Genomic DNA, 127,063 nt, shown 5'->3' with positions numbered 1-127,063 from the left:
CACTGTTTCCATGCTCCCTGCAGACCTCCTCCCACACTCCTACAATTCTGCAGCCCAGAGATTATTTATTTAGCTTGGCAAGCCAGCGTCCTTCCCTTCTCCATCAGTACACCATTCTTCACTGCTAGGCTCTCGTGACTGATCCACACTCCTGTTTTGACTGCTGATTCAAATGTATTGTGTCATCAGAAAACCTATAAAAAAGAAAAGCAACAGCATCTTCTCCTTATAGCCACTTGGGGGGATTTCTGACAAATCACAACAATTTATGTTGTGAGAGGAGTGGGCATTTGTATGTCTTTAAAGCTGCTACATCTCCCACTGTGTGAAGTACGGTGATACTCAAAGACCATGTCACTTCTGCTTCGCGCAGGTAAGGCTGTGATTACACAGAAGGAAATTGACTCAATTTGACAAAATGGAAATCTTACTCAGTTGTGCACTATAATCAAGGTATATATTAGTCATAGTATACTGTATATAATATTCATTATATTAATATTAGATGTACAAATAAGGATGGTCTGTTGATGAATTAACTAACTAACTATAATATACTCTTATTATATTACTTATAATATAATGAATGAAAATACAGTATGGTGAGTAAAAGACAAAGCTGGGATCCATTTTAACCCAAATGTTCTGTTTGGGGTCCAGGAGACTGTGAGCTCCCTTAAACAGCTCAAACACATATTTTACATTATGGTGACACTTTATCACTTTACTACTTTTATGAGAATTGCTTATAAACATATATAACATGGTTTCAGAGGTAACAACCATTATTATGCAGAGAGCAGCCTAAATTGTATTGTGAATTGGACACTACCGATCAGAAAAAAAACGTGATTCATTTAATTATTGAAACATGAATAAAGACTTGAGCTTGAAGGGTCATCTTGACCTTGGAGACAGCAGTTTCACCAAATCATTTACTACTCAAGGCCCCTGTGCCGTTTCTGAAGCTTTCAATCGTGTGGCCTTCAGTGAATGGCTGAATAAAGACTGATTTTTAGGTGTTTCAAGTAGGTACAAGGCAGCCTGGGAAATACATTAATTAAGTTTCTGAAGGATTTTTGTCATTTATGAAGCAGTAGCTTGTAATCCATGAGCTTTAATTTAATAATCAAATGTCACTTGGGCTTACTACAGTAACTGCATTACAAACATTGGCAGGCAGCTCGTGATAGTTAAAAGTGCTTCTTCACTGAAAAAGGAATGTGAAATTAGGATTTTTAAGTTAAAATAGTAAATAATTGAACGATTACTGAACAATAGTGGTTGAGACAACAGGTTTAAACATCTTTTGCCCTTTGAACCCTCACCTCACATGAATAAAAACACAAATATAGGTGCCCAATGTTTCCCTGGTAGCACAGAGAAGACTTTTACTGCACTATAAATGTTTCAGTCCTCTTTATCTTTCCTAATGGCTTTGGAATCTTTCGTTCTATACTTTTACTTAAAAAAAAAAAGGCTGCATGGCACATTAAAGATTGACCTCTTTGTAATCTTTTGTTATGTAATTTTAATTCTTCATTGGAAACTGAGCAGTCAATATTAATATAAATAATCTAATAATAATAGTAATACATTTTATATATATGGAGCCTTTCATAGTACTTAAAGTGCAATAAAAACAAGTAAAGTTATAATACCAACACAAAACACAAAAAGAAGCGAGACCAGCAACTAAGAGTAGATGAAATATGATATTATTGTAGGGTGAGAGCTATTCTAAAGAGATGGGTTTTGAGAAGTGATTTGAATGTGTCCAGGTCAGTACAGTCACGCATGTGGTTCCAAGTAAACATAATATTAAAGAATATATATATTCGTTGATTGTTTATTTAAAGCTCTAGAGACTTTTAGAAATTGGATATTTACAATGTTGTTTAACCCTTGTGTGGTGTTCATATTTTTGTTACACAGCCAATGTCCCCGGGTCTGGTGGACCCACCACATTATTAGGCTTTTAAATCAATACAGCCATAACAATTTATGTAAAAATACTTAATAGATGTTTACTTTAGCTCAATTACCAGTCATATATACATCATTTATGGTTCATATTTGCCATTTACCCCTGTGAGATCACATTTATGATAATATCATCATTTTCGTTTTTTGTGAGAAAATAAGGAAATTCAATTATAGAAACGGTAAAAATAGAAACAAGATTTTTGATCATTATGGGTGCTTATTTCTTAGAACTTAATCAGAACAGGTGAAAGTTCTTGAAATGTAACAATTTTGTAACTTTGTGTTGAAAGACAACATAGTTTCATATCACCTTCATTTAAATACACTCGAGTCTAGTAGACCCGAGCACCTCATATGTAATAGTTATGTGTAGGGGGGTGTACCATGTGCAGTCATTGAAAATAAATTATTTTTATGTTCTTCACAGAAAATAAGCCAAGGCCAATGAGTTGGAGTTAGAATAAATAATAAATAGCATAATTTTTCTTTTAGCAAACATTGAAAATGGGTCCCACAGACCCGAACACCATACAAGGTATTTGTATGGTGTTCTTAAAATGGATGTGTATCTGTGGCAATTTTGGTGGGAGGAGCAGAAAAACATTGATCTTTCATTTTTCATACTCGCCCGAGGCTGGAGTCTATGCAGGCTGCCTTTCAGTGTTTCTGCTGTGAGTTTGAAAACAGGAGAGATTAGAACGGCAGCTACAAGCTTTGTGTGCGCATGCTTATCAGACAAACTGATAAGCATGCACACGCACCAAAACACAAGGATCACAACACCATGACAGAGCCTCTGCAACCTCTGCCACCAAGCTTTCAACCAGACTGGAATTGTCCTCTAGCTCTCAGAGACAAGAGTTTTGATGTTTCCCTCCTGCACTGTAGTGTTTTCAATGCTTAATCAAATCCAGAAACACTCAGTACTTTAGCAACAAAGCTGTTTTTATGCATTTTATATGCAGAGTTTATACATATTTTATGATGAAAGAGATATCCCTTTCCTCTGCTCTCATTTAGATGCTGATTTAACCAACACTCCAAAATGCAAACATCCACTGATAGAACAAGAGAGTGTTAACTTATACTTGGCGATCCTCAAGTAAAGGCCTCCAAATGGTACAAACATTTTACAGTTTCCCTCTCTCTCTTAGTGTTACTGAAATTAAGAGCAGATAAAGGCAGAGATACACCAGAATTACTGCTTTGCGGTTGTATGCCTCGTCCCAACCCTTCTCATCCTCTCTACGACAAGCTGTTGCAGATTGGCAGCTAGTTATTCCTTATCCGAGTTGAGGGTCTAAGAATAGAGGATGTCGTTTGCTGCATAGATTGTGAAGACTTGAGGCACATTTTTGATTTGTGATATAGGGATATATATATATATTTTAAATGATTTGAATTACTTTGTTAAGCTGTTCTTGTTCTGCTCTATGCCTGTTAGTGTGAAAGGTCATTAAGAGAAACAAAAGCAAAGACAAATTCCTTGTATGTGTTTACATGCTTGGCCAAAAAAGTAGATAATGCTTTAAATATAGATGTTGCTGCAAAGAAACAACACATTCTAAAATGTGGATGCATCACACACATCTTCATTTTGATTAGTTTCACCAATTCAGTATCCGAACCAAATGTGAAATATAGTCACAATTCCTCTTCTGGTTCTGATTTATGGCCAGAAAAGCATTTTTGCAGAACATTATGATGTCACAGTGAAGTTGACATTTGACCTTTTGATATAAACTGTCAATACTTCATCATTTTATCCTATTAGACATTTGTGTGAAACTTTGTGATAAGCGTAATGCCAAAAACGTGTTGTGAGGTCACAGTGACCTCGACCTGTGACCTTCAAAATCTATTCAGTTCATCCTTGAGTCCAAGTGGAAGTTTGTGCCAAATTTGAAGGAATAATCTTAAGGCGTTCCTGAGATATCACATTCATGAGAATGGGACAGATGGATGGACGACCCAAAAAAGATAATGCCTCTGGCCACATCTATCGCCAGCGCATAGCCATGAAAAGACAAAAGCAAAAGGCCTTTCTTATCCCTCCCTGTAGTTAAGCTGTCATTTCAGAGGCAGCTCTATACTCTACTGCTCCGTCAGTGCCAGCCACTGTTGTGGGACGGGATGTCTCTGTGTGAGTGAGGGATTGTGGGTACTATATTCTCATTGATTGCAGTGCGGATAGTGCCGGGAGCTGCCCTTCTAATGGTTTCATTCGCTCTCTCGCTCTATCTCTTTCTCTGTCTCTCTGCTCTACTCTCTCTATATCATAGGAAGACACTGCCTGCCTCTGGTTCTGTGAGATAACATGCCGGCCTTCACAGGTAGACAGATATTAAAACCCACAGACTTCACTGGCCTTTATAATGGCAGAGTGTTGACATATGATGATGATGATACATCATTACCCTGGTGTCATTCAATCATTCAATGTGGCTTCAACTGTGGTCTTCTGGACATGAGACCAGGCAGACACATGATTCTTGGTTCAGTCATATATTTCAGTTAATAATCAACTTAATTAAACTGACACATATAGCAACTATAATTTTGAACAGGAGATGTAACATCTCCTGATTCAGGATTAATCTCTCTATGAAGTCACTGTGGAAGTAGGATTTAATGGAAGCTACTCTACAAGCAGATTGGGCTGTAACACTGTGTTGTACAGATCTATTACTTCCATCAGGCCAACTGGAGAAGCAGATAGCGGGGTGCAGAGGGAAAACACAAGGTAACATTGGGCCTGGTGTGCTGTGAGGCATGGCAGACAGTATGGCCAACTCAGGTGGAAACACCGGCATGATTTGTCATGGACCACACAACTCTGCGCAGAAGAAGATTAAATTGATCTCATCACTCTCCACTTGTCCCCAACTCTTATGTCACTCTGCCCTCCATCTCGTTCTCTCTCCTTCTGCAAATCAGTCTATCATTTAACATTTACTCTCCCCTCCATTTCCTAAAATTGTCATGTTGCCATGTAAGAGCTGTTAACATCACCCCAGCAGGACTGAGGGAGTCTCAGGAAATACTGTCCTTTGGGAAACAGGTCATTCAGGTTACTGCAACCCATAGCTTTAATTTGTGAGGTCCAGTGCTGCTACACTGCTGTGATGTTTAGATTTTTCTCTCTGCAGGGTGTCCGTGTCAGATGCGATCCCACTTACAGCAAATGCTCCGTTTGCTGTAGACGATGGGGTGACACCTAGATAGAGCCTGCAGGAGGCAGGATATGACAGGGATTTCACCGTGCCACATCGCTGGTTCAGTATTTGATCATAAACAACCAAGACCCTCTTGCCATTCCTTGAATTTGTCTGACGATTTTTGCGTTGTCCCTTACTGAAAGAAATTCCAGAACCTTGTTGTCTCTCCAAATTAGAAATTTCCATTGGCGTCTTTGTGTAAATGACAACTAAATGACTTAGTGTTTGTATTCTTTCGGTTTTGCACCAGCCACATGATAGTAAAATCATCAACATGCCCAGTTGCTCTCTATGAACTTCCCGGACAATGACCTGCTCTATTTACACATGGACTCAATCGGATATTACACAGACTTTGTAATAGGGAGATGGCATGGTAAAGTTTGTTTAATGTTGGTCCAACTGACATTTGCATTCTCACATACAGCTCGCCCAGGTAAAAAAAAGAATCTAGTTAATTCAGGGCTGCAGTGCATGTGTGAATGGGACTATTGTGATACATTGATAAGGTGCTTTCAGACAGTGAGTGGTTGTGGCTGCTGATCTCGTGCACGCGCATAACTCTGTCCCGCTACATGCAGAGTTTATAATGGTTCAACTTTTGCCGCCTTGGCTCACTTTGTGACAATGGCAACCACAGAAACTACAGCGATGGAAACAATACAGGAGCTGATTTTATTGTTAATTATACACCTCTTCACTAGCAGAGAACAGAGAGTAATCAAGAGAAACTGTATTGGAGCAACATCAGCTTAAAGTTTGATTATCCAGTCTGGGAAATAAACAATGTCTATGATACTAGTTAGCAAAAGTTACTATATTAAGCATGTCATATTGCTAATCATTTCCTCTATTGGAAGCTACAAGCCTCTCTATTATCCATATCTTGAGCTGCATGATAGCAGATTAAAAGTAGGCGCATAGCCTCGGTGTACAGGCTGGTAGGATCGGAATTAGCTGGTAGCGGCGTTGTACCCTGCTGTCGCTGAGTCATAATATGTTGCTGGGAGGCTCAACCGCTCACTGTATGATAGATTAGAAACTTAGCGCCACTTTGTAAAATCAGTCTTGAGTTGTTGTCTTGGCTACCAAAAACTTTTTTTAGACAAATAATCTACTTTATTAAAATGTATACTCTGAAAAGCAGACGTACAACTCATCATAATGTTATTTCACACGCTGCAGGAGTTTTATTCACCAAATGGAGAGATAAACTATGCAATTGTCATTTCTTCTTGCCACCCTGCTCCTTCTATAAATCCCTGTACAAAAACATAAATTTGCAGGGTTCGTGCCAAGGCTTAGCGTCAGGATGGGGAAAAATGTCCTATATTATTAATGGTTTGTGGAAAAACAATTCACCATCACAGCCTGCATGTAGCAGTGCAGTTCTCACACAGCTTTCATCACAAACATAAGTGGAGGTGCAGTGAGAATGGTACCACCTGCTTTGTTATTCAAAGCATATTCCGAATATAAATTCAGTTTAATTGGAAAAGAAAAACAACTGTGCAAGCAAAGATTATGCATAATCACAATAATTATTTCCCTCTGTGTATTACTTATTTCGAGGTGAGTATTCTGTGCTGCCTAATGAATGCACTACATAGGAGGGAATAAAAGGACATGCAAATTAACGTCAGAGATGAATCACGTTCGTGGAGAGAGAGAGGATGAAAAAAAACATTCTGTCTGATTTTATTAATTAGCAAACTCACTCTGACTTTGAAAGAAATAACATATTTAACCCTCTTCCAGAAAATATCAGTATCTGTATTATAACATGTAGATAGACAAAATGTTTTTTGCCCATTTCAGAAAATGTTGGTGAATCTGTGACACTTCAATTACTGGGACATCTGAACCTGATCCTATCATTGTATGCCTTTTTCTATCTACACTGCACAGTAACTTCTTTCTTTAGGTTCCTGCTTTTCTCCTAATGAAATACGCCAGTGCACCATCTGCAATAATTTGATTGTTGTCATTGTAGTCAAATTTGCAGTTTGGAAAATGTTTTTTTGTGTTTAGTTTTTGGTAAAAAGGTACAACATTGTTTGGGTTGAGCAGAGCCCATTTACAAGCTACTGCTCTGTGTCAAATAATGGGATGATAGAGTTTACAGCAAGTTTGTGAATGAGCAGTTCTCATCTTTGAGGCAAGCACTCATGCCCAGCATGCATTCAGAAATGTTGTTGATGTCATGACTGCAGAATACCATTACTAGTGTATCATGCAGAGTGCCCCCCAACATGCCAGAATCAAATACCTCAAACACATTTGCTGCTGATGATTTGGATCGGACACTGTGGAAAACATTACCTCAAAGTACATTTTTCTAATCAAACCTCCTGAGCTGGACCTAGTCCTCAGCTATTTACAGCACTGCCAACTTTCCCATTTCCTTTCATACGCTCATTAAGTCGTCAGCGAAGTCAGCCACCTCCGATTTGATGTCTGAGCAATTATCAGCTTCAGTTGGGCTGTGACGTTTGACGATGCAGTGGTTAACATTGCATGCCTTTTTTTAGTCTGATGAGACAGCCTGACCTTTGTGGCACAGCAGGAAATAATCACCATGTAACTAATGTTACTGTCACAAACCCTGTTGAGCTCCATGTCCTCATTTCAAACATACATGTACAAAAGAAATTTTTTAAATGTTAGCAAAATAGGTAATCCTTTCCATTTTTTTTGTAAAGTCAGAGCAATTAGATACTGTGTGTGAGGGTGTGTGTGCTCCTCAAAGCAAAAAACATTGGATATTGTATCATGACTGCACAGTTTGAAATAGCTAAATAAACTAATAATGTTGGGAATGAAGAGTAAAATGATCAACGTCAGCTCATCAGCTTCAGAACAGTGCCTGTTTTGCTAAGAGGCTAATGTGTCTGTGACTGCAGGAAGGGGACAGACAAAGTGACCTTGCCAAGTTGGCAGGATATGACAATGAGGCTGTATTACGCAAACAGAATCCACAGCATCTACAGCAGTCTCTGTGTGGGCTCTGATGCTCTTTCCATTTTAAAAGGACATTAGGGCTAATGGTAATGGTATCTCAGATGTTCCCAAGGCTCTTTCCAGTACTGCCCTATATACTAGCAGCCTTTAGAGCATAGTCCATTAAGAAAGCAAACAATGGATATTTTTCATAGGCCACACAGGGTCCACATGTCTATGCCACAAACAATTAGCAACATACAATGTGCTTTAGCTATTATTTGGCAATGCTCAAAGTTCCGAGATTATCCTTTGGTAACACAAACTAATTTCCAGGAAGGAATGAATGAAAGAAAGAGGAGATTTTCTGGGGAAAAGCGTGAAAAGCTGTTAACTAATTTCCAGGAATCTAGACAAAAAATCATTAACACAACCACTTGACATTTAAGCATCAGTTACTCAGAACAAAGGTTACAATGGGTGCAGAGAAATGCTGTGTAAAAAAACAATCTATTGTATGTATGCGTGATGCGTGTGAATGAGCATGTTTTTTCATGCATCTCAGCTGAGAAGGCTCTTTCCGATTATGTCCTTTGTGTGTGAACGGTGCACACTAAATCTGTGGCGGTGACTCTCACGGAAACATGAGTTTGACACCTTTCATCTGACTCTTAACACAGATGTGAGAACCTGCATCGTATGATCCAGCCTGGGATTAGTGATGGCCACAGTCTCCTTATGGCTCAGTAGCTGCACCAAGTTGACAGCAGCTAAGCGATAAGCCTGCCATTCTGCCTACTGACTGTGAAGTCAGAGCTGCTAATTAGCAGTTCTGTCCTAGCCTGATTCAATTATTGAGTGTAGCCTCATTTATTTAATTGTGTAAAGGTAATTCATTTGCATATACTTTCATTTTTTTCACTTCCCAAGTTTAATAACCATAGCCACTTTATTTTAGATATGATTAAAAGCGGTTCACTTCATTATAACCAGTCAACTGTGCAGTGAATGATGTGCAATACTTCCTTCAACACCTTCACAGATCCATCGTGCCATTGTAAAAATAGGCTTCGAGCAAAGTGTGTAAATAAACCCTGCGCTGGCAGCTCCAGGAGGGTCAATAAAACTACTAGCTAAAATGCATTTAGAGATCCTCAATGAGCATCTCATTGTTCATTCTACCCCTGCGATTTGTGAGGATACCCCAACCAATCAATACAAGGACCATTAGGCTTAACAAACCTGATTCGTCTATAAACTACCCACAGGCTCTGTAAAGCAACAACATGCACTCCAGGACAGCCTGCCTACCTGTAATGGCTCAGAGGCAGGGGATTTGTACAAAGCAGGATGTTGTTTTATTCTGACACACTGTATTCTGACACGCATTTGTCATTCTCACATGTACATATGTACACGTGGTGACGCACATAACCCCCCCAACTACAGGCAGTAATACTTCTAATGTGCTATGTGCATGCATGTGCTCTGTTTATACCGCACTGTTTGCTGATTTTGACATTTAGCAAACAGAGTAATACAGCAGATGAGAATGTTTATTATATATATATATATAAGTATTATTAAAGCAGTTTTTGTTTTTGTTTTTTTATTACTGACAGTCATGTCACTCTGGCAACAAGCTTTCGGTGGCTGCAAGAGTAAGATATGGAACTTGAAAGAAACAGGACGTAAACTAACAGACGAACCATAGCCTGCTGATACAGCACACCAACATTCAACATTCAAAATACTGCTATGCTTAAAAAACCTACAAAGAAATAATAATTCAGTGATCAAAAGTCACTACTCCTACTGACAGGAGAGCTATACAGCTTGGAAGAACAGGTGTGTAAGTCTTTATGTTTAATATGACATTCTCAAACACTAGTAATAAAATATGTATTAAATTGTGAGTTATTATCATACAATGGTGTGTTAACAACCATTATCTAAAAGTAATGAGCCATTTAAGGCCATTCTTCCCACTTGTTGTGCATAACAATAAATGCCCATTTACTATTAAATTGTATTGCTTGATTAAAATTATAATGCCTAGTTACTTAATTAAACAACATTGCTGTATGCTACCTCTTAAATACTACAGAAAGATATTACAATTATGTAAGAAAATAGACAGTTTTGAAACATCAGGAAAAGCATAGAATTGAAGCACAACAGAGCAAATGTTCCTCTTTAAACTCCACACAGGAACAATTTACTGTGTTCACCCACATACGTATATGAAGCAGAAACACACTGAGAAATCCTGCAACACACTATGTTGTTTCACCACTTAATTGCCTTACTTAGCCTCACTGCTTTTGTAATGGGTAATTGGTTGTCATGACAAACACCCAGTCTATTCATAGCTCAGAGGCTTTTGCAAAACTGCTCTGAAAAAAAAACCCATTTGAAGACAGGACTTGAAAGATTTCTGATGCAAGTTTTTTGCAACTCCAAAAGCTAGGAATAAAGGGAATGATAGCCGGTTATTTCTCTTCTACCCAAATAATCTGTCAGCCTGATGCAGGGAGACTCCTCAGGACAAATGGACAGATTTTGGTTACATACAAGAAAACAATTATTCAGTATGACTAAGAGCCCTAATAACATGTTGTCATATTGAGAGAGGTCTGCTAAGAGAAGCTAAAGAGATTTCCGGGTGTTTGTGAAAAAGAAAAGACACACAGTAAATCATTTTCATTACTGTCAAGCTGATATAATGCAAACACACTGAAAAGCATGCCTCTACTGGGGATTTAAAGAAAGTGTTTTTCTTTGCGAGGTGTAGACAAAGTGTAGTCATGACATGTAAGCATCAAACACAGCATTCTCCAATACCCCCCGAGCCATGTGTTACCTAAACACATGCAGTATTTATGCTACAGGGAAGAATGTGAGGTATCTGTGATGTTCAAGTCACAATCATTCAACTGAAGGAATGAAGAGAGGATGTCTTTTGTTGGCAGCCCTCAGGCGGCCTCATTGATTTCTCAACAAGGTTAGTGGATATGTTCATATTTTCAAAGCTTTGTGAGACCCAGACAGGACAATGCGTTCATACTGCATAAATCAAGAGACTCTAATACCTCTCAGTCTGTTAGAGTAGGATTTTATCGGTTAAATGATATAGATAGGGTGATATACAGATTTTCATAATTCTGGAACTAGACTGTTTGTTAGCTGGTAGTAAAACTGGTAGTATCCAGTGTACTGATAAAAAGTGTTCTAAGTGCATTATTTACAGTATTATTACAAGTTCGCTAAAGCAGCAGTAGTTCCTTTTTGGCTGCTTGAGGGTAACAGAACAAGCTTTAAACATTAGCACATTAGCACCTCTTATAGGCCATGGTTGTTGAGGTGAGCATGTTAGCAAACAGTTGTCTATTTACGCATCCAACAGACAAACATTCATCCATCATAGGGCTGACACATGGAGACATACAACCATTCACACTGACATTTACACCAGCAAGCAATTTAGAGAATCGCCAATTAAGTTAACCTGCATGTCTTTGGACTGCATGAGGAAACCAGAGCACCCGGAGGAAAGTCACACAGGCATGGGGAGAACATGCAAACAGACGGCAGATTTGAACCCAGAACCTTTTTGCTGTGAGGCTAAACACTGCACTACCATGTTGCATGTTAGCATTTATTTGGAGTAATGTCTCTGGCCACCTGATAAATATAAGTCCAATTAACTCAGGCCTGACAATTTTATGTGTGCTTGAAATGGCAACATTTTGAGCCTATACTGACATGTGTACATTATGCTTCACTTCATTGTCTTAGAAATCTAAGTCTGATAAAATGGCATGTAACAAATTCCTGTAGATTTAATTATCTTATGGGGAATTAGTCATGCATTATCCACATTTGCTTAAATTCAAATCTAGACATTTGATCATACATGATCGTACCTTTTTGCAAGGATACCATTTGGCTAACAACACGGTGGCCAGTGAAATGTTTGTTTCATGCAAACGCATTGCAAAGAAGCTAATTAGTAGTTGGAAGGAGTCTGACTGACAAAATAAACCTCAACATACTAATGATTGGTTGATTTCTTTCCACGCAGAGATGACATACACTGTCATTTTATTATTACAGCTAGCCTCAGTACAATAGTCTCAGAATGAGGTCTCTTGATTTGCATTTGTTGAAAATTACAGGCTAATGGCTGCGCCTAATTTCGTCACAGCCGTCATTTTCTTTCAGCTTTATGACCTTTTAACCTACAATAACTTTATTAGCCAATTAGAGATGCTTCACTACTTTACACAAAGCATCTCTTTGATCATGATTGAAGGTCCTCTTACACACACCCCCCCACACGCCCCCAAACACCTACACCCTTTGTCACCCACACACACACACACACACACACACACACACAAACACACACACACACACACACAGTAGCCTTTCCCTAAATCTTCTGGTAACCACGGTGACGGGCAAAACAGAGGGGAAAAAAGAATGGAAGGAAGTGGATTTCCTTGAATGGGGAAGGTGAGGAGAGGGTTGTCTTGAGGTTTATTCAGGTGTGATGGAAATGTAGGCAACTGTAGCGATGAGGAGGAAAAATGGAACAACATGAAAATCCTCAATACTTCACCCCCTTCACATTCTGGAAAGACGTACCTAACTCTTTCAGACGGTTTTCCTCTTCCATCCCCACACACACACACTCTTTAGGAGACACTCTGAAAAGTGTGTTGATCCTTTTATTCTGAGATACAGGTTCAGAAGTAATGGATACAATGGAGTCCTGAGTTGTTTGAAGGGTTGAACACACAATAAATGAAATTGTGGTTTCTTTGTGTGGTTGTGGAGGTTGTGTCAGAGAAAATGGGTGGAATTACACTAGCTTGTGCAATTATATGAGACAGAGACATAACACAGACAGAGACAGAAAGAGAACAAGAGCGTAAGATAGATAAATAGTGAAACAAAAAGAATATCCTTGGACCTGCACTTTCTTCCTAGACAAATATCTTAGCACTACGCATGACGCGGACAGTTGGTGCTCACACATTCTTGACACAAACCTGCAGTGACAAATACATTTTCAAATGTAAAGGATATTAATCAAGTGAGAAGGACGCCGCTGATCCTCAGGCTTTCACAGTGATTGATTCATGCTGACTGATTGATGGATTTAGTTTAAACAAGCAGTGAGCTGGCATTTTCTGACACCCTTGAAGAAAATCTGCACCGACAAACCCTATCGTTCAAGCACCTCGAAGGCACTACTGATTACGTCAGTCACAACAGACAAACGTGTGCATGCTTTTTCCTCTAGTCATGCATGACATAAAGTCGGCCATCACTCCAGAGGATAATAAATTAAGTTTTCTGTCTGTCATTGTCCTGTGTAAATACCTTCTCTCATGGGGACAAAGTCCCTTGTTGTTTGGAAAGAAAAGTAGCTGTTTTATGAAAAGCATTCACCCACAGTCATACCACGTCTGGGGACCATTATGTTTGCGCTTGAAATGTTCTTCTAACCTCAATCTCAATCTTTTTTCATTCCCACATGAATTCTGTTCAATCTAAGGTTATGTATTTTTTTCAGAGTTAGGCAAGACTCGCTTATTCTTCCAGTACACTGCTCTGGACTGTTTTGTTTATCCAGGAACTTCTCTCACACAAATGTTTGTAAAATTATCTTTTGCTGCTGATGTTTCTCTCCCCTTTTATATTTGCTTCATCTTTGTAAAATAATCCACCACAGTTGATGGAATCAAGAAGTAGGCTCGTTAGACTACATTTTGTTTCACACTATTCGTTGCATCACGCAAACATGCCAGACGTGAGATTTTGGGATGTTAAAAATGACTCATGTTTCCCCAGTCTAAAATGTCACACTCAGATGCTAACTAGACCTAAAGCTGTTGATATCTCAGCTTTACAGGGTGCTGTGTTGCTGGGTGTAGAGGTGTGAGTGTGACACAAGATGGAATGAAAAAAAAAAACACATCTACTGTGGCCTGCGTTTTGCCAGCTGCGCCTTTAAGCTCACACACACAAACACAGACACACACACATACACACACACACACACACACACACACACACACACACACATGCACACACGTCAATCTCTTCTGTCACGGTATCCCTGCCTGTCACCATGGTAACACCCTAAAACTACAGCTGTCTGATGGAGGATTGACTTTAGACAGGGTCTGTTAGAGCAGGGAGAAGAGAAGACTGAAATATTTCCTGACGCATTTCTGGAAGTCATTTCAGTTCCGAGAAATTGCATCTGTCTCAAGGTGATATTGGAATGAAATTGGCGTCATTACAAAATATGTACAAAGGAACTGGATGTTGAATTAAATGGTTATTACTAACCCATGCCCCACAGCTCAGTATTTTTTGCAGTTGCATATGTGTGTAGTATAATCCTGAAAAATACACAAATCACAGCAAGTTACTCCCTCAGATATGTCCCAGGTATGTTTTTGCTGAGTGGGGACAGGAGATTGATGGTAATGTGTGACAGCCCTTTCCTAAAATTGTAAGCCTATCTAGGAATGCCTCAGGTATGACAGAAATAAACTAATAGAAATTACCTGTTTGTAGTGGCCAACAAAAGTCATGTAAGAGATTTCCCGAGGTGGCAGAGAATCAAACTGGCAGCTCTCTTTCTTTATCAAAATAAAACATCTTTGGATCTAATTTTGTAAATAGAGAACGTTTGATTGAGATGTTACATTCATCATTGTATCTGGGTGGGTGCTGTGACGCATACAGAAGTGATACTGGTGATACAAAACCAATCAAAAAGAGATTTAAATCATCCTTTGGAAAGAGTCTTATCTGTGACAATATGTCAGGCTAACAAGAAGTTCTCTGGAAGCTATGTGTGTGACAGATAGTAAGACTGGCAGACAGACTTAGATTTAGACAAGATTTGCAGGGATGGTATGTAAAATAATGCAATAACACTTGCGTAATTAATGTAATGTAACACCCAATGGAAAAGGACTTTACCATGGAGTAACTTCCTCACAATTAAAAGCAAAGCAATTAAGGTCAGATTACTCTAAGTGGCAGTTAGCTGCCTTTGTGAGCGTTTAAGGTCTGGCATGGGGCACTTTGATATAGTTCATAGCAACATGAGACATCTAACGGAGGTTTTAGCAAAACTGCAGGTGCATCGGTCTTAAAAAACTGCTAAATTGCTGCTGTGTGGTCAAACACAGAATACATCAACATGGAACCACCAATGAGGATGAACATACAGCATATACTGTAGGGTGTTGATGAAAGGTAACTGCTAATTGTCATGCAACCTAATATGATCCCCCTTTATAACAGTATTTGCACAGTAATGATGGTGATGCTGGTGGTTTTAATACTTCAATTTGAATATTGTATCTTAGCTGAGCCTCTCTTAGCTTATGTTGTATCTTGTCTTAAAGTGTATGTGTGTAAAGTGTACGTACATGTATGTTATTTTGTGTCGCCCATGCATTAAAACCTCCCTATTTCTCTGGTAATGAGATAAATTCAACTAATGAATTGCCATCTCATTACCATAAATAAATAAACTAAACACTATACAAGCTGTTTGTTATATAGATTGCTGTCATTTTAGTTTGATACATGTGATAGAAGGGATTGTCATTCCTATAAACAGGAAAAGAAAGGGAGAGAGAGCAAACCAATAACTGAATCTGGTTTAAAAAAAGGACTGTTGCACACATAAAATAACCAGTACCTTAAAAAAAGGCATTTTCATTTGCAGCCTTATCACTTTTAACTTCACATCCCAGATAAAATGCTCATATGAAAAGAATAACTCCATGTCCTTTGCCTCTTGGCTTTGTTATTTCCTTGTTTCACCAGTGCTGCTGCAATCATTAAACTAAGTTACCTAATTTGTCTCATAAATCTCTCATTCATCATTTGGCTTAGATCCATCTCATTGATTCTACACCCTACACCAACATTCAGCATCTCACTTGTACTAATGCTCCTTGTTCATCAAAGTTAGTTTTGAATGGTTTGTACGGTACAATTAGTTGTTGTTTTTGGATGAGTGTGTAAGAGAGGGGATTGAGATTTGCTTAAGAAAATAGCTAATACAACTAATTGGGTATAGTAGACAATGAATAGATTTCATGAGCAAATATGCCTTTGTGCAATTATTTCTCTATACATTTCTTTTTAAAAAAAGAAGGAAAGCAGCAAACTTCTTTCCCTGCTGGTTTAGAATGAATCATAATGTGCTGCGTACAATGCAGGTAGTTTTCTGAGAAAGCTTGACACTGCAATAAAAAGGCTACATAAGGCATCATAAATTGAATTTCATAATAACTAGAGAATATATCTTCACAGCAATTCAAAGTAAGTTACTAGATGTGTCAGCAGAAATGTACAATAACATTGCAGTTACCCACCCTAAAAAGTCAAAGTAGCAATCTGGAGAAAAAGAAAAATCTTATATTTTCAAATAATCAACATTTTGTATTGACATGAAAAAGGTTTATTGAGCAAAGTGTCTTGTTGAGACAAAGCAAAACAGATAGGTGTCAGACTGTGGGCTTATGGAGGGCTGAGAGTGTCCAGGTTTGTGTTCCAGTTGGAGTCAACAACACAAGATGTAATAGCATGGTCTGACACACTGGCCCAATAGAGGAACTACTCTCCTTTATAAAAGCCAGAGTTACTAAAAGCAAGACTTGAGAAGAAAGAGGCTTCAGTCTGTCATGTCTTAATCACAGTAGAAGTCCATGTTCTGAAAAAAGGCAAAACAAAATGAATAGTATGAGATTAATGTTGACAACCACATATTACTCCAGAAAATGAATAGAGAATGAAAACAAGTATTCATCTCAGATATTGTCCTATAAAAGAGACATATATGCTCACAGCTGTGGGAATCTTAACTGTGTCTTCTGCAAACTTCTGTGTCTCATTCACCATAGTTGAAGGGAAGTATCCAATAATGCCCATCTGGTCCACATACCGCTCACTGTAAACCTGCCAGTGAAAATAACATGGCCTTTCTAACAATTTAACATGCCCCACATTTAACCTCCCTCACTAAACTTAAAGTCATTTAAATGCTTGTTCATTTTAGCTACAATGAAATTGAATATTTAAACAAATTGTTTTTGCTCTTGTCAAAAAGGCCAGGAAGGTCTTATTTGTTTGTCAGAGCTGCTGCACTTCCTGTCTTGCATTTGTAACTGATTATAAGCAGCACTGCTAATAAATAACATGTAACAAAAATATTCACATACACTTCCAGACCAGAATACTCCGGCGCCCTCCTCTGGTACAAGTTTAGAATACACATAGACCATCTGATCCTTCTTGATGTTGATGAATCTGCAGTCAGGAGCTATGAAGTCATCCAAGGCTGTGGCCATGGAGAGAACATCTAATAAAGCACATAAAACAAAAAAGAAAGGATGGAAAAAAACAATTGTTTTTAAAGTTATCAAGTAGATGCATTTTATTACATCATTTTTAATACTGAACAGTTTTCAAGATACACACTGCGTCATGCTTCTCTTTAATGCTCAGACTTACGTGAGCATTCTGCATCTCCACAAATCTTGTTGTCTGCTAGTTTATCCATATAGACGGCCCTCGCAGTCTGGTGCAGAAGTCCCACAAAGAGCAGAATTACCAGTGCACAGCTCATGCTGACCGAAAGAGCAGAACCAAGAGAGTGTTGTGTGTGAGCGTGGATAGGAATGTGGATATTTGCAGGAACTTAAGGCTGTAAAAATCCCATAACAGTTCTCTCAGCCAGGACTGAATGGGCTGAGCTCCTACATCAGGGGTTGCCTGACCAATCAGTGTAGACCTTCAGAAATGCCACACTATGGAAGTATTCATTTCCGACAGGGGAGTTGGCTGATTTTTCTCAAATTTCAGTCTCTTAGCAGGAACAAGCAGTCGCAGTTTGTCCTGAGTTCTGTAAAAAAAAAAAAAAAAAAAGTCTGTGTATGGAAATAAAGCATGTTGTTCTTTCAACAGGTTTTATAGAAGTGCCATATTTTTGGACAGACTAAAATGTCCTATGCGATAAGCAGTATAATAACTGTTAAGGTATTTTATGTTACTAGAAGTAAAATCTAAAGATAATCTTGAGTAAAAGCGCAAGTGCAACTAATATCCAGACTAGTCATTTGTAAAACAAATGTGTTAAACAAATTTAACCAAACCCAGTAGGCTATAAATAACATTTACAAAAGTCTACACTGTCAGGAAGTGATTGAACAAACTAATGGAGTAATGAAGACCCACTTTCAAATGATGTGTTGAAGATTTTGGCCAACAGATGTGTTAGTCATTCTTAATGTTGGACCAATGTAGTCAGATTTTCAACCAAACACCCGGCACTCTTGTCCCCAGCTGCACCACACAAGAGTCTATCTCTCGGTTTGTTTTTTGCCAGGTGAAACAATACCAGTCTCGCAAAACCAATTTCATGGGGTCAATACTCTATTGTGCTATAATGCTGTATGATAGACAAGATAATTGTTAAGCAGTAGGCCTAGGCTATAACATTGGTGGATACGCCTACCAATACTTTATGTTGAGGAAGGCCTGCAGCCTTTAAAGGGTGCGTAACAGAAAGTGAAAGAAGTTCCACCAACTCAAACTGATCACACTGTAAATATGCCTTTGTTGAGGAAATAATGGAGCAAAACCTTTATGATAATAGTTTTTTATACGTTTTGTATTATTTTGTCGTTTTCTGAGTTGAGTTTTAAGCCTGAATATAATTTTATCTTTACACAAAATCACCGAATATGAATTTAACTGAATCAGTAAAGCCTCTAAATGCTATGTTAAGTTTATTACACACGTCTCGATCTTGGCATCATCTTTTTAAGCAACCTGTCAAAGTCTTTGTAAACAGTTATCTTTTTTTCGTCTGATGCAAAGCTCTGTAAAACGGTGTTAATCTGGAGTATACGCTGTTAGAACCTAGGTAGTTATGCGGGCGGGGTTTAAACCTACATGCAATCTGATGTAAATCAGAAAACAAATAGAACCGCTCACTCGCGCTCTCCAGTTGTACAAATCAGGCACATCCCTTGACATTTAGTACTGTGACGTAGGCACTGAACTCAAATCGACGTCGGACGGTGCTGTTATTGTTCGGTTTGAAGAGTTTGGGGTGGTCGGTGCTTTGTTTTTATTTGGGGGGCTTTAAGCTACCACTAGCAGGTTAATTCCACTCAAATAACATCACCTGCTTGCCTGGGCTGAGGTTTATTTTAATAATAAAGCATCATTTTATCCAGGTAGTGGTAAGCTAACAAGTTATTTCACCAAAGTAGCTGATGGATGCGCGGGTTTCGGAGTTATTTGGCTCAGGAAATGGACACTGCTCTGGATCTCAAGGTGTTGCGTCCAATGTCAATCCGGGAAATGGCTACGGGGTAGTCCCCAAAAAGGCTTGTGTAAAGAACAACAAGAAACCCAAGACTCGATTCGCTCGAAACTTCAAACCCAGCAATAACACCCCGTATCTACCTCCAGAGGTAAGGCTGAAATTATTATTATATACTGTCTATGGAAATTACGCGCACAACTAACGTTACAGCTAGCGTAGTCAAGCTAATATGATTTACGACCCATAACATAGTCTGCTAAAAAACAGTGTGAACTGAAATGGGAGTTTATGTGCATGTTAAACACTAATAATGTATTAGTGAATTGCATTCCCTGTCGTCGGGTTAACTGACGTTATGCCCTGACTTGCCTTTGAACCGGTGTTATGTGGAAGACCGTTCCCCTGTCGATATGTGCTTCCAGTGACACGTAGCTAGCTAGTTCGTAACCTAAAAGAACATGAATGAGATAGGTTTATTCGGCTAACATTAGCATCTTACAATATGTCATTCACTGTAGTAAGCCAAATATGTGTTTATTATAAGCCACTTGCTATAACGTTATTGGGCTAGTAGCTAAGTTATTTTCCTTGCTAGCAGAGGAGGAACAGCTGTGTTTGTAAATATCTTACGGGGGGGGCGGGTGGGTACTCGGTCGACCTTTATCTAGCTAATGTTACTATTACCGTCCCTGACATTCAATCAGCCCAGGACTGTGTTACTACACAGTAACGAAATATTACCGTGATCACTTGTTTATAACGTTATTCACATAACGTTGAACTTAAACTCACTTTTACGTGACCATTAACGTGAAAGAATTGCGTTGACCTCAAGCTACCTGAAGTATAACATATAACATTAGCCCAAAAAACATGTTAGGTTTAGGATAATAATGAGTAGTAATTAATAATAAAGAGATAAGCAGCAGTATCCTCATAGCACTAAGGTCATAAACTCCTAATGTTTACTGGACAAGTCTCAACATATTCCGAGGCTCAGTTGTTGTTTCAGCTGATCTCCAGCATGTAACGTTAACCATCTCCACTGTCCTGCAGTGTTAGTATATATTTGGGATGCTTATCCTACTTGTAGCTGTGTATTAAGGCTAGCTAAGCAGCTAGTCAGTTTGTAAAGCTCTCTGTGACAACCTATTCACAAAAGTGCACTCATTCAGTCAGATTGCTTTTCTTTGTGTCTTTTAACAAATCAATAGCCTGTTGTCTCACTTCTATACAGTCTGACAGCTGTTGTTCCTTTTCTGTTTCTGTCTGTCTCTCTTTGTTTTTCTACCCATCTCTTAGGCTGAAGAGGGAAATATAGAGTACAAGGTAAGCAAATAAGCTGTCATGCAAGAACAATACTGTGTTCAAAAGATATTATGGCATCCTTTAAAGTGAGCTACTTGCGTCATATTACACTATAAGGCAAGAATCATCATTAGAATAAGCTGTCGGTAATATGTAGGTAAGATGTCAGGATGAATTCAGTCTTACATGATCTACCATGGAAAACAAATACCACAGTGGATTAGCGAGAGCATTTTTAGTATCTGGAGTCTGGACAGTTGCCTCCCCTGCTTCATCAACGACACTTTATTTCAGATTTGTATAGCCCCAGCCCTCCCATAATCATTTGTCATTCTAGTTATCTGCACTAGACCTAATTAACCGCAGACTAAACCCATTAAACTTTCCACAATCCAGGTTTAAATTCGGCACTGATTTCCATAGTCTTTCCCTTGTCTAGCTAAAGCTGGTGAACCCCACGCAATACCGCTTTGAGCACCTGGCTACACAAATGAAATGGCGACTGCAGGAGGGCAGAGGTGAAGCTGTTTATCAAATAGGTGTTGAGGATAATGGCATGCTGGTGGGACTATCAGAGGAAGATATGAGGACGTCACTAAAGACGCTGCACATGCTGGCAGAGAAGTAAGTCAAGATATCAAATTGTCACTGTTTGACATCAAGTTATACAGTAACCCCCAACCAAAGAAATTGTAAATTAAAATGTGCCATTAAAAAGAAAGCCATTGTCCATAGGCAAGCAAAACAGCAATGTTTCTTTTTCTAACAGAGTTGGAGCCGACATTGCTGTTCTCAGAGAAAGAGAGGTGGACTACGACTCTGATGTGCCACGTAAGATTGCTGAAGTTCTCATTCGCAAGGTGCCAGATGACCAGCAGGTTAGTAGGGCTACTGTGAAGGCATGTTGTTTTTTGGTTGTTGATCTGTTTTGTTTTTTTATCGCCACTTTTTCTTTGTGTTTTTCCTGCAGTTCTTGGACCTGCGAGTAGCTGTACTGGGTAACGTGGACTCGGGCAAGTCCACTATGTTGGGTGTTTTGACACAGGGTGAGCTGGACAATGGACGGGGAAGAGCGAGGCTCAACCTCTTCAGACATCTACATGAGATCCAGACTGGACGCACTTCAAGCATCAGCTTTGAGATCCTTGGCTTCAATAGCAAAGGAGAGGTGGGAAAAGATCCAACGCCAGAGAATACATTTGTTCCCTAGTTATGTACTGCATACATCCTTTGCTATAAATAGCAGCACGAGTTAAATACATTACGTTATGGTTACCCTTATCGAGATGTTCAAATAGATCAGACAAGACCATAGGGTTTTGGTAACAGTGATATAAAGAGGAACAAAAGTTTCATACAATGTAATATTAATGTCATGCGTCTTTGCTTCTACAAGTAATGTTAGTGACTTATATGTAGCCTGACCTATACTTTCATATAAATAACTTAGGAATGTGTCGCTATGTAACTTATGGTAACTAATACCTTTACACAGATATGATTGCTTTTTTTCCTAGGTTGTGAATTACAGCGAGTCTCGGACAGCAGAGGAAATTTGTGAGAGTGCCTCTAAAATGATCACATTCATTGATCTGGCGGGTCACCACAAGTACCTGAAGACCACCATCTTTGGCCTCACCAGCTACTGTCCGGATTTCGCTATGCTGGTCGTCAGCGCAAATACCGGAATTGGTGAGTGTTAATTGATTAGTTTACTAATGATTGTTTTAATTTTTTTTAGCGTCATCATACGTCAGTTAAAATATACTGTAGTGTGTCTGTATGCACTTTATCTTGTCACTTTACTATTCAGATAAGACAAGCTGAAAGTGGATCTGTCACAGGAACACAGGCTGGTAATTGACACTTGCAGGGTCAGTCTGACAGAGAGCCTATGTTTGTGTACACCTGTAGTAGACTTGGCCAGCTGTGACTTTGCAAACATGTGATATCTGAGCTTATGTAACAGACCACCATTCCTACCACAGCCGAATTACCCCTCCTTCTCATCCCTGCCACTAGTCAAATATCTCAAATACCATCCATTCATGTCAGAGTCCTTTAACCCACTGGGGGTAGCTGTGTGCTCCGGCCTCATAGCATTAAGTTAAAAATTTCAACTTTCGACCCCTCCCTTTTTTCACATAGCTGGTTAGACTAGCGTCAAATGAAATCCCACAATGCCCTGCAAAGCGATTCGATCATATCCCTTATAAAATTCATGTGGATTTATTTTGCATTGCGCCACCTTTTAGTGGGTCTCTATTATCACTTTGGCATTGCATTTGAACAACTTATTTTATTGATATATTCTGTATTAGGGCATCATATTCTTTCACCAACCCAGACCTTTTATGATAACAGCAAGTGAGACTGCAGGAAGCTTGTACGATACCGAGGACAGGGGAGGACATACTTTAAAAACCTGAGAAGCTGAAACTGGTGGGATAGGCTAGGCAGTTTTTGGCTTTGCTTGTGAAGACATATTGTTTGTTTACTCTACTGTTTGTTTAATTTTCTTACTGTAATAGTAGAACACCATTTGATTGTGTGTAAGTTTATAAGATTTTGTAAAAAAAAAAAAAAAACAGCTGTCAGAAGTGGGATTCGAACCCACGCCTCCAGGGGAGACTGCGACCTGAACGCAGCGCCTTAGACCGCTCGGCCATCCTGACACTTACATGCCCCTGATAACTCTGCCACATGATTGGGTGGAGGAGGGGCTATTACCGGCACAGTTCTGAGACATTTGTTTCATTCAAAACAAAGTTAACTAACAAATGGTACATTTTCTTAATTTTTTTTTGCGGTTTTTAGTGGTAAACAATAAACATTGAAACAAAAGTGATGTCGCCTACCTGCAATAGTAGAATAACACACAGTAGGCGTTGTTGGCGTTGTGTGGGTGTCTGTTTTAAAATAGGGCATACTTGGGGAAATTGGGTCAAGAATGAGGACTACCTTAGCTAAGCAAAGAAAGGGGACACAGTGTCTTCAACCCAAGAGCAACAGCGTTATTTATGAAACGGGGTAATGGATCTGTGTAATGCATAGGGCTTGTCTTAGGTTGTATCTGACAAGCCAAAAAGCCAAAGGTTGGGTAATCATCTTGTATCGTTCTGTGATGCTTTACCAAATAGCTTGGCACCTGCATGAGGTATGATGGACTTAGATTTTTCCTATGCACCTTTACCTTGCACTGGGGGAAAAGAACACCACTGGCAAAACAACCCGGTGCTCAGCTGATGAGGGCATTTTGATTCTTAGTACCCTTGAACTCCTTTGTGATGTAGGCCAACTTGAGACCTATATCTGAACCGAGACATAATCTGCTATACATACACATACATACCTATATCGCTTTCTCTCACACGTCCGCTTTGTTGACAAAGGAACAGGATCCACCATTACCATTGATTGTTTAATACTCCTGGACTGATATCCCGTCTACTTCCTCCGATGGCATACCAATCCTATGTCATGGTAAATATTACCTGCTCTTATCAGTTTGTGTACACATGCTCTCTTGACCATCAGACTGACATAAAGTGCCAGCAGATAAGCAGTGTTATCTTAGGGCCCAACGGTCCTTTGTCTTTATCTTGGCTCCCCATTAGCTGTTAACAATATAGCAGCTACTCTTCCTGGGGTCCACATAATTTCCCCTAACCCATTTGCATAGGACACTGGATCCCTTCCTGATTATTTAATGCTAATTGATCCCTGAAAGAACATAATGCGCAATACCTAAAATTAACTTTGTGTTTGTGCACTTGTGTGTAAGCACGTTTGATGATGTGAAGTGGCGCAGAGCGAGGTGCACCTCAATGAGTAGATTCAACATCGGGAAACCCTCTGACTAGACCTACTTCCTCTCCTTCGTCTATTCCAGCTGGAACGACACGGGAGCATCTTGGACTTGCCATGGCCCTGAAGGTGCCCATCTTCATCGTCATCAGTAAGGTGGACCTCTGTACGCGGGCCACAGTGGAGCGCACTGTGCGGCAGCTGGAGCGTGTCCTGAAGCAGCCGGGCTGTAACAAGGTGCCCATGGTTGTAAGCAATACAGACGATGCTGTCACAGCAGCACAGCAGTTCGCCCAATCACCCAAGTATGAAACTACATATACTACATAATTGAATGTGTACATGAACCGTTTCATGTTTTGTAGTGATGTGTGGGCTCCCTCTATAACTTAAAACCTTATAAGAATATAACGTAGGGACTAGCCAGTGATGTTTGTGTGTCCTGATCACATGCTTGTGCTCTCCCTGGCAGCATCACACCCATCTTCACCGTGTCCAGTGTGTCTGGAGAGAGTCTAGACTTGCTCAAGGTCTTCTTCAACACCATCCCTCCTCTCAGCAACAGTAAGGAGCAGGAGGAGCTTATGCAACAGCTAACTGAGTTTCAGGTATGTCTGAGATTAAGTTTATGAATAAATGCAAGTGATAAGCTGGCACAGAAACACTCTTTTAGATGCAGTGTAAATACATATTACATACACATGATTTTGATGTGATTGACATTTATGTGCATCATTACAGGTGGATGAGATCTACACAGTGCCAGAGGTGGGGACTGTGGTGGGAGGTACTCTGTACAGGTCAGTGTGTTGGAATGCTTACTTCATGTTCATCTATTCAACTTGCATTTTATTTTGTTTAGCGTGGACTCTCGCTGACCCACTGTTTTCTTTGAATGTGCAGTGGTATTTGCCGTGAGGGAGATCATCTTGTAGTAGGGCCCACAGACTCAGGCCAATTCCACAAGTTGACCATTGGGAGCATCCAAAGAAACCGCTCAGCATGCAGGGTACTCAAGGCCGGTCAGGCTGCCACACTCGCCCTGGGCAACTTCGACCGCTCACTACTACGCAAGGTCAGACACTTAATGTTTGTGCCAAATTCTTTCTTTCTCCCTACATTGTTTGCCCGTATCAGTATTTAGAGGAGTAGGAGGATTTCGAAGAGTGTGTTTTCCTTGTATTTTCATGTAAATAAATGTCTCATTTGGTACTTCATCACTGATTCATATGGGGGAAAAAATGAAAATATTACATGTTATCCTGTTAGACACTGAATTCTAAGCTATGTGTGTACAATGTCCATGTGTTTTTCACTTACAGGGCATGGTGATGGTGAGTCTGGAGATGGATCCTACCATCTGCTGGATGTTTGAGGCTGAGATTGTGCTGCTCTTCCATGCCAAGACCTTTCACAAGGGCTTCCAGGTTACTGTGCACATTGGCAATGTGAGACAGACCGCCACTGTGGAAGCTGTATATGGCAAGGTTAGTTCATCCACCAAGCTGCAACTGTTCCTGTCTGAAAGTTGTCCTTTACTTCTAAAACCTGGGCTTGTTATATATCCCAATGTGTTAAATCAAGCAGATTATGTCTGACATTTGGTTTATTCTTAATGCTGTCTCTCTTTTCTTTCTATTCTTATGATACATCCCCATACCATAGGAGGAGCTGAGGACAGGGGAGAAAGCAGTGGTTCTCTTCAAGTTCATCAAGCACCCAGAATACCTAAAGGTGGGAGCTAAAGTTCTCTTCAGAGAGGGCGTGACTAAAGGGATCGGTCATGTCACCAAATTGCAGCCCATTGCCCAGTACCGGCCATCCCAAAGTGAGGATGACGAAGCCTAAGTTTCTCAGAGAAAACAGAAAAAACCGTCCCACCCAAAAACGAGGTGCTTTATATAAACATCCTCCAGCTTTCTCCAAAGGCCACTCTATCCTGTTCATTATCTCTCTTGTTTTATCACCCTTTTCCAAAGCCTTTGTTTCACCATCCTCTTAATTTTTCTCCTTCATCTTTTTAAATAACTCCTGATTTATATTAGTTTGCTTTCTGGTGTCGAGGTTAAAAGAGTGTTGCTTTTCACGGCACTGTTAAGAGGAAACCCCACCCTTACTAAGCAACATCTACCAAATTGATATTGACTGTCAAGAACAACACAATATTGCAAAGGGCAACTAGAAAATGGCTTACACACATCTACATTGAAGTGCTGCTTCCACAGTTTACACCTAGATGCACTCCTAAAACACTTACACACTGAAACATAAATGCCAGTGTGGATATACCTTTGGGAGATAATCGTTTACAAACAGTTGCTTGGACATTAAGGTGTAACCTGTATCACCAATGTCATTGTTGTCATCACCCAACAGAAGCTTGTCTGTGTGACCAGCATAGTGCCTGACAAGGACAAGCCTCACTCTATTCAAATACTCCTAAATCATACCCTTTTCTTAGTAACCGCTAATTCATTATGTAAGATAATAGTAAAAGCATTAAAATGCTTTTGTGGTTCTCCGACACAGCTTGTCAGTTGTATATAAGCTAAACCACCTTTATTTCAAGCTATAATGTTGCTGACAATAGCACTTAATGAAGTTAAAGGAGAGCATTGCGAGGTAAGCAAAGTTAGAACTTGACCAGCATGTCAGCATGCCAAGATAACTCACATTGGCATCACCTTGTAGGTTTTGTTATGTCACATATGTCTGTGAGAATTATGTTTTTTTACTCACAAATAATGCCTCACAAGATGGTAATTATCTTGCTGCCTGTCTTTCAAGTGCTTCAGTTACTCAGGTCTGTTTAGATATATCCTATTAGACAGCATTCCACTCTCACACAACTACTGTAGTGGAGCTTTTTGTTGTTGACTTGGGGCGGGGGGGTTCCTCCCAGAGATGTTTGGTTATGGATCATCTAGTTTGTAAAGCTACCCACTGATGCAGCTTTATTTTAAAGCAATTGTTTTAGGTTCTTGATGCCGTCTCTTCATTGAAGTTACTGATGTCACTAACTTTGAGTTAGTTTTTTTAACACAGTGCCTAATGGAACTACTGTTTGAGTAGTCTACCATTACACCCCAAAGTTTTACAACAAAAAACAAAAAAGTCAAATAAAGTTGGTGCTACTCGTTAAAACAGCTTTTGATATTTAGAAGACAACTTTTGAAAATGAATGTTAATTGCTACTGTGTTCAAGGCTGCTGTTGGCCTTATCATTTCTTATAGCATGTTGACGTGACTTATACACAGATTTGTTGTCAACTGAAAGAGGACAACTGAAATGTGTCCTGTTTTGTTGCACGCATTTCAACCAAAATATTTTATAGCCTTCATAAAGAGTATGAGGTGTTGGTTTGTTTTAATGCAGGTATTTTATATATTTCTAGTAGTTCCAGATTTTACAATTTATTCAAACATGTTTTTCACTGTTTTCGCAGTCTTCTTAATGACACATACACATCTTCACTTTTTTGAAATCACGTTTAAGATCTTTTCCTTTTAATTAAAAGTATATTTGGATCATTATTTGGGTGAAATGCAATACTTATGTACAGATCAAATTTGTGTATCATGATGTACATGAATAAAAGTTTTATTGTCTCTTTAGCAGGTGATTAATGGTGTTGTCTTTTAACTAAAACAAAATTGATCAATGTTTTCAACCATTTCACTCAGTGTTTTTTCTACTGGCTCACGTCACAAAGCCATGACTCACACTACATGAAATTGAGTTTTAAAAGAAGTCATTATTTAATTTTCCTGGTACTGTTCCTACTAATCTGTTCCCCAGCTGATGCAAGACAACGGTATTCAGCTATCTTTTAAAGCTCATACTTAGAACAGTAGGCTCAACATGGTGAAAAAGTGTAAACAAAACAGGACGACTCCGCTCTAAGGGTGCAATTGCTCTCATCATACTCGCAATCATGCATTTAATCAGTATTTAAAATATATACTCACTTTCTGTATCTTTTAATCTTTTAAGAAAACTTAATATTCACACTTAAGGAAGATTTCTGCTCTATATTCAACCGATTACAGGAATCTGCTGGCACATCAGAATACAACATCATCACGTACATGACTACAAAATTTTAAAAGTATCTTTAATATATGCTGGTTACAAAATTGTTTCCTTAAAAGTATTGCCTTTTCCCTTTATAAATAGCAGGCATATGTGTAACGAAGTGCATAAATAGACCCTTTCTGTAGTTTGTAGACACTTCAAATCACAATAACATTGATCGTTGAAAACAAGTCCTAGTGTATCCTGTTACAGAATGGCTTTCCATTCTTTAAACAAATACATTGACTTTCTTTGCACGTTTGTGATCTATACTATTTAAAAAGGCAGCTCTACAGCACATCTTAGCTCCTCTTGAAAAAAGAATCCAGAGTGCCCGTACTCCCACCTTGGGAGCGATGCCTTTTCGGTTGTGGCCCTGTCTGGCCTTTGGTTTTAGCCTTGCCACGTGAAGACTGGGGTCTGAGATGAGTTAGAGAGACATTGGAAGAAGAAGAAACAGAGGAAGAGGAGGAGATGGGTGCTGAACTTGTTGATGAAGAGTGCGAATTCTGGAGATCCAGGGCAAAGTGATAGTCATTGTGTTCAGGCATTTCCCAGACCAACACCTCCTTGCCACAGCGTTCACAGTTTAACAGGTCTTCTCTGGCTACACTGGAAGGATGACGGTTTACCTCTGGAACAATGTCCAGTTCATCCCTTAACTCTTTACATGGTGACTGCTGAGATGAGCTTTGTTTTGCCTGTAGCCCTGACACAGCAGCAACAGTGTCTTCTGAGTCCTCGTCATTGTCGAGTCCAGGCTTATGTCCCATTTCAGGCTTGTTTAAGGCCTGTGTGCTTCTTTCAAGATTCTTCCTGTGGAAGAAAGAGGAAATGCCAGAAAGGTGGCTGGCTGAAGCATTTTTAGAGTGAGAAAAGGGTGAAAAGGAAGAAACAGGGCAATTGATATTTGCCTCCAACTGACTATCAGTAGCAGAGGTTTTGTGAGAGGAGGAAGATGGGAGAATCCCTGTGGAGCCTATATCGTCGCCGTCCTCCTCATGTACGTCTTTTGTTACCTTCAGTCTTTGTTTCTCAGCTGCCTTTTGAAAGAAGGACTGGATGGTGCCATGTTGTTTGCATGTGGAGTCATTTTTCAGTTCAGAAGGTGGCTGGATGGAGGACTGAGTGGTGGAGAAAAGACTCTGGGTTGCAGTGACATCACTGGAAAGAAAGCCAGCAATTCCCCCTGCTGATGGAGAATCGCTGAACTTGCTAGCTGAGAGGTGTAGCAGAGTGAGGGGTGGAGTCCTGGGGACATAAAGCAAGTAGGAGAAGAACCAGTCACACAGCATTCCTTCAACTAGTGACTTTAAATATTTCACAGTGTTCTCATATTCTAATTACCATGCTGCCTGGTGGTTTCCTGCTGTGTTTAGACTCTTGATAATGGCAAAGCTGTCACTAGATAGTTTGGTCGCTTCGTAGCGCACTAAAGCACAACAGCGAGAGAAGCTGCTCTGCCTCTTATCTCCAAGCTGACGTACACCAACCGTCAACGACTTAGCCACTCGGCCATTCTGTAAAATAGGGAGAAATTACAGGCACTGATGAGAAACCCAGTTCTATTTACTAATATATATATATATATATATATATATATAAAAGCGGGAACCCAAATTGATGAAATGGGTAGTACTGCTGTAATAGGGGAAAGGAATATATTTCACAACCACGGCTATCTCACCACTTCTCTGTCTTTGGTAAGCCTCTCCTCCAGCTCAAGGGCCAGTTGATGAAGCCAATACTGCACCTACACAGAGGTTATTAATACATTAACATGAAAACAATGTTCCAAATCATAAAAAGAAAATAATGTCTAAGATTGCACATTTGTTAACAGTATTTCAAGAATGTGTCATAATGCCATCTTCCTTACACATCTAGATGCATTAACTACATCCTCTCAAAGAAATTGAATCACTTCCAGTCAATGCAAGACCAAAGTTAAAGACAGATTGAGTAATAATTTACATCCTGTTGTAACACAGGGGGAAACAGAGACTGATGGCACTTACTTGCTCTTTTGTAGCCAGCGATGTCTTCCCAGGGAAGTTTTTACTACAGCCGATGGACTTAGGTAGCTGTCTGGGTTTCACTGCTTCAAACTCAATCCCCCGACATAAGTCATACAGCCACTGGCTGCAAAGCAGAGAGGTTCAATGGTAAATGGGGTTTGTAAGCAAGTATAAATAAAATGCTTAGAGTTCAAATCCAGTTTATTTCTATCAAACAGGTTTGTCTTCGTAGGAGAAAATCTTTGCCCAGGGCCATTTTGCTCTATAAGCATGGGGCATCAAACATGCCAGAGACCAGAGACAACCGGTGAAGTAAAAGAGTAATTACAATATATTAGGGAGGCCATGTTATGGCTATGTTAATCAAAATGTCAATTCCACTTAAAATTATGATGGTCCGACATAATAAATGCAAAGACTAAGCAAGACCTTTGTTCACCTGTCACCTTATGACACTTGACTTTGAAAGGAATAACTGGCTTGTCTTACCCTGTCTTTTCTCCAAAGTGCTGTCCCAGTTGAGCCTGAGAGAAGCGAGTCATTTCTCCCATGTTCTCTACTCCCAGAGTTTCTGAAATGGAGGCACCCAGCTTACCCCCCAGGTTACGACTGTGCAGGTGAAATAAGCAATGTACAGTGTATACAACTTTTGTTTTTACACTTCTATGTTAGCATGAATTCCATTTGTGATGACTAAATGATTCATGGCAGAGTAGTGCTTTGAACTCACATCTTGCTGATGGGTAGAGAGTTGAAAAGTTCTGTCACAGATTCCAAAGGCAGAACAGTTTGTCGGTTAGGTTTGTTCAGACCACAAGCTAGCTTGGACAATACCTGAAAGAAGTAGGCAGTAAATGATGACCATAGCAAAGAGAATTGATCTTTAAAGTATTTATATTATATCGGAAAACAAAAGAGGTTTTTCCTACCTTATTGTGCGATATACCTGCTGAACAGCGGAAACCTGTGTCTTTCTCCACGGCTGCCCTCATTTCCTCGACAATGAGTGCCCCCACAGTTAGCTGCAGTTCTGCAGGGCTCTGTTCTCCTAATAGAGGGGCTGGTAAGGATGCCAGCCACTGCTGGAGACCTCTGGACCTCTGCTCCTCTAGGGACAAACATGATTGTTAAGGGGATACATCCTACCTGAGTTTTGGGGGGTTTGTTTATGGCGTTTTTCCATTATATGGTACCTACTCGACTCGACTCTACACACTGTGCATCCGTTTTCCATTGCAGATTTTAGTACCGCCTCAGCGTGGCCGGTCATCAGGTCGGCGCCACAGTAAACTGCCATGACCTAACGCGACACACACACGGAACGTCGAAGGTGTGTTGTTGTTGCCACAGCCAGAAGACACATTTTGTTTCAAATTAAGCTGGAGGCAGCAAAAAAAAAAACACAGCTGGCTAAACTATTTAAAAATGTTTGTTCAGGACACGCCCCTCTGTCGCTTTCACGTCACCTTTTGGTATCGCCCTCAGCTCGCTTGGAACCTCGGCTGAGGTGGTACTAAAAAAAAAGTAGCTTTTAGCAGGTACCAGGTACTTTTTTTCGTAATGGAAAACCAAAAAAAGGCGAGTAGAGTCGAGGTGAGTAGAGCAGGTACCATGTAATGGAAAAGCACCATTAGCGTCAACACCAGCTTCTTGTGCCCAGTGCTGAAGCAATTAGTTGAGTAACTGATTAGTTACCGTTTGGTTATAACCTACCTTTATCCAAGGCAGCGTCCTCTGCAGATGTTTCCTGTCCAGGTGAACTTTGTGGGTACCCCTGGATGTAGGTCGCCCTCAGCAGGTGAGGCTCTATTTGTTGATCAGTCGTGTTTTCTAGCCGCTGCTGGACCGCAGCAGTCAGATCCATGTAGGCCTCATCAATGCTGGCTCTTTCAATCACAGCGAAGCGAGACATCACCTCAATCACCTCCACACTCGCTTCCCTGTAACTACACAGGGGTGAGTAGGTTATTTATTTTACAATTGGTCACAGGAGTGGAGGTATTCAAATATATTTTTACCATACTCATCATATTAATAAAACAATAGTGTTATGGCACAATCCCAGGAACTGTGAATAGGTGTAGAGGTAACACATTATCGTACATCACCCGCACTTACTGTGTCAGGTCCGCCTTGCCATGAGACTCACGCACTCGTGCCACCTGGAGATCTGGGCACAGTTTCTTTGCATCGTCCACCCACATGTTCCTGGTGACGCCATGGGCCCTGGCCTCGTAGCTCACAGCTATGATACTAACAGAGGATGACATTCAATTGAGAACCGTATTTTTAAGTCATGTTTACAAACTGTCAGAACATGTTAATAGTAAGTCCAAGGTGGTTATCTGTGGGAGAGTGGGGCGGACGAGTTGCCAACACATAGACAGCAATTTCTGGTCCATGCAACTGAACACACATTCTCATGCTATCCAATCACATCATTGACTGGGAAGGAGTGATGTAAGTGGACAGCCTGAGAAAGTTCAAGGAGGCCATTCACATCTAAAGCCAGAGACCATATTTGAACAGAGCAAGAAAGGGGTTACAATCCCCTTTCAGTTTAGTAAAGACAACTTTGAGATAACTGAAATGTGTGGAAAAGGTAGTAAGTGGACCTTCAGTTTTTTTCAAATGTTCTGTCAAAGTACCATGTCTAAGTTCAAGAATGAACTTTCACATCTAGTCATTCTGGTGAGTTATTTCCTGTCCTCTCATTTATCTCATTCCGCAGCTTTTTTGAGTTTTATTTTCTGGTATCTTTAGCATGAACTTGTCTGATAATACTCATGTATTCTATTAGTTATTATGCCCATATAATATGGGTAATATGGGCCATATTACCTTTCAAAACAGGCAGGGTGCTTTGGCAATAGGGAGTCGCTATGATATAAACAGTAAAGCCTAATTGAACAGAGTTTTGAGAGTGAAAGAGGTTTGCTTTCCTTTGAATTAACTGCACTGCTTTCTCAAGAAGCAGAACACATTAACGTTAAGCTAACTGGATAACAACGATATATACATATATATATATATATGATCCTGTTTTGTTTTTGTGCATGTAAATCTCCTCGCTAGCGGGTTCAGTTGCATTGATCATAAAAACAATGTCTCTGTGTCAGAAACTCACCTGCCTCCTTTCCACGTCTTGTACTGGGCCACCACACAGGGAGTGTTCATCAGAGCTGGATTGAGCCTCTGTTCCACCTGGACGTAAAAGCAGTCCATGTCCACTAACGCCACCACTCTTTCCTTTCCGTACTCCATCACCAAAGGGTTGAGTCGGTTAGCGAGAATAAAATATACACCAAATACAAATGACTGATGGTGCTGTTAAGTCACAGCTTTCATCCGCTTGCAAAAGTTAAACAAAACCGCCGAAAATGTTTTTCTGTCGCTTTGTATTTTGCGCAAGTCATCCGAAAGTACATCATTCGTCATCAAAAGTCGACGAGAATGACAACGTCCATCTCAATAACTTTACGTCGTAAAAACAAAACAACAACTAAATCTGTTGACTTTAGGCTAGTAACGTTGCACCTCAAAACTCAATTTTGGACACACTTTGGTTTGGGATGCATTTTAAGATAAACCTATCATACTAGACGTGCTGAGGAGGATAGTGGGCAGAACATTCGCCACTCCCTCTAGCAGCGATTGTCCAATCATAACTAGCAATTTACTGGCGCGGGGGTGGGGGTGGTTAAGCTTTGAATTTGTCAACATGCTGAAGGTGTGAGCATGGGGCTCTAGTCAGAGTAAACCAAAGACACAAAAGCAAAAGGTAAGAAATGAAGTAATATCATAGACAGTTAAAGAAGAGTAATACCCACAATAGTATTCTTCCATTACTTCTAAGGTTAGCAACATCAAGTAGGCTACACATTTTATTTCTATGAGTTCACAATTGTGTGGGGTCTGTACATATCACTGTAGGATAATGTAGCAGCTCTGTCCTGTTCTTTATTGGATTTGGGTAAATTTGCCCTTAAAATGTTTTGGGTGCATTTACAGCTTAATTTAGCTTTTATTTATTTGTAAGATAATGTTATAGCATGTCTCAAGTTTTTGCTGGTTACTTGTGCTAATGTATAAGTTACTACTAATGTATAATATTAAACATAAATGTTCACATATTGTACCTGAGTAAACTTAAAGCTATTATAATCTTCAGTCCTTGTTCAGCTTTATGTTGTAGTTAGAGTTAGTGAGTCAAATAAAAATGCGGATTCCGTCCTGGAATGCGGATTCCGTCCTGGTCGTGGAACAACGGACCAGCTCTTCACTCTCGCAAGGATCCTGGAGGGAGCCTGGGAGTATGCCCAACCGGTCTACATGTGTTTTGTGGATTTGGAGAAGGCGTATGACCGGGTCCCCCGGGAGATACTGTGGGAGGTGCTGCGGGAGTATGGGGTGAGGGGGTCTCTTCTCAGGGCCATCCAATCTCTGTACAACCAAAGCGAGAGCTGTGTCCGGGTTCTCGGCAGTAAGTCGGACTCGTTTCAGGTGAGGGTTGGCCTCCGCCAGGGCTGCGCTTTGTCACCAATCCTGTTTGTAGTATTTATGGACAGGATATCGAGGCGTAGTCGGGGTGGGGAGGGGTTGCAGTTTGGTGGGCTGGGGATCTCATCGCTGCTCTTTGCAGATGATGTGGTCCTGATGGCATCATCGGCCTGCGACCTTCAGCACTCACTGGATCGGTTCGCAACCGAGTGTGAAGCGGTTGGGATGAGGATCAGCACCTCTAAATCTGAGGCCATGGTTCTCAGCAGGAAACCGATGGAATGCCTTCTCCAGGTAGGGAATGAGTCCTTACCCCAAGTGAAGGAGTTCAAGTACCTTGGGGTTGTGTTCGCGAGTGAGGGGACAATGGAGCGGGAGATTGGTCGGAGAATCGGGCGCAGCGGGTGCGGTATTGCATTCAATCTATCGCACCGTTGTGGACGAAAAAGAGAGCTGAGCCAGAAGGCAAAGCTCTCGATCTACCGGTCAGTTTTCGTTCCTACCCTCACTTATGGTCATGAAGGATGGGTCATGACCGAAAGAACGAGATCCAGGGTACAAGCGGCTGAAATGGGTTTCCTCAGGAGGGTGGCTGGCGTCTCCCTTAGAGATAGGGTGAGAAGCTCAGTCATCCGTGAGGAGCTCGGAGTAGAGCCGCTGCTCCTTGCGTCGAAAGGAGCCAGTTGAGGTGGTTCGGGCATCTGGTAAGGATGCCCCTGGGCGCCCCCTAGGGAGGTGTTCCAGGCACGTCCAGCTGGGAGGAGGCCTCGGGGAAGACCCAGGACTAGGTGGAGGGATTATATCTCCAACCTGGCCTGGGAACGCCTCGGGATCCCCCAGTCGGAGCTGGTTAATGTTGCTCGGGAAAGGGAAGTTTGGGGTCCCCTGCTGGAGCTGCTACCCCCGCGACCCGACACCGGATAAGCGGACGAAGATGGATGGATGGATGGATGGAGTCAAATAAAAGTTTAACTGTACTGTGATAGGTCTTGAGTAATGTTTTACTAATGTGGCTATAAATGAAGTAAATAAAACCTAATAACTACCTATGAAATGTATTATAAATAGTCCATAAAAAATATGACCTACGTTCAGGCCTCAGGCAAAAGTGGCCCAGATCTGATTCAAGTGACCAGGTCAGACTTCTTCAGAAGTAGTGTGAACACTCAGATCTTGCCCAGATCTGATTTTTTTAAATCAGATTTAGACCACTTCCATATGTGGTCCTGAATCAGACCCTAGTCTGATTTTTTTCAATGTGGCTGCAGTGTGAACAACCAAGGCAGATTTGATGCGACTTTTACGTCAATCTACTGTACATCGACATTTGTCACAAATATGCACCGGTGGGAGTTAGCCCTAGACACAGTCAAATTAAAAACTTGACTAGGCCTACAAAATGGAGAACAGTGATGGAGCAAGTCAATGGAGAGAGAGTGAGGTGTTGGACCTTCAATTCAATCAAAACTAAGGATCATACCGTAACCGCTCCGTTTTTGAAAAAATAGCAAACAACGCAGTCCCACCACTCCCACCCACACAGCCATAACCCGGCAAAAAACCAAAATAGCCAATTTGGCTCTCTTTCTCTTCATTCTTCTCCTCCTCAGCACCTGCTCGTTAATGTTACGGCTGCCATTATAGAAACATTTTGAAATAAAAGCGAAAATGCTTACTTCCTCCATAACCTCCCTAACTTTAGTGCAACAGTGTGCTGCATCTGATGCCATTGTTATTGTTCTTTTGCGAATGCGGGTCAGTTCAAAACCGCAAACAGTTCACACTGGAATCAGATATAGGCCACATTTTAAAAGGTAATGTGAACAGCCAAACAAAACATTGGATCGGAGTAAAAAATCTGAATTAGGCATTAAGACTTGCGGTGTGAACGTAGCCTATTTACAGCAGAACCACATGAACAGTGTCAAAAATGAGGAAGTGACCAAGTTAGAATTACCCACCATAATATTGAAAGTGCTCATTCACTCATGACATTGTGGCAGGCATGACTTCTTTATATGTGCTTCACCTAATACTCGCCGGACTCATAGGTAGGTCAAGCCTTAATAAGAACACTACGCATAAATATAATATATTTATATTGCTATATTATATTTATAATTAAAAGAATATTGTTGGTACTGATATGTTGCTATGGAGTAATTAGGGCCCGAGCAACCGACAGCGGCGAAAGGCCCTATTGAAACTGAAGGAATTATTATTATTTTCCCGTCAAATGAATTGGCTTTTTGAGGGGCTGCTTACTATATTCAAAAACTCACCAAATTTGGCAGTCGCATCAAGTCTGGTGAAAATGTACGTATTTTAAGGGTTTCGGGCGCACAAAAATGGCTCGCTAGCGCCCCCTAGAAAGTTAAGAAAGTTGATCCCCTGCAGTGCGTTTAACGTAGACTCACGAAACTTGGTACACATATGTAACATGTCAAGATGTACAAAAAACTTCATTAGAGCCATACCCTAAACCCAACAGGAAGTCCGCCATTTTGAATTAAATCCACATGTCGTACTTTAACAAACTCCTCCTAGAGATTTCATCCGATCAACTTCAAACTCGGTCAGTGCCATCTTAAGATGTTAAAGATGAAAAGTTGTTAAAAGAGGGCGTGGCCGTGGCAGGGCAGCCATTTTGTGTGTTTCGCCGCCGAAACAGGAAGTGGGTGTAACTCGAGTGTACGTTGTCCGATTACCTCGAAACTTTTCAGGATTCACAAGAGTCCAACCCTGAGGACAAATAAAGGCCGATATTTACTTAAAGTCATAGCGCCCCCTAGTGGCAACAGGAAGTAGGCCTAAAAGTCAAGGTGCTATACTTTAACAAACTCCTCCTAGAGATTTCATCCGATGGACTTCAAACTTGGTCTGTACCATCCCAACACCTTAACGATGAAAAGTTATTAAAAGAAAAACTTTTCGTCAGACGGTGTGGGCGCGGCGTGGCGGCCATTTTGAGTGTTTAGCGATGAACAAAGAAGCTGTTGTAACTTGAGTGTACGTTGTCGTATCTGCCCGAAATTTCTCACGATTGACAAAGGTCCAGGCCTGAAGACACCTACAGGCCAAAATTGACTTTTGGTCATAGCACCCCCCGCTGGCAACATGAAATGTGCTTTATATGACAAACATCATCCGATTTGCATGAAACTCAGAATGTGTGGTCTATGTGTGATAATGAGCCGCCCCCTACAATATGACCACGCCCACGTACTCAGGCCACGCCCCCTTTCATACAATTTGAACCGTTTAAGGTAGAGTCTTGTGTGAGGTGTCATTGAACTCAGCAGAGAGTTCCTTCTTTATTGGTGATGGTTTGGCCCGCCCCCTATGCATAAGCCACGCCCCCTTTCATAACATTTGAACCGTTTAAGGTATACCCTTGTGTGAGGTATCATTGAACTCAGCAGAGAGTTCCTTCTTTATTGGTGATGGTTTGGCCCGCCCCCTATGTTCAAGCCACGCCCCCCTTTTTATTACTAATGGCCCGATTGATGTAAACACTTGTGTGAGGTATCATTGAACTCAGCAGAGACTTCCTTCTTCATTGGTGATGGTTTGGCCCGCCCCTTATGTTTAAGCCACGCCCCCTTTTATACATGCTGACCCATTTAAGGTAGAGTCTTGTGTGAGGTATTATTCATCTCAGCAGAGGCTTCATTTTTAATTGGTGATGGTTGGACCCGCCCCCTATGCTTTAGCCACGCCCCCTTTCACAGCTAATGAACCGTATGACGTAGAGTCTTGTGTGAGGTATCGTTGAACTCGGCGGGGAGTTCCCTTTTCATTGGTGACGGTTTGTGGCGTCTGAGTGCCGCGCAAATGCACGGTCGCAAGGAGCGGCGTCCGCCGGTAACCCCGACGCGCGCAGAGGCGCAAGGGCCCATCCATTGCTGCTCGCAGCTTTAATTAAAGTTGTTCTTTGATAAAAAAAAAACAGTTAGGTCATGAGACTAAATGTAATAGCCTAGATGTGTTGTATGTCACTGAGTGACCTGTAATTGATTGTGTGATATACACAATGCATTTGAGTGCACCACTGTAAAATAAGTGTCTGCTGTTGTTTTGTCAGGAATTCACAGTAAAATTGTTACAGTGAGAAAAGCATCAGTTGAGGCCGGAGGCTCCATCTCCATCCCATGTCTCTATGAGTTGGGCTATATTAACCATGTGAAATACTTGTGTAAAGGTAATACTTGGCAATCCTGCTCATATGCAGTTAAAACAAACCAGCCACATAATTCTGGAAAGTTTTCAATCTCTGATGACACAAACCAAAGAACGTTCACTGTGACTATTAATGATCTGACGGATGATGGCGGTAGATACTGGTGTGCTGTGGAGAAAAGAACATTGGATGTTAAACAACGTTTTCAGCTGTCAGTCACCCCAGGTAAAATCCATTAAATGTTTTAAACACACAAAGATGTTGGATTTTCACTTACATTTCTCAGATAATACAGTCAGACTATGCTTTATTTTGTATTGTGCTTTATTCAAGGTATGCCAAGTCTGTACGTGGACCATCAGGAAATTACAGCATTTGAAGGAAGAAGTGTGACTGTCAGGTGCTACTGTAAATATTCAAAAGTAACACAGTGGTGCAGGCTGGGCAGCACCTGTGTGTCAGATCAGACTGGATCAATAGATGGAACAACAGTGACCATCAATGAAAGTGTCCCAAATGGTTTCACTGTGACTATGATGGAACTAAAGACAGAGAGCAGTGGCTGGTGTTGGTGCAACAATGGAGACTTTCAGATGCCAGTGCATGTAACTGTTCATGAATTAACAACAACTACTACAACTACATTGAGCCCCAATACAGCAAATAAGATACTAGGCATTCTCTATTTTCATAAATTAGTGATTTATCATAAAAATGAAGTCATTAAGTGGACACAACAAAGGCAACACAAATCAAACCCCGAAACAATGCCTGTTAATCTTGCAGAATAGAATATATTAATGCCCTTTACCTTGAAAATCGGGGAACTGCAGTATAATTTAATAATATACAATGTAACAACATATTGATATCATCTACAATGTAGATTTACATGATTTTTCACATGTATTTACTCAGACTTTACAGGGACACTTCCAACCATTACCCAGCATTCCTCCCTGCTTACAAATGCAGGGCCACATACAGCTCAGCCCACAAACTCCACCATAAACGGGGCAGGTGGAGAGAACCTGCAAAATGAACACAAGAGGTTTTGTTTAATAAATTAAACCTATAATTTCAGACATACGTTTTGCAAAAGTGTTCACCCCTTTTTTTTATTAAATGTACCTCTGATCTACATCTATCTTCTAGTTCCACTATTGTGACGATTCTCAGCACCACCCTCGTCTTACTGCTGTTGGTTGTTCCCTCTGCCTTTTTTGGATGGAGGATGATGATAAAATGTAGTAAGTCTGTTGTAAACTCTGCTAAAAACCAATTCAGGAATAACATATCTCTTTTGAAACATCTTTACAAATCCATGTGTTTTAGATAAGACCAAGCCGGAGGGGTCTGACATCACTGTGGTAAGATATAGCCTTGTGTTTCCCATTATTAGTATGGTAATAAATATATGGTCATCTTCGTTACTGGCATATTTGCTCTTTGCTTGGTAAATAAAACATTTTCTAGTGTGTTTGGACTGATCATACAACAACACATGAAGTAAACAGCATTTAAGAAACATGACCAGTCAAGTGTATAATATACTATGCGTCTAAGTGAACTACGCTGAGTGTGAATTGATGTTATAAATGACTAGATCTAGATCAGCAGAATTAGAATCTAGTGCAAATAAGTCCCCAATAAAGTACTCGCTGCTCAATGCTGTGGGTAAACTAACAGTACTCTAATAGCTGTGACCCATCAGATTCTGTGACACTAGAGGGTCAACAATGAGGAAAACATTTATAATGTGATGCTGTGATGCTATGGAAATACTATGGAGTTACTATTTTTGGTAACGGCAATCACAGTACAATATATGACCCTGGCAAAAAAAACATTTGCAGTGACAATTTAGCCTCAAATCCTCATCAGGTCGGTAAATCCGATCAAAATACACATCTAATTTAATGGCATCAAATTTAAAATAAATAAATTGCAGTGATAATGTTTCTTCTCTTCCTGCAGATTATGTGCTGCTCTTAACAGCACTGTCTGTCACAGACTAAAGTAGGGTAAACGTATAGGCTGTGTGGGGAAAACAAGTGTGATCTTTTAAACCAAAAGAGGAAATGAGATAACCTGTATAGAATTCTCCTCACAAATGTAAAACTCCAGATCATATACATCTAAGGAAGTTGTACTTACATTTAGAACTGGGTTTGGAAGGGGTTAATGGCAGTCCTGTTGGAGATACCTAAGGTTAATCAGTATTCAACATAACACAGACATATACACTCCAGAATGGCAGACCTCTGACATGCAAAGCGACTAGTCGAGTTATATTCAAATTAACCAAACAATTGTGCGTGTTTTAGACAGGAGAAAGTAAACAATTGTAACATAACGTAATATACGATGAGATTAATGTCAAATTTCTAATTCATCCTTCAGTGCTCACAAATTGGAAGTGATCCTGATGTGCACTACGCTACCATTGTTCATAATCAACATGTAGGGGCCCAGCAGAAGGTAAACAAGAGGGGAACAGCTTGTTTTGTTTAACACAATATAACAAAGAGCACTGCCTTAGAACACATTTGCCTACATTTGTATGTGTTTGTCTTTCCTCTGACATTGTATCATGCTGACTGTGAATCTCATCCAGCAGAACAATATACCCAAAGAGAGTGTGACATACAGTACCATTGTAATTAAGGATAGTGTGCGACAAATGGTATGTCATTACTTCCAAATTCATATAGGCATCTCAATACGTCAACTCCAATGCATTATTGTTGTTATGATTAGTCTATAACTATTCAGCGTTCTCTTTTCTGTGCTTGTTTTCTCTCATTAGACTGAACCAGTAGATGGAAGTGTGATCTACAGCACACTAAAACATAATAAGTGCTAATGAGCAGAAAAGATGGGAGGACTTTAATCCAGCAAGTACTGCATCACTGATGAAATCATTTTGATGTACTGTGGTGGAAGTTTCATGCAGCAGAGTAAAGATGTCTTTAATAACAAAGATGAGGAAAAGCAAACTTTCTTTGTTTGTTTTATTACTTTCAAGCAGAAACACAACTTTCACAAAACATCAGAGTGCAATGTGGAAGTATTATTGCTCAAGAGTGGACAGCTGCTTTCACCGCACTGCTGCAGAGTGCAGAGAAAGAGCTCTCAAAGTACATGCAGAAATTCAGTCTCTTTTATACACAGAAAGCAAAGAAAACTTGAATAGGAAACCAAAGTTCAATCTATGTCTCGTTGCCCTCCCGCTTATGTCTGAACATTTGCCGTCTCTATGACCCTTAGGTCAAGCCACAGTATATGTGATGTCTATTTTAGCAGGTGGTGGTGCATTATCACAAAGAAAGTTTCCCCTTTTGCACTGGATAACCTTTTCAATAGTGTTAATATGTTCTCTTGTTACAAATAAGCATGATTATACATTTTCCATTACAGTACACTTCATTAGTAGTATCATACAACATTTTGGATAAACCCAATCAACCCAACAGTCTATATTGGAAACTTGTGCAATTTAGGGACTTTCAGTCACCGGTGTAATTTTGTGCAAACCTGCACACATGCACTGTATAATGTTGAAAAATGAGATCAAATTGTGGAAAATTTGTCTCTCTCAGTTTGACACATTAAGTAAGAGCAACAGTTGGAATATTGACCAAGAGCAGATTCGAGGTCACTAAAATTTACAATTTTGAAAGTGGCTTTGTGAGTACAACTCATTGTGTATTTTTACAGCTTCTCTATCCACCGAGTTGACATCTTGCCTTTGAAGACAATCATGATCCAGAGAGGACCTTTATTAATTTTCATCCCTAATCCTCCTCCACTCACTGGCTTTCACAAGGTGCTCTACATTATGCAATTACATAGGATTATCTGATTTTTTATCAATAATCTCTAGTTCATGTAGCGTTCGATCCAATAGCATCCACAGGGTGTGGTATTATATTGGGCACAATTAAAAAACAGCTGACTCAATTACTGTATGAAATGAATATGAATTTTGATTCTGTGTAAAGTGTTACCCTTTTCTTGCACCCTATTGTGCAAATAAAAAAGAAAATTAAAAATTATACATGATAGCTATTATTTTTTATCTCAATCATTTTATTTTTTCCATCAATGTAAAGCACTTTGTAACTCAGGTTTAATATACTCACATAATGAAAGCAAAATGTAGCTGCATAATTAAGTACTTCATCATCACACCAAATTAACATAACTGCAATAAAAGAAAGAGGAAGAGAGATTTCAACACTTGCAATTGCAGGTTTAGTTTAATACCAGGAAATACAATATTAGTCTGCCAGGTAGTTTTGTGTGATTTTGCTCACTTACCGACATGGCTGTTCATCTCAGAGTTCTTCTCATCCTCACTGGATTCACAGGTCAGTCACAGGGGTCATTGTACGTGTAAAGATGTTTAGTCTTATGCTTGAGCTGGTAATGTAAATTCTGTGATTTTTAAATTGTCTTCAAATTATATCTAATGTCGAGATGTGTAAGAGGAATACTGGTAACTATATATGCAGACAAATGTTGTATTTGCTCTTGTTGCAGGAATTTACAGCATAACTACAGTCAGTGAAGTGTCAGTTAAGGCTGGAAGTTCAATCTCTATCCCATGTCTCTACGACTTACAATATATGAACCATGTGAAATACTTGTGTGAAGGATATTATTGGAGCTCCTGCTCCTATATAGTCAAAACAAACCAACAAAATTCAGGAAGATTTTCAATCTCTGACGACAACACCCGAAGAATCTTCACAGTGACTATAAAAGATCTGGCAGATGAGGATACTGATTATTGGTGTGCTGTGGAGATTAATGGAGGGCCAGATGTCAAAGAGTATTTTCACCTGTCTGTCACCACCAGAGGTAAGAGCCCTTAAAGCATAGTTATGCACATTTCAAATCCATTGTGACATTTTAAGAATTTGTTTGGTAAAACACCAAGGAGGTTTTTAATTTTTGTGACAAAGAGTGATTATTTTCTTATGTACTTCTTCACTCAAAAGTAAGAGTAGATGTTAAATCAAAAGGGATTATTTATCTAACCACTGTACGAATGCAAAACATATTTGAAGCATCACCTATATCTACAAGTTATTAAGCTACCTACAATGTCCTATTTGTTTTTCCATTAAGATACAGCAGATCTCTATGTGGATCATCAGGAGGTTACAAGTTTGAATGGAGATAATATAAGCATCAATTGTTCCTATATTAACACTGGAGAAACAAAGTGGTGCAGGCTGGGCAGATCCTGTATGACGCGGTGGTCTGGATCAATAGATGGAACAAATGTGACCATCAGTGAAGGGGCCCCCAGTGTTTTTACTGTGACTATGAGTGGACTGACGACAGAGAGCAGCGGCTGGTATTGGTGTGCCAAAGGAGACTTACAGATGCCAGTGCATGTAACTGTTACAGAGAGACCTACCACTATAAGTACTAGTAAGTGATTGTACGTTATAAATGTATGTCAAGTACAACCATTTGGAAACGTTTTGGTGGTATTACTGCCATATTACAGTACTTTATTATTCACTGTCCTGTTTCGAATTATAGCCCCAATTGGAACAACAAGACGTTTAACCACCTTATCAGCCACTCCTAATCACATCCTTGGAGACGGACGGCAGAGGTCAGACTTTGCCTTTGCATGCATTTATTTAATTATTTAATTTAGTCATTGTAAGGCAGTCCTTTACACAGTACATAATTTTAAAGACATATTTTATAACTTAGACTGATATGAAAATAAGATGGATTAGTTATAATGAACATTTTGCTAAAAGATTAATACATTTTACATTATATTTTAGCATTGTCTCAACAAGAACAGGCTATTTATCTTAACTTATTTGTATTGTGTGCTCAAAATGTATGCTGCAGTGCTTATACTCACCTAAAGAGCCTCATCATCAGTCTGAGTTTGCTGATCTCCACTATAATGGTGGCCTTGTTGATCTGGTTTATATTGAGAAGACACAGTAAGTCAAAGTCTGAAGTTTGGTCAATTTAATTGATGCCAAATATGTTTTCTTAATTCTTAAATATTTTCACTTTAAGTTTAGATTATTGTGCATTGTCATTGCATTGATGTTTTCATTATTTAACTTTTAGAACAGACCAAAGCAGAATCGTCAGCCACAACAACGGTAAAATATGGATACATTTCCCAATATATTTTTTTAGAAAGACGGTTATACAGAGCGACAGAACATGGAGGAAAAGGTGCAATCTTGGTCATTTACTTTAAAGAAACCAAAAGTTTGTAAAAGTTAATTGTACAGTGTAAATTGTTCCAGCATCTTTTTGGGTTTTGAGTAAAATATCTTCAAAGCTATTGAATGTATTGCCTTAAAATTTGGTAAAGATAGTGCCTAGAGAAAGACTTTGGATGACTTTGGTGATCCCCTGACTTTTCAGTGCCGTCAAATTATCAATTAAAATAACTCAACATCTGCTAGATTGGGAGCCATTGAATTGTGTACAGCCATTCATGGTTCCTAGACTATGTATTCTAATTACTTTGGTGATCATCTAGTTCCACAATGAGGTTGACATTTTTGGTTCAGGAAGTGAAATGCCTCAAGCTTCACAGCACCCTTTAATTGTGGTTTCTTAATTGCAATTCAGAAGGCATTACGAAATGCATTATCATGAATTATTTATTTATTTATTGATATCTTATCTGTTCGTATTTGTATCTTGTCCGTGAACTTATCTTGTCCGTGAAGTGTCCTTTGTGCTGCTCTTTGTGCCTCTTAATTGCCCCTCGGGGACAAATAAAGTTATTTGAATTGAATTGAATTGAACAAATATTGGGTAGATAGCCATGAAATGTGGTATTGACTTTTATGGATGGTGAAGAAATGACAGGTTGTGGTAGTGTTGTACTTTACTGTGTTTTATTAGGAAGTGTTTGTATGTGTTTGAATATGTTGACTATTATCGCATACATGGTAATTCATTTTTTTATATTTCTTTTATTAATATTTTTTAATATAGCCTGCTTTGCTCCTTCAACACAGGCTGAAGAGGAAGTAACATACAGTATTGTTAAACACAAGACAAAAACTTCAAGCCAGGTAACCCATAACTGCACCTAGAAATTAGGTGTAAAAAACAATAATACATAGTCCCTTTGCAGAAGTGTATAACCTGCAGGACTATTACAGATGGATTTTGAATATTTCTATTAGATTAAATACATCTTAATTTGCTATATTGTTCTTGTGGATTTTTATGAAGAGAATACAGTAATTATTATCAGAAGTCAATGTAATGTTTGCCTTTAAAGGAAAGTATTTTATATGAAAATGTAACTATTTAACATAGGTGGAAATTTTAATCTAATTAAACTCTGTCTTTCTGTAAATTACATTTGCTTCGCCCCTTTAACACAGGCTGAAGAGGAGGAAACATACTGTAATGTTGGGAACATGAGAAAAACATCACCCCAGGTAACCCTAACACAAAAAAACATACTGTTTAATATCTCTCCCTTACCCAGAGATCTGAAAGTGATGTGGAGGTGATGTACTGTCCTGTGATTACAATAAAGCAATGAACTGTAAAAAGAGTAAATATTAAAAGACATATTGTTTCTAGCTACTTATATTTCAGTCATTTCAAATCATTTTGTTTAAAATTTTCGAATGTATTCTTTGTTAGATTCCAACTATTTGAAATATTTGCTTCTGTTCGCTAACAGGTTGAAGCAGAGGATAAGGATGTTACATACAGCACATTGGCTCAGCACCCCCAAAAAATGTAAATGTTTGACTGTTTTTCTTTGGACTACAGTGATGCAAGGTGTTGTCTGATGTTATCATTTGGTTGTGCAGTCATTTCTTCCTTCTCTTTTTTCACTTGTAGCTGTTAGAGCTTTTTTCTAACCCTTCACTGCATAGTTGCAAAACATTTCTATGCCTGTCTAATTTCATTTGCAACAAAAGTGATCTTAAACCATTGCGGGAAACAATAAGTATAAGTCTGTGTACATGATAATTTCGTTATTTAACTTAGTTATGTAAAATAAATTATGATCGTATTGTTCATACAATGTTATGACTGCCATGTTTTAAATAAATAAACACAATTCAGTCCATACACCTGGAGTGCTGATCTTTTCTTTGGAAATGGGGGACTTAACACCCAGTCTCCAGTAAACTATATTGGGGAAGTACGCTCTTGCTCCATAGATATTTACAGTACATACATAATCTAACTAACCAATGTAAGGCAACTTCCTTACAGTGTATAATTAGCAAAATTAGGAAGAAGATCAGTCTTGCATTGCACTGGTTCATGTGGTTTTGTCTGCTCGATCACCGACATGGCTGTTCATCTCAACTTTCTTCTCCTCCTCACTGGACTCACAGGTCAGGAACAGGAATCATTTTATAACTGTGTATGTATTGTTTGCTTCTAATAGTTATGTCAAAAGATGATGATAATGCTAACTGACAGTTAGACAAGTAATATCCTTCAGTTTTGTATTTTATACATTTTGAAGACTATGATGGCCTAATGTGTAAAACAATAGCGACAGTAATATAAACAATAGGCAGGTCGTATGAAGGAAGATTATTGTATATGAATATAACCTTTTTAATTGTTTTTGTTGCAGGAATTCACAGCATAACTACAGTCAGTAAAGTGTCAGTGAAGGCTGGAAGCTCAATTTCCATCCCATGTCTTTATGACTCAAAGTACATAAACCATGTGAAATACTTATGTAAAGGATATTATTGGTCATTCTGCTCATATTTAGTTAAAACAAGCCAACCAAGTAGTTCCGGACAGTTTTTAATCTCTGATGACAAAAGCCGAAGAATCTTCACTGTGACTATAAAAGATCTGACACATGAGAACGCTGGTTATTATTGGTGTGCTGTGGAGATTAATAAAGGGGACGATGTCAATAAGTATATTTACCTGTCTGTCACCAGAGGTAAGAGACCTTAAAGCATCTTTATTTATTATTATCTTTATACACATTGTAAGTCCTTTATGAAATTTTAACACTGAGCGGTGCTCATCAGTTTTACAACAGAGACTAATTATTTTGATACTACAATTACTTTATTGTTCTCACTTCATCATTATCTACCAGATGTAATGATATGCAAGTCATATTTAAATCATCACCAGCATGTACCAATTAGGCTACTCACATGTTTTCTTTGAATGCTGTTCTCCATTAAGGTATACCCAGTCTCTATGTGAAGTATCAGAAGTTAACAGGATTTAATGGAGATAATATAAGCATCAGTTGTTCCTATACTAACACTGGAGAAACAAAGTGGTGCAGGCTTGGCAGCTCCTGTGTGACGAAGTTGTCTGGATCAATAGAGGGAACAAATGTGACCATCAGTGAAGGGGCCCCCAGTGTTTTTACTGTGACTATGAGTGGACTGAGGACAGAGAGCAGCGGCTGGTATTGGTGTGCCAATGGAGACTTACAGATGCCAGTGCATGTAACTGTTACAGAGAGACTTACGACTAGTAAGTACTACAATTTTAAAAGTACAGCCATATGTAAATTATTTGATTTAACACAGAACAGATATTAGGAATAAATATTGTCGTTTTAATCTACTTATTATTGTCTTGTTTTGCATTAAAGCCACCCTTGCAACAACAAGCCATTTAACCACCTTATCACCCACTCCTGAGCCTGTCAGGTCAGAAGCTTTCACTTTTGCATGCAACTACATTGGTGAACTGTTTAATAAACAATATGTTTATTTTATTTGCATTGTTTGCTTAAAATGTATCTTGCAGTTTTTCCGTTGATCTAAAGTACTTCATCATCCCTTTGAGTTTGCTGATCTTCATTGTAATGGTGACCTTGCTCATCTGGTTTATGGTGAAAAGTCACAGTAAGTAGTGCTGATGAATCCAGTTCATACCAAATATGTTTGTAATTCTTAAATATGCTTACTATAAATGTAGATTATTGTACATTCTTGTCATGAGCATTGATAGTCACGTTGTCATTGCTTCACTTTTAGAACAGACCAGAGCAGATACATCCGCTACAACAACGGTAAGATATGAGTAAGCATTGATGGATAGTAACTGAATTGAGCACCTCTGTGATCACAAATACAGGAATATGTTCTGTTCTGTGCTCCTTCAACACAGGCTAAAGAGGAAGTGACGTACAGTACTGTGAAGAAAAAGAAAAAAACTCCAGACCAGGTAAGAAAATGTATGAAAATGATTGCAGCTGAACCATCTATTTCTTTTTATTTTTTTTTAAGCAAGACCCTCACCATAATTATTCATATTTTCTTTGGACTATTGTGCTAGTAAACTTGTATGGTAATTACTCTCATGTGCGCCTGAAAAAGGAAGTATTTACTATATCTCCAGGCACTGGACCTTGGGGGACGGGCCTCCATTGCCGCCCCCTCCCTCTGGAACTCTCTCACTCAGGCATTCAAAACTGCACTCAAAACCCACCTTTGCAAATCCACTTTGTAATCTTGTAATTCATTTTCATTGTTGTAGTTGTGTTGTTGCATATTTGTATGGCTTTTACTGCCTTTGATTTCCTTTTAAAAGCACTATATAAAATCTATTATTTATTATTATTATTACAATTATTATGAAATGGTTCATACTTACTATTTTAACAAAGGGTGTCATGTTGATGTAACCTGATCTAGTCTGATAAAATGGTGTATGCTTTTATTTGACTAACATTTGGTTTGCTCCCTGATCAGGCTGAAGAGGAAGTAACACACAGCAATGTTAGGCACATGGGAAAAACTTCAGACAAGGTAGCCCTAAACCAGTAAAACTACAACTTGTATTACACAATACAAGTACATAAAAAGACACATAAGTACACTCCAATAGCATTTATTATTTCATCATACACATTTGGAATTGAATGAAACAAAACATTAATTGATAATATTTGTCTCTTCTTTCTTACCCAGAGGTCAGATGCTAAGAGTGATGTGGATGTGACGTACAGCTCTGTGGTTATTGTACGACAACAAACTCCAAAAAGGGTAAATGGACTCAGTGGACTCTTAGTCTGATTTATATTTGATCGTTCCTTCCTAATTGTCATTTTCTTCTGTTGTGCAACAGGTTGAAGCAAAAGATGAGGATGTAACACATAGCAGATTGGCTCAGCATCAGCAAAACATATAAATGCTACCCCTACATCTTATCCATCCGTCACTGGACTCTTTTAGATGACACTGCTGCAATGTGTCATCTGTTCTTTGGTTTTAAAGTAACGTCTTACATCTTTTTTTATTTAAAAGGGTTTACACTTCTCCTTTGTTATCTTCCTCTGCATAGCTGCAAAACATTTCTAACAAAAACTGACCTGGGCCTAATTTCTCAAAAGCACCCTTAAACTAAGATGATCACAAAATCCAGCTTACAAACCTTAAAGGTGCAATATGTAATACTGACAGCTAGTGTTTAAAATAGTTACTGCAGTCCAAATTCAAAATACTGGAGAGAGTCGTCTCCACCGGCCCCTCCTCCCCAGACTCGAAGTTCATGGAGGTTCTGTTCAAAGGTTCAGTCTGAGACCGGAGCATCCACAACAATGTTGCTAGACGCTTGTCTCACATAGCCAGACATTACTCCACAGCACAGCGGAGTAGCTAACGTTAGATGCTGGCTATATTGACATAAAAGCCCGTGTCACACAGAGCTCTGTACCCAACTGACACACCTTTTCGGCTTAGAATTACGTTAGGAACCGCTAAACACCCCACAACCTTGATGTCCTCTCCATCTGCCAGACAGACAGACAGACACACTTTCTCGGCTTAGAATTACGGTAGGAACTGCTAAAATACCACTACCTTGCCGTCCTTTTCCACCCGACTGAACACACTTTATTGGCTAAGAATTAGGGCAACAATCATTAAACACACTGCAAACTCACGGCCCTCTCTTCCCGATTTACAGCCCCTCTTTCTTGGCTTAAAATAACCGCTGAACAGGCTACACGTTGTAAACAGGTGTTTTTACTCTTAGAGCAGACAAAAGTAGACTCATCAGCAATAACAACAGTAAGATATGTGGATTAATTTCCAATTTTTTTCACAGAGAAGCCTGCATAACAAAAGGACATCATCAAAGTTCTATACTGTAGCTTTTTTGTTGTTAAGATACAGTAACCACAATCAGAACTCTACCAAGCATGTCTTTGATCACAAAGCTATAATACAGTTTAGTTTTTTTTAAATGTTATCGTATATAATGTCGCTCATAAAATTAGTTTTTCAACACAGGCTAAAGGGGACGTAACATACAGATATGCCGAGTGCATGAGAAAAACCTCAGACAAGGTAACTCTTAACCATTTAAACCATAATATGTAATACACAAGCTTGCTAAAGTAGTCTTTTTAATAGTATAATCCATACCAGTGATGAACTGAAACATATTTAAAATGAATCAAAAGTGGAAACTTTTCATATGTGTCCTTCTTTACCCAGATGTCTAATAAGGTTTACAGGTTGAAGTGTCATTGGCAAGACCCCAAATTACTGCCGATACTGCCAATTGGTGTTTGAATGTGCATGAATGTTTATCTGATGAGCAGGTGGCACCTTATATGAAAGCCTCAGCCACCAGTGTATGAATGTGTATGTGAATGGTGCCTGTAGTGTGTAAATCGCTTTGAGTAGTCGTTAAGACTAGAAAAGCGCTATAAAATGCAGCTCAATTACATGAGTGATATGGAAGGAATATGAAGTTATGTGGTTAAAGCAACAGACAAAGGGGAAATATTAAGATACCTTAACCCAGAAGTTCAGTATTTTCTGCAGACCATTTTGTTGGTGTCTCACCAAGTCAAAATGGTGCTCTTTAATTGTCACTTATTTTTTCTTCCAAACTGGCATCCTTTTTGCTTGCTTGCATAAATGATTTGCTCTTCCTTCCTCATTTTATATTTAACAACAGGTTAATTTTTACAACAGGGCTTTGACAAGTCTTTAAGCGTATATCCAATAGCCTACTACATGTATACTTGGGTTCACTGCTCTTACTTATTAGGCATAAATTCACAATAAGATCCTGATTTTCCTATCATTTTCCTACCTATTTTCAGGATGTTTATAAAATCATACTGTATAGCCTATTAGCCATGTGTTTTAGGTTTTCTTTTTCTGTAAATACCATATAGGCTATTCTTTTCATTTAAAAATACATTTATATTGCATGTTTGGTGAATAAGTCATTAAAAGTCATATTCAGTCATGTAACTGAATAAAGATAAATTCTAAATAAAAAGAAGTACAAAATCATTTTATTCCACTTGCTTCGTGAAGTTGCAAACATCTGAAGGGGTTATTTGCAAAAAGATCTTATCTATTTTGATATCTTTTTTTTTAATTTTGCACTCACAAAATTTACTGTTGTATAGTTTATTGATTTTGGAAATGGCTTGTATCTGTTTTTGCAAATTAACTCTTAATTTATTATCAGTGCATTGTATAGTTATGAAAGGGGTGGTGATGTTGATAAAACCTTATTTTCATAACTATTGGTGAGAGGACAACATTTTGTTTACACTACATCAATTTTGAAATTGGTTACTGCCACATGTCAGTATCCTTGGATGCTCTTTGTGTCTACTGGGGAAGCTACTTTGAAGCTACGTTTTTCTTCAGCAAGCTTACACCTTACACTAGTAGTACCAAAGAATTTCTAATATAGGAAGAAGTTCCACTCCCTCGTTACTTCCGGCTTCTGAACTGGTTGCAGTTCCACCAGAGTTCCCTATAGGGGGCGCTCACTGGCCAGTGCAGAATGAATGGGACTCTATGGCGCTATAGCCCTCAAAATCCACTTTTCTCAGGATATAATTTTTTGTCTAGTAATTTGAATGCTGCATTCGAAAGGGGAGGCAAAGAAAATAAACACTGCTGGGTGTGATTTTTTTAAAGTCGCTTTTTTGTTCTAAAAAACCTTTTAAAATGTCAATGACGTCATACACATATACGGCCGGAGATACTGCTTTACGGCAAGCTCTGAGTCGCTTCCTTTTTTCTCTCGAGGCATCGACAACACAGCTGACAGGTTAGGCTCTCCCTGTTAATACACGTGCTAGAAAGAGTTTTGCTAAGTTTTAAAGACCACGCCGAAATATTTACTCTGACATTCAGGCTCTGCTTCGGATGCCGTCAAGCTGGATCTCCGATCGTAATCAGACCTTCACTGACCAATCAGCATTCATTAGCAGAATGCTAGCGTGTAATGGGCAACAACGACTCACCCTGTAAGAAATCAAAAGGACATAAGTACTCGTTCATTCAACTTTCGACCTATAACCCATGTTGAACTTGCAAAAACTACAATCAAATCTGAGGTTTCTCAACGACAATCAGGCGAAACAGACACATTTAGCCATCTAGCTCCATAGAGTCCCATTCATTTTGCACTGGACAGCGATCACCCCCAGTGGAACTCTGGTGGAACTGCAACCAAATTTGGTCCTGATTGGTCAGGGGATAGGACCTCTACATGTAAGCATGGATGCCTGGCCAATAGTAGTGCGTGAATGCTATTGAAGGGCGGGTCTTGGCGTGGCCATAGTGGGATTCGTAATATCGCTGACGGGGAACCTTTTTTACTCAGGCACATATGTGGCCGTTCCGGGTCCTGAGCCTGGATTTGATAGGTCTAGATTTTATTGCAGTGCAGTCTCCTTCAGCTCGCCCTTCTACCGGTGACGCCTGCCTTGGCCGTGCGGTGTTAGGAACATCTCTAATAAAGTCACTTTAGTTTACCGTTAGCACCATCAGCTACTGGTAAGAGAGCTATTTATTCCGCCTGACACTGTTATTCATCTGCATAACAAGTGAGAAGTAGTGTTAAGGGGTGTTTTAACACAGACCGGTACTTCGCAGGCTAACAAAGTTAGCTTAACTAGCTGCACTTGGCATGCGTCGAACACATGTCAAGTTAAAGCAGGGGAGGTGTGCTTTGAATTAAACGTTACATGGTGCTGATATAACGGCGGATGTTCTGCAAACCTACTCAAAGAAAATATTCACAACTTATTACTTGAACGTTTGCGATCACTTAGTTAACTTTCCTACGGCCTAGTTAGCAGTAGTGAGGTAACGTTAGCTGATAATGCATGTGAACTGGTTAATTAACTCTTCCCGCTGATTAGCACCGGTATGTGCCTTGCCACGCCTAGTTATGTCTGCCAATTTACGTGAAGGAGTACCTTAATATGAGCCAGGCCTAAACTAGGCACTCCAGTGCGGCAAAATGGCTCCTCTTGCTCAGTAACCTTGCCCATCGGCTGTCATGTATGGCTATGACTACCTGCAGCACTGGTATGCGGCCACTGTGCCAAAGGTGTTTAATTTAAAGTAAAGATTGTGAAAGTCAACACAAATCAGCACTTGCACCCTCAACTTGGTAACATGAAACTTATCCCATTTTAGAGGTTTTGAATGTACAGCAAAGTGTTATACATTATGAGCTGACCCATACGTTGCATGTTAGTATGTGCGGCAAGTAAGGCATAGATGCATCTTGTCATTAGCTTTCCCCTCAACAGGTGTAGCAACCACCGGAAGAACAGCTAAATAGACCTTTTTTCACGGTTGACCTGTCATAGTAGGAAAACCATTATTGTGTATTCCAAACCATTAATGATGGCTGCATTCCACTTAGGAGTGGCCCTGGTATTGTGCATGCTGACTCACTGAAATAGCTTCCTGGGACACTTGATGGAATTGAGCCATCGTTAAGGTTATCAATTTCAGCTGTGCTTTTCCTACTATGACAAGTCAAAAATGTCTACTGTGAAAAAGGTCCATTGGCATCCTCATGTGAACCAGGCTTATTTTCTTTGGCTTCAAGAATAATGAATCTTCTATACCAGCCAGTATTTTTACATAAATCTTAAGCCTAAAAAACATTGTTCAAAATATTTGTGCACAAATTATTCTCACAGTGCGTTCATAGATCCATGGATTTTGTATACTGTAACCTTACGGTACATATGTGTCCATGAGCGGTACAATTGAGAGACAGCAAGTCTTGCCTTGAAGTCCAAGTATTGGCCCTGTCGTACAAAGACACTTGCTACTTAACAGTTTCCCTTATGGACCTTGCATTTGCAGCTGTAAAATCAGCATTATGCATATGTCACATAATGTCTTAATGCACAGTGGAGGTGAATTGATTATTTCATTGTGGAATTCTGTAAAATAATTAAAAAAAAATTAGTTTCCATCATTACATTTTGGGTTTCTTTTTAACTGGACACAAGCTGGTGGAAATGTACTTTTAGGTCAGAATAATTTGAGCGTTTTTTTCCTTCTATCTACAGATACAATGGCTGTGCCTCCCTGCTATGCTGACCTGGGCAAATCTGCCAAGGACATCTTCAACAAAGGCTATGGTATGGTTTCTTACAGTTTGACCAAGTGGGACTGTTCTATTAAAATGTATAAAATGCCAAGTCTAGTTGATATTGTAGACAAGCTTGAAATTATTTAATAAAATAAAAATATATTTTCTTCAGGATTTGGCTTGGTGAAGCTTGATGTCAAGACGAAGTCAGCCAGTGGAGTGGTAAGCAGTGTTGGTCATCTTACTTTAAAAAAGTAATTAGTTACAGTTACAAATTACTTCTCCCAAAAAGTAATTGAGTTAGTAACTCAGTCGAGCGTTGCTTGTTTTAACAGTGGCTCCGTCTCCTTCGCTGGAGCTCACACTAGCTGCATTTGGGCTTGGGTTAGTAGCAGCAGCAGCAAGTGTCGTGTTAGCATGTGTTAATGTGAGGTGCTTCATAAGATTCGAGTTGCTTGAGGCAGACGTGGATAAAGTCTTTTTTTTTCCTGGGCATAGCGTGCATGTTACATAAACATTCTTGCCTTTAATTTATGAGTGAGAAGTAGTGCTGGTATTTCCAGTTCCAGAACGCTACCTTTGGATTTCCCTGGCTCGTTGCCACTGGCGCTGTCTTGTTTAGTGATAGTCAGAGCATGCAGTGAGACAGCGTGAGCAGGGCATCTGCCCACCCAGCCAATCATCATCGCATTTGCAACGGTGTCATCGTCCCCACCCCTGCTCTCTCCAGGCAGCTGATGTGTAGCCAAAGCCTGACACCTCGTGCTTCATTCAACCAAATTGTAGTAACGCACCACTTTACTTTGTTGTTAACGATAACAACGTTGCATATATGGGAAAAGTAATTAATTAGATTACTCCGTTACTGAAAAAATAACGCCGTTAGTAACGCCGTTCTACTTAAACGCTGTTACTCCCAACACTGGTGGTAAGGTCATCTATTTATCAGAATAGAAAACTAGAACATACTTCATAGTATCTAATGTGACAGCACATCGAAGTTGCATAGGATAATGCAGATTTTGCAACATGAAAGTTAGGTTTACAGCAATTTATGCTTATGACACTTGCTCGGTTTTAGAAAGGCTTTATTGGCATTGTCAGCCATAAAGGTAACAAGCCGCCACCCAGAACACTGAAGTCCAACCACAGTAAATGTGCCAGTCCTAATTATTAACATTAATCTGTCTAGATTATAAATTCTTCATGTAATGATTGAACATCCAAATTGCTAAATCGTTTTTATCAAAATGCCCAGTTGTTTTAGCTCTCTAGATTACACACCATTTCTTTTGTTTTTAACTAGTGATAAGGTTTTCTTGGCATTTAAAGTTAGAAAAAGAATGCCTGACTGCCAAATCTAATAAGAGGGCACTGCATGAGTTTATATTAATTATTTAATTCAGTGTAACTTGTCTTTAAGAATTTCTTGTGATTGTCTTTTTTTCTAAAAATTGTCCCTTGCAGGAATTCAAAACAGCTGGTTCCTCCAACACTGATACCAGCAAAGTTGCAGGCAGTCTGGAAACTAAATACAAGAGGTCAGAATACGGCCTGACCTTCACTGAGAAGTGGAACACTGACAACACCTTGGGAACAGAAATCACTGTTGAAGATCAGGTTAGGAAATTATTAATTTTCTACACCTGGTTATTTATCATGTGTCAAAAGTAAATGTCACGACAGGGCAACATTCATTTATTTTAATGTCAAATGGTATGCGTTTTCCATTTTCTCACAGATTGCCAAAGGACTGAAATTGACATTTGACACAACCTTCTCACCAAACACTGGGTAAGATAATGGTTAAACTGAACTAATTAATTGATGAAAAAGTTGAGTTTCATGTGAATTTTACTTGAACTCTGCCTTTGCTTCTCTACATGAGTCATTTTGGCAACCTGATCTGTGCCGTACATGCTTCTGACAAGTGTAGTTGCTGGCCATGTGACCCCAGTCCCAATATGGTGTGTGTGTGTGTGTGTGTGTGTGTGTGTGTGTGTGTGTGTGTGTGTGTGTGTGTGTGTGTGTGTGTGTGTGTGTGTGTGTGTGTGTGTGTGTGTGTGTGTGTGTGTGTGTGTGTGTGTGTGTGTGTGTGTGTGTGTGTTCACATGAGGAATATGGTACATGGCCCAGAGGACGCCTGTCCTTTTTCATATTTAGTGTGGGAAGGTTGATGAAGTTGAGTTATGTGGCTACATTGAGACAAGTATATTTAAGGCTACGGTGTAATGCTCAGACTAGGAAGTAAACATCTGCACTTTGGCAGTGTCTGGCAAACCGGACTGGTCAGCAATGACTCAAAAGTTCTAAAGCAAAGCTGGTGAAATAGTTGAAGTGTCTGATAATTTTTTTTTAAGGTGTTTTCAGCTATGTGCCCTTTTTGTAAGAAAAATATTTCCCAATCTCGTATTGCTACTTGAGTTGAGGGCATATGTTTAGAATGATGGCTAAGGATCATGATTCCATGGCAGTGGTTTCCAAAAGTGGGTTTCACAACACCCTGGGGTGCTTTGAGGATGGATGCCACAAGATTTGTTCATTCCCTTTTTTTTTATTTTTTTATTTTAAATAAAGGTTTCACCACATAAAAAAATAAATAAAATAAAGCAGCATTTACATAACATTTTGTATGTTCCATCTTCAAACCTATCATAACGGGGAACATGAGCAAGAGATATCAAAATCAGCCATGGTAAATTTCCTACAAAGTGGCTCTTGAATGATGCGATGGATTTCTGTCATGTCAGAAATTTTGGTCGACTGTCTTGCGGTTTGAGCAGTTGTACTGTCCAGAAAGACTAGTTAACACAACGTACAAGATGGATAAAAACGTACACTTTCTGCCCAGCTTTAGACATGTATACAAAAAACAAAATGTATATGTTGTCTCACACTGACTGAATTGCAAGTTGATGTACTTTGTATCATGGTTCAGAGCACTTGGCATGTGTTGTTATGGTAATGCATTATGCAAGAAGATTATTGCTATTGATTTGTAAGTTTAAATGTCCCTTTTTTTTTTTTTTTTTTTTTTTTTTTTTAAGGCTAAAAACATATTGCAGGAAATGTAAACTGACCCTCTAAGAAAAGCTTTTTTTGATGCCTAAACTGACTTGATTTCAGGTAAGGTTAACCAAAGCTGTGTTTCTCATCAACAGCAAGAAGAGTGGCAAAGTTAAGACCGCCTACAAGCGCGAGTTCGTTAACATGGGCTGCGATGTTGACTTTGACTTTGCTGGCCCCACCATCCACGGAGCTGCTGTTGTCGGTTATGAGGGGTGGCTCGCAGGTTACCAGATGAGCTTCGACACTGCCAAATCCAAGATGACCCAGAACAACTTTGCCATTGGCTACAAGACGGGAGACTTCCAGTTGCACACTAATGTGTAAGTTGAATATCTTTCACATGAGGTTTGAATTTTTATTTTGCACATTCTGTAACAGGATGAAACCTTCTGTTTAACTTGATCTAGAATTTGTTTCCCCCCTAATCTATAAATGGTGTGATGTATTGTGCTTCAGAAATTACAAAATCGTTGAATTTTTTTTATTCTTCGGCTGAATTTGAGTGCCAACATGGTTATAGGTTGTTTTTTTTTTTTTTTTTTTTTATAAATGATATGCTAAACAAGAAGGCCCCTGAAAATGAAACTATCAAAAGATCTAATACAATCAAATCTAGTTATCCGTGGGTTGCTATGGTGACACACAAACCCAACAACCATACAACATGCAGAGCTTTAACAGCCAGAAGAAAAGAGTCGGGGAAACGAATGAGAAAAATGCACAAATGTTGTCTTAAGGCTGCATTCAGACTGCAGGCCAAAGTGATTTATTTTTTGTGTGTGGCTCATTTTTTTTTTCATGACCGTGTGAACAGCCAAAGTCACATGGCATCCAATCTTTTCCAGTTCTGATTTGAGCCACTTCATATATTGTCCAAATTCGTTACAGGTCAGATTTAGTTTTTTTAAATGCGACCTCAGTCTGGACAGTCAGATCGGAATTCATGCAAGTCCGGCAGTGGTTACACACTGCCTGCGTGGCGTTTCTGTTGCGTGTCAGCTGCGTGGTGGCTGTGTGCATTTTTCTGTTTTTACACACCAGAAACGTGTGACGCGGTGCTGCTGCTGCTAGCCTTGTCTGGACACATGTATGTTTCCCACTGATAAAATGAAATACCATGTTAACTATATATTGATTTGATTACAGCAAAGACAACGTCGGCAGTATTGACGGCAAAATAGGCTACAGAATATTTTGTTCTGTATTGACGGGTGCAATATTACATTTGCACCAGTATACATTTTATATATCTGCATCATAACCTAGAGACTTTAAAACATCATGTCATTTATTAATATGTATTTGTGTCTAAATGACATATAAACATCTTTTCCTATTATATTTTGCCTGGAAACTCTTCCAACACGTTTGCGTGTTGCGTGAAAAATAGGCATCTATTCTATTTCTAGCACGCGAGGTAGCTTATAGCACGACATAACTCCTTGGTTCTCTTAAAACATCCAGGGGGTTTATTTTGATAAGAATTTATCAGGGTGCTACGTGTGACTTAGGTCTGCTGGGCTAATTCATTTATGTCAATCACATAAATGGTGGTTCCCAGGGAAAACAGTATTCCAAGACTTCTTTAGTTAGACATTCCAAATTCTATTTCTTGTAGCATGATCTCTCCTATGCTTTTGATTATGATCTTTAAAGCAATGATGGTGCGGAGTTTGGAGGCTCCATCTACCAGAAGGTGAGCGACACGCTGGAGACTGCAGTCAACCTGGCCTGGACCGCTGGCAGCAACAGCACACGCTTTGGTATTGCAGCCAAATACCAGCTGGACAAGGATGCCTCCGTCAGTGTAAGTAGTGCAGCAGAGGCTTTCAGAATGGGCTGCATGAGGTAAAAGAAAAATTGACTAAAGTGTCCCCAACTGACTTCTTTTTTTTCCCTCCATAGGCTAAAGTGAACAACAATAGCCTTGTTGGTGTTGGGTACACCCAGACTCTTAGACCAGGTAAGGTGGTTTCCTGCGGGTTTATGTCAGCAGAAGGATGTTTGTCAAAGGTTCTATAGTTGAATCCCTCTTATTTTTAGTATACACTTTTTAAGCTCCACACTGGAGTTCTTGCACACAACACCTCAGTTTTCAGCAAATGCACTATGAAGGACTTGACCTAGAATAGAGTAATTTATAGCAACACTTACCAGCCTTTTCCTGTCAACTCAGAAGTCCCACCCACGTTGAGAAAAGTCATTTTGCACTTGTAATGGCTAATGTTGGTTCCTTTTTGCCTGTGCAGGTGTGAAACTCACCCTGTCTGGCCTGATTGATGGCAAGAACATCAACGCTGGAGGCCACAAGCTAGGTCTGGGTTTGGAACTGGAAGCCTAAGGTTTCAACATACTGCAAGGGACTAGGGAATATCAGAAGAATCTGGCCTTAAATGTATGTCCAACTCAAACCAGCAAGGGGATATCTCGGAAAGATTGGTTCAAAGGCTACGACGACAAACTCTTACTTGTTGAGTACCACTTCAAGTTGGTGCTTTAGTCAAAAGTATATTTTACCTTTTGTTGCTTTTTACTTTGTAGTTGCATCTATTGAAGAGACAGTTGGTGGCTTATTATTTATAAATCATGTAATTGTTTCTGTCCAGCACTGCCATAACAATGAAATCCAATACAGTCCCTTTGCCTGTCACCAACTCTGCGTGGCTTTATTGTGATAATCCCCAGACATTCAACATCCGTTTACTGTTTTGTGTGTTGAGTGTTGTCATACCTTCTCTCTGATGATACAATCATGACCATCTGATATTCCTTTGTCATCTACACAGTTTTAATTTACAAACCTTGTTAAGTACACTAGTCTTTTTCTGCTATTATTTAAATGCTGCAACCTTCCTGTTCATGCACACAAGGACAAACTACAGCTCTGTAATGATTTTGTTTTGCGTCGGCCATCAGGGTTTGGGATGTTCTGTTGAAGATGCACATGGCCTTCCCTTAAACTGGGCAGTTTATGGGTTGATTTAAAGTTGGGTCTGTAAATTTGAAAGAAACCGGTACACCTGGCTGACCAAGCAGAATACATTTTTGTTCATTCTGTACTAACAGACTACTGTGGGGGGGGTGGCACATAATTAATGTTCACAGTAATGCCAAACTATCATTGTCTGGAAGAGGTGTAACTCAAAGTTGCACTTGTGCACTCTTGGAAAGTGCTTCCCTGTACTGGGCAGTGACAAAGCCCGCTGGAAGTCTTGGAGGTCCTTATGTGTATGTATGCATTTTCAATAAAGTCTTTGAACTCCAAAAACACTGTTTTCATGTGATATTGTAGTACTACTCGCAACTCAAGTAGGCATTAGTCAAGAATTATGTTTACCAAAAAAATCTGACCTGTATACAGTAACGGCAGTTTTATAGTTGTGCGTAGATAGAATTGATGGCGCAGGGTCCGGCGTAGACGCAGAGCCTTCAGAGTCTACGCCGGACCCTACGCTGTAGCTTGATGTGCACCTCTCGAAAAATGTAACTACACGTTGCAGCAACACGTCTCTGCCGTGGCTTGATAGGGTTGCATTTCCCCCCCAACTCATTTCCTGGTTCTCCTTCTCCATAAAGAACATGAAATCATTGAGAGGGTTAACTTTCCCTGCTCCAGATTTCCCACCGTGGTCAGAAAGAACAGGGGAGACACTTTGTTTCTTTCACTATGGCTCTAGAGTCGGTACTCGCTCCAAAGCTAAACACCATCACTCTCTTACTTCTCCCTCGCTCTATCACACACACACCAGCGCACAACTATAAACACCAGGCCACTTGCGTAGGCTATGGCGAAAGTTCTGCGTGGAGCCTCCGCAGAACTGTAAAACAGCCTCAAGTACCTTAAGCCTCGAGCTCTTAAATTTTTTAAGTTTTTGTTTTGACATCTACGCACACACCAAAAAGAAAATGGGGAAAAATTCTACAAGCTTTTTAAAATGGCTAATCATCCTGTATATTCCAACTATGCAGTTTGTTATAATGGAAGAGCACAGCAGCCTGTTTGAGTCGATGCCTCAATTTAAGCTGTTTTCTGAGACCTTTTCTTACAACGCAGCAAAACAAGTTTAAACACAAGAGTTTAAGACAAGATAAGTTTATACATTTGAATGAGAAAAGTCATACTTGAGATGGGCTCACCATTTTTTATATGCCCAGCTGAGTCCTGCCCTCTAATTGCACAAAGATCATCATGTCTGCAACTACAAGACTGATTATTTTACCCACAAACATTACAATTTTACAGGAAATACGGTAGATGAAATCAGTTGTCTGTCTACGTATGGTGCCCTTGAGTCTTGTTGCAGCGGCCAAGCCATAGCCACCCAGAGTGAAGCCTGGACGTTGTGTATGTGGGAGCAGAAAGTTTGATCAATCAATTTTTATGTGACGAATGGCACTGTAAAATTATTGTTGCTATTAATCCCAATGGTCTGATATTGATCTACAGCAACCTTTATCAGTTGGTCTCAACATCTGAAGGATGGAGGTTTCAGTGGCAAAACTGCAGTAAGTGGAGTGGTTTCTTGCACAAAAGGGGAAATCCTCTATACTCGATCAATCAGAAACAGCATATCACTGTAAGTAGACAGGTTGAGTTGTTCTTTGCAGAAACATAGATTTATCCACAATAGTATTTGGCGTGGTGGCCAGCAAAAAATATTCAGAGGATTTCTTTTGGATATTGCATTTATTTGTCAGCACATACCAAAGCAAAAAAGATTGCAAAGTAACAATTTTAAATAACTGCATCTTTTACATCCACGATTACATGAGTTAAGTGGTGAGTCAAACGATCAAAGGCAAAGCTGTTTGCGAACATTAAAAGAATCATGCTCTCCTTTTCAAATGGTCATTCTGAAGAGAAATTACAGCTTGCTTCTCTTTGCTTGGCTCAGCTTATGCTTTGAATTTGCATCTGCATTAGTTAAGCCATTTACTTTTAAACTTTCAGCTTCACCATCCCTGATATGTATATTTATGTGAATGCCTCTCAACTGCTGTCTCATTAAATTTAAGGTGGAAATATCTTCTCGCTTCCTATACCTCAGCAGATATTCCCTCTTCTTGGCTTTTACTGCACTTCCCTCTTATTTCTCTGACTTACTACTCTCCACCTCAGTTTTATCTTGAGGATCCTTTATTTTCTCTGAAACGTCAGACAGCTTTGATTTCTGATCCTGGCTTCCTTCTGCTGGCCCCTGATGCAGCTCTTTGATTTCTGCATTGACAGTTGTCTTTTCCCTTGGTAAGACAGTTTTGGGATTTTCCCCACTGTTTGGCTTTTGATCTTTCTCCTCAGGAAGACTTTTAACATCAGATGTAAGAGAACACTCTTTGTCTTTACCTGTATTTCTATCATGTCTAGCTTCTTGAATGCCTTTTGCTACTTCATCCTCATCTTTTGCAGCTTCAGATTTACTGATTTCCTTTGGCTCTTTATGGCTGTTCTCCTTTTCCTCACTCTTGAGTGATACTTGAGCCTTTTCTGAAAGCTCCTCTGTCTCTACGGACAGAGTGCTTTTTGTCTCTCCTATAAAATGTGTTATTTCTAAAGCAGGAACTTTGTCTTGCACTTGAACACTGCTTAGCTCTTGAGTTTTGTCTGATTCTTTTGACACTTGGGCCGTGGTCTCGTCAACAGGCTTCTTCACTTGAGCTGAGATAAAACTATCTTTCTCAGCATCTCCGTTTTTACCCTCGTCAGATTTTCTCAAAAGTTCATCCTCCACAGGGACCTCTGGCTTTACCTCATGTGGTTTTGAAGAGAGATCTTTGTCAACTGCTACCATTGTTACTGGAGCTTCTTTCTCTTCTAATGTGTTTTCACCTACTTTTTGATGTCCATTTCCTTCCTCATCAAGGCTCTCACTCAATAAAACTTTGCTTTGAGTATTTCTATCTATGTCACTGTCCCTTTCATTGCCAGCTGCTTCCGCCTCCTCTGACTCTTCTTTGCCTTTTTGTCCTTTTTCACTATTATCCACCTCACCAGGACTGCCATCATCACCTCCGTTAACTAAATTTCCTACTGGCGCTACTTGATTCTGCTCACTATGAGACATCTGCTCACCTTCGTCCTCTCGACTGTCTTTATTATCATTCTCTTCCTCACTGCCCCCTCTATCTCTTTTGGCACACTCCTGCTCATCTTTTTCCACCTCTGTCTCCTCCGATCCTGTCTCTTCAAACTCTGACATCTCAATTTCCCTGGTGGTCTCCGTTATGATCTCCTCTACGAACTTGTACTGGGGCTCAGCTCGTCTGTGCGAGCCTCCCGGGCGGCTGAGGCAGGGCAGGGTGTAAACGGGGGACTGGTGGTAGATGTAGGGCAGGGAGACGTGGCTGTCTGACATTGCAGATAACCGAGCCTCCTCACCGCAGAGAAGTTTCCTGCAAAACGGGACACACAGATTTCAATACGGAATTCATTTTAATTCTCATTAATGAGAAATATTTGAGACCGATAGTAGCAAAAACCTACTAAATGGTGTTGGGCTTACAACATGAATGAGCCTTATAACATATACAATATATACAATACAATTTAGAGACTTTGTGTAAGAGTTGTATTGGTTTTTTACTTTGTTGTCATATTTGATTTCCCTCAACAAAATGCAAGGCAATTATATATTATTTTTGTTGAGCATTTCAGTGATACCCATAGTGTAACATTGTGATTGTTTGCATTAGACACTGTACTTTATTTGTACTGTAGCCTAACTGCAGCATTCTTAATAGATGGATGAATATTAATAAGAAAAATTAAGAAAAAGACAGATTTTTAATCATCTTTTTGCTCCAAAAACACTTGCCTTGATAATAACAGTGAGTGCTGTCATTCTTTAACTAGTTTTACCTTAGGAGGATTCAGCACACCTTACCTGTAAGACATTATCTCCACATCCAAAGCCATCTTCACATTTAACAGGTCCTGGTATTCCCGCAGGTAACCAGACATATCGAATTTGCAATTTATGAGCTCATTTTCAAGTTCTTTGATTGTGTTCTGGAGAAAGAGAGGAGAGAACATCTGTTAGTGGACACCATCTGAACACTGAACACAGCTTTATTAAACCGTGGTCTTGCAAAAACGCCCAGTCTCACCTGGTAATGAATCATTTCTTCCTTGTGGCGATCCTCAACGTCATGAAGTTGCTTCTCCAGCGCTTCCCTGGTGCCTTTAGCGCAGTCCAGTTCGATGTTCTTGGCCTGCAGGCGCCTCCTGTGCTCCTGGATTTCTTGCTGGGTCGCTTTTAACGCAGCTCTCTTGCTCTCAGCTGCCTCCGTTAATCTTGCAAACTGAGATCGGAAAGTTTCTCCCATTTGTTGGACGTCGGACACGGTGTGGCCTTCCAGTTGTGCCCTGATGTCCCGCAGTGCCGCAGTGACGCTAGGGTTGCCAAATTCATGCGCCTTGACAGTCACCTGCGCGCCCTGGATTTGTACAGACATCTCTGACACCTCGGCCTCATGGTTTCTCTTCAGGAAGTGGATTTCATCCACGAGAGCCTGTGCTTTCTTGTCCAGCTGTAGTTTAGCCTGATACGCGTCATTGATGTCCTTGTTGAGGAGCACAATGTTGCTCTCTGCATCCGATCTGCTACGCGCCTCCTGTTCATTTTGCCTTCTCAGGTTGGACACTTCTTCCTCTAAATTCTGATGTTCGATTTCAATCTGATGCTTCTGATGAGTAATGTCCTGAACCAGCTGTCTCAGTTTCCTGAGCTCTGGTCCATACTCTTTTTCCAGACCAGATGCGGGTTTCGCTTTACCTCTGATCTCCCCGATTTCTCTCTCCAGCAGTTGATTCTGGTACTCCAGATGGTGCACCTTCTCAATGAATCCTGCAAGACGATCGTTCAAGCCATGCATCAATTCTTTCTCATTAAACTGCCCAGATTTAGTCAAATTCATGCCCGTGGACACGACGCTGGCATCTAATGCCGAACGTTTTGGCTTGTACTGTAAATACTCATCTTGAGAGTTTCTGTGCGGAAAGAGGAATCGGTTATCCATGCTGTGACTCAGGCTGTCGTGGTGAATCTCCGGTGCAGAGACGGTCCATGCGGGCTTTTTATAACAGTCTCCATCCTCTCGGCATGCACAACGGAGCTGTCCGCGGTGCTGAAAAGGTGTAGCATCAGCTGATGGTGTAATAAGAGCTTACTCTACGTTTTGTCGCAGACAGCAGTGACGTGGTGAACAACTGGCTGTAGATGTTTGTCAGTCCCAAAACAATGAACCTCTGTGCATTATTATTATTATTATTATTATTATAACTGTGTGTCAGAGAGTTTACGTTAGTGTTAAACTCCTTAATTAATACCAGTCCAGTTTCACGATCAACCTGCTTTACTGCTTTTAGCAGATGACGTCATTTACACGCCACTTGCCCGTCCTTTACAGGCACTAACAGATTTCAACTCACACCTTTGATAGTAGTGTGTTAACATCAGATTGGCATCTAGAGAAAGGGAAAAGCTTGAAATCAAGTAACTGGATTGTTCATTTTTCTCTTCTCAAAAATCCCTCTTCAGCGTCATTAAAGTACTTAGGTACAATGTTGAGGTACTTGTTCTTCAGTGTTTAAATTTGATGTTACTTTAGACTTCTAAAGAAAAAGAAAAATTCTCTACAGCATGTACATCTATTTTTACTCCACATACATCTATTTTAAGAAGACCTTCATCTGGCTGATGATACTTCTGTTTTGTGTAGCATTTAGTATGCATGACGTTTAATGTTAAGGAATAATCCTACACTGTAGTATTTCCACATAGTGAGTATACCTCTACCACAGCAATATATTCTCTGATGCTCAACCTGTTTGTGACTTTTACTTCTAAAAAATATTTCTACACTGTGGTATTCCTACTTTTACTTAAATGATCCGACTGTTTTGTTTTAATTTAATACCAAGACATAGACGGTAATTTTCCTCTCAAACTCATGAAATAATGTTATTAAGGCCAAACGAGTAGACATAAACTTAGTATAACCTATTATTTGTGTTTAGTCTAACTGTTCTGTGTAATGTCAATCTCATTACATGTTCATTGAAATCATAACAGTTTTTATTTTGTTCTTGTTGCCATTTCATCAGCAACACCTCAGGCCAGTGTAGACTTTAACAATGTCCCTCTTGGTTGTGCTCTGCATACATCTCTAAAGAAATGAGAGTCCTGCTTGCCTTCAGCTAGTACTAGAGCAATAATGTTTTACATTTGAGCTGTAGTTAATGTTTTACCATTTCAAACCAGCTCTACAATCTAATAGAAATTGTGTCATGCATATGAAAAAAAGCAGTAAAGCAACACACACAAATAACGGATGCGGTGTTCATCTCACTATAAAGAGCTGGACTGTAGCTTCTTTAAAGCTTACTTTGCTGTGGCCCCAGTGTTATGTAGCTGTCACGATTTGTCAGGATCGGTTAGAGCTGTTCGAAGGGTTGGCAGTGTAGTGGACCCAAATGCAGAGACGGTAGGCAGTGAATAGTTTTGAGGATTTAATAGCTAATGATGCAAATAACAAAGGAAGTCATAAGGCAATCAAGCAGGCAAAAACTAGTACCAAAAATCTCAGAGAAAACCAAAGTCATCAAAAACCACAGGGAATACAGCGACAGGAGAAAAAAAAAAAAGCAACTCACCCACAAAACCCTAAACAGCACAACAACCCTACACACCCACAAAATCCTAAACAGCACAACAACCCTACACAAGACAAGGAACACACAGAGACTAATTACAAAAGTAAATGAGGGTTAACAAAGGACAGGTGACACGAGGGCTGGGGAACAGGTGAAAGACATCAGGGCGGAGCAGACAATCACAAAAGGCGGGAAAACACAATACAGGAAGTAAAACAAGACATGACAAGGGAGAAAAACCAGACTATCAAAATAAAACAGGAAACCGAAACAGAAAACCACTATGTTATTTTTTTATGTTTATCTGTTCCTGAGCTGTAGCACTGTGGGATTTGTTGATTTTGGAATGATTACATTTTGATGAAACTGTATATTTGTTTTATTTATTGCTCTTGTATGATTTCTGGGAGGAAGTTGCAATTTTTAATCTGCTGTAGAAAAGACATTCAATGTATGATTGTTTTAGCTGACAAAAAAGTACAGAAGGCAATGTAGTACTGCTACACATTTAAGATTTAATATCAAAACTAATGCACCATTTAGCGTTTAATGACAATGGACAGCCCGTCGCCCATAATGAACATGCTCAGATCAATCCTCTGGTCCTTGTGTAGCTTCTTATTGAGGCTATCCAGAGCCTGGGATGTGAGGTCATCGGGAGCAGGATTCAGTACCTTTCCGCTCCACAGCACCTTCAAAAACAGTAACAACAGTGCTGTTTCATTCTGTTCGCAGTCCAAACATGCTGTACACCTCTTAATACCACGGCATGACAGATCCTGCTTGTGTAAAAGTGTACTTACATTGTCAATCGCGATGATTCCCCCTGTTCGTATGAGCTCAAGGGACTTCTCGTAGTATCTGTCATAGTTGAATTTATCAGCGTCGATGAACACAAAGTCATATGTTCCAGCTTCCCCGGCTGCAATCAGGTCACCTGATGAAACAGAGATGAAAATTAAAAATACAAAAATAACAGAGTCCATCTTTATCAGAAAGCATGACTGAGATTTATAAAAGCACTTACTTAGTGTCTTCATGGCTATTTGATGGCGTACATCTATCTTATTTTCAACTCCAGCCTAGAGAAAAGGTTAAACTGTATGAGAGTTGTGCAAGGATCTTTAATTGTTTTTTAAAGAGAATGTTAGGGAAGGCTAAAACAGGAATTGATTTCAGTGCTTGGCTCTGCACCTTTACGTGCCACAGTTTCCTGAGCAGACACCTTTTTTACTTTCCAGCCGGCAGCATTTAGTGAAGACATACTGACAGAAGGTTGATGGTGCAGGATGTACATTGTGCTGTCTGCTGCACAATTTTGCTCTGACAGAAGCACCAATCAGTCTTACTAAACTTGCAAAATGTTACACAAGTGCCAGGTTGTGTAAGGCAACATGTACTGTGTTAAGATGAAATGTTTAATGAACAAATCCTAATTCAATACATTATTTAAAAAAAAAAAAAAAGTATATTGTGTAGACAACTTAAGCCATGCTGTTCAGAAAGAAATGATCTCACCTCTTTAAAAAACGGTTTGGCAATGTCCACGTAGGTGGCTTCTATTTCACAAGCTACCACACTTCCATTCTCTGGCATGGCCAAAGCCATGCTGAGGGTGTTGTACCCTGTGTACATTCCTGCAGAATAAATATAATGGTATAAGTGAATCACTCCTTTAAAGATAATTAAAAGATAAGTGGCCTCTATAGGAGCAAAGAAAAGCTGTGTATGGATAAGCAACTGAATACCTATTTATAATATAAAATTGAATCAATACTTACTGTTGAAATTTGAACACCGCTAAATTCATAGCAGTGAAAAAGCATCTATCAAAATTAATGTGGTTTGTATTCCTCTATTTAAAATTCCCAGCAATGTCAGGTTGTGCAGTTCAAAGCTTTTAAATAACCTTTTGGAAACACCATATTTAACTCAACTGGCCATTTTCAGATCTAATAATACAATTATAAAATGCAGCTGACAAATTGGAGCAGTTAAAGTCTCATACCAAAATTCAAAATAAAATGTTTTGTTAAGAAATATGGCTTTCAGAGTAAAATATTTTAGTGCTGAATTTCTTTTACCTTTCAGCAGTGGTTTTATTGCACAATTAGGTATGCAGTTGCTTTTAAAAATCCAATTATTGGGCGCCCGTATAGCTCAGTTTGTAGAGCGGGTGCCCATATATAGAGGTTTACTCCTTGACACAGCGGGCCTGGGTTGGACTCCGACCTGCAGCCATTTGCTGCATGTCATTCCTCTCTCCCCTTTCATGTCTTCAGCTTTCCTGTCAAAATAAAGGCTGAAAATGCCCCCCAAAAAAATCTAATTATTATGGCCCATTTTTGTGACCCAAGTCTTCTATTTGATCTCTCATAATCTTACCAATTTCAATAGCTTTTGTTGCATTTATCAGTCTAATTAGATTTGCCATAAACTGGGCTTGTTCACTGGCAACCATCATTATGTTCCAGGGGTCTTCAAGGGTTCTCTGTAATGAAAATATCAAAAGATGTATATCATTATATTGTCTGAATAAATGGATAAACATAGTACTCCTTTTTAGCTGTGTAGTGTTCTTCTGACACTGTGCCTCCCTCTAGTGGTCTAAAATGGTATTGCTCAGAGCCTATAATTATATACAGTGATTATGTATTCTTTATTATTATAAGTGTATTGTACTTATAGGTGAAGATAATATAATTTAAATATAATACACAACACAAACTGAACATGTGCAGTTCTAAGCAGCTAAGTATCTAGTTCCAAAGTTTGATCCAAAGTTAGGAAGCAAAAAAATTTCAAAGCCACATATATTTAGTTTTTAGCCTGGAGCTCCGGATGACCAACTGGCCGTCGTCTGACGTAAATAATCTGCTGGTGGCTTTAGCATGCTGCCCATGCTAAGTTAAAGGTGATCAAAATAATCCTGAACTGAATTTCAGAGGAAACAAATTTAAAGATAGAAACTTGGATGTAACGTGATCTTTTGGTTGACATGTTTAGAGGCTGAGCAGCATCGTACTGAAACACCTGTCACCAATGCAGGGGTGTCTTGCTAAAACAAGTAACAAGGGAATTACAATAAGAAAAGTTTCTAATGTTATGAAATCCATATCTCAGCATGAGACACTAGTGTACGAGGGCTTGTTGGTTATCTTACCAGTCTGAGTTTGGTGAGGACTGGGTGCTCTCTCAGTGAGTTGTTAACAACATACTGCAGCACAGGATTGTCCTTCCCTTCGCTGTGGCTCTTCCCAATAAAGGCAGACTTTCCCACACCTGACCGGCGAGAAACAGAACAGCAGCTCCCGTTACCACCAATCCCAAAAATCTGTCACATGCCAGATTATACACAGCACCACCATCTCATACCTGTGAGTACAACAGCAAGTCCAATGCAAAAGGATATTTTGATACCTGTAGTCATTATGTTCTGGCCTCTGGGCTTTGTTAAAGAAAGGTTGAACAGCTTTAATGTAAATCCACTGAATGTGTCTGTGTCAGTCCTATTTGTACAGTACCGTCTGTTTGCTTAACCTTTGAGAGGGAGGCTCAACTTGTTGATTTTTTAGGTGTATTGCAAAAGCAGGGGCATTTTGTAAGATAGACAACCATATCAACAAGTTAGTATTAATAACGTATTACTTTAAAAATATATGAGATTAAATAATTAAAAGTTGCAGTGGACAGTCCACAGTAGAGTCCCAGGACAAAGGTCTCCTTTATAAAAAGGCACCAACACTGACCCAATAGTTTAGATGAGTTTGTTCTTTTTATTTGCTGAAGCTATGAATCTCAAAAATACTGCAGATAGTCAGTTATTTTGCAATTCAGTACACTTTGGACTTTTTCTGTTTGTTGTTCTCCTCAGCACTGTATCACTGCAATTCATTTGTGAAATGTGAACCTTTGTGTATTTCACAAGAAGACACTTTCCTCACTGTATAAATTCCTGTGTGACTAAATAGATAAAAAACATGAAAGGTAATATCTAAATGTTTTTTTAAATTGTTTTCAGCTGATGGAAGCAAGACTCTCTTTCTGTGTTCATATAAGCTTCAGACTATAACCAAAAATTATACTAAAATTCAGACGTGCCTGATTTATTATTTACAGTCCATTGCTGAAGTTATGGCACCCATAGTTTTATCACTGCTGTACAACACTACCTCCTAGTGGTAGGATGGTTTATTAATTTGTTAATTTATTTTCAGGCGCAGTCCTCTGGGATGTTCTATGATTAGAGTGAATTAATTTGAATAATGATTTGAATTTTTTTCAATTAAGAAGAATGCCATCATTTGAAGAACTCATAACTGTGCTCCCAGACATTACAGCTATTGTTTGTGAGTGCACAGAAGCCCTTGAAGACTTTTATCTTGCTTAGATGTAAAAATAATAATGATAAAAAAAATACATGGTTGCAACTTAAACTAGCAATTCCGCAATAAGTTTTGACAGTGTGCCTAATACTTTGTGCACATCCGAATAACACTAGCTAAGTATTAATAGCAGTAGCTATTTTGACGTACATAGGCCACACTGTCAGTGAGAGAGAGATAATACAACTGTTTAACAATAGCAATAGGGAATGGATGGATGGGCTTACAAGACACCACAAATGCATATAGGGCAAGACCAGAGTACAGCTTAGTACCACTTCCATACTTTGAAAATTAAGAATATGTTTTTGCACTGCTGGAGAACTGTGCCACCTAAAATTGGTCTAGGTCTGGCAAAAGGCTACTAAAAACCAGGGATGATGTGGGAAAAATGTTAGAGACCTCAGAGAAAACAAACTCAACCACAAGGAATTACAGTTAAATTATGTATTTATAATAATATAAAAATAGACATTTATTATTTATAATAAATCATTTTTATAGCATTGTCATTGTCACAATGCCTGGCTCCCCCTGGCAGTCATCTCCTATCTCTAAAAGTACACAAAAGGAAAGACATCAGTAATGATGACTATTTAAAATCAGCGAGAATCAATTATTAGTATTTTAATTCAGTCAAGAACTCAAAAAAGCTACTTAGTTTTGTATACATTTATCCATGCACTCATCAAAATAGTAACCTCATTTTACCTATGGTAATGGTTAAATGTTAAAAGTTAAATGCCAAGCACGTAGTTGTGAGTTAGTCTTATTTTAAAATGTTACCTCAAGCCTTGTAATGTATGGCCTGCTTTCTGGAGAAAGAAACAAGCTGCTGTCTCAGCTGAGTCCTGAAGAGCTGCAGTATGTTTTCTGAAAGAAAAATAATCAGACATAACTTTTCATTAGCTAATGTTGTCATCACTTGGGTTGTCAAATAGGTGAACAGTTGGACAAATGAAAACCAACAATGATGTGTACTGCAACATACTTATATTAACCTAGCATTTACCTCAATATTGTCTTTTGGGGGACATCTTCCTCGCTCAGACTGCTGTCTCTATCTGCATCTGCATCTGCATCTGCATCTGCATCACTGGAACTGCAGCCCAGCTTTGTCCTCAATAGTACTGCTTCTCCTCTCCTCTACCTTGATTGATTTTATTAACTTGATCATATGTGTTGTCCTTTAGTTAAGGCCTCTCTAAACAAACAAAGGCTCTACAATAGTCCAAAACATATAAAGGACACCAAGGCAAAAATAAAATGTACCATGCCTACATTCAGAAAAAAAGAAACTAAAATAAAGTTTAAAAAAAACTAACACTTTCTATGAAGCTTGTGTCTATAATGCATCATGAACACTATCAACTTAATCCACATAAGGTATAAAGTATCATAATACTCTCTCTCTCTCTCTCTCTATATATATATATATATATATATATATATATATATATATATATATATATATATATATATATATATATTCTGGGAATGTATTATTTAACATTACTGTATTTGTACTATCACCAAAGTGGCTATTGCAAAATGGCACTTTGCGCAATTGGAACAAAATAAAATAAGTCCTCCAGAGGCCAGCCTCCGTTTCACCTCCTCAGCATCCATTTCCGCGCTAATCACACACCGTCTGCAACAACTGGCACCACCACACCAGGACTTAGGGACTATATGTATCCCTTCTAACATCAACCAACCAACAGGTTTTTAATAATCATGCTCTACAGAAACCTTTATTCATTGTGTAACAGCTTTATTTAATGTGTTCTGTCTATCATTATATATATATACATTATCTGTATGTGCTCTCTGTGACATCTTTATCTTCTTTATTATGACATATGTCATAAACCAGGTATGTTATGTTCTCACAGAGACACAGTTTAATAAACTGAGTGCATCAGAGATGATAAACACCATAACAACAAAAGTGTGAAAAATGGATTTGCTGACTCACTGGGTCCAGAGGACACACGATCCTCCAGTTGCTTCCTTCCTTCTGGAAAAAGAAAACAGGAAGCTGTCAACACTCAGTTGATGACATCACAGCTCATCTGTCATCAGCAGCGGCGCGTTGCCACGATTTCATCATTGTGCAGCCAGCTTTGAGGTATGTTTTCTCAGTTTGGTCGGTGTGTCAGAGATGTTAGCCAATCAGCAGAGACGTGTCTGTAAACTTGTGGTGATAAAAAGACACAACAGGGTGTTGTACACACTAGAGCTGTTATCTTCCTCTATACACAACAGCCCTAATAAACACCACGGTTTTAGTTTTACTATGTGTTGTTGGGGATAAACGTAGTCCAGAGAGACCGAAAGAGACTAGTCTGGATCAACAGAAGAACATTTCCAGTGGGCTATCGCACATAACCAGGATAAGAGGTTAAGCCGGGATATTCAAGTTATCCTGGATGAATTTAGCCTTGACTTGCTTGCATAAAAGCAGGTTGAATTAAACCCAGCCAAGTAACCATGGAGATGCACCAGAGCAGGCTAACAGCCAGGCTAAAATGAATCCCGGAGTCTTATGTGTTAAATCAGTTGTCGCTCTGATCCGAAATAAACGTGTTTAACAGTTATTTCATTGTCTTCTGAATGCGTTCTGCTTTATTTTTATTAACATGTATTACTTGTCACTATTGCTGTCACAAGTTTGATTTAAATCCTACTACTGCAGTTGTTTAGATGGTTAGAAATGGTTGCACTGGCACTGGAGATTGAGTGGGATAATGCAGCTATATTCCAGCTTGGAGCTTGGGAGAGAGAAAAAAACATGATTAATATATTGTTTTACAGATATGCTTACAGTGTGTATTGAAGTCACTTACTTCTTTTTCTAGTTTCTGTATCTCCAGATCCAATTTCCTCACTGTTTTTTTCTTAATTTCCATACCAAGGTCCAGATCCTGGAGACTTCTTTTGCTGACAGCAATCTGTACATCTACCAGCTCTATTTGTTCAGCTGTTGTGTGTACAGATATCTGACAGTTTGTGAATTCTGTAAACCACCCATTGATTAGCACAGCAGGAATTGTGCATAATTTAGATTTCCTTTAGCCAATACTCACTACGTTGCCAGGCTGGCTGTCAGGTTGTACTGCGTCTGGATCCTGTTACAAATATATTTTTCTAAGGGTGCAATATCACTGATTTCTCATCCATTATGGGCTAAATACGCATTTCCATAAGATTGACATGATTGAGTTACTCAGGCCTTCTGGAGTCCAGTGACACTGTCTCTTCATCACCGGCTGCAGAAGTCCCTTCCCCCTGCCATATTGAATATTATTTGTATTGACAGGATGTGCCAAGCCATATGCTTTTAATAAATAATACTCACTGTATTATTGTCTGGTGGCAGGAGAGTGACTGTGTCGCCGGACACTCCAAGGCAAAACAAGGTCAGACAGTCAACATACAACCCAGTCTCACGGCAGTTCGTGAAATGGTCACGTTATTTAATCTATTGATTTGTGTACACTGACACGTTTATCTCGTTTTTTTCGTGGTGGTCAGCATGTTTTTTAAACTAATGTATTCCAATGGGAAGCATCTTTTGTGATCACAGCACGAGTTTGGTACCGAGTAGTATGAAATGCCAAAAAAAAAAAATTACATAAACGTGTCCGTGTACACAAATCAATAGATTACTCTGAATCCCTTCCATCAGAGGCCTTCCTTGGTTTAAGACAAGGGCCATTTCCTCAGCTGGGGTGAAGTCTGGAGTTGCACACAGAATTAAGGCACTTACCAGTCTGCAAAGGTTTTTATATTTTATTTCAACTTGTTGCCAGGTTTGTTTTTGTCCAGTCATGTTTGTTCTGTATGAACATTAATTGTAGAAAGATATTTAGAATTAGACTTATTAGCTTATAGAGATTTGTGCATATGGTTGTAAAACATATTCTTGCATTGTGAATAAGGGTTTGAAATTAGGCCTAGTCTTTAGGGTAAATTTCCCAAGGAACATTAATTCCCTCTCCTTACTTTTAAGTAAAAAGTAAAATTTTTGTAGGCTAAATAATAATAAATTTTATTTATATAGCGCTTTATATGGTACTCAAAGACACTTTACAGTAAAACCAGCACATTTAGCACATAAAAACAGCAATAAAACCAACACATAAAACAAGCATATTAAAAGCAATTAAAACAGAGTGTACAACTTTGTAAAAATGTGGGGTGGCTAGTTAGTAGATATTTTTAAAGTCGGTCCGCTATTGTCTGACAGGCTTTTTCTCTCAGTTTGATAACAACAGCCGTATTTCCCTTTTTGCATATTATATGCTTCACCTCCTCGTAACTTTCCAATACAAGCTGCTGCTCTCCGGGTGAAAAATATCTCCATTTCTGCATCAGTAAATCTATGATCGATACCGTGGTCTATTTAAAGGTCCCATGACATGGTGTTCTTTGGATGCTTTTATATAGGCCTTAGTGGTCCCCTAATACTGTATCTGAAGTCTCTTTCCCGAAATTCAGCCTTGGTGCAGAATTACAGCCACTAGAGCCAGTCCCACAATGAGCTTTCCTTAGTATGTGCCATTTCTGTGTCTGTAGCTATTGAGGAGGAGAGGGGGGGTGGGGGGGGGGCAAGGTGAAGGGTGGGGGTGTGGCCTTGACCAACTGACACTTTGCTTGAAAGCCATGATGTCTCTCTCTCATGGGTGGGCCAAATTCTCTGGGCAGGCAAAGCAGAGAAAGGGGAGATAACCTTGCTTTCCAGATTCCAGATCGGCTCATCTGAGCTTTCATTTTCTCAAAGGCAGAGCAGGATACCCAGGGCTCGGTTTACACCTATCGCAATTTCTACTGGGGGACCATAGGCAGGCTGGGGGAACTCATATTAATGTTAAAAAACCTCATAAAGTGAAATTTTCATGCCATGGGACCTTTAAGAAAGCTGTGAACGTGCACTTATCCCAACTATCTACACCTGGCTTGACATAGCTTCACCGTCTTATCCTGGCTCGGCAAACGTGCAACTGAGTAAGCCACGATGAGCAGATCAAACTAAGTCAAGCTGCACTTTTTCAGTTAGCCTAGATTTCTTCATTCTACTTTTGTGCAATAGTTCCCAAGATAAACTTCCTCTCTGTGTGTTTCTGTTCTCAAACTCGTTACTAGATAGCGAGTTACACGCTGAAAATATAAAGTTATGAAGATGTGGATGTTGCTACGAGACAGAATGATTGTAAAGATTATAAAGATTATGTTTAGGGCATTTCCTCTCTAACTAGGACGTTTTTACAGTTTTAAAGTCTGTTTTTAAAGTGTGTTTTCTGTTTATATATATATATATATATATATATATATATATATATATATATATATATATATATATATATATATATATATATATATATATATATATATATATATATATACGTATATAAACGATCTACTGTATTTTAAAGCCTGTGAACACCAACACAGGTGATCTCAGTTATTGTGGCTGATTAAACTCTGCTCAGCTTGAAGGTGGCGGAGCTTAGATGGGAATTTATTAGGTTGTTTTACTTTGAAAAACACATTTTACTTTGAAAAACCAGTGTTTGTCTGATAAAGCCAGGTGCCAACCATGTGTGACGTCACCCATTGGTTTGTGGAGATTTGCTATGAGTCGTCGAGTTTGCCGTTACGGGCGCAGCCATCCTAGTTGCGGATGTGACGATTTTAGACGAGAGGGAAGGAAGTGAGGGAGGAGCTACGTTACGTTACACACTTTCACTAACAATCACATCATAGCCACGCCCTAAAACACCCCCTGCTTTATCGTCGATTTTAAAATCAACGAGACCATAATTAAAAAAATTAACATCATTCTGTATTGCAGAAGACTTAAAACTAGCAATTGAGACCATAAACTCATTATGAAAATGTTTACTGAGGTAATATATCAAGACTTCTACAGAAACCGACCTCCTTTTGCAACTGCACGTTTCGCTCCCTGCTGGAATTCAGATAGAATACAGGTTTAAGGCACTTCTGCATTTGCACATCTGCTTTGTATTTTATTACACTCTCTCTCTCTCTCTCTCTCTCTCTCTCTCTCTCTCTCTCTCTCTCTCTCTCTCTCTCTCTCTCTCTCTCTCTCTCTCTCTCTCTCTCTCATGTATGAAGAGTGAAAACTGTATGGCGCTACAGTATGGTCCCAAAGAGGGATTGTTTTGAGCTATGTTAAGCAATATCCGGAAGATTTCCCATTAAAGTCTATGGGAAATTTTGCGGCGTTTATTTGCCGATTTCGTGAAACCACGCGGCAAATCTCTTAAAAAAGTCATAGTACACCATTCCCGATTATTACACACATTTTGATGTATTTTGTGTGCATGTGTTGGTAACGCTCCGTGACTAGTAGCGGGACAAAATGTGGCGGAATAATAAGCATGGGGGATAATAGTCATTGTGCCAATTAGCACATTGGCACACTGAACTAGTATGTGCAGTGTGAGTGTGAGTTTTCTAATGCAAAAGGAAGTCTTGACAAGGCAGGTAGCATCATGTGGCTAATGTTAGCAGACTGTAGATAGATGTTACTGTGTAACCGAAATCAGTGAGTATAGCTTCTTTGATGAGTCTTCTCTGTTTGTGCTCACTGTTAGACATATTCATCGTACCATTTATGGTAACAGCTATGCTCTCATTGACACTGCTTATGTTTGATATACTGGACACAGCTACAGAGGGAGAGGTCAACATGGGCACTTTATCCTGTCACATTACCAGCAACTGTGACAAAGAGGAGCCACAGAAATAAGTGGAGTGGTGATACTGACATTAAAGCAGAGCCTAGCAACTCATGTATGTGGGTATACAGTATGAGTGATGTATTTAGAAGGACTTTAAAAAATCCAAACCTATTCTTTAAGAATTGAAACCATGTGTTGAGGTGCTTTAGTACTTCCTTCTTTCAAAAGTGATTTTTAACATTTAACATTTTATTTGGTTTTAATTAAGTTTAATGAGCACAATGTTTTTGCAGAGCTGGGGGAGTGTTTTCATGAGCCACACTTTGGATCATCTTGTCTTGCAACTTCAAAACGTGAACGGGGAAGATGGTAGCCAGGAATGTTCAAAAAGGGATTTTGGGGATGTGAGTGGGATGTGAGGTCTCTCCAAGGACACAGAGCTTCCTCTGTCTATTCCCTAATTAAGAATGCACAGATACAAACAAAAACATGCCGCCGACAAGAACGCATCAATTAAATGAGCCCTGACATGAATTGTCTCAAAAAAAAAAGTGCTTGAGTTGTGACGAGGAAAGTAAGGGGATCTCTCAGAGTGTGCACACAGTTCTGCTAAGGTCCTCTCGGTGAAAATGAGATGCCGTGTTTTTTCCACCATCCCTCTCTCTCTCTCCAGCTGCTTGAGGCCTCTGCTTATGTGACGCTAATTGTTTCTGCTACTTGTGCCAAGTACCTACTCTTCCCCAGCACATTCTACAGACAGGCCCTGGTCCCTCAGCTGCTTTTTGTGTCTGTTTAAGGAATGAAAAAATGTGTGCTGCCATCTGCAGCGAGCACACCACTGTTCCTCCTCCCGGCCGTGACTGTCAGAGTGCCACAATGATACACATTCACACACACTCTCTCAGAGGTAGAAAAAACTATGTGGTAGATAAACAAGAAAACAAAACTGACACATACAACTGCTAATATGAAACAAAATAATTCAAGAGGTTCCTGTTTTGATGCATTTAGTGTGTGGGAAGGAAGACACTGTAGTTACATCTAAAAAGGGCTTTTAAATTTTGCAAACCATGCAGAGACAAAAATCCAACTAGGCCCTCTTAAAACTTACGTGCTAGTCTGTATTTGATTTTCAAGCATTATCTAGAAACACAAAACTCCGAAAATAAGTGCACAAAAAATACATGAAACTTTTAGGCCTTTCAGCACTTGTGCGTTGAAACTGCACTTCCCTTTATTTTGTTGTTTAGTACCTAAATGTGAACAGCAAGTGGCAGTGTTGTTTAGCTAATCCACATTCTTTTCTATGCACACACAGGCTCATGGCACAAAGAGAGCCAGGCCTTTACTCCCCTGTATGGGAAGTAATATCACTTTCCTCTTGTTGAATTGACCTGTGACACCATCACAGAGTACACAGAGCGGCACATATTGACATGCTTGTAATGCCACATGGCTGTTACATCCTCTGTGTGTTTATCACGGGGAGACTGCTTGTGATGCACTCTAATAACAGCAGTCAGTTTGGCACCATCTCAGCAGGCAGATAAGCACGCATGAATATTAAGTGATGCTAATCACAATGGAGAGACCAACGTCAAGACGACTGACAGACATTTTCGGCATTCAATTGACATCCTCAGATTTGTCCAACGTTTGACAGCAGCGTATCCCAACATGACAAGTCTGTTTAAAGCTTCCGGAAGAGGATCGCACACGTGCACACGCACCAGCACAAACTATGAAAGATGCATTGACACTGATTTTACTCAAACCGAGCCACTGTGCTGCTCTGCACGACCCGAACAAGTGTTTCTCGACACACGCATGCACACAAAGAGTATCAGTTTATGTAGGCCACTTGGAGAGTTGCAGAATGTAGATGAGGATATAGCAAAATATTCCCTAAAACTGCTTTTCAATCATGGAAATCTGGATTTATCGCTGCTGTATTAAAAGGCAGTGTATTTTGGAGCGTGAATGTTGAGGATAAGCCATTCAATTCATTATCATCCTCTCTTTGTGTATTCAAGCCATACAGAACAAAAAAGAGGATCTGCTTCAGAAAAATTAAAAACAGAAATGAATAGCAGGTGTGGTTGTTTGACTTTCAAATCACCTAGGCATCTATTCTATTAACCTGGTGTGTAAATAAATACATAATTCAATTTCCATGGAGTCACACAATAAGTTGACAGTCCTCAAAAAGATCAAACAGGCTGCTTCGGGGCACGTGAGCCACAGTGAAAAAATCTTGGCTATATGAAAGGTGTTGACACCTTGAGCAAGCCACAAAAAGAGACAAATGTCACATCCTCAGAAACAATTACAGGGTGAACCACTGGTTTTAAAGCCAGCAGGTCTCCCAGCAATATCATTGTATACACAGTAAAGCTGCTCCCACAACACCTCACAGTGGTTGTCAGTCAGTTTCAGTGAAAAAATTCTCTGTCTTCGTAGCAATACTAAATAACAATGTACTTCCTCTCATGTTTTGTGAAAGTCACATTTTTATTTGCTCATCTCCACAAGACAAAACATAATATTTGCCTCAGTTCCTGTCCGAGTCACTTTATCCTCCCTTCCTGATAGTCCTAATTTTGACAGCACTTGAGGCGCTAATGATGTTATAACCCAGACCAATTTGCCATGGCAATCAGACTCGCTTAATTGAGTTGATTATAAGCCCTCTTTCTGAGATGACCCCTCTGGACTCGGAAAAAGGGAACAGAGAGAGATGGAGGATGTGGTTGGGTGGACAGTTTCTTCAGGCATTCCATCACTGTGCAGGAGACACATGAAATATGATGATGACCAGATGCATATGTGTGTGTGTGTGTGTGTGTGTGTGTGTGTGTGTGTGTGTGTGTGTGTGTGTGTGTGTGTGTGTGTGTGTGTGTGTGTGTGACAATTCTACATGTGTGGGGTGTTGGGAGATGGCGTGTTGGGAGAGAAGGCCTTCAGGGAGGTGTAAAGGAGGAGAGGGGTGGGGCTGTGTGTGTGTGTGTGTGTGTGTGTGTGTGTGGGGGGGGGGGCGTATTGGGCTTGGGGTTCGGAATCACAACACAGCCTCCGTAATAGACCCAGACACAGACCACATCTGAAGTTAATCCAATCAGGGAGAAGCATGGTGCTCCCATCCGCTAAAGACACACAAACATAAGGTCAAGAGCAGCTTGTATTAGCACGATGATGTCAGGAAGAAGTGGTGTAGTTAATTGACTTTCACTATGTTTTAAAGGCTGTGAGAGACAGAAGGATGAAGGAAAGCAGAGGGTTTGCAGCAGGTCCAAGCAGAGCAGATGTAAAATGAAGGCCAAATGAGTCAGTATTTTTTATAAGCTGGTTGAGCAGTTCAGAGTAATTTTGATCGTTTTACTGTTTGGCTGTGGCAGGTTATTTAGAGCAGTTGTTTACGCTTTTGCTCAAACCCCTTAATGCAAACCAATACTGTCTACTTGCAACCCCTCATGACTAAGCCTTTGTAGCGAACCTCAGTGCTCTTTTGGTACCGATGTGGCAATGAGTATTGAAAAATGTTAAATTAAGCTTCAAATGTCTGGTCTGATTCATGATCACGTTGACTTATTCTTTGATCATGTCAAAATGTTGCGTGTTTTAGACTAATTTATTTAGGTGAAGTTCTTGTTTAGCTGTATTTAGACATTAGAGAAGTTTGGCTCCTTTTGTTAAATGAAATATAGGTTTGTATTACTCAAAGTATGGTGTCATTTTGGTATCAGTACCAAAACTCAGGTATTGTATTGGAACTTTTATAACAAAATAAATTACAAACAATACCCAGCCTTATGAATCACATGGTGCATGCCTACGCCTTCTGAGTAGTTCAATTGAAGAGTGATTTTACCTTCTCCAAATATTTTTAAGAAGTTTAAAGCTTTAGTGTGTAACCTTTTTTTATTAACGAACGTCCGTTACATTCAAGCCATTGCCAAATGAGTTGATACAAAGCTAATTAAGACCCATTCAACACTGTATTTGTCAGTATGGCTATGTTCAGAAACTAGTGTCGTCCGGTGACTTTCGCACGCAGAAACTCAAGTGAAGATAATATCCTCTTCTGGAGACTCCATCGTGTTTTTTAATCCTCCGTGTCCTCCTTGGCTATTAGCAACTGTGTGGAGGAGGGGTGAGGGGGTTGCACGATCATGGAAGGCTTGTATCATGTGGACATGCAGTTTTGTTGTCATTACTTAGAATTTCTCATGGAGGCACAGAAACTACGCACTATAGCTTTAAAGATGCAGATGTAATTGTACGATATCTCAAAAGATATAATCAAACATAAGAAAGAAAGTCGTAAAAAATGAACATATTTGTATGCAACTCCTTAAAGTCAGCTTGTGTTGTATGATCTTGTGGAATTGGGGAACCCCTGATTTTGAGAAATTACTATACAGACAAACAGTTTTGTATGCTTAGGCACCTGCCTTACTGTATTTTCTTTATGTGAGTAAAAATGAACATAATATTTCAGCATGTAACTGAGAGCTGCAAATATCCATCCAATGTCATTTTTGCAGAGGTGCTTTGGTTCATTCAGTTCTGCATAATCCTCATACATTCCACATGACATACTGCTTTAGCGCTAAAACCAAAAGCAAATAAATAGAGTTACCCATCTACATGTGGAAATGAGTATCACAATGGGAGACAACCATGGCAGTGCTTCACTGAGAATTGTACTGTTCATTTCCAGTAAAACAGGACACACTAATAAGATACACAGAGCACAGTGCCATAATATCTGGGGATGGAAAGCAAATGTGCTTTTAAGAGCCAAGTATACTGGTCTCTTTCATAGGCGACTTGGTTCCACCCATGATTGAATGCTACATTCTAAAAGGACTATTTACTCATTTCATTTCCTCTTGTGTATTTCAGACGAAGGAGCGTGTGGCTTGCTGTATGAAAACAGGGCCTGGCCTAATGTTGCATGAAGACCATGGTGAATTCATATTGATGGGAAAGCAGCCTCTGAAGCCCAGCAGCCATAATTTTTTCATAAGCCACCGGGAACAAGAAGTCAGTCAGCTGACAGGTGCTAACGCCGCCAATTGTGCCGTGGATAAGAGATGGGACATCGAGAAAAGAGGGAGAGAGAGAGAGAAAGCAAAGGCAACAACTGGCTCCTCTTTTCTAAGCACTTCTGTGTGTGTACGTGCTGCGTTGTGTGTGCTCCCTGCACCCTGTTCCCTTTTATAGCTGGAGAGGATTTTACGGAGGAAACTGTGTAAACACCAGAATGCATGTCAAATATGATGAGTCTTGATAGCTGTAAAACATACCCAAGGACTGCTCCTCACTTATTATCTACAACCAGAGCCCTGGAGCTATGTCTGCATCCTTCTGCCTTCCCTCCACGCATGTCGCCCCACAAGTCCCTCTCTGGAAAGCATTGATTATTTTGGCATGATCCAGGGAGAAAGAGAGGTGTGATTTCTTTTGTGTTTCCTCAAGAAAGAAAAAAAAAATATTTTTGTGAGCATGGTGCAGCCACAAGAAAAATATGAGCACATTGGGGAAGAAATAAAGATGATGGATTTGCTAGCTGAAGTGTGTGTATGCTTGTGTGCTGCTTTGTGTACATGTGAGTCATGTGTGTGTGTGTGTGTGTGTGTGTGTGTGTGTGTGTGTGTGTGTGTTTGGGCTCTGCAGAGTTTTTGGCTGCTACAAATGGTGCATTGTTGTTGTTCATGTGCATGTTGTTTTCTGAGCTGTGCATCTAGAATCGTAGTATCTGTATGTAATTGTGAGCCTCTGTTTGTGTGTATGTGAAAGAAGCAGAAAGAGCGTGTGCTGGAGAGAGCGACCAAAGCTGCAGGCAGTGTGAGGCTCCAGGGAACCACTTGAGATTGCAGGCAGAGGGACTGATAAGGCAGCTAGCAATTCATCAGGCCAAATGAAGGCAGTAAAGTTGACTGGAGGAACCCAGGCATTGCCCCAGGATGGCAGTCGGCCTCTCAGTGGAGACCTGTGACTAACACGTGTGAGCAGGCATGCATGCATGCATGTATACACACAAATAGCTGAAAAATGGGGAAAGAAGGCAGGATGAATGGACTGGGAGGAGGTGTAGTATTCAGGACTTGGGCTCAGGAGAGGAGGGGGATAGAAATATAACAGACCTCCAGGAGGAGAGGCCCCATCTCCTCAGAGCTACACCCAGCGACTGAGGCTTCTGTCTGGGGTACATGTGGCTCGCTCTACTCAGAAAACATCCATCAGACAGATATTACTGTAATCCAGAGGTGATGAATTAGCTTGGGTGCCGGGTGTGCTGGTGATGGATACTTCTAGAGCTCCCTGTCCTTGTCACAGGGGCCTCTCAGAGAACTGCTGCAGCTCAGCTCAACCCGGCTAACACTTTCCTGCTTTATGTCGCTGTTTGAATTTATTCCATAGTAATGCTCTTTGTATTTTATTCTTAATCACACTACCCAGAGGATGGAGACATATTTCCACCAAAGAAAGTGCTACAAAGTTGCACACTTATGAAAGCAATAGATTACTTAAGCACTTAGGCCAGCCAAAGAGGAGAGATGAAGCTACTTTAGAGTGTTGGTGTGTTTATAAGACTATATTAGTGTCTCACTGGTGCTTTGATAGAGCTTGTACCATCAATTTGCACAGAGACTCTATCTTTGCTTACATAAATCCCACCTCGGGGTTATTATGAATCAGATTTATTTGCTCCGCTTATGTTTATTATTGTGTTTTATGGTTTGTATTCTGTGTTAAACGGCATCAACAGGACTGCAGAGCATGTGTGTCTCATCCTGCAAGGGATGAAAATGGTTTATGGAGCTATGAGTGCCAATAAACAGGCAGCCACAGCCTTTCGGATGTACATCTTTAATGTTTTATGCATGATGAACTCAATAGTTTAGCACAGGTTCAAGGCCAAATGGTAAGTGCTGACAGGACTTCCCGAAGGCAGCTACATACTACAGGCACAGGACGGAGATTGAGCTGTGTGATTGAGTGGGAAACCTGCCCTATTTTGTTGATCCGTCTGTATGTGTACCTGCCAAATGGACAGAGTGAAGCAACCCACAAGGGAGCCCACAGGAGAGGCCAACAACTCCTCCTCTGGCCTTCTGTGTCCAGTTGTGATCTCTGGACATAGTCATCTTGATGTTGTCTTGGACCAATAAAGAGGTGTTTTGTGGGAACTGTAGGCCATCTAAGTGATCTGTCTCGAACAAGATGAAAAGCAGACAGTCCACCAAGGACAGCAGGACAGATTGATGTTATAACCAAAGCAGCGTACAGTCACAAGCTCTCTTCCAAATGTTCTGTAGCAGGCAATAATAAGAAAATAAAGGCAACCAGTGTGGGACTTTCTTTTAATAGATCACTGCCCAATCGATCATGATATTGACCATTGGAAACGCATGACTGTGCTGCTTTCTATTGAAATGTTTTCCCTGCTGAAGTGCTGGATGCATGGCTAACTGGTCAAACGTGTACTGTAGAATGATTTGTCACTTGGAGCTGCTAAAATTGACCAAAGGAAAGCAAACAGAGCAAATCAGTAGAGCAATTGTTTGTACTCTCTCACACTACACCGCTCCTCCGCTCTCTTCACTGGTTACCAATTGCTGCCCGCATCCGCTTCAAAACACTAGTACTTGCATACAGGGTCACGAACGGATCAGTCCCAGCATACATCCAGGACATGGTCAAACCATATACCCCCAACCCACTCCGCTCTGCATCAGCCAACCTGCTTGCTGCCCCCTCACAGCGAGGGACAACTAATCACTCAACCTAAATGGTGGAATGAGCTCCCTATTGACACCAGGATGGCCGAAAGCCTACGCATCTTCCACCGAAGGCTAAAAACACATCTCTTACGACTACATCTCGGATAATCATAACATTTTTTTTAAATGTATATATATTTCTTGAAACTGCACTTTGTGGCTCTTTGTACTTTTGCTTTTATAAAGCTAATGTACTTGTACTTTCTACTTGTTGTCTGGAGTTTGCACCTTCAGGGTTGAAAGCACTTAATTGGAAGTCGCTTTGGAAATAAGCATCAGCTAAATGACATGTAATGTAATGTAATACTGGGAACAGTCATATTTTAATCCATGGCTATATTATGTGTTGTCTCCACTAATTTCACAATAACCCCTGTTCACATGGTACTGATAACATTAATGTAAAAAGGCATTTATTAATGCTTTATAGACTACTAATTAGATATTAATAAGAACTTTATTTTTTTCCTTAAGCCCACCACCTTTTTGGATTTAAAAAAAAAAATGCTGTACCATTAATATACATTTTATTCACATTTCTTGGACAATTTGATTAAACTATTATGAGCAAATTGTTGTAGTGGAAGACCCTGTACTAATGATTTACCTCTAGTTATAACTGCAGACATGATGTCTGATTATTAGGTGATTATAAAGAACACAAAATAAATCAAATCAAAGAGCTTAAAAGACAAAATAATGTTAAAAGAGAATATGCACCAAACAAATGGATTTTGCAACCTGGCAACATAAATAGTTTTGTAGCATTCATAAAATGGTTTTTAACCATCAACAACCCCATTAGTTACAACTTATAAACATTTAATAAGGCATGCATGATTAGAATGTGGCACCATGTGACCAAAAGCACTAAAATAGACAAAACTAAATGTAACAATAGAGAATCTCAGTCAAAATCTTTTTCCAAACATTTACCAATAATCATATGCCATGCACTAACAGGACTGAGATATTTCTTTAAGAGGTTTATTGATTCAACGCCAGGTGAGAACGATCGGCTCCATCATGATTCACAGACCCAGATTTCACAAAGTTTATATGCCAGGTGTAAATGAGAGAATGTGTGGATTTCCTTGTGCTTTCACCCTGGCGCCTGTCTCTGCTGTGAGGGAGTCTTTGATAGCTGTTACACTGTGAGACAGACAGGCCTGTGCCGAGACGATGGCATCAAAAAGCCGACGATTGACAGCTACTGACAGCCATCTTCCTCCTAAACACACTTCAGGTCCCTTGCGCTCCCTCCCTCTCCCCCCTCTCTCTCTGTCTTTTCTCTCTCTGTCGGGGGAAATTGAGGAGACTCAGAGATAAAGAGAGGGATGTCTTAAACTGGCACCTGTCATCATGTTTTGTTTTGGTCAGGGCAAAGAGAACATTTGTAAAGTTTTAAAATACATTTGGAAGGATTTAGTACTTTCCCAGCTACAATTTGAATCTCCAGGTGATGTACGCGGTCCCTCATACTGGTTTTTGGGCATAAGCACAAGGTGATGGTTCATGTGTGTAAGATTTCATTTGAGCTCAAAGGCTGACAATTTCCCATGCAAGCTAACACGCAGTAATTAATTTTTGACATTAATTTGGCTAAATATGCTATGACAAAGTATTTACTGGAGATATTTAGCCCTGTTAGTTTTGTTTTCCAAGACATGCCACCTCAATGTGAAATGCTGTCAACGAGACAGAGATGCTCGACATGAAACACAAAGAAAGTGAGATCTTTGGCAGGCAGATATAAACACGCATGCGCACACCACTCACATACATAAAACAAGCACTGCTTTAGCACGTGCATGCGGACGAACGCACATTCAAATTCACACAAAGGTACATGCCACGTTCATGCAAACACACAGCTAAACATGCACGCACCTGGATTACTCAGGTTGTTGCTGTGTTTCATCAGCTTCAGTCGGAGACAGTGTTTCTTGCCATATTCAACCTGTAGAGCCATTATCTCCTGACACACTTATCCTTCTCTAAATGATTTCTCTTCATCTTCTGCAAGTCACCTAATCAAAGTTGAAAGCTTAATGCCATTCAGAGATCCCATTGCTTTCAACCGCATTCACTGTCATTATGAAAATGAATGGCGGCAGCTGAGAACTCAGATGTTCTTTCACATCATGACAGAGTGTCTCTTAATGTGTCGTATGATCTTTATTGTTGCTGCCTTTGACTGAAGGCCACGGTTGGCGACTCAGCTAATCACGTTACACATCTTACACATTACATTTGGTTTCTATATCTGCTCTGTCTCCCTTTCTCACCCGCTCTCTGTCTCACTAGCGTATGTGTTGCTCATCGAGATCATTAGTGCATGTTGAAAAGAGCACAGACAGAAGGGAAATATAAAGTTTCACACAACTTGAAGCCGGTGGTCTCTTCGTGTAATGACAGAACATTGGCTCCAAGAAGTCTAATAAGACTGGAATTGTCAGGTTCCTCATTGGACAGAGGGGGAGGAGGAGCAGAGGACTTGAGGTAAATGAGGTAAATGTCTTTCTACTCTGGAAACCTGGCATGGATATTAAAGAATGTTTCTTTATTGTTATATGTCAAAAACAAAAACAATCGACACTATAGCTGAAAAAGTGACTGACAAAGTGATTTCCCTGTTTCTAGAGTGTTCCATAAATAAAATGATATTATACTAAAGCAAGTAATCTCAATACAAACTCAGTTTGACACGTAATTAGTTTTCGAGGTCGTCGTTTCTTTTGTTGAGTAGAGGTGTTGACGTTCCTCTGCACAGCTCTGTGAGTTTGTCTTTGGGTTGTCACTGTCGTAGTAACTTCTGCACAGTGGAAATTTATTTAGAGACTTTTTATTGAAAGAACCTATCACCAGCTGTATTTTCCCAAGTTATCTTCCAGATGTGCCATTGTGAGGACGGGATGACATCTCCATCTCACCCCTAATCCGCAGCTGTCTGCTGGGTGTATTTGCTTAGGTTTTATATGTGTTTACAGAGAATGTAATTACCTCTTTTAGACATGCAGCTGTTAGAAAAACTGATTTTATGGATCATGGCCATTGCCAAAAAAATTAAGCTCCCTGGGCTTAATTTGTCAATTATTAAATCATAGTTACATTTTCTTTAAAGCCATTAGCTACAGGGGTTTAACAATCATTTTGTGTAAGGCCACTAACTTTTTCTATGCTTTTCGCAAAGAAAAATCATTTAAATCTCAATGATGTGTCTGGATTATTTCCCCCAAATTAGCTAACAAAGTGCCAAACTGACTCATGGCATACTTCATAGACTACAGTTTGATGGACTCAAATGTATTAATTATGAGGACACATACATAGAGCCTTTAATGCAATTTTTCTCCAGACTTTCTCCTTGTCCTCCGACTTCATTGGCACATTGTTCACTCATCTGTAGTCAGCTGCTGGGTCGCGTTACCAAGTTGTGGTAACACATTGTTACAACAAATTATGCACATGCACAGACAGGGCAGCCTCTAAGTGATGGCCGCAATATGCATTTGCCTTTAAAACTTAAGGGGGGAGTTTAATTTATCGAGGGTGTCACACGGCAGGAGTGAGTAATTATTCCCTGAACCCCTGTGGACCACAGTGGTTAATGTATTCCAGGGCCCTAGGGGGAGCTGTCAGAAAGAGGACACCCTCTCTGCTGCTCTGCTCACTGACCATGTTGGATGGTGCAGGACTCAAGCTTCTCAGTGCACAACCTCAAAACACTCTCTGAGGGTATGTAATTGTACTTGTTCCCACTGGTGTTACACCACACATGCTGCAGTCAGAGAAGTTTCAGTAGTTTTCTTTTTTTTTTCTTTTTCTTTTTTTTTCTTCGCAAAGGGAAGTCATAGATTTTGCTGTTGGTTTTGAAGTCTGAGCCATCAAACATTTGTGTTTCTCACTTGAGAAGACCATTGTTTTGTTGACTTCCTGTCTGCTGTTCAGTGTGAGGTTCCGGAAAATAGTAATTTCTTATCTGAGCAGCTGTTGACAATAACTTATCAAGCAGGAGAATACAAACTCTCCCTTTGATGTTGGCATTGTTTGGGGAGACGAGTACCCGGGTCAAACTGTTTAGAGTTTCAGTAATGACTTTTATATGTTTGTGTTAGCTTTACCATGTTTGGTTGGCCACATTTACTTTATGATAATCATGCATTTTGTTTGAACTCTTTTAACAAAAGCTTAACGTTGCTATAATCAATATATCTTATATTATCAATGGATAAATGTAAGTGTGAGAGGTGTGGCCCATATAGACAATTCCACATTTTGTTTTGTCACTGTTTTGGTCCACTCTCCCTGCAGACAGACAAAGTTAACGACTAGCTAGTGAATTTAGTGGAGCATTTAGATGCTTAGGAACCAGATATTTCTTTCAGGAGTTAGTGGAGAGCAAAGCAGAGCTAAAAGGATCATGAATATTGGACTTACATTCATCTTGTGACCAGAAACACAATTTCAAAAGAATGTAATTTTTGCACTGTATCTGCTGGATTTGTAAACAAACCACTGTTTACAGAGGGTCTGGCTATTCCACATAGCATTCTGGGATGGGAGAAAAACATGCTCTGGTTTATTGGCATTTCTTTAAACCAATCACAATCATCTTGGGCAGCGCTAAGTGCCAAGTGAAGCCACGGTGCCACTGCAAAATAGCCTTGTTAAGGAACTTGTTTTGGTGGAACAGTATGTTCAAAGGTTGTTTTAGTCGTTCAACAGAAAACTCAGATTGGACAGATAGTCTAGCTAGCTGTCTGGATTTACCCTGCAGAGATCTGAGGAGCAGTTAACCACAGTCCTCATAAATCCACCGGAGTTTAAAATTCCAACACAAAGAAAGCGTAAGGTAACGGACATCCGGCCGAAAAGAGGGACATCCGGTGGAATTTTCAGCAATACGGAGCAATCCCGGAAGTGGAACGTCGTAGATATAGACTAGAATTGTGTTGACAGCAGCCTCCAAGCAGCCAAAAAAAATCAACATATGGAGGTTCAAAGCATACATACATGAAAACACACAATATGAGACCTCAACATTGCACAATATGTTGACACATGTTATTTTCATAATTTAAAAAATTGTTCTTTTATCTGCTTCTAGATCTGCATCTACCCATACACATAGATAGTGATTAACAATCTTTAGTTACATGCGCCAGATTTCTTCATTCAATAAAGACATTTTTTTTTTAAATCCTAAGAAAAAAGTTTACAACATCAATTAATCCCTTTAAAAAATCCTCCATCTACACCAAAAACTTGGCCTCACCCAGATCTTTTTCCTTTAAAAATGTTTTGTTATATCTGGCTAATTGAAAAACTAAACCTCCTTTGTGAAGGTGACAACTAATATTAGAAAAAAAAGCAGAGTCACTGAGAAACCACACTTAAATCAAGATTAATCATGTCTTGCACAATACCTTTTTTTTCAGGATTCACATAAGGTTTTGTGAAGTTACAGAACAGACAGTCGTCGTTAGTAGACATAGGGGCCATCCACACGGAAACGCCTTTTGTTGCAAACGCACGTTTTGCATTGTTTTGGGCGATCGTCCAAATGAATCCTGTAAACGCACTGCCTGAAGACGCCCTTTTTTGAAACCTGGTCCCAGGGTGAAAACATTTGAAAACGGCGCCCTCGTGGCTTCGTTTGGACGGCGAAGCCGCATACTTGCGTATCAATGACGTCATCGCCACACCTCTCAACCTCTATCCTTCAACCTCTTACCCCGTGACGACGTTTCATAACAACAACACCTACATAAACATGCATCCGTCCTAATGCCCACAACCACACGGCACTGTAGCATCGAAGGTAGCATAGCTAGCTAGCTTGTGTTTGGTTTCTTCTTCTATTGTCTGTTTGTATGAGCCCACTCTCATTCAAAAGCGTACAAATAACACGGCTTTACACTTTGAAAATATGTGCAATGTGTACGCCAAAGTAAAATTGTGCGTACAGTAGATACGTGGAGCGCTCCAATTACAGTAATGGAGGCTGGTGAGTTTATAGTATAAAGGGACGTGGGACTGTGTAAGGAGGTTGGTTGGGGTGGTGGATGGTATAACACAGGACTTTCACGTCGGAGATCAGGGTTCGCGTCCTGCGTGTGGCAAGTTTTTGTGGCTATGTTTTTTTTTATTGTTAAGCCTTTCCCAATGTTTCTTCCCTAAACTCAACCATTTTTTGGGTTTTTTTTGTGACTTTCTTGTGTTACTAAAGCCTTTCCCTGCATTCTTTTCTTAAACCCAACTATTCTTTTTTTTTTTTTTTGTATGACGCTGTTCTCTCGATAACACACAACGTGGCGACGCGAGCCGCGTGCATATAAAACGCACCGGTCTCCATTACTTCAATTGGAGCGCTCCACGTATATAATGCACGAAGAATTTTACTTTGGCGTACACATTGCACGTTTGTAAACCCGTGTTATTTGTACGCTTTTGAGTGAGACCGGGTTGGTTTGTATATAGCGCGCAAGCATGCTCTGCCTCTTTTTCTCAGTTTTTGGTGAATTTCTGTAGCAGAAACAGCGCCACCTATAGGCCTGGCATATGAAGTAGCAGGTTGAGTCATTTACAAATAGATGCGTTCATTTTCTTGGAACGGTTCCAGGGAAGACGAAAAAAAAAGAGATTGTTTTGGTACGTGTGGATGTGGCCGTAGTTTAGAACATGGTGTTGGGGGCATTTGTCTGGAAAGATTCTGAAACCGCTTTCACAGGGTTCAAGCAAAGTGTAACTTTTATTTCCAGCCTTCACACTACCCATGAGTGTAGCTTGAAGACAAATAAGAGGCCTTCCTCTTTTAAACAGCACTGATAATACCCGTGCCTTTTGCATCCATGAGAGATCTTCCATTATCTATTGACTCAGTCTCACACTGTGTCTCGGTGACTTACGCCTCCCTTTAATTCCCATTACCGGGAACACTGTACCCTTATCAAGGGAAACAATAAGCCCCTTGTCAGCGCAGCAAGAAAATACTTGGAAGCATCTGCCCGGTCCAGAGGAACTCATGACTCTTTGGTGAAAAAGCGCTCTGCCTCCCTCCTTCTGTCAGCCCTCCCTCGCCTCCCCCCGTGTCAGTCCTCCCTGTGACCTCTGGGAAGGCGTGGTGGCAGCGGTGGAGTGGAGGCAACTAGGCAACAGCAGAGAGAAATCTGACCATCAAGGGGACTAGTCAGAAATTTAATTTTGCATCCTCCACAGGGGGCAAGGTTTTCATGTTCTGCAGTTTGGGGATATGTGTGGGAGTTAAAGGGTGTTTGGGTGGAGGGGGACACCCTCCATGCTTTCTCAGCTTCCACCCCCAAATAGAAGCCCTGCTCCTGAGCTGTAAACCTGTCACAGAGATATGTCTCTGTCGATGATGGCATCCAACTTTTTTTTTTTTTTTTTTCCAACCACCCCTGTGCTGGGCTGTTATCTCCTTCCTCCCTGCTATGTCTCCCTGCTCTTTAAGACAAAGGGTAATAAAGCTATAAATTGGTGGTCTGCGGAAGGTATGGACATTCTGTCTGGGAGACGCTGTAAGAACTGCCATAAAGCACCCTCAAAGTCATAGCTGAAGATTTACAGTTATTTAACATCCTCCTCTTCCCCTAAATCACAGTGATAAGAGAATTAAGTGATGGCTATAGGTTCTTTGTCCTTAGTCTATTGATTTTTTTCGCCCCTCAGAAGGATCCTGAACATTATTGAGCCCTGCAGTTTGATGCAGGTTTACAGAGTGGGAGAAGCGCCCTTAGTTCGATTCTAACACAGTTAAAACAAAAGGCACCTGTTTTTCAATTTGGTAATGGGCTTCCAATTATGCTTCATTTACCTTGTTTGGCCAGAAAATGGTTTATCCGAGGCCTCTGTGCTATAAACAGCTTTTTTGTGCTCTGACAAAACCTCAGTAACGGCTCTATTTATCTTGAATGCTGGGCACTGCTTCTTCAGCAATTATTCTGCCGTGTGAATAGAAGTATTTTTTGTTACACAGCTCTTTTATCAAGAACATGTCTCCGGTTGTTAGTCATTTTCTCGATACAGTGATCTTTGACATCACAAAAGCATCTGTGTGATAGAAATCAAGAACCATTGATGTGTGTCACAGTTTATCCCCACATTATGAAAGGTTTATCCTCTTTAAAAACTATTGGCCTGAAGGCAGAACATAATCTTGTCCTTCTGCCTGTGTGATACTTTGTCATCAAAAACATGGCCTTCTCCTCCTGAGGTCGACTCTATGGTTGTGAAAGCGAGTGTCATTTGCTCTCTCAGTAGAAAAGCTCTTATCTTCCATGAACGAGGCATCTGAAACAGAAGGTCATTAATGTATATCTTCTAGATTGATCTAGAGGAAGAGAATGTGGCTGCTGAATTATTTCTCCTGTAGTTATGAATAAACAAAACACTGTGATGTGTCTCCATTCAGAACAGGTGTGAGTCTATTCAGAGGTTTTGTTTGTTCACTATGTGAACATGTAATGTACTGTATGTGCATATACTTGAACATGTGTGACAATTAAATGGCATTTATGTCATTTTGGGACCCTTGATCTGCCTTATAAACTGTTATTATACTTTAAACATGTACTCAAGTTTGTAAAATTAAAGTCAAATTTTGGACCTGTATTTGAGGGATCTTGATGGACTTTGTATCATAAAATCACAGTTTAATACAGTTTTACAATATACAGCTGTTATTTTACTATAATTTACTTGCTGTGTCAGTAACTTGCTGTGAAAGTAATGCTACTAGTAGCTAGTAATTTACTGTAAACGTTCAGTCAAATATTCTACAGTGTATGGAAGGAACCATAAAACATGAGTGTAGTTATGAAAAAATAGTATGATACAGTGATGCTCAGAAAACAAATGTAAAGTTACAGTTTAAATTAAACCTTTTCCCAAAAATTACATTAAGTTAGCTGGTGAACAAAGTGGCGCATTTAGCAGCTAAAGAGTAAGATATTTCCCTCAGGTGTTGGTGGAGACCAAAACAGGAGAGTAAATATTTGAATTGGAGAAACATGACTCCAAATGAATTCTAATGTTGCTCCCAAATAAGCTACCAAGGACTTTGTAAACTGATAATATATGTTGTGTTTACAGCTTGCTCTGCTGTTTGAATGTGATGCATTGGTTAAGGTTATGGAAAGATTGTGGTCGTGGCTAAAAGACAGTTGACTGTTGGACGAGAGACGAGAGACGAGAGACAAGAGACAAGAGACGAAATGTGGTGTAAGCCTGAGTACAACCAAACTTCGCCCAAAGTTATAATAATGTCCTGCTGCTTCTGCCTTTTTTATTCTGACAGAAAACAGTCTGTATGACTGCAAGAGGTCACTTGTCAAGAAAACACAAACACAGATCGTTTTAGGTGAAGAAGTCACACTCTAGTTTTTCTGGTGAGGACAGGCTCAAATTAGCAAATACATTGCCACAAGTAGCGCTGCACAATATGAGGGAAATATCTAATTGCGATTAATTTGACTGACATTGCGATTGCGATATGATTCACGATATTATAGGGATAGGGAATTATCCTTTTTGTATCATTATTCTTATTTTCATTGAAAAATATTAAAATAAAATACAAATTAAATGATTATAGTGTGATTTTTGCGAGGATCTGTACCAAACAAAGATGTTTTCGTCTCTGCACCACCACAATACTTAGTTCAGAATGGTTTAACACACATTTTGCCTTTAACAAATATTGCGTCTCCCTGCAATTTGGATATTGAACTAGTCCATATTGCGATTTTGCTTAAATTGCAATTAATTGTGCAGCCCTAGCCACAAGTATGTTTAATAAAGTACACATAGATACTCTCCCTCTACTTTCTTCATTTTCTTTCTTTTATGTAAAAGGACACACACAGAAATATAAATATACACACACACACACACACACACACACACACACATACATACACACACACACACACCCCTCAGGCATCACAGAGGGCCACAGCCCCACTTACCACTGCCTGACAGTTGGCTTCTTAACAAAGACGCAGGGAATATAATTAAATCATTTACCTTTGATACCCAGCCAGCTTTGTAATTAATTAATACACACAGGGTGTGCAGGAATTACATTCACCAAGAGAAAAACAAAAAACAACAAAAAAAGTTGTTTTGCATACTTTGGGGACAAAACCTGTGCCCTCCCTTTCACTCTTCCTCATCCACCTTGCTGTAGCAGTGTCCTCAGAGATGGGGAGTAAAGAAGTTAAGTGCTTCTCTAGTTATAAAGACCCTGTGCTGATGTTTAGGCCTCATCAGCCCGAGTGCCTGGGGCCAGATCAGGGTAAGGCAGGAGGACAGGCTTTACTTACACATCCCTCTCATTTGGTCTGACCTTTGCGGTGGCTGTGATGTGGGAAGGTGATTGCTGTCAACATCATCAGTGTCACACAGCAACAGAAATAGCCTCTGTATAGATCAGCAGTACCTTTTAGAAGAGCAGGGCATAATGAACACTTACACAGATGCAGGTTACGAAGTAAAATCCAAATATCATGTCAAATGTTGCAAAGCCTCCCAGAGAGCAAGCCTTAGGTAACATACTTTAACACAAACATTAATGACACAACACACTGCAATCAGTAAATTATAAAACTCATTAAATCATCATTAATACTATCATTAAATTGTTTCTACAATAGAAAAGCATTGTGTGCAGTGTATGCGCGTGTTTTGATTACTCAAATAGATCTTTGTTGGTATGAATAAGTAGTCTGTTTTATAGCATACTTTGTGCTGTCTGTTAGTTGTTTGCCTTGGGTGTGTTTTTGCTGAAATGATTATCACATTTTTGCATTGGATCTGAGTCAGAACACCTCTGTAGCAAGACGCTCAGAAGGCAGCCTAAAGCACATTTTTCAGTGTCATCTTTTTGCCTTTTCAAGAACATCAAGCATTTGAATCAATGAGCCTTCATCAACGATCTAATTTTTTACCCCTCCATACCGCTTAGCTTATGCACTGCCAGTCAGGTAGAAAAAATACAGCAGTGTTGTTTTGTTTTTTTCTCTGGGTTTGTAAATTACTGTCACTGCAAAGTTAAAAACATCTGAAAACCACTTCTGTAAATTATTGTCGATAAGTTATAATGAATCATATGGACCTGCAAGAAGTTTGATTTATAATTTGGGGCTGACAGCATGAGGATCTATTGCCACAAGAGCTGCTGGGAGGATTTGGTAGGCTCAATAGGCGCATTCATCATTCTATACTGAAGCCATCTTTAATGTGTACCACTTTTACGTCTTGTACTGTTCTGCCCATAATACGACAATATACTGCCTCCTGAATGTCAACCATTTAGTCAGCTAGTTTCTGTAGTTTATATAGTGTAGTTTCTTTTGAAATCTGTCAAAAATCAAAGGGGACTGCAGAATTATATTTCCACATACATTGTGTATCTATAATGTGTGGCAACATCTGCCTCATATTATTAATTTTTCCGTTCTGTTATTGTTTCTCATGAACCAAAGATATACAGTACATTCATGCTTATGTTGACTATCATCCAGCCCAGTCTCTAGCTTTTTCCAGAGCTTTTCATTTTCTTTATCAGCAAAATCTCTAAAAACAGCAGGACTATGAAACCTCCAAAAGAAGTTAGTAAGTTTATAGTCAAAATACTATTTTCAAGGTCAAGATAGATCCATTTTATTTCCTTACACTCCTACACTTCATTTTAACCACCTTTTCAGCATATAAACTGAATGTCGACAGTTTAGCGTTCGTTGGAAGCACATATATGTTCAAATTTGAGTGGATGTGAGATAATTAACAAGGTAGGAAAGAGGTAAAAAAAAAAAAGTTTGGCTACATACATTTCTTTTCATTTTTTAGACTTTTCTCTAATCTTTGCTTTTTGTTATTTTGCCTTCTTGGACTTAAATGATTTTAAATGAAACCATATTAGAAATGTAGAGGGGAAATCTCTCTTTGGTGAAGCTACTAAAAACTCATAGACATTTGAAACATGAGACAGGGCCTTAACTACACACTGTTAATTAACCAGTAACAATATCCGTCAAATAAAGTTTGTGAAGCAAAATGTATATATAAGTATTAGGGTGTGACGAGACGCTTACTCCACGAGACGAGACACATCACGAGATTGGGTTCACGAGAACGAGACGAGACGAGATTTTTAAAAAAAATGTAAAGAAATCCTCAATGATGAAATATATGAATGGAAAATAGTTTTTTTATTCAACTGACCTTGGCTTCTTTGTAGAGGTTTGGGACTACAGTGCGAGTTAAATGCGTGCGTGATGGGATGACGTACCTCGTTTCCAGTGTGTGGAGGAGTCGCCGAAATCCGACATTTTCCACCACAGAAAATGGCCTCATATCAGCTGCAATGAAAACGCCTATGTCCCTCGTTATTGCCGTGGCTCTTGCACTTACCGGATGCAAAGGCTTTTAGAGTTGTTTGTCCTTTTAATGTTTTCGTCTCGGGTGCAGTAGTTAGTAGAGAGCTGTGGTGGTGCTGTAAGTGTTTTTGCATAGTGCTCGTGTTAGCCGCGGTATACGGCATTTTTTTCTTTTTTTTTCTTACAATGTTTACATATTGTGTTCGTCTTGTCTGTCACTCTTTCGCCGTTTATTATTTCCGCAGGAAAACCAAAATGTTGCCACACAAATGATTTAAAAGTGGCAGGGGATCTTCAATAGTAATTCCACGCTCCATCACGCTGACATCACAACGCCTCACGAGACAACTTTTCACCTCGACGAGAAATCTCGTCACGTTTTAATCTCGCGAGATCTCGTTAAAACGAGATCTCGTCACACCCTTAATAAGTATTGCGTTGCATAAAATGGGATACCTCTGAATTGTACTTAAGCACAGTACTTGAGTAAATGGACTTTACTTTTAACAACTGATAATCACATATAAGGAACTTTTTCAAGTAGTTCTTAACAAACTGTAAACCTCTTAACCCATGAATAGTTAGTAGTGACCATGCCATGAGATGGTACCATGTTAACATGACAACCTTTAGAACTATACACAAGATGCTTTAATTTCAATGTTTGATTACAGTTCAACTGTAAAAGCTACACGCATTTGTGTCTCTTAGAAAAGTACACACACGTCCACCCAAGCCTCCAGGTCAAGATATTGCATTCTTCAGCTGGTTAAGACCGTGTGCTTTCATGTCCTGCAGCCATGAGCAGACCAAGGACAGTCATGTGGTTACAGTATTTATATCCCTCTAAGATCTAAAGAGCATTTACCCAAACCATATGCTGCCTTCATAATGGTTAGTGATATTTGTGTGAACGCACCCAACAATTAACGAGGGAGAAATGAGGCTGGCGTTAACCTCCGGGCATTCCTTGGATGTTAACACCCCTCTCCCTGATTCTTCTCTCTCCCTCTGCCTGCCCTTCTCCCTGCTCCCCTCATCCAACTCTCTCTATCCTCTCATCCCCCACCTCCATCCCTCTCCTTTCCCTGTGCTTCGGGTCCAGTGGAAGTGATTTATCTTAGCGTGAAAAGACTTGTGATGACGCCGAGACAGGAGGCCTCGGGCCCTTGGCATTGAATGCTTCGATGGCGTTTGCATGAAGTTCATGGCCCCGGAGCCACGATAAATGTCAAGTGCAACAAACGTCCTGTAAATAAGATAGAGCACTGCCAAAGCCACAGTCTGCTTATTGACTGCCAGAGCAGAAGGTGGTGTGTGTGTGTGTGTGTGTGTGTGTGTGTGTGTGTGTGTGTGTGTGTGTGTGTGTGTGTGTGTGTGTGTGTGTGTGTGTGTGTGGGTGTGTGTATGTGTATGTATAAACCCAACCTTATCCTCTCTCAGAATAAAAAGCAACAAATCTTGGATTTCATAGGCGCAGGCTATACTCTCAGAGCGGTTATGAGCTTTCCTCTGCAGGGGTTTTATTCGACAGCTATGCAAAAGTGAGGAAATGTTGAAGGTGAAGACCATTATATATCATATGTCATTGTGTTTTCTGCACATTGTTTCACACAAAATCTGTCTTGCTTCAATGTTCATCTGCAGGATGGCATTTTATTTTGTATCACATATGACAGAAAACTGCTGCAAGTCATGTTTTCTCCTACCTTGTCAGGCATAGCTACTTAAAATCAAAATGTTCTCCCTTTCACTTGATATGTGAAAACAATACTCCTCTTTTCATCAATATTTTTATAGAAACAAATCCAATTTTAGGTCATGCTCAGTGCTGCCACCCAATGGACCCTAGTTGGATTAAAATGAAAGAATTAAGAAAAAAAAGGCCTCTGGCTTTCCATTGACCTCACTCAGACATGCATTACAATTACAATAATATAGGGATATAAATAAGGAAGCTTCTGAGTTTTGATATTTGTTATGATATTTATATTTGTTGAACAATGACATGCACCCTATACCCAGGCCAGAACATAGTGTACATACAGTAGGAGCTGCACCTGCCTCTGTATAGTTTAGGACACACATTCTGCCATGTGCTCATTCTTTCTACACAAGCACTCGTGGCCTGAGGCCAACAGACACATGTTGGCCTTGGCTATAACACACATCATGGCTGTTCTTTTATTAAGCAACACTCTTAGATAATGTCAGTCCATACCTGTGTGTGTGTGTGTGTGTGTGTGTGTGTGTGTGTGTGTGTGTGTGTGTGTGTGTGTGTACTGTACCTTTGTTTATAAAACTATGGCATTAAAAAACATCTCAAATGTGTTCAAAAGAAGACACCAGAGATACAGGCTGCATCCCCCCCCCTTTCTACTGAAATGACAAGGTGCCTTTATTTAATTCTGAGATGTCATTTGAGGACTTGCCAAAGTCTTCACGGGACTCAAGCGCATACTTCAAAGTATCATTTTATTTGATCAGCCTCTCCTACTTCAGGAATTTCCCTGTTGGTTGAAAATGAGGAACAGAGCAGGAACGGGGCTTCACGCTATTAGAGTTATCTGGGGAAGTACAGTCCTGCATATATCACCTCCGTCGGTGTCATCCCCAGTTGATAAACTGCATTTCCTGTCAGTGGAGGACAGTGAAGGTTACAGCTGAGATTAAAAAGAACAAAACAACCTCCCAACTGGAATGGTGACACATTCTACCTGCTGGAGCGATCAAATCATTCTGATAGTTCAGACGAGCGCAAGTGTAGGAACTCTTGATGAATCCTCTAGTGGTCCCTAAATATGGATGTAATGACAGCTTTTAACATATTTGATACTTTCCAAATAAGTGAGAGCATCCAAGCATGGATGAAACATAACGTCTGACATGAAACATGCAGTAATATGCAAACATTTGCCTACATGCACTCAGCTGATTAAACAGGCGCATAAATTATTGTACCCTGTCAATTTTTTTTTTAAATATAGAGGCACTAGGTTGTTCCTCCCTCTATTGAAGTGACTCACAAACATCACAAGCAGCACTCAGTTGGTTTGGTCCAGAGAGCGTGGCCTGCTGTATATCCAACCCTCAGCAGTGACCATAAGCTGCGTTTGTTCACCAGCTCCAGACACACTAAGGCAATTTATGAGCCTCTGGCTGCAGGCTGATTAGAGCAGTGCTTGTAAAATGTATTTTGGCATGTATGCAGGGTTTTACTGGAGCTCCCTCTGTCACACATCACCCATACATCAGCAGTGAAAGAGAGAGGTAAAACAAGAGCAGCAGAGGGAAGGTGGTGGCGTCAGTGTCGAGGGAGGGCATTGTTTAATCCTCAAAAGCCTCCATTTTGGAAACGGTTTCCCCTTAAACCGTCAACACCTCATATTTCTTAGGGATGAAAATGAAGTTTGATAATTATCTATTAACTTCACTGTCCTTCTTGTTCAGTTTCAATAACATAAAAAAAATATTAAATGTTTATTGTTAACATGAGTTCTGACGTATAGATCGGAAGACTGAAGCAAATACTCTGCAGCTCTTGAGTTTCTTTTCAACCAGACAACACAACATGTGCAGCCGTTCGCTGGCCTCAATCCAAAACATGTCTGAGCTTCTCAGGAAGTATCATGAGCTCTGCTACCTGTCAACCAACTTTCAGCATGATTTGTGACCGCATCGTCTGACCAGTACAATTGCATTAACAAGCGCCGGAAGGCCCTGCCTGTCAGGCCCTGCCTGTTAGGCCCTGCTGATACCATGTGAGATCTTTATTAAATTACAATTACAAGACGACAAATCCTCTCATTGTTCCACCTTATGGACTTGGACACGTGCCACTGTCACATGAGCACAGGGTGAGTCATTTCTCAGGAACGGGTCTTTACTCTTCTGGCGTCCTGGCCTCCATAGCAACAAACCTGCTGGGAGAAATATGAAGGGAGTGCATGTCGAAGATAATTAGATTTGTAAGAGAAGCAAATTCATTTTTTCAGACAAAACCATATTTCTGTGATACCATTGTCTTGTAGGCTATTTATTTTCGTGGATAGTTTACTTTCGGCCACCTTCAGTAGTTGGTTAGGTAAATGTGAATGACACAACGCATAGCAGACTTTTTGACTTGTTATAACAAGAAAAAGACCGGTGTAATTAAAAACATTAATTGTAGCTGCATTCCATTTAGGTGAAGTAATTCCAGAGCCCTGGTATTGTCCAAGCTGGCTCACTGGGAAATGTGATGGAACCAAGCTTTAGTTAGTCATTAATGTTATTAGTAACTAGGGGTGTCCCCAACTAAGGATTTACACATTTGAATCAGAATTGACGAATCTTTCTATAGTCGACTGATAGTCGAATCATCTGTGTGTGTGTGTGTGTGTGTGTGTGTGTGTGTGTGTGTGTGTGTGTGTGTGTGTGTGTGTGTGTGTGTGTGTGTGTGTGTGTGTGGGTTGGGAGGGGCACAACACTAGTCAGCAGGAGGGTAACATGTAAACCGCAGGCGCGTATGGACGCGTATTTCGCATCCGCCGCATGCATAACCGTCTCTCTTTTGGGAACTGTGTATCCTGGCTCAAGTGTGCGCATTAATTCTTTAAAACCTTCACCGTCCACAACATTCACTGGCCTCATTGTGAAGCGAAATAAACTCTGCAATTTTGTCCGGGATTTCTCTTTTCCTTTTCTCGGGCAATGGCGGTCTCAAATCTAGCTTTCTTTGAGTTAGTTTTGGTGCAGCTCCGGTACTACTACTACTACTACTACTACTACTACTACTACTACTACTACTAGATGAACTGCTGTCGTCAGTCTGATACTGTGGGTGGATCTAGAAAAAAGACTAACATATTTCAAGTCCCAACATATGATATTGCTATTCGTAAATTAAAAGCGCCATTATATATGAAAAAGTGAAACATCTTTATTGGTGATAAACTTACCCGTTTTAAGTGGAATGCCATGTTTGTTGTTGACGAGTGGTAGGACATGAGCTGTTGGCACAACTTGCATTTTACTTTTTTTGGATCATCTTTTACCATTTGAAAGTGCATCCACACTTTAGATTTTCTTTTTCCAGACATTGTTAAGTAACGTTAATCTCCTTGTCTGATGCTCCTCGTCTGTCGCGGATCAGGGAAAGTGAAACTTAAATCTTTCACAGGGGTGGTTGGATTTACACACACACACACGTAAAAAATATTTACTTTTCTTTCTTTCTTTTCACGTTTTTTTTTTACAGCATTATCATAATTAAAGGCTGTATATAACTTAATATAACCGTACAAAACCAGTAGTTCTGTGTGAAATTAGACATTGAGCACCCCCATATTGCCAAAATGGTATGATCCTCGTTTCACAATAACACCCGCGAATATCCGACTGTGAGATTGGTGGTCGAATCAGGCTCAGCATATCGATGCATCGAATCTTCGACTATTCGGGGTCACCCCTATTAGTAACATGTCCTTTTCCTGCTGAAATCCAAATGTGTGCTGTGAAAAAGGGTTGATTCACAAGGCTACCAGCATGCTTCCATGTCTGGTCTTTTCTAAAGAGTAAAATTGTGCATGACTCAAAAAAAGGACAAATGTATATCAAAAGATATGCTGCTGATTAAATTATTGAATTTGATTAAAAATAGGTTGTAACTGGCTGACTGTATTGTTTAAAGTTAGCTAGCTAACTAGCTTTTAACCAAAATAACAATTTACACTTACTGCAATTAAATATGTTATTAATGTGACATTTAACTTGTAGTAAATCGTGTCATAGGTATTTGTTTTGTTAGATTTGGGTGTGTAGAGATTTGAGTGAGAGATTAGCCGTGTTTTCATTCATATAATTTTATGGGCATTTCGAAGTATTGCATGAGAAACGGTGTCTTTGTCTCTGGAAATCATGAAACATGGGAAATACTAGTTGACATGAAAGAACAATTAAAACTTGCCAAATTGAACCAAATTCCTGAAGACCTCTCCCATTTTTCTGTCGTACATAGGTTAGATGGCCAAGGCGACTCGCTTTGTTTCCGGTGAGCAACCTCTACTTCTTCTGTTCTGTTTACTGGCGGGTTACAGCCATGCTTAGCCTATAGACCCTTTGCAAACACGTGACCATGCACACGTGACGACGCCATGACGGACGGCAGAATCACCGGAAGCACAAGCTAAACAGTGTAGTAGACGAGCGGAAAGTTTCATTAGTTTCAAATAAATAACACTAAATAAACTGTAATACTACTACTACTACTACTACTACTACTACTACTACTACTACTATCTTCTTCTTCATGGCTTCTTCAGACATTGTTTAAATTCACCTACCCTGGTCCCTGTCTTGATCCTGCTGGTAGCTAGCTTGCCCCGCTAGCCGTTAGCTGCCGTCCGGTGAGTGTAGTCAGCCAGGCTTCTGTGATAATCATCCCAATAACAATCCATGGAGCGGCGGTTGTGTGGCTATGTCCTCCAGTTACTGAATGCTAACTTTAGCTTGCGCTTGGAGCAGCAAGCATCTGCCATGTTCTCCATAGTTACGTTACTCCAAGCTTCTTCTCTTGTAAACAAATCTGCCCTTCACTCTTCACACACTATGCTCCGATCGGCACACTACTGTTTACCTTTTCCTGCTACAACTAGCAGCTACTACCGCACTACTTTTTTTTGGGGGGGGGGGGGGAATACACTTCCAGACCTGACATGACCTGTCCTCTGGAGGACATAGCCACACCACCGTGGATTGTTATTGGGATGATTATCACAGAAGCCTGTCTGAATACACTCACAGGACGGCAGCTAGCAGCTAAAGGCTATCAGCTAGTAGAGCAAGCTAGCTACAGGCACGTACCGTTGTTCACTGGCTGAGCCAATGCATCTTTCTAATGGATGCCTGAACGCATCCCAGCTCTGGGAAATAATTCATCACACGTTAATCCATGCAGTAAATCACGGAGTATTAACCACACCTAATGTAACATCTAGCCATCGTCTTATCTGTGATTATATTCACAGCTGACCGGTGGATATTTCGACACGATGGGCAGCAGCTAGCGAGCAGTCCAAAGCTAGCAGAGATTGATATGGCTCTGGCTGCAGCTAGCTGGTCGGCTAACCGGGGTAGGAGCTCCACACACCCGCATTTAATTCAGTTGTTTGGCCCTTTTGAAGCTAGTTTCCGTGCCATGTCATCTTTAATTTAAGCAATATTTTTTGTATGTGTGTTAAGTTAAATGATCAAGGGATATATTTGGGGATATTTAGGTCACTGAATAACCGACGATAGTTATGTGGGACCTGTTAGCAGGAACAGCTGGTTAACACGGCAGCTAGCTGGGTGAGGAAGTTTTATTATTATTATTTATCAGTCATTTAAAACAGAAAGGCAATACATATACATGCTTGTGTTGGTGAGGATTACTCTGCAGATTGTGTATGTGAGAACAAGAACAGCGAACACACTCGTTTGACTCATAGGTTTGACTTGCTGTCCGTCTACAGAATAGCTCTTCCGCCGTCCGTCATGGCGTTCATAATTCGCGGGAGTAGAGTGTGACGTCACGTGCAAAGGGTCTATAGCGCCAACCCATGACTAAACTATGCTGTAGCCAAGTTTATTCGCTCCAAACCAGTTGATGGAAATCACATTCCTTTTTTGCGACATTTCAAAAGTTTGTTTAAAGTTCGCTTGACAATTGAATGAAAACATGGCTACTGACATCACACATGAGGAGGTGTAATTAGCTACTGATGCAACACACCTGTGAGGCAAACAGGAACATCCTTATAGCACATTTCAAGCACACAGGGCCAAGCTCTTTGGTCGCGGGGACGTTAAATGGAAGGTAGGCAATGTTTCCAAATTTCAAATATAACTTAACTTTAGTTAGCCAGCTAGCATCCAAATAGCTAGCTTTAAGTTTCAATGTTGTTGACATTTTTGTATAGATTGTTTCATGAATTCAAATTTGTAACATGGACACAACTTGATACATATTTAAAAATGTATTTAAAAGAACAGCTTGACAGAAGTGAATAAGCAGCAAAACACTTGCATACAACTATGAATAAGAAGTACATAATAGAGAAGTTCTCACACATGTTCTCTGGTGAAATTCCGAGATGGACATTGAAGTGTTCATCAGCAATACTGTCAAGCAAGTTCACATGGAAGCAAATAAACAATTACTCTGACCAAACCGCCTTGGTGCATTAGCATTATTTATGACCCTAGTGTAAATATAAATTGAGGTGAATAGGAAATGAAGCCCTCTCTAGGGTGTCATTCAAGTCATGCTGGCAAGCAGTAATTCTCAGATGCAGAAAACATCACAGTCTGCATATGATAATGCTTCTCGTGGATAAAATATGCCTTATGCTTGGCATGTGGGCTGAGGCAATCACATATGCAGAGAAGCAGAAAGCGCTCCGGAAAGATCAATAAAGTGCATAGGATTTGGGATTTATGATAACGTTGTATCGATCAATTAGGGGCTGACTGTTTGAGGCACTCAGAGGTGCCAATGAGTATTATAGCTAAATCAGAGCTTAGACAGAATTACTGTATAACAGAAGATAAACTACGGCATTTAACTCTGACAATTACTGTCACACCTTTTCAGAGGCTGATGAGTGTAGATAAAGACAAAGTGAGTGTGATGCAGAACTGTCTGCTGATGAAGAGAGTTGTTTTGTTTTCTCCCAAGTCAGCTTTGGGTGACTTAGTTACATTTGTTTAAATCTTAATAACCCATCAAAGCTAAAAAAAAACTAAAAGATCAAAACCAAAGATGTATCTCTTTGGTAATCTCCATAACATTAAACATGCATGTCATGTATGTAATGATAGAAGAATGTTGCATAATATGCCTACCTTGATTTCTGCTCTGTGATGCTTTGTAGAGATTTTTAGTCACAGCATTTCAACTCATCTTCAAGAACATACCTACAAATGTCTGAGAGAGGGCCAAAATGAGATAGACAGAGATAAAAACCCTCCTCCTGTGACTTCTCACGGGGAATAGAGTCATTTAGTAGATTTCTCTCCATTGCCTATCACTCAAACCGAGCTGCTTTCACCACACAGCTGATAATCATACATATTCTATGCGCCCGAGCACCATAAATCTCCGTCCCTGTTTCATCTCTCCGTCATTCATCAATCATGCAGGGAGCAGGATGAAACGCCGCCTGCTTGAAAATATATCATATTAGTACCTGGGATGTTTACCAAGATAATGTGAGAAAACAGCAGTGGGTGAAATATAGCACCACTGCATTCCTTAAATTAAAACCACTCCTCCTCCCCTTCAGACTACCCTCTGTGTGGAGTCTCACGTCTACAAGGAGTGCTTAGGACTCTGCCCATGTGTCCTTACCCTTCTCTCACCTTGATTCAGCACTAACTTTTGAGAGGAGTTACTAAAACAGAAAATGGAAGCTTCTACAGTAGTGTATAGCTGCAGTGATGTATTGGCTAACAAGCTCGCAAACCAATATGGTGTTAGATGTGTTTTAAGATAAAAAAAAAACATTATTCAAAATACTTCAATATATAAGATTTTTCATCAAATCACATTGTCTCTAAGTGTTACCCCATGCCAGACACCCAGAGCACAATGGGTTACAATAAATAAATGAATTGGGCTTCATATGGCCAATATTGATCAATAATGGAAAGTCTTGAAGGGCTCAAAACTCCAATGATTGGATTAGCGGACATCCCTACTCAATATTCCTCCAGAACTTGGAATTAGTCATCAACATCTGTATGGGCCTGAGCTACTGTACATATATATTTCACTCTTTTGTCTATTCTTCTGTTTCCTATATTGCTCTCCTGATGACTTTGATTTTTTTATTCATTAACAAATATCTTCGAATCTGCGGTTTCATGGAACTTTGACTTGCTGCCATGTTAACCTTAAATAAAGGTAGTCTGTCAATGCTGAACTTCAGTTGAGTAATCTGCCCAAGTGCAATCTGTCTGCCCACAATAGGTGTGTTACAATTGGGAGAGCTGGATATAGTGCGATTTGCTGCCAGTTTTTTCCATCAGTCAAGTGTGGTACTGTAATTTACATAGACGGCCATAGATCGCTGTGTTGACACTACACCTTGAATGGAACACAAAGACAAACATTACTACTACCAGTGTTGCCACAGTTACTTTGAAAAAGTAACTTAGTTACTTTACAGATTACTTGATTTTAAAAGTAACAAAGTTAGATTACAAGTTACTTTATTAGTTACATTCAGCAACTGCCGACAACACCCCCACAGCCTCAACATAAAAATGACAACCAGTTTACTGTGAGGCAGCTCGGCATTGCCAGTAGTAGGGATCTTGTATATTATGGCACGAAAGAGAGCGAGTCAACGGTGTTTAAGGGCAGCATTTCCGCTACAACATACTGCCCGACCAACTTCTTCAACTCTTCTTTGTCGTCACCTTGTCGCCACCAGCACAGAATGTACAACGAACCTTAATACTGCCGTCTTTAGCTAACCTGACTCCGCCCGATGGATTGCTTTGCATTTGCTCGGCATATCCATCTGGGAACTTTTGGGAAGGGGCGGAAATACTGGTTAGCTGATTGGATGAACCATCTGTCTATCACCTATGTTGGTGATAGACGGGCCAAATCAACCAATCAGATCCACGGGCGTGTGAAAATACAACCACAAGCCCGCCCCTGCTGCTGCAGGCAAAGCATAGCTCGTTAGCTCAGCATGCAAACATGTCGGTAAAGGATATTTGCCGTTTGTGTAACGAGAATTTAGGAATAAAAGGAACCATTTCAGGTTCACGGACTATATTCCAAAAGAAGGATCCAAGAGAAAAAAAGCATTAGCGAGCGGCTACCGCTGTCTGAAAATACTGGTTAGCTGATTGGATAAACCATCTGTCTATCACCACCTAACCCACCTCAAAACCAACGCTGATTGGCCCGGTCGTTTGGCTAATGGCTCCAAATTTTCTCTGCCTCAAGATGCCAGACTGATCTGCGAGTGGAAAACTGGAGCTCGCGAGATCAGGACGGTCTCACGAGGCTAGTCTTTAGCTGACACAAACTCAAAATAGTGACTGTATTTCCAGCTAGAAAGTGCGCATCTCTCTCCTCCCTCCATTGTTGTTTAAGTTTGTATCGCTGCGTGGTACACGTGACCTGTCCTCATTCTGAAAACGTGACTTGTTGCATACGTGACTTCACTCCCCAAGACCCAAGAAGAAAGCAAATATAGATATTTTTACTAAGGAAAATGACAAAAATAGTAACGCACAGTGACTTGGATAAGTAACTTTAATCTGATTACTGGTTTGGAAATAGTAACGCGTTAGATTACTCGTTACTGAAAAAAGTGGTCAGATTAGAGTAACGCATTACTAAATAACGCGTTACTGGCATCACTGACTACTACACATTACTTTTTGTTTCATGAATTTTCAAACCATGAAGTTTAATATTTGCAAAGTTTTTTTCAGATGATCATTTAAATATAGGGATAATGACATAAACTGTTGGACATTTTTTGGAAGGCCTTTATGGCGCTACACTCGGTTGTACACAAACGTTCCATAAATAGTTGTGTAAAGAATGAAAGAGAGCTTTCGTTGGAGCATTTGTATAGAGCGAGAATGTAATAATACATATTTTGCTGTGTTTATCATTATTAAACATGACAAGCTTTGCTACTAATGTTGTTTATTTATAATTTTTCTCCTGCCTCATTACATTCTTACAAAAAGTGGTCATTGTTCAGTTGGTGTATTGTGATGGTCTAGCAAGCAGGAGTGCTTACTTTCAATATGCTCACATGACAAGGAGCTACACTTAGAGAAAGGAACCTGTCCTTAAGTTACTCTACTGAGTTTGCCATTGAAAGTGAATATATTTTTGATGACCTAAGTAAGACCGACTGGACATATTTTGTATCCCACTAGGAAATGTAAGCACCATGTTAGCATTAGTTTTCTATCCACTTCAGTTAACAAATAAGTCAATGAAACTTACATTACACTGTATCTTCTCACACATTAAGAACACTTATACTATTGATTTTCCATTGGCATAGGCTGATGACATGTATCATTCTGAAAATCATTAGCAGCAATAACCTCAGGCTAATATCTCTTATACTGTATATTATTCAATAATGGGGAAAAATATGTCTTACTGTATCAGCACTGTGCATCTCTCAAACTGGCCACATATTTACCAAAATTGTGTTAACAAGTTTTATGGTTTCTGTATTCAATTTTTTTGCACGTAGGTGTGTGTGCACTAAAGCTTAACCCCAGGACAGTAAGCTACAGGCTGTGTGTAGTACTCCACTCACGTTTAAGGTTCCCTCTCTAGTATATCCCCTTTTAGATTAGAAATGTAATTTGGGGAGATGAATGCATTCTATTCCAGTTTGCTGTGATCAGGAGTACTGCTGTGCGGAAAACAGCATTGCTTCCCGATTATTGAATTTTTATGGCCAGGTAATTAATAGCAGATTCTCTGTTTTGTTCTATTTCTTCCTCTCTGACATTTTAATTTCGACAAAAAGCCACGGTCTCCACACGGCCCTTCTCTGGAGATCCTAATGGCCTATAAAACATGATGACTTATAGATATGGCAGAGACTTCACTTTGCCAATGATTGTTTGAAACCTTGCTGATCACACAGAATTTAGTCCCCCTCTTGCTTCCTCCCTCCCGCCATCTCATCCCTGCCTTTACATTCCAACCTCCTGAATTCATTTCTTGTCAATTAAACTGCAGCCACAGTGTCCCATCTGAAGAATAGGAATCTATCATGTGTCATCGACCGGGAATTCATTATTGAATGCGGCCTGGTAGCTTTTCAAAAGCAGCTTTTGGGCCATTATTTCTTAAAGACGATTGTCATTACTTGACCAGGCAGGCGAGTGTCCTTGGCTTGCATGCAAGCACTGCATTTAAGGGCAAGAGGGAATCAATCATAGCGGAGGGTGACAGACGCCATATCTCAAGGCAGACAGGTTTGAATGCTTATATCAAATCAGAATCCTTTGCTCGCACAGGGAACATTAGTTACCCTGGTGTCAGGAGCACATGTAGGCCACAGCCAGCCATCCAGGAAGAAAGAGGGGGAAGGCGTTTATTTTTTAATTTTTTTATGCAGGTCTGCTAAAATGTCCTGAGATATTGATGAGCTACTATAAAACATCATTCTCCTCTTTGCATAATAAAAGCATATTCAATGCCTTGGCTTTTGCAATTTGTGTTTTATTTTAGTCTTAAACAACAAATATATAGTTTTATATATTGTTTTTACATGTAGTGGCTAGAACTGGCTTGCAAATTAAAATATCTTTCAAAATAAATTGGTAAAATGCATGTTATAATGCCAATTCAGGAAGATTATGCTAAATCCATGGCTCATTACATTGGCAATGAACAGACCATATTAGCATTTAATAAAAGACTCCCTATTATAGTAAGATAAGAAAGAATGGTTGATATAAATAAGTGTAGTTTTTGGCCGAAACACTAACCTTTCTTGTGTCCCCCGCTACTCTAATATATGTCCACAGGATATCTATCCAGGAGTATTTATTTATCATCCCTCCTTTGCTTCTTTCTTCTTTCTGCTGTCCCCTCATCATGGTGCTTTTTTCTGCTGTGTAAGCATAAGTCCGCACAACATATCACTCCTGAAGCATACCCCCTCCTAACCTTCAAGAGTTCTCCCTGCACAATCTCCATGGCTCTGTAATGGCTGATGCAGTTACCATATATCAGCCCTAATTGGGTCGAAGCTACAGAGCCAATTTGGGAGGGTAGTTTGGGGGGAGAGTTCCTCTGCGACATTGTTAGGCATTGAGTCCTCTATGTTGCCAGGTGTGGATTGTAATTGCCACTGAATGAAAAGAGCCCCTCAGAAGCGAAGGGCCGTTGTGGTTTCTTTGGGGTATGTGGGTGCTTTATCCACTACAGTGTTATCCTCCGTTTCTGCTCAATAAGTCAATACAGACAAGATGAGATTGGGTGACTTGTCTTGTTTACATCTTTTAGGTTTGTTTTTGGAGGAGTTCTGTTGCCTTGGGAGAACACCGTTTGTTCTATGCAACCAAGTTGCGCACTCATCAAAATGACATATTACTTACCAAGCACCCACTGTATTCTATTTTCTGCTTTCATCCTATTTTCTTTCGTGAAGCAAATGTGCTATCTCGTCCATAAAGCATTGCTCAGAGACGAAGATGTGTCTCACTGTCTGACCTTAGCTGCCGCTCCTCAGAGCCAGGATCTATGGCAGCCATTTTCTCTCTAGCCAGTCATGAAGAAGCAAGAGATGTAAATGTCAGTCTGTGTCTCCTTAACACTCAATAAAGGGCTGGGATTGGGCCCTCCGCTCCGCCAGTCGATTGGCCATCTAATGAGGAGAGGCCTTACCATAACTCTACAAGATTCACTACTGTTTGTGTTTCACCAGAGGCCCTAGCACAGTAATAATTCCAAGTGGATAAATGTTTTCCCGATAACAAGCTGAAATAACCTGTCGGGTTGAAGTTGATGTAGAAAAGAAGAATCACACAATTAGTAATCAGTGGGGATTTATCCTGGTAGCAGGAGACAGAAGGCAGGAGAAGTTTAGTCCAAATTTCTGTCTGGCAAATATCAAGGCTACCTTGCTCAGATGTACTCTTTCTTATGTATTTCTTTAACCTGTGTGTCATTAATCACAGGCTTTACCTTTGCAACAGACCTCCATGTTTTTACCTCTTAATGCCCCCTAACACTAGCATTTAACTTGGTAATGTAATTGAAGTCACTCTTGAGGGAAGATGTTATGGATGATGCTCTTGCAATGAGACAATGCTCCCTAATCTCCGTTTATCTAGAGGCTACTTCCCACCTTGAAAAAGAGATAGCACGGAAATCCATTTAGATTTGTTGAAAGATAATAATAAAGGTTTTAAATTAAAGACATCAGTTACTTCATGTTAATGGCTCAATCTACAACCACTTTTAATGGCATTGATTATTCAAAAGCAGACAAAACTGTCTTTTATAGCAGCTTATTTGAAATTTTGGTTTCGTTTTTTAATTGGCACTTTCTTGGCAATAATTTTCAAATAAAGGGCTTATTTAAGTATCCTAAAAAGACAGAGATTTCATTGTGTCAGATGATTATGCCTTTCCACACCTTATAATGTTACAAGGCACTCTAAAGTTGATTAATAACAACCAATTTCGTCATAAAGAGGTAGGACTACTTTAGCTATTGTAATTAACCTTTAAGTGTGATAGACTTTACCGTATATTGCCCATTTCTATTACTGACCCACATATATCACACCAGAATACGCAGCCGTTCCTTTCATACGAGGCCTCCCAGGAGCCTCAGCATATACTATGGGTCCGATGATATCATATCCCCACGGGAGTGTGAATTATCTTGTTTTCGCCAGATCTCTCATATGTATTTTCTCTGCTGTTCCTGCACAAATGCATAATTTAAACCATTAGCAGCACCTAGCTCTTTCATTAGAATGAACTATATCATCCCCTCCCCAGAGGCCCCGCAAGCCACCGGATTGTGAGAATACATTTCACTGAGAAGGAATATTGAAGGCGGTAACATGCCTAGGTAAAGTATTACTTAATTTATACTGCTAATGTATAGCATTGATTCTCTGTGGGGAAAATAAAGGACAACATATTTTCAGAGCCCACATCATTAAGGTTTAATAATTTAGACCCAGTTAGCGTGATAATAAATATACTGGGGGAACTTAAGTGAGGGTTTTGGTGATGAATGCAATTAGAAAACGTTGCACTTACATAGAAGAGTAATATGAATGGGGTGTAGAAATTAATTGGAGTTGGAGCAATGGTGTGGCCTGCGGTGTTTTACGGGAGGGATAAAAAACAGCCTATTTGTCCAAGAGTCCTATCCAGAATACTAACTATCCTCTGCACGCGGACTTTCCTTATCGATATCTACATAACTAACAAATGGCTGGCCTAAAAAAGGGCTCCTGCTGCTTCTGTCTTCCAAATGCAGGTTTGTGCTCTGAAATTAAAAGACAGTAATAATGTATACTTGGGATTATTGGTGTGATTCATTTTATTGCTATTTGGACACATTGCTCTGTACATTACCCATCACGGTTTTAGTACATTATTAGTTGGGGGATAATGTGATAGCAGTCACTGCTGCATATGCAGTATGCTTCATATAGTATGTATCACCAGGACTGTAATAGCGCTTCAAAACTATTTATTATATTGCACAATTTCACCTCCCTATAATGAAGGTGCAAAAAAATGTAAAGCAGTGATTGAATTCCAAGACAAAATTAAAAGCAAAGGGTTTAACTGTTTGAAAAATGGTCAATTCTATCCTTATGTCTTTTAGTCATTAGAGTTTTAATCCATAGAATTACTGTCAACATCTACTTCCCACAATTATTTGTATTTTACGTTTGTAAAACAAATGTCATGTTAAAAATGGCATTACATTAGTCACTGTCTCAGATGATACAACAAAAATGTGATCAAGTTTGTAAAGGGACATGTTTTTTGAGTGGCTCTATGCAAAAATCCCATTGCTATTACACCTCAAATGTTAAATTTGAGGTCACATATGATGTTTAAAATGGTGTATGTATTGCACTATTTGTTTGCAGCAACAGCAAAGGCACATCCTAGAATAGTAGTAACAATGTTGGCTTTTAAGAAAATGTTGTAGATTATTACTTAGTATTCTGCCTGATTGTATGCATAATGCTTCCTTCGTGCCTGAATTTATTTGTTTACTCACTGACTAGTTCACACCAAACAAGCCTTTCAAGGAGACTGAGGTATGAGGAATAGTATGCATTTTGTAACATTGATAATGTTCCAGTCAAAAGACCTAGCTCTTCTGAAAAAAGTGGAGGTTTTTAAAGAGCTTTCCCAGAGCCAGATTTTACACCCCACCGAAAGATTAATAGTACGCCGCCCTTGAAAAATGAAAATCAAAGGTATCAAAAAGCTCTTAGGGATTAGAGCCGAGGAGTCTGATATCAAGCCCAGTTTACCCTTTATGATGTCATTTTCTTTTGATGGAGGAAGCAGAGGGTGAAAGCTCAAGGCAGATATGGGATCCAGGTTTGGGGGTAATCTCCCATATGCCACAGTGCATAAATCTGCTCTATTGACCTCTAGAATCATGCTTCTATTGACAAGAGTGAGTCTCTCCTTTTGAAAAGTGATAACTGTGCAGGACAGTCCACTAAACATTTATGGATGTCATTCCTGCTTTGGTTCGGGACCCTGCTCTGTAATAGCTTTTAGCGTCATGTAACACTCCTACGTGTGAGTGAATGCACAAATGTGTCTGAGACCCTGCTGAGTAAGTTTACGCTAGCCGTTAATCATTGTGCGGGCCCGCTGGCTCTAGCCACTGGGCAGGTGGGCCTGTCAGGTTGGCAGCCTCAATCATGCAGCACTGAAACTGGAGCTCTCAGGGACGACCATGCCCCTGGTGTCTCTCAAGTCCCACGTCAACTGGTGCTTACTGAGTGCTATTTTGACTGATACTTTAGATTACAGTCCAGTGTGTTGAACTCGCCCAAGAGCAGTAATTAAATCCCAATAAACAGACACATAAAATTGAAAAGGAAGACACAATGTTTATATTTTGTCTCTGATTTTGTAACAGTGAAATGTTAGTTGGAATAATTCACTAGCCCGTGGAATTGGATATCTTTGCCCTATCCCAATAAGCAGACACATTAAATTGAAAAAGAAGACACAATATGTTCTTTACAGAGTACAATTCTGGTATTTGTCAACGTGGCTATTACTCTCGTATTTTTGTCTGTTCTGAGTACTGGTCATGATACCATTTTACTCCATTGTAGAGATTTCGAAAACACTGACTCATAGATGAATGTCCATCAGGGAGTTTGAGCCTCCTAGCTTTCCAAAAAAAATGTAATTCAACAGGAATCATCTCAAACACTTGTCTTTGATTGTGTATGGAAAAAAAGGAAACACAAGAAACTTCTGTAGCTGTTGAACTGCATAGCAGCAGATCCACTTCCTGGTCAACAAGCCAACTGACTTACCTGCTGTTTTCATTGGTGCATGCCTTTGTGAGGTTGTGGCTTGCTTTTGATTTAGCTTGCATACAAGTAGAGAAGTTGTAGAAAACACAAAACAATGTTTCTTGTATGCAAGTTTCTGAATTGCAAAGGTATAAAAAAAAGCAAAGAATGCACCGAACAGTGTTCATTGATTGCTACCCAACAATAACACTCTGGCTAATTGCTTTGCTGTGCAACTGTTGTGCAATTTGACATTTAACCATCAACTCATCTAAAATTGTTCCCTCCCTGACATCTAACTAGCTCATTGATGGACAGAGGGTCAGAGGTGTTTTTTCCACTGTAAGTTAAAACTGATGAGAGGTTAGAGCACTATGCAGCCTGTTCTTCCATCCATCGTCTTGAAGTGGCTCTAACAGGCAAGCATCTGTGGCACCAGGAGCTGACAAGTCTCCTGTGAACCAAACAGGAATGCTGGGACCCCGGACTAGCAATATGGCCCACGATGAGGATGCTCTGTGAACTTGAGGACAGTTTGGAGCATTGTGGGTTAAACATGCTCAAGAGGGCTAGTTTTAGTGACTGGATTCTGTCAGTTATAGTATGGGGTTTAATACACATCAGAGTCAAACTGATAATGTTTGGTTGCTGTTGTTGACTGTGGCTTAAGTATCGCTTGTGTAGATGCTGATTTACATGTTTCACAAAGCTTCAAAAACTGTGCTACTTAAAGGTACCTGTACAATAATTATCTTTGTCTGGTAGCTCATTATTAGCACTATGTCACTTCTGTCTATTAAATGTAAAGGATTATCTTAAAAGCAAAGGGTTTAACTTAAAATCTGTAAAACAAATTCAAACCATCATCTCCACTAAAGCTCACTAGTTAACATGTTATATATTGTTTGTTTACTCTGTACAAAACAAACAAAGAGCATAAACAAGTCAGGGTTTCATGGGGGGTTACACGATTTTGCCAGACTTCCTGGAGTATTGTCAATTTGGGGTTGCCAGGCTACCAGCGGAAACTTCACTACTTGTCATTTTTACATAAAAAATTTTGAACAGCTGAAACTAGATCAAACATGTTAATTTGTGAGCTTTACAGGTGCTGGTAGGTGGATGTTTTTAACTTCGGAGCAGTCTCGCTTTGCCAGACCCTCACCCAAAGCATGCTGAAGGAGGTTCTGGCTAGTCCACATAGCATTCAGGGATGGGAGGAAAACATGCTCTGGTTTAATGGCATTCTTTAAACCAATCAGAATCGTCATGGGCGGTGATAACTTCTGCACAGAGCCTCTGCAAAATTGTTGTCCGAGAGAAAACTCAGATTGGACAGATAGTCTAGCTAGCTGTCTCAATTTACCCTGCAGAGATCTGAGGAGTAATCAACAATAGTCCTCATAAATCCACCGAATTTAAAATTCCAACACAAAGAAAACGGAAGGAAACAGAAAAAGATGCAATCCCGGAAGTGGATCACGAAGGATATAGACTAACTTCGGACAGACCCAAGCAAGCTAGCTGTTTCCCCCTGCTTCTAGTCTTTATGCTATGCTATGCTAATTGCTTCCTGGCTCTAGCTTTATATTTAACCAAAGTGAGCATTTTGTAGCATTTGTGTGCTACCTGACACATTCCTAACAGACACCTTTAGTAGGCATGCATATGTGTGCAAACACTAGCTTGTAAAACACATGAAAACTCACTTGCTGTGTTGGGTTGGGTTGGGTTGGGTTGTGAGCGATCACAAGATGAGTGATTAAGTCAGCAATGAATTAGCAGCTCCAGTGTGCTGGAAGCATGTTGGGACAGTTTATAAATGTCTTGAAAACAAACCAGCTCGGCCTTTCTTGAGTTTCCCACGGCCATCAAACTGTCAGGTCCAAGGAGCAGGCATCTACCCTTTGGTGTCTTCTCATCCCTTGCTGTGCCAGTAAATTCTCTAAAGAGCAAAGACTTCTTTACTGCAATCTTTTAGCTTTACACTGACAGCTATCACAGCCCTCCTCTTTCTCTCAACTTACATGCATATAATACCTGCTCTTGTAAATATTTAAGAGACATATTAATTAAACAGTCAGGGATGATGTGTAATTTTGGTTGAGAAGATTCTAAAATCAAGGGTTTGGACACATAGTAGGACATATATTTCTTTCCATGGAGCTTGTTGTTCTTTCACACTCTTTTCAGCTTGAATTCTCTGCAACTCGGAACAGTGATAAGTCACCCTGGTCTTAATATTATCTCTTGAGCCCAGTTTACATGCGAAAGTTACAGTGAAATTTGTGATCCTGTGTAATGAGAGTAGAGGGTGTCACAAGAAATCACAGTCATAAAGCTAGGTGGTGTAGATTATATTGACAGCATACACACATGCACATAGCACACATATTCACATCACTCACAGCTCTGCTTCCAGTCTTCCATTTAGAGCTGCATTCCTGTGGGCAAGATTTATAAAAACACCAGTTACAACACATCCTACTTGGCCTTTAAGACCTACATAAGTGGTGCTATGCTGAGGCCAGCTGGGTATTAATAGTTGGCATGGGAAAACGTAAAATATTGCTGTCTTACCAAAAATGTCATTCAATCCCTACCTCTACTTGTCAAGCTTGTCCTCTTGAACTGCTCAGTAAATCAAACCATATGTTCTACCCCGGGAAATATTCCATATCTACAGGCTCAGCAATTGCCAGATCAACTTATCAATCAAACCTCTTGCCAATCAATTTAAGTAGGAGAGTAATTATTTTCTCTAAAGGGGCCTGTGTCCTCCACACTGTCCTCTGTTCTGTAATTCGCATCCACTTGTCCAACTGTTTAATAAAGACACATTGTGTCTCTAAGGCATTTATTAGCTGCCACGTCCTGTTGTCCAGTCTGTCACAACACAGGTTATAAAAAGAAATACCCGGGGCCTATTTTGAGCTGGGATGACCTGTGGGGTCAGTTGAGGATGAGGGCAAAGTATGAAGGAAAGGAGTGGCGTTGTGTGAACACACGATTACCATGCAACTAGCATGGCCTCAGCTGCAGTTCACACAGTTAGTGCCTCAGAGATTACAGTGGCCAAAAACTGAAAGTTAAAAGCATACTTTACTGTATGTTTTTATGAAGCTAAACTATTATCAGATGTGTTAGGGAAAAGAAGATGCTTACCATGCAGTTAACCATTAAGATAATTTGGTTAAACGTACAATGTGTAATTTTCTGCCACTAGTGGTCTCTCAATCATAACAATGGATGTAAACACAGACTTTTGATGGCGTTGTGTAATGGGATTATGGGAGTTGTAGTTTAACACAATTGCCGATTAAAATATATCTGTTCACGGATAGGTTTATCCATTACAGTTTTATCCATGTTACATTTAGTAACATGAATTCATGTCATTCTGATAAAACAGCTGCAGTTTCCCCACATAATTAATTTTTTTTTTTTTTTTATTCGATTTGTATTGGTAGCTAACATTAGCTAGCTAGATGACCAGTTAGCGAGCAAGCAAGCTAACATTAGTCAGCAGCTAAATCCACAATATTACAATATATTTCACGTCAGTGTAACTTGTTGGATGTTTTCAGCACTGAGGGGGAAATGGGTTTGTTGTAACGTTACTCAACCCTGCTGAGAGACTTACTCTGCGGCTGGGGCTGGCCGCCAAGTATCTTTGGGGCTGGCCGCTGAGTAACTCTGGTGCCGAGCCGCGGCCCCGGAGATACTGGTCGAGGATACACCTACATCAATAGGATGGCTGCAGGGTGTTTCTTTTGGACTCTCCCCACCTGCACTCTTTGTCCACAGGACAGTGACCATTTGTGGGTCAAACGTAACTGTAAAGAACACCGCTAAACGCTAAAGGGGGGAGAATTTCAGCCACGGCCAGCCAGACTCGGACACCTGGGGTGATATGGTCTGTTTCCCCGACAGAACATAATACCTGTTACTGCCGTTGGCATCGTTATCACCCAGCACTGGGGTTTGTGCTGGCAGGGTTCAGATTGCTGTAAGTTAAGTAAGGGTTAATGCCCGACGAGGTGTCCATGTCCATTTTAGACATTTTAATGCAGAAATGTTACATATTGTACCTTTAATGCCGGTGCCACTAAAAAATGTAGCCCATAAATGGCATTGATTTGGTTTCCATTTCCTCAAATCATTGTGAGCAACATATAATTTGTAACAGTTGTTTTTCACAATTTATAAAAAGTCAGTTACCGGTAATCCAATTTACAAAACATGTATTTTCTCACTTAACTAGTTGTAGCATACTTACATTAGGTGAACCCAACTGTTTAAAGGACAAATGAGTCAAACTCAAATTCCAATTGACAGATTATTATTCCCTTATGTAGGTGAGGTATCAGGTGACAGTAACTACAGTATGTAAAGCACACAGTTCTATAGAAACAATCAAATTGGACACATTGAGAAAGAAAAATCTAAGTGAAAACCTTTATAACAATAATTAATAACTAATTATTTATATAAAATAAATATTTACATTCATTTATAATTACATTAATTAATTAATTGTTAATGTTTATTTTAAAGGGATAAGAGAGGCAATTAACTAAATTGCCATAGGATGCATTATCAGCAAAACTAGAACTGAGTCTTAAATTAGGCATAAAACACAATTTTATTGAACTTGTGCAATAACATTTTAAAAATACATGGTCTTTGATATCCCTATTATGATCTTGTTGCAGGTTATGTGCACTCTTAAAATCATTACTCTGTCAACAACAATCCCACAGGAGTTCCTGTTTCCTCCAAGCTGCTTTAAAAGAGCCAAGCATTATCCGGTTCATGGGAAATGAGGGGTCGTTTTAAATGCAGTTAGCACTGATGACACCCAGTGGAATTGTTTACCTAAATATGATTTAGTGATAAATGAACTCAAATGTGTCGTTGTCCTCAGCTTCATGTGTAAATCCTCTCGGCATCACTGCTGAAGCGGTCACGAGGACAGGAACAGATTCCCTTGTTGGCCTGTGAACATCTGCTGGGCCATTTAGCCAGCTAATAGATAGGCCGAGAGAGAGAGAGAGAGAGAGAGAGAGAGAGAGAGAGAGAGAGAGAGAGAGAGAGAGAGAGAGAGAGAGAGAGAGAGAGAGAGAGAGAGAGAGAGAGAGAGAGAGAGAGAGAGAGCAGAGGAAGTGCAGGTGTTCCTGGTCATAGCCAGAAGACATCAAACCAAAAGCCCAGGCCAAATCCACCAGAGCACAAGCTGAATGACTCACAGCCTCTCACAGATAATAAAACAAGTATAACGTTTGCGTAAGGTACAGGTGGGGGTATTTTGCACCATACTCATAAGAGACCAGGCACAGGCCCGGTGCAGGGAAAAAGTAATTGGATGCATATGGGAGGAGGTAAATGAAAGAATTTCGAGAATATCTCTGTGGAATACCTAATGGGGACAGGACAGAAAAGGAAATTAAAAATTATTCGAAGCAGATGGACTGTTCTTTGAGTTTTTCAGGGAAATTTATTAGTGCTGTGAAAGAAATGTGTCTGTTTATTTTGTGCTGCCATGAAATGAATGACCTGCTGAGTTGTGCTTGTGTTAGTTTATGACTGCCTGGCCATTATTCATCATTTGGAATGCATTTGTTATCGATTCATGATTTAGTGTGATTTATTGTTGCTTGTCAGATTTCATTCAAAACTCCACCAGTTTTACTTCAGCAGCAGGCCCGGAGTTTATGAAAAATATAAACAAAGTTGGGCGATGTGCGGATACAGTTTCATTTGTACCTCATTACATAACAGCCTTGGCTGGATTCAAATGGTGCCTTGCTGTAATTCATCTGTTCCTGTTATTTCCTTATTGCCAACAAAAATAAAATGATGAAATGTTCTAGACTACAATATCAGTCAAGAAACACTTTGTAATGAAAATGTTGATGGGAACACTTCACTTCTCTCCAAGTTCAGATGCTGTTTAAAGTTCAGTGTGGTCAGGTAGGAACATAATATTAACAATTGATCAGGAACAGCAGTTAGGTATTATGAGCCTATCCCAAGAGGATTTGTTAGGAAGCTGTTTTCTTCCTACAGCAAAGCATCATTAAATTTACCGGCTCTAGACGTCTGGGAACATAAAGGTTTGCACAGATATTAACCCAACATATGGTTCAAATTTGGAAGAAATATCTCAAGATTAAAAGTCTCACAATATAAAAGGGTCAGCTAAATTTGTTGCAATCGTATGTTGTGTTGTGAATTTAGCCCTACTTACAAGTCAACCTGTTTCCCCAACATGGCTGTCTGAGCAGGATTTTCATAATTTTCACTGTCACTTCAATTGAGCTGCTTTGTTCCTCATGAAGATTAACAAGAACAAACATTGTTATTGATACAAAGCAGACAATATCAGGCTCAGCCAATATCAAATTGCAGTAGAATCAGTAGACTTGTAGTTTGGATCCAACCTGCACCAGTTATTGGCAAGAGAAGTAAAAGCAGCAGCAGTTTAAAACTAGTGTTTTTTTTCTAAATGACTGCTGGTTTTGTGTTGTTCTGTCCTTTGGGGATTGTACATTTTACAATTTTTCCAATGGCCATGTGCCTAAAAAAGCTTAATGTTAAGCGCAGGTCAAAGAAGTTAAGAAACGTAAATACACTTGAACTCGTATTAGTCTTGCCGGATGTTTGTTACCTTCCGCTTTCTTTGTGTTGGAATTTTAAACTCCGGTGGATTTATGAGGACTGTGGTTAACTGCTCCTCAGATCTCTGCAGAGTAAATCCAGACAGCTAGCTAGACTATCTGTCCAGTCTGAGTTTTCTGTTGCAAGACTAAAACAACTTTTGAACTTACACATACTGTATTCCACCAAAACAAGTTCCTTCCCGAAGGCTTTTTTGTAGCGTCACCATGGCTCTGTCCGGTGCTTAGCACCGCCCAAGACGATTGTTATTGGGTTTACAGAAATGCCAATAAACCAGAGCATGTTTTTCTCCTATCCCAGAATGCTGTGTGGACTAGCCAGACCCTCCTCCACAGCGGCGCGGAGGAAAGTCTGGCAAAGCAAGACTAGCTTGGGAGAGGTTGCACCTTATCGGTTCATGAAGTTGGGTGGCCCCACCCAACTTCAACCTGAGCAGAGGTTTAAAGTGATGGTTCGGAGTAATTTCACCCTAGGGTCCTTTGCACGATGACCTCGAGCCAAACACCCCCCCAGAAGCTTTTTTCACCTTGGGAGAGTTAGTGTAGAGTAGCGTTATCAGCTGAATAGCTTAGTGCAGGGGCTAATGGACCCACGTTTGTATCTCGTAAATAACCCCACTAATAATGCACAAAATGATACCAAACTTCTACACTAGTATAAATAGGTTATGCACTCATAAAACGATGGATTGGAAAGTTTGTAAGTATACCAGAAGTTTATGAACACTTGCCTGCTCTCTTCTGCTAGCTGCTGCTGCTGCTACCTGCAGTTAGACGAGTGCTTAGGGACGTCTACAAATTACAACACAGAAAAGAGATGCAACAAAAATATTTATTAATTCAACTTTTTTTTTAGTAAGTGTTGTAGTATAACTAGCAGGAGACAAGTTTTAATTGAGGTAAGTTTGGAGACATTACCTTATTTAATCATTAAATTAATAAATATTTTTGTTGTAACTCTTTTCGGTGTTGTAATTTGTAGAGGTCCCTAAGCACTCCTCTAACTGCAGGTAGCAGCAGCAGCTAGCAGAAGAGAGCAGGCAAGTGTTCATAAACTTCTGGTGTACTTACCATTAGCCCCTGCGCTAAGCTATTCAGCTGCTAACGCTACTATATGCTAACTCTCCCAATGTTCGACCCAGGTGAAAAAAGCTTCTGGGGTGTTTGGCTCAAGGTCATGGTGCAAAGGACCCTAGGGTGAAATTTCTCCGAACCATCACTTTAATTAGCCAGTATAAGGGAAAACACCTGTGCATGTGTGCATGGGCTTTAATATCCACTGCAACATAGTGAGAAACAATAATGTTCACTTTTTCTTAATTATTTTATTTTTTAGCTAACATGATACGTGTATACAGTAAACCGTACAATCTCCGCCCATCTGTAGGACTGAACTGCTACTTCTTTACTATAGATTGGCATGTGTATGCCTGGCAATAAGTCTTTTTCACAGCAGAGATTTTGACTTGTCATAGCAGGAAAAGCACAGGTGTCACTAATAACATTCAAGTGTACCAGGTAACTGAAACTGAAGCTGTTTTTTGATCATGCATAACAAAACATGCAAGAATAAAATCCCCCTTTCAATACCATGGATAGTGCCACTCGGCCAGCCATGCCAAAACACTTATTTATGAACTTCAATATTCAATGGAAAATAATCTCAACATGAAATAGCACAACGTGGTGTCAACATAAACAACCCGGTCTCACGCCAGGTTGTGAAATAGTCACTTTATTTTGATTTATTGATACGTTTACATGTCACGATTTTGATGTTTATTTCATGTACACTTCACAAATTTTGTACAGGTCACGATTTTTGAACCTGCTCTAGGGGAACAGGGAAATGAGGCGCTAACAACAGGACAGACCACCACACGCAGAACGCGATCCCCGGTCTCCGGGGTGAAAGTCCTGTGTTTTTTGACCCATCCACCACCCCGACCAACCTCCCTGCGCGGACTTTCGCCTTATTAATACTACTCGCTACCGTCATCGTTCTCTGATCACGAAATATGCTTCCCATTGAAATACATTGCTTTAAAATTCGTAATCACCACACAAAAAAACAAACATTATTGTGTCCTGTCCACGAGTCAATAGATTCAATAATGTGACCATATCACGAACTGCCATGAGACCGGGCTGACATAAAACACAGCGCTTTTAAATCGGAGAGCGGAGTTCACTTCGCGGCGAAAACAAAAATACTTTCAGCCAGGAAACGCTTGTTCGTTCCTGGAAAGTGTTTTAATACAAACCACAATCTTTATCCTAAACGTAACTGTCATCGCCGCATGACGCTCACTTTTTCTGGCTAAACCCTACTACCACAGCCTCTGAAAGGACTGTCATCTGGCAGTGCTTGTACCCAGCCTGCAGTCACCTATTGGCAGCTAAACAATTTCCGCTGGTAGCCGGTGTCCCAGAGCTCTGTAGTGGCTAAATACAACCAGCAGCTGCCGCTCGGATTTTAATGTTCTATGGCATTAATTGTATGGCACTATATACTGTTCACGTTACAGCGCTT

The 127,063-nt window shown here is 39.9% G+C and overlaps 8 protein-coding genes and 1 non-coding gene across 11 annotated transcripts; 4 read left to right on the top strand and 5 right to left on the bottom strand.

Moving 5' to 3' along the window:
* Positions 1-16,633: 16,633 nt before the first annotated feature.
* LOC114571828 (otoraplin) lies at positions 16,634-18,042 on the bottom strand. 3 transcript variants are annotated; one of them, XM_028603026.1, is made up of 4 exons: positions 17,703-18,042; positions 17,411-17,550; positions 17,055-17,147; positions 16,634-16,902 (listed from the first exon to the last, which is right to left on the bottom strand). In XM_028603026.1, exons 1-4 carry the CDS (start codon positions 17,815-17,817, stop codon positions 16,879-16,881), a joined length of 372 nt encoding a protein of 123 aa, XP_028458827.1. In that variant the 5' UTR covers positions 17,818-18,042; the 3' UTR covers positions 16,634-16,878. The 3 variants fall into 3 exon arrangements, with proteins under 3 accessions (XP_028458827.1, XP_028458828.1, XP_028458826.1); XM_028603027.1 differs by having other exon boundaries at positions 17,088-17,147; positions 17,703-18,040; XM_028603025.1 differs by having other exon boundaries at positions 17,037-17,147; positions 17,703-18,034.
* Positions 18,043-19,238: 1,196 nt separating this feature from the next.
* gtpbp2a (GTP binding protein 2a) lies at positions 19,239-27,270 on the top strand. The gene is made up of 12 exons (XM_028603023.1): positions 19,239-19,672; positions 20,827-20,853; positions 21,272-21,456; positions 21,602-21,710; positions 21,803-22,000; positions 22,350-22,524; positions 24,725-24,944; positions 25,112-25,247; positions 25,381-25,439; positions 25,543-25,714; positions 25,962-26,126; positions 26,305-27,270. The coding sequence occupies exons 1-12, from the start codon at positions 19,472-19,474 to the stop codon at positions 26,485-26,487; spliced, it is 1,830 nt and encodes a 609-aa protein (XP_028458824.1). The 5' UTR covers positions 19,239-19,471; the 3' UTR covers positions 26,488-27,270.
* On the bottom strand, positions 23,425-23,507 carry trnal-cag (transfer RNA leucine (anticodon CAG)). Its single transcript has one exon. It is a non-coding gene; the product is annotated as a tRNA-Leu (tRNA).
* Positions 27,271-28,560: 1,290 nt separating the features above from the next.
* polh (polymerase (DNA directed), eta) lies at positions 28,561-34,363 on the bottom strand. Its single transcript, XM_028603022.1, has 10 exons — positions 33,860-34,363; positions 32,851-32,985; positions 32,446-32,678; positions 31,662-31,840; positions 31,463-31,566; positions 31,222-31,341; positions 30,733-30,856; positions 30,402-30,467; positions 30,062-30,234; positions 28,561-29,965 (listed from the first exon to the last, which is right to left on the bottom strand). The coding sequence occupies exons 1-10, from the start codon at positions 33,994-33,996 to the stop codon at positions 29,017-29,019; spliced, it is 2,220 nt and encodes a 739-aa protein (XP_028458823.1). The 5' UTR covers positions 33,997-34,363; the 3' UTR covers positions 28,561-29,016.
* Positions 34,364-37,237: 2,874 nt separating this feature from the next.
* Positions 37,238-42,323, top strand: LOC114572559 (polymeric immunoglobulin receptor-like). Its single transcript, XM_028604235.1, has 9 exons — positions 37,238-37,283; positions 39,317-39,637; positions 39,746-40,087; positions 40,340-40,463; positions 40,568-40,662; positions 40,748-40,782; positions 41,816-41,893; positions 42,033-42,098; positions 42,222-42,323. The coding sequence occupies exons 1-9, from the start codon at positions 37,238-37,240 to the stop codon at positions 42,276-42,278; spliced, it is 1,164 nt and encodes a 387-aa protein (XP_028460036.1). The 3' UTR covers positions 42,279-42,323.
* A 1,384-nt stretch (positions 42,324-43,707) lies between these two features.
* LOC114572558 (uncharacterized) lies at positions 43,708-50,606 on the top strand. The gene is made up of 18 exons (XM_028604234.1): positions 43,708-43,785; positions 43,958-44,278; positions 44,549-44,857; positions 44,972-45,047; positions 45,299-45,396; positions 45,530-45,564; positions 46,441-46,497; positions 46,816-46,872; positions 47,124-47,182; positions 48,241-48,365; positions 48,620-48,919; positions 49,041-49,098; positions 49,199-49,296; positions 49,429-49,463; positions 49,562-49,618; positions 50,146-50,202; positions 50,365-50,439; positions 50,522-50,606. Exons 1-18 carry the CDS (start codon positions 43,740-43,742, stop codon positions 50,582-50,584), a joined length of 1,926 nt encoding a protein of 641 aa, XP_028460035.1. The 5' UTR covers positions 43,708-43,739; the 3' UTR covers positions 50,585-50,606.
* Positions 50,607-54,063: 3,457 nt separating this feature from the next.
* vdac2 (voltage-dependent anion channel 2) lies at positions 54,064-62,114 on the top strand. Its single transcript, XM_028603720.1, has 9 exons — positions 54,064-54,213; positions 55,755-55,826; positions 55,950-55,999; positions 57,245-57,397; positions 57,519-57,571; positions 58,939-59,166; positions 60,503-60,653; positions 60,752-60,809; positions 61,096-62,114. The coding sequence occupies exons 2-9, from the start codon at positions 55,760-55,762 to the stop codon at positions 61,185-61,187; spliced, it is 852 nt and encodes a 283-aa protein (XP_028459521.1). The 5' UTR covers positions 54,064-54,213; positions 55,755-55,759; the 3' UTR covers positions 61,188-62,114.
* Positions 62,115-63,610: 1,496 nt separating this feature from the next.
* On the bottom strand, positions 63,611-68,314 carry LOC114572315 (neurofilament light polypeptide). Its single transcript, XM_028603904.1, has 4 exons — positions 68,231-68,314; positions 65,951-66,970; positions 65,728-65,852; positions 63,611-65,236 (listed from the first exon to the last, which is right to left on the bottom strand). The coding sequence occupies exons 2-4, from the start codon at positions 66,860-66,862 to the stop codon at positions 63,934-63,936; spliced, it is 2,340 nt and encodes a 779-aa protein (XP_028459705.1). The 5' UTR covers positions 66,863-66,970; positions 68,231-68,314; the 3' UTR covers positions 63,611-63,933.
* Positions 68,315-68,775: 461 nt separating this feature from the next.
* Positions 68,776-71,928, bottom strand: comtd1 (catechol-O-methyltransferase domain containing 1). Its single transcript, XM_028604233.1, has 7 exons — positions 71,874-71,928; positions 71,662-71,780; positions 70,884-70,989; positions 70,017-70,135; positions 69,526-69,580; positions 69,302-69,435; positions 68,776-69,190 (listed from the first exon to the last, which is right to left on the bottom strand). Exons 1-7 carry the CDS (start codon positions 71,926-71,928, stop codon positions 69,038-69,040), a joined length of 741 nt encoding a protein of 246 aa, XP_028460034.1. The 3' UTR covers positions 68,776-69,037.
* Between the last annotated feature and the right edge of the window lie 55,135 nt (positions 71,929-127,063).

Source organism: Perca flavescens, chromosome 17 (genome assembly GCF_004354835.1).
Source record: "Perca flavescens isolate YP-PL-M2 chromosome 17, PFLA_1.0, whole genome shotgun sequence".
NCBI classification, from domain to species: Eukaryota; Metazoa; Chordata; class Actinopteri; order Perciformes; family Percidae; genus Perca; species Perca flavescens.
This window is presented reverse-complemented; position numbering and strand designations above follow the sequence as displayed.

Coding starts and splice junctions, on each gene's coding strand:
- polh (XM_028603022.1), bottom strand. CDS start 33,996: ATGGAGTACGGAAAGGAAAGAGTGGTGGCGTTAGTGGACATGGACTGC. Junction 31,567..31,661: donor CAGGTATATCGCACAATAAG/GTAGGAAAAACC, acceptor TACTTCTTTCAG/GTATTGTCCAAGCTAGCTTG. Junction 31,342..31,462: donor TCTCTACCCATCAGCAAGAT/GTGAGTTCAAAG, acceptor TCACCTGCACAG/TCGTAACCTGGGGGGTAAGC.
- vdac2 (XM_028603720.1), top strand. CDS start 55,760: ATGGCTGTGCCTCCCTGCTATGCTGACCTGGGCAAATCTGCCAAGGAC. Junction 57,398..57,518: donor AAATCACTGTTGAAGATCAG/GTTAGGAAATTA, acceptor ATTTTCTCACAG/ATTGCCAAAGGACTGAAATT. Junction 60,654..60,751: donor ACAAGGATGCCTCCGTCAGT/GTAAGTAGTGCA, acceptor TTCCCTCCATAG/GCTAAAGTGAACAACAATAG.
- LOC114572558 (XM_028604234.1), top strand. CDS start 43,740: ATGGCTGTTCATCTCAGAGTTCTTCTCATCCTCACTGGATTCACAG. Junction 45,565..46,440: donor AATCGTCAGCCACAACAACG/GTAAAATATGGA, acceptor CCTTCAACACAG/GCTGAAGAGGAAGTAACATA. Junction 48,366..48,619: donor TTACCTGTCTGTCACCAGAG/GTAAGAGACCTT, acceptor TTCTCCATTAAG/GTATACCCAGTCTCTATGTG.
- LOC114572315 (XM_028603904.1), bottom strand. CDS start 66,862: ATGGATAACCGATTCCTCTTTCCGCACAGAAACTCTCAAGATGAGTAT. Junction 65,853..65,950: donor AAGAAATGATTCATTACCAG/GTGAGACTGGGC, acceptor CTCTTTCTCCAG/AACACAATCAAAGAACTTGA. Junction 65,237..65,727: donor GTGGAGATAATGTCTTACAG/GTAAGGTGTGCT, acceptor CCCGTTTTGCAG/GAAACTTCTCTGCGGTGAGG.
- LOC114571828 (XM_028603025.1), bottom strand. CDS start 17,817: ATGAGCTGTGCACTGGTAATTCTGCTCTTTGTGGGACTTCTGCACCAG. Junction 17,551..17,702: donor TGGAGATGCAGAATGCTCAC/GTAAGTCTGAGC, acceptor GTGCTTTATTAG/ATGTTCTCTCCATGGCCACA. Junction 16,903..17,036: donor CAGTTAAGATTCCCACAGCT/GTGAGCATATAT, acceptor GCCTTTTTTCAG/AACATGGACTTCTACTGTGA.
- gtpbp2a (XM_028603023.1), top strand. CDS start 19,472: ATGGATGCGCGGGTTTCGGAGTTATTTGGCTCAGGAAATGGACACTGC. Junction 25,248..25,380: donor AACAGCTAACTGAGTTTCAG/GTATGTCTGAGA, acceptor GCATCATTACAG/GTGGATGAGATCTACACAGT. Junction 25,440..25,542: donor GTGGGAGGTACTCTGTACAG/GTCAGTGTGTTG, acceptor TTGAATGTGCAG/TGGTATTTGCCGTGAGGGAG.
- comtd1 (XM_028604233.1), bottom strand. CDS start 71,928: ATGACTACAGGTATCAAAATATCCTTTTGCATTGGACTTGCTGTTGTA. Junction 71,781..71,873: donor ACTTGCTGTTGTACTCACAG/GTATGAGATGGT, acceptor CTCGCCGGTCAG/GTGTGGGAAAGTCTGCCTTT. Junction 70,990..71,661: donor TCCTCACCAAACTCAGACTG/GTAAGATAACCA, acceptor TTTTCATTACAG/AGAACCCTTGAAGACCCCTG.
- LOC114572559 (XM_028604235.1), top strand. CDS start 37,238: ATGACTTCTTTATATGTGCTTCACCTAATACTCGCCGGACTCATAG. Junction 40,663..40,747: donor GAGGATGATGATAAAATGTA/GTAAGTCTGTTG, acceptor CATGTGTTTTAG/ATAAGACCAAGCCGGAGGGG. Junction 40,783..41,815: donor AGGGGTCTGACATCACTGTG/GTAAGATATAGC, acceptor TTCATCCTTCAG/TGCTCACAAATTGGAAGTGA.